General features: G+C 32.3%; 3 protein-coding genes across 8 annotated transcripts; 1 reads left to right on the forward strand and 2 right to left on the reverse strand.

The window, feature by feature from the left end:
* Positions 1–24575: 24575 nt before the first annotated feature.
* Positions 24576–34287, reverse strand: LOC127705811 (uncharacterized). Its single transcript, XM_052210163.1, has 7 exons — positions 34225–34287; positions 32833–33189; positions 32076–32345; positions 30257–30547; positions 28290–28595; positions 26238–26309; positions 24576–25611 (listed from the first exon to the last, which is right to left on the reverse strand). Exons 1-7 carry the CDS (start codon positions 34265–34267, stop codon positions 24779–24781), a joined length of 2172 nt encoding a protein of 723 aa, XP_052066123.1. The 5' UTR covers positions 34268–34287; the 3' UTR covers positions 24576–24778.
* A 3915-nt stretch (positions 34288–38202) lies between these two features.
* On the reverse strand, positions 38203–91933 carry LOC127705817 (uncharacterized). Of its 4 annotated transcripts, XR_007984036.1 has the most exons (12): positions 91847–91933; positions 90803–90867; positions 83695–84024; positions 76599–76673; positions 69185–69301; positions 57372–57410; positions 56409–56498; positions 55614–55685; positions 53080–53121; positions 51485–51586; positions 41450–42736; positions 38203–38341 (listed from the first exon to the last, which is right to left on the reverse strand). XR_007984036.1 is itself a non-coding variant. In XM_052210170.1 (11 exons), exons 2-10 carry the CDS (start codon positions 90858–90860, stop codon positions 51522–51524), a joined length of 888 nt encoding a protein of 295 aa, XP_052066130.1. In that variant the 5' UTR covers positions 90861–90867; positions 91847–91933; the 3' UTR covers positions 41321–42736; positions 51485–51521. The 4 variants fall into 4 exon arrangements, 3 of the variants coding, with proteins under 3 accessions (XP_052066130.1, XP_052066132.1, XP_052066131.1); XM_052210170.1 differs by lacking the exon at positions 38203–38341 and having other exon boundaries at positions 41321–42736; XM_052210172.1 differs by lacking the exons at positions 38203–38341; positions 69185–69301 and having other exon boundaries at positions 41321–42736.
* A 204-nt stretch (positions 91934–92137) lies between these two features.
* LOC127705810 (uncharacterized) lies at positions 92138–121358 on the forward strand. 3 transcript variants are annotated; one of them, XM_052210160.1, is made up of 13 exons: positions 92138–92276; positions 94777–94877; positions 96054–96368; positions 99562–99927; positions 103612–103698; positions 106918–106962; positions 108246–108380; positions 108894–108962; positions 110264–110997; positions 113393–113465; positions 113873–113953; positions 116727–117032; positions 120421–121358. In XM_052210160.1, the coding sequence occupies exons 2-13, from the start codon at positions 94835–94837 to the stop codon at positions 121236–121238; spliced, it is 3072 nt and encodes a 1023-aa protein (XP_052066120.1). In that variant the 5' UTR covers positions 92138–92276; positions 94777–94834; the 3' UTR covers positions 121239–121358. The 3 variants fall into 3 exon arrangements, with proteins under 3 accessions (XP_052066120.1, XP_052066122.1, XP_052066121.1); XM_052210161.1 differs by having other exon boundaries at positions 92176–92276; positions 108276–108380; XM_052210162.1 differs by lacking the exon at positions 120421–121358 and having other exon boundaries at positions 92168–92276; positions 115894–116861.
* The last annotated feature ends 538 nt before the right edge of the window (positions 121359–121896 follow it).

The following is a 121896-nucleotide window of genomic DNA, read 5'->3' on the forward strand; positions in this document are numbered from 1 at the left end:
AATTCGTAGACAGGACCTTACAAGATTCACACCTCAATCTGACAAGTTTGGTATATTCTGGTCAGTGGTTCAAAAGAAGATCAAAATGGTAAAAAGCAAATGAAAAGATTATGATCAACGGACGTCAAGTGATTGCATAAGCTTACAAAATTTAATGTGATACCACTTCCAGTCTAGAAAATAAAACCCAGTCTTTGAACGATGAATAAATGACACAGAGAGCATTGCAGATGTGATGTACAGAAATATTTCCTGGTAAAAAGAGTATATATTGAAACAAGAAGTGTTGAATCCTGTTATCATTTCCCCTACATAATTATTTGTAGTCAATTTTTCAATTGCGTATAAAAATGAAATATTGTTTATACTAAACTGTTTCCTTTCTCTATGTGTCCTAAACAATTACAGATTTTTCATGTTTACAATTTTTCTGCCTACAAATGAATGGAACTATTCTAAAAGGCCTATTTCTTTATCGTATTGTCTCAATCAATATAGAAATTGTAGAACTTTAACATACATGTATATAACATTGTTAGGTTGATTTTCTATGCACTTTAAATATATATGAAACGACTAGATAATTGTAAACGATCTTTCTTACGAGGTCTCGGATCGTTATGAAAATCAAACCTAGCTGCTTTGATTTCTTTTTCTAACGCTTTCGATAAGGTTTGGCATCAAGGATTGCTACATAAAATTAAGTCATACAGTGTTGACGGGAATTTATTGAATTGGTTTAAAAGTTAGTTTAACAACAGAAAATTAGACAACCTTCGTCAGAGCTTTACAGTATTTTAGCTTGTGTCCACACGGATCTGTTTTAATGATATTTCTGAAAAAAAATGGATAATATGGGTGTGGGTTATTGTAATAATTAAAAGCAACTGTAGCTTGAGGCAGTCAGAATTGTAACAGGTCTTTATATTTTAACTAGAAGAAGAACTATTCACGATGAAATTGGTTGTGAATTTCTATCTAACTGAACGAAGAGAACAGAAAGAAATTACAATTCCTTTCTCTCAGTCTGGTCTAGGAAGGAGAGAATCACTCTGGAAAAATTTTGGATATCTACGCAGTTTGTGTTGTAAATACTTAACCTGTGTCAACTTTGAAATTTTAGAATAGTACAAGTTCAAATCGCACGGTACTATTTTTAGATGCATAAGTACACAGTCTCTGTCGTAAATACTTAACCTGAACTTTGAAATTTTAAAATTGTACAAGTTCGAAGCTCACAGTGCTATTCATTTTGGATGCATATCTACGCAGTCTCAGTTAAAACTTTGAAATTTAAGAATTATACAAGCGTGGTTCGGTTTTTAATTTGTATTACATTCAAGATTGTTTTAGTAACATCAGCATAATACATCACACTGATAAAGGATAATACAATCCTTAAGATTTGCGAAACGATTCTTATATACGATGATAATATACGAAAAGGATGTAATAGAATCGTATTGACAAATATTTTGGCGGAACAAATAGGGTTAGTCAGTGTCAAATGTCTTTATCAAATGAGGGAACTATAGCATGCACTTTGTGCGATAAAATAAAGTCATATCACATCTTCTTATTTTTACAATGATATATAAAAATAAGAAGTAGTGGTATGATTAATTTACCATCAGAGAGCAAATAACAAAGACGTTAACAACTATAGGTCACCGTACGGCCTTCAACGATGAGCAAAACCCATACCGCATAGTAAGTTTTAAAAGGCCTGAAATGATATTCAAAAGAGAAAACTAACGGCCTGATGTATGTAGAAAACAATAAACGAGAAACAAATATGATATACAGTAACCAACAACAACCACTGAATTACAGGATCCGGTGTTGGAACATGCCCATACAAAATGTGACCGGGTTAAACATATTTGATGGCACCAAACCCTCCCCTAACCTGGGCAGTGGTGTAACAGTACAATATAAGAATAAACTATAAAAATCAGTTGAAAAAGGGCTTAACTCATCAGATCGATACAAAGCACACAAAAAACCTAACAAAAATACAAAAGACACAAAGTACAGATCTGAGAGTACTCGCAGTTACTGAAAGCTAGTTTAAAACCGATAACAACTTACAACTTATAACAAAATCATGTATCTATGACTAAAATAACAATCAGTACTCATCCAACGTCCAATGGATTTAGCATAAAGACGTCATCAACAGTAAAAGACATTGTGCAATGCCAAAACATTGGTATCGACAGATTGTAGGACCGTAAATGTGCATTGGTTTATAACAATAATATTTAATTTAATTTATTGATAACAAAATCAATATATATATATATACTGATAAAAACAATATTCAAAGATCTAATTAAAGTGTTGAATTGGTAACCTTTTAGAATAAGTTTATTTAAAAATCCAAAAATAATTATTTTCACTATTTTCATGTTTTATTGAACTTTGTATAACCTCTCTGTCGTGGTATGTGCCAAAACGATTTTTTTTTACCCTAGACGGATAATCTTCAGCATTTGTGCGTTTTATTAAATCCAACTTTAGTTATAAGATATATCATGTTAAGGAGGGGTGTTTTCGAAAAATACTAGTTTCCTTCACCAAGCGGGTCAGGAAATTAAACCTTCTATCTATTTGTAATTTTCGCAAATACGCCTCCTGGAAATGATATATCTGTTCAAGGTTAAACCAACTACTACTTCATGCATATCTTAACAACGTTGACTGCATTGTAATCCTTCATTGTACTTCCATTTGATGATACCATTTCAAGATTGTGATATATCATGGCATACACTGTCAAACTTTTCATTTTAAATTGAAATCCTGTATCACAAAATGTATCAATGTCATTGATTAATTAGATGTGTTGTATGCTAGTTTAGTTGTATTGATAATGATGTTTCCATACTTACAGTACAGATTATATAAATCCTGTGCCATTCTTACATCATCAAAATGAAGTTTTGTAATTAATTTCGATAATTATTGTTTTGTTGTTGTGTTCTCAATCATATTCCATCATCAATAACATTAGCGGAAATGCCTGATTCTGGAGGTTTGTTTCCGTGATACGATACAATATTGATATATTTATATTTATTTTTCAATAGTTTTCAATTTTTAAAATCATAAATTAAAACTTCCTTTTAAATTGAACCACCAATTAGATCCTTGATACATCAAAAGAACTTCGTCATCTTGTAACTTGGTATCCTCTCCACTGCACCAATTATATCTGATGGTGGTCTAATAATCTCTGATGCTTTTGGAAATAATGTATTTGTCATAGCAACAATCCCGTCTTCCTCCTTTTCTCATTTATGGCATCACATAATGCGACTCTTTGCCTGTCAAGGGCACAACGGGTGTAACAATTGAGCAGGAACCGCTTACCCATCGGGAGAACTTTAGTTTACTTCGATAGGTTTCCACTGACAAGTGTTTGTCTTCTCGTCTGATTTTGCTTTGGCATGAATTTAGTTGCCTTTTTCAGTTATTGTTAGCCAGTATTTCTGTTTCGCCATGATATCACTTAAATATTGAGTAATTTTAATTTAGCAAAAGTGACATAACATTTGAAAATAATGTACAAAAACTATCATTTTGAAAATGTAATCTCCCGATCTAAAGTGTTTAGCTATACATCCAATGCATTATCAAGATACTTATAAAATTAAATGGTACTCTTCATCAAAACTATATGTTATCGCACACAGTGCATGATACATTTTCCTAATCTAGATTGTAACTCCACCCCCAATGCAACTTAAAACTTAAAACACAGATACCGATGTGAAGATATCATGAAGTTGCCTTTGATACAAATAGCCATTTCCTTAACTAAATAAACTTTGAAATAATAAATTCAAATAAACCTTGATCTGAAATCAACACAATTTCACACGGATAAACGTATTCTCATAAAAGTAACGACATCACGTGAAAAAAATGATATGGCTGCTGTTAACATGCACACTAGACAACGCGTTGAAAACGTACGCCGAAACAGGGTCTTCTGAGACAGAAATAACCCAGTAGATTATATTGATGGTGTGAGGAAATATAGACTTTCACGCCCACTAACAAAAGAATTATTTAGAATGTTTAAAAATGACTCAGCAGGTCTAACAGCAAGATCTCGTGCTTTTCAAGTATTATTTCAAACCATGGTAGCACTCAGGTTTTAAGACACTGGAAGCTTTCATGTTGGTAATGCCGATTTTCATAAGATATCCAGGACAAGTGTATCCAAAATAACACGTGATGTTACTTCATGTTTAAAGAGGGTTTGCAATAACTATATAAAGATGTCAATTGACAAGCTTTAAGGTTTTTATGAAAAGACAAACTTTCCAATTGTAGTCGTTGCCATTGACGGTACACACATTTGCTTAACAGCTCCAATAGAAGATGGACACCTATTTTAAATAGAAAAACTACCATTCTATTATTGTTTTTAAAAGTAGTTTGTGATTCAAATATGAACATCATTAACAACATCATCATCATCATCTGACGAAGTACGAGGAAGGGCTGAAACAAAAGAGACAGTTATTAGTATTTCAAATAAGCAGATACGAAATTCTTTCAGTAAAAAATGTACTTTCTATTCCGTTGATCGATTAAATGTTAAGTCTAAAAATGCTAAAGAATTGTATTTTCTGACTGAATAACCCACCTGTTATGGGTATATAATCTTTTAAATATCTACCATTGACCTTTTTACGATAATTATAATTTCTGATGGATCACAAGAGTACCTATATAGAACGAGAAGAATGGTTTGATTGCCGATGCAACAACTACCCAACACATATTAAATGACATAGATGTAAGTAAATATATGTCAACATAAGGTCTTCGAAAATGTGCAAAACACATATCGTATTTTCAGCCTAAATGATAAACAGTTCAATCGAGAAAACCAAAAGTTTGATTTATGAACAAAACATAGATATGCCTGAAATATTTGGCGCTTGATGTTACAAAATCAACAAGCAATCGATTTGTCAAAGAAATTTCGGTGTAAAAATTGATTTTACATACCTTGCCCAATGCTTGAACTTAAAGATGACAACTTTCTTAAGTTTTCCGACGAGAGAAGGGTTAGTACAAGAGTCTTGTTCCTCAAATGTAGTAAATTTGCAAGTATCGATACCACCTTCAATTCCAGTAATTGAAGTTTTCTCGATTACCCAGCTACTTTCTCTTCTACTGGTGAGACTGCATTTGGATGATGATGATAATGATGATGAATGGCTGCTTAACGTCCAGAGGCAAATTAATATGCATATTCAGGACGAGAACATGTTAATGTAATATGAATATTAACCCTGCTTTGTACTAGACCGACACGCTGAGCCGGATTTTTAACGTGCTAGTTCACAAGGTAACAGTCCGCAGGAAGACATGTCATCTTATCCGGACACATTATTCTGACTCCGAGCCGACCAGTCTTTGCTCTTACTCCTTAATGCTGCGTGCTTAGCGGAGAAGCAGCAAATGCCAATTTTAAAGTCTTTGGTTTGACCCGGCCGGGGTTCGAACCCACGACCTCCCGCACTCGATGCGAACACGCTACCACGAGACCACCGAGGGTGGTAACTGCATTTGGAGGAGGCCCACCACCAGTCCGGCGTGATTCTCTTTTATTTTCTGTTAGCTTCTTCTTAGTACTGCAGGTCCACTTTTTTCGAATCTCTTCCACTGTTCTTAAGTGATCAGTGTCATTTACTGCATTTATCTTTGCACATGCAGCCTCCCATGCCCTCTTTTTGGCACTGTTTGTTGTTGTGTTGCTCAGTCTGCTTAATAGTAAAGATTTATACTTCTCCATTTCGTCAATTAAAATTCGTTTGTAACATGAATGGTTATTTTTCCTTCGATCTACTAGTGAGTTGCACTCTCCAATCCCGCCGTTGATGGCTTCTCGTTTGAATAGCAAATAATGGGAGGAGCTTAAACCAGTGCTTTAACTTCCATCTCAAAAGTTGTTAATGCTCAGTCTGGCTCCTCCTCCTTGGGATAGTAATTAATGAAAGATTAAAACAAAATGAAAAAGAAATGACTATACATTTTCCTACAGTTAATTTGCTTGCGTGTCGAAATTAATAATAGTCTAAACAATATATGGCACTTGATGTTTAGTAATTTTCTTTATTTTATAAAGGTCTATTTCCGTGTATTGATCATGCTTCAAACATTTGTCCCTGGACCTTACACGCATTCAACACGCAATCATTGCAATCAATCAACCGATTTTTTCCCAGTTTTTGGGAATGAAAGAAGATTATTAATTACCTTCATAATTGGTATTAGGAAATGTTTCCTTTTTATCACAACGTGCTTTGAAACTACACGTCTTTTTTTCGGATTTGAGGGCAAATAAACATCGAATAAAATTTTGCATTACCCACAACCACCACACACACCCCTCCCCTCTCCTTTTCCTCTCCTAACCACACACCCTTTTTCAAGAATTTTCAGGAAGAAAAAATATTCAATAACACATAAATGACTATCCAGTATGAATCCCACGGCAACAATTATTTTAATTTTAAATGTACCTGTATCTGACATACAAATCCAACTGACATCTACTGCATGTGTTAATTTTCTGGAAATCAGATATAGTATCACGCCACTATTTGATTGACATATCGAGAAGTGCATTAACGTTTTATTGGTCAGGATTTAACCTTTGACATGTGTGATAGCCCGTTAATGTTACAAATCATATATAGCCACGCCTTACTCATTAACATATTTAATCCACTCAAAGCTACGCTTTTCGTGAATTAAAAAAGTTAATTCGTAAAAGGCGTGCTATGTACTTATAAAATGTATATAACTTAGCGGGTATTCGATGTACCAAATCTTAAAAGTATAACACTTCATGTAGAATACTAAATGAACGCGAAGTTCTAGAATTTTATGATATGTACAAACTAAATACAAACAAATTATCAACTCGGATTTCAATTGTATATAATGTCATGTTTATTTTAAGGAAAAAAATAAAACATTCGTAAATAAAAAGAATGGTAATAATTATTATTCTCATACTTTTTATTTTTATAGTTATTTTTCATCATTTTGTAATCCTTATTTATAATTAAAGAACACATGTTCATTTATGACAGTTATAAGATCATCATGGATATGACAATCTTTGATTTACATTCTATGACATGTCATATGATAGTCATAAGATGGTCATAAAATTTGTCCTAAGAAATATATTATGACATATCTAAGGATACTTTGGAAAACCAGGCCCCTGAATAACAACTTACATTTAGAACAACCACTGTTTTTTGTTATAAATGTATTTGCAGCCGGTTAAAATTGGCGTTTGTCAAATAAATTATGTGCGACACCACCTTTTTTAGATAACCAAAACAATCTCCTTATTTAAGTGTACGATACGTATTCTTACAAAAACAAAAGCTGTCAGATTCCATTATAGTACACAAAACTTCAAATATGGTACATCTATATATGTTTACTTATTTACCTTGTATAGATAATAAAATTGAGAATGGAAATGAGGAATGTGTCAAAGAGACAACAACCCGACCAAACAGCAGAAAACAGGCGACGGCCACCAATGGGTCTTCAACACAGCGAGAAAATTGAGTGGGGTTAAACATGTGTAGTGAGATCTCAACCCTCCCCCTATACCTCTAGCCAATGTAGAACAAACAAACACACAGTAATACGCACAGAAAAAACTCAGTTTAGAAGAAGTCCGAGTCCGATGTCAGAAAAGGTAACTTAAGAAACTAAGCAAAATGACAATGATACATAAATTAACAAGGGACTACTAGCAGTTACTGACATGCCAGCTCCAGACCTCGATTAAACTAATTGAAAGATTATGTCTTCATCATATGAAAATCAAGCATAATTCCTCCCGTTAGGGGTTTAGAATCATACCATCATAAAATATATCAGAAGAACATATCCCGTATCATGCCAACAACTGGTTTAAGAATAAATGTGTTTATTTCTGATGCAAAGACCCTATGAGTGAATCAATATTAATACCAAAATATGCCATCTTTAATGAACTGACAACAGTAGCATAACAATATCCCTTCTGAATAAGTCTGTTTAGAGGTTTGGTTAGCTTTTGAGGTGAATGTCGACATTTTTGTGCTTTGTATAGTATATTACCATAAAAATGGGATGTGAAATACCTGAACGTATAAGGTGTCTGAATGTTGAATCATATTTACGAATGATGTCCTTGTACATGTACCGATGATAAAATTTAGTAAATGTTTTGACTAGTTTGTGATATCGAAAACCCTGGTGTAATAATTTTTCAGTAATACAGAGATTTCTTTCGTTAAAATCAAATACGGTGTTGCATACACGAGCGAATCGAACAAGTTGAGATATATAAACACCATAAGATGATGACAAGGGCACATTACCATCTAGAAATGGATAATTAACAATAGGAAATGAAAAATCATCTCTTTTATCATAAATTTTGGTATTAAGCTTCCCGTTAAAGATATAGATATCAAGATCCAGGAAAGGACAGTGTTCATTGTTAGTATTAGCTTTATTTAAAGTAAATTCAGCGCAGGATATATCTCTTTAGTGTACATACTGAAGTCGTCATTATTGAAAGCCAATATATCATCCAAATATCTAAAAGTGTTATTAAATTTTTGTATCAGATGTTGTTTCGATGGTTCTTTGCTAATTTTAGTCATAAATGGTAACTCATAACAATACAGAAACAAGTCCGCAACAAGTGGTGCACAGTTAGTCCCCATTGGAATTCCTATAACTTGACGATATACAGAATCTCCATAGCGAACAAAAATATCTAGTAAAAATTCAAGGGCAGTTATGGTATCAAAGCAGGTCCAATTGACATAGTTCTTTTGTTTGTTGTTACTTAAAAATGACCTAAAAGAGTTTGAACATTTATATTCGCATTCTGACCTTTTAAATGCCCATTTAATTAGGTGTGTGAATTTTTTCTTAATAAGATTATGAGGCAAAGTGGTGTATAGAGTAGAAAAATCAAAACTTTGAACAGATTCGAAATCACCAATATAAGTGTGCAATTTATCAAGTACTTCCAACGAATTTTTGACACTCCAAAAGTAATTAATTCCACTATTTTCAAAGGCCTTATTTGAACAATTTATTATCAGGTTTTTGATTGTACCAAGTGTACTTGTAAGTAGAATAGATAATTTAGTAGTGGAACAATAGCTTGAAGACGAAATGAATCTATATTTGTAAGGTGTTTTGTGCAGCAACGGAAGTCAGTACATAGTTGGAACTTTCATTGTATTTGGTTCTGCTTGTAAAGAGGTAGCTAAAAGTTTATGTTTGTTACAGATGTCATTTTCCGAAAATGGAGTCAGTTGGAATGTTGGTGAATTAGTGATTTCCTTTTGCAGAACCTCAATGTAAAATTTACGTCAAACAATAATGATATTATTAGAAGCCTTATCAGCCGGGACAAAAACAATTTCTTTGGCGAGTTCTTTTAGCTTATTTTTGATACGAGAGTTAGGGCTACTATGGTTGTTGTTGGGAATGAAATGTTCTTTAAAATGTTGATTACGAATAGCAACTATGTTCATTACTGAGTTAAAAAAAGTTTAAAAAAGAATCTAAAGATTTTTTGTCAGCTTTTTCTCGTTTTATTTATTTTGAGCAGTAAGTACGAAGTGAGTCGTGGATGATGTAACGACACTCATTCCAATTAATAATTGACGGGGGACGATATTTACTGAGGAATGATTTCAACTCTCGGTCATGAACCATATTAAGGTCTCCTGTTATAACATGGAAACTGGGGTCATAAATGTATTGGGAATTACTGCAATTTCATGACGTAGGTGTATTGTCACTGATATTAATATCTTTACATGCACACTTCGCTATAATTAAACACATATTTCCGGGTAGATTGTTTGTAAACATAACAAATAATAGGGAGTTCAGTATTATCAAAATAGCCAGGAATTTGTTCTTTAACAGAATGATCATTAAAAATGCCGGCAATATTTACAAAATCAAAACCTTTATTGACATATTTGATTTTTAATAAAATGTTTTTTTATGATCTTCAGGGCGATCAATTTTGGGAAACAGTTTAGAATAACAATATGCAAATATAATTGGACGATTTCATACTAAGGACTGCAATATGGAATTATGTTTCAATCCTCTAAAATTCGATGTAACTTGTTAACAGGTAAAGAACAGAGCTTGGTTAACAGATAATGTCTGCCGTTGTTTTTTGAAATGATATTTAGGTCCGAAATATTTGTATTGTTGGTATGAAATTTTCTCTGATTGCGATTTATTCTACGCCCATGAGAACGGTTTTTACGAACAGTTTTAGAAACTATATCCAAAATGTTAACAGAATCGGTTCTAGATATATTACCAATTCCCATGATAGTATCATTAAGACCGAGAGGATAGACTGTCTGTAATTTAATTCAATTGTTTTCCGTGATCGTACAAACTTTGCATGAGATTCCCCAGGCTGCTTATTGACTACTTCTAAAGGTTGAACTGTTAAATATTCAATAGAATGATTGTGTTTCTTAAGGTGTTGATAAATGATACTTTTGAATTTATTGGGTCTTTTAAAACGATAAAGGTGTTCTTGCGTGCGTTTAGATAGATAGCGCCCAATTTCACCTACAATGTACGTACTGAATACCGCATCCCGGTTTGTTTCATGTGAGTAAATAGAAAATACTGTTAGTTTTTCAATTTATATCAGTTTCAAAATTTAAGGAAAATGTGCGACCATTAAACGTGGACCTTAACGTATTGTTGGTGGAAAGACGGAGACATGTAAGTCATTTTTTGGCATGACACTTATCAATAGAAGGGTAACCACGATTTTTATTATTAAACATGTTAGCAATTGTATTTTTAGATAAGCGATTTTGAAGGTTGAGACGTGTAGACACCATTTGAACGAGTTTGCTATTTAGTGTTTTTCCATTTCTTAATTTCATTATTTGCTATTTGTTATCCGTATTTAAATTGAAAGGAGCAAAGACTGGCGTCCAGAGTATAAACCAGCACGCAGGAATTTTTTTTAAATTTTTTATTGATCTTTTTGGTGTTTAAACTACAGTGCATACATACATTTTTACAAGACATAAGTGAATGACATGACATTTATGGCATTGTTATACTATTGATATTATGCGAATAAGACATAGTAAAATTTACAAGTTAATGATGTGAATACTCAGTATATGCTACATCTTAAAAATACTTTGGAATACATTAAATATGTAATCAGATTAAAAATAAATTTAATTCAATAACTTCCATAACCCCCCCCCATCTGTCGACAAATGACTCGTGTTTGTCTTTAGAAAGATATAAATATTCTAATATCTCCAGACGTCTTTTCAAAAATTTAAGAAAAGCTTGCACAGATATTAACAGTCTGTCTAATTGTGTGTTCTTTACATAATTAATGTAATACTTTGCCTGTAGAATACAATAATTTAAAACTAAGTTATCAGAATTCAATACACCAAAAATGACACTATTTTTATTCAAAAATATTTTTACTCCAAAAACTAAATACCACCAATTAGAAAATTCTCTCCAAAACTGTTTTATTTCTATACATTCAAAAAAATTATGCTCTATAGTTTCTATTTCTTTACAACTGGCACATTCATTAGTTAAGGAAAGTTTATATTTTTCAAGAAGATAATTATGTGAGACTATTCTGTGTAACATTTTATATTGGAAAGCTTGTAGTTTGCTTTCTATAGTACATTTAAAAGCTAGTGAATAAATATTTTTCCATTTTTCGTCACTAATTTCTATATTAAAACTTTCTTCCCACCTTTGTTGTGAAATAAGAGAAATACTTCCCCGATCGATAAAAAGTGAATATACATCTTTAGCAAATAATTTACTGATAGACTTTTTTTTATTCTCATGCTCAAAAACGAATTCCAAATGAGTTGCTGTTAGGTGACATGTGCACACAGGATTTGAATAAAGTAAAAAGATAAAACTGTACGGCTAAAGACGCCAAAAGCTATCCGTCATCAAGTACCCGACAAAATACGTAAACTACAGAGGACAAAAAAACAAAAGACAGGGTATATCAGGGTAGCGTTTGACGTCTGACTAAATAGTATAGAATGGGGCTGAATAGTGAAATATGAGTTTTAGATAAATATTCCAAAAGTAATGAATCTAGAAAAGTTCTCGCTCGGACACACACTCCATTATCTAGTATATTATAAGAGCATAAACCTTAAGCACGGGGAGGCACTCTACTGTCTCCACACGGCACTAAAGACGAACTCTTTAAAAAATAAAATTGAGAATGGAAATGGGAATGTGTCAAAGAGACAACAACCCGACCAAACAGCAGAAAACAGCCGACGGCCACCAATAGGTCTTCAACACAGCGAGAAAATCCCGCACCCGGAGGAGGGCTTCAGCTGGCCCCTGAAGTATTTGTTTGAAAAAACGAGCAGCAATTACTGAAAAGTCTAGCAATAAAGACTGACTGTTGTGAATACTTTTTGGTTATATTCTTTATTCTTATCGTTGGACACATTTGATTTCCTATTTTCATTTAGATATTTGGTGTTTGACTAGCTGAATACGTCTTTATAACCTTCCTGGTTACAAAAAATACATAATATAAAATAAGGATGTGATATGATTGCCAATGAGACAACTATCAACAAGAGACCAAATGACGTACATGTTAGCAACTATAGGTAACCGTACGGCCTTCGACAATGAACAAAATCCATACCGCATAGAAAGCTTCAAAAGACTCCCAACATTGCATGCAAAATGTAAAACAATTAAAACGAGAAAACCAACGGCCATAAATATGAACGCTCTATTATTCTTTTTATAATTAAAACTATTAAACTGTTCTTTTTCTATTGAATATCATCACCTGCATATCGATTAAATAAGTACATATAATAAAAAATGAAATTATAATAGATATTAGAATAAGCATTTTTATATTTGTTTGTGTAGTTCTAACCTTTGCTTAATTTCTTCTTTCCTTTTTTTTTAACATACAACGAATTTTCTAGACTTTGTGTGTATTTTTAAAGTTATAAGTTACTTAATTCTTCTCGTATGCATATAAAAAGATTATATATATGAAAGCATTTTGCTTACTAAGGAAAAGAATGTCAAAAATATAATTATTGTTTAAGTTGTCACAAACAGGCTTAACATAAACTTAAAGTAAGTTTTAATTCTGAATTAAATGTATATCATTAAAACAACATGTTTTGGCAATGATAGATATTGGTCTGTCGTGTTGCAGTGAAAGGCTAACACTCTATAGCGAGGTCAAAACGCACTCAATGTCGAGTTTTAAAAGCGGTAGTTGAGATATAAATAAAAGGAGAATATGGGTATTTCTGTCAATAAGACAGCCAGCCAACGACAAAAAAACATCTTTAAGGCAACACATGGTCATAGTAATGGAGTTTAAAAAAAGAAAGCCAGTAGACTTTAACTCACATACCGTCGCTGGGCTTTCAAAATATATTACTAATTTTTCGGCAACAAAAAAAAATCTCACAAACAAGCTTTGAAAATTTGGTTGAAATGTCGCATGCGAACATAAATGTTTTTGTAAATGGCTGTGAAATAAAAACTTGGACAGTTCTGTATAACACAAAAACTAACCTTACTCAGAAATAATGAAATGGCCAGGTTTTTGATTCCCAAAGCCATTATACAACAATTTTCAAGTTTACATGCAACATTTTGGAAGCAAAGTTTACAAACAATTGAGATGATTAATTTGTAACATGTCTTATTTCAATTGTTTTGATTGGTCTAAATGTAAGATATTTTGGAATATCAGAGATTTCCTCCCGCCAAGCCGGTTTGTGTGAAAAAGTACCAAACAAAAGTCATAAACGACATTTTGGATATGCGGTACATAATGCCTCGTTCACACGTACATTTAATTCGAATTGAATTCGAATCGAATGCGAATCGAAATCGCTAATCGCGTTCACACACTCTTCTTTTTTTTAATTCGAATCGAATTCGAATTGGCTAATTCGCATTATCCAATTCGCATTAGACATGCGTTTTCCTTAATACGAATTAGTTACTTCGCTTTAATTCGAATTACACGGTGGTGTGGACACTGTCTAAATTGTAATTCGGATTAAATTATAATTATTTAATTGATAATGCGAATTAAAAGTTAACGTCGTTCGGACAGTAAAGCGAATTTGGCGCGCATTGCAATTCGTATTAATGCCTCGTTCACACGTACATTAAATTTGAATTGAATTCAAATCGAATGCGACTCGAATTCGCTAATCGCGTTCACACACTCTTCTTTTTTTAATTCGAATCGATTTCGAATTGGCTAATTCGCATTATCCAAATCGCATTAGAAATGCGTTTTCGTTAATGCGAATTAGTTACTTCGCTTTAATTCGAATTAAACGGTAGTGTGGACACTTTCTAAATTGTAATTCGAATTAAATTATAATTATTAAATTGATAATGCGAATTAAAAGTTAACGTCGTTCGGACAGTAAAGCGAATTTGACGCGCATTGCAATTCGTATTAAAATTTACGTTCGGACGTAAAACGTTTCGAATGCGAATTAAACTGATTCGAATTAGTTAATGCAAATCGAGTTCGAACTACGTACATATATGAACGCAGTATAAAATTTACGTTCGGACGTGAACCGTTTCGAATGCGAATTAAACTAATTCGAAATAGTTAATGCGAATCGAATTCGAATTACGTGTGAACGCAGCATTAGTTTAAAGTGCTTATTTTCATACAGACGTCGCGCACGGTGTTTTTACCAATGAGCGTTACACGATGTTCCCAATAAAAAGAAGATTTGACGTTGTTACAAAGAAAGATCCATAAGTTCAAGTTGATATTTGATAAGTTTAATTAATATTAATAATTTCCTTATCTAATTTTGTGTTTCGGAAATACATGTGAGTTTTTTACGAATGTGAAATATGCGACTTAAAAATGAACGTCGCATTAATATTCTTTGATCAATTATTCATTTATAGATTTTTTTTCCGTTTTTGCTTTGATCATCTGTATTCGTTAGTAACAGCCTATTACTTTTTTTTTTATTTGAAATAAATTTCATTTCGACCATGGCCACTTTATGAATTCTCTTTTTCTTGCATTTCTTTTCAATCTTCTATTTCCTATCTCCTTTTTTATTTTTTTGTCATTTTACGATATTTTCTTTATCAGTGTCATTTTTTAAAGTTCTGTTTTATAGGGCAGTATTGCCCTCTTTGTAATTTTTTTTCAAGTCAGCAATGGTTCCATCCTCACTCTTTTCAGGATCCTGATATCTTTTTAGAATCTCGTGTGACAAACGCTTTATTTGGTGTTTCTTGTCTAAGAATTATTCATTTGGTCAGACTGTATCACATTTTTAATGCAGTTTAACTAGAACAAATAATCATTATACTAGTAATATAAATGATAGATCTTGAGCATGTCTGACATCAATTACGTTTTACGGACATTGTGACAAACTAGCTACAAGTACACTATTTGAAATAATAGAAAAGTCCTGTTTTTCAGGAAAACTTATTATTTATATTCAGTTTGAAATACCAAAAACGTTTTAATATTAGGGATGTCAACAGATCTGAAATTTGATATTCCAGTACTCGGTCATGATACTCGCGAGTACTCGGATAAATCTTTTTTCGTCAATTGAACAATAAATAACTGACCACCGTTTCTAAAAATAACCTATCTTAATAGCAATTATTGTTTGTGTGTTCATGTACCAAATCAGAAATGCCAATAAAACCATCAATATTTTTAATAAAATCTGACTTGATAGACAATCTGTATCATCTGTTCCCGTGGAGTTAGTAATTTTGATATTACGACTTGTCCAAAAATTTGTAAACAAAATATTGGACTTCAAATTACGGAAGGCCGAGTACTCGAGTATAATTTTAGTACTCTGATACTCGTTTGCCTTTTAAAAATCTTGAGACATTTCCCTTCACTTAAGTTCCCTTTGAAATATCCCCTTCGTAATACTAATTGATATCTATTAACAACGGCTAATTGATGAAATGCCTCTGAAACGGTTGACAGAGACAAGCGGCTCCGATACTCCTCCATCAAAGAGACAACCACGACCAAGAGGAGTTGAATTTCTGCTTGGTAAATCCCCCAACAAACCCGAATCACGAAACGAGTTGGAGTTATTTGCTCGATAAATATGACTTCAACTTCAATAAATCTCCACTTGAGTGGCAAATATCAAATATTTATATTTTCTACAAACTTACAATGCTTAAACAGTTGGTCGAAATTTGCGATTAATAAAAAAAAAAAGCAACTTTTATTTCGTTTTGAGATTTAAAGTCGTTGCTGTAGTAGATATATCTAAGTCATCTTAAGCTTGAAAGAGAATGTCATTTACCAGGAATACAATAAAAATTAATGTATTTTTCATACTATAATAAAGAGATATTATTAGTTACATAGTGTGCTAGTGACCTAATACGATATATATGGGGTCAGTAAATTCCATGCATATGGGATGAGAGCGAAGAAGCTCTCATCCCATATGGAATTTACTGACCCCATATATATCGTATTAGGTCACTAGCACACTGTGTAACGAATTTATCTTACCGACTATCTTAACATGTGGTATTTAGACTAGTGGCCTATTAAAGTGATCAAGTCTTCAATACCGTTAGTATTAAGAATCTACTTCCATTGGTTTATACAAAAACAAATGCCAACAATAATAACTTGTTAGGTTTAAATGTGTTTTATGAATTTATTTTAATCGTTCATCATCAATTTCTTCGTCTGTTGAAATCTTTAAGATTTTTCCTCAACACCGTGTTGTTTTTATAAAGGGACGAAACACCACTACTAACCGTGAATTGAAATAAGCCCCGCCTACTTACCCAGTATGGAACCCTACTAACCCAATATGGAATATACACGGTCTCCACGCCGTTGCTTTTAACCAATCATATTCCTAGAAATGTATAGGAGGTAAGATAAAATATGTTATTCGGAATCTTCGCAGGGGTATGGGCTGATATTACCTGTCAGTAGTTTATGTCCCCTGGGCCGGTATATAGGGCTTTGACAGGGAATATGAGCCCATGTATACATTGTAAAGCCAGAATGACATGTTATATTGTACTAGATAACCCTAATTGCAACATCAATTAGCATCCTGATTTTCATTTTTTAGTTCATAGGGCTCGTATATTTTCACTCCAATATAAAATATATTTATATTCCTTTTGATGCTTTTTTCCAATTTCAAGATATAAAAAAGTATTAAAAAAATACCAAACTCCAAGGTAAATTCAAAATGGGGAAGTTCGGAGTTGCGAGAATCGAATACTTGCATAGCTTGCATTTTCTTGGACATTTTCACACCTTCTATGAACATGCTATTTTCCGGTTTTCAGTTTCATTGACGTTGAATTTGCTTTAACCTCACAATAATTAAAACAAAAGCAATAGTTTTGTCATGTTTTGCGACTTTCTGAGAAGAAATTCGACATAAGGACACAAGTTTCGTATCTTTAATGCTCAGAAACGAAACGTTGAACGTGACGTTTCTGCGTGAACATGTCGTGAACGAGTGCTATAATTTTTGGTATTTTAATGTTTAATTTTCAAATTTCACACAATGACCGTTCCTTTATGGCGCTGACCAGTAAACGTATTGCTTCTTATAAATATACATATCTAAATGGATATTGTAACCAACACCGTGCGACTTGATACAGAACTGATTGGGCGGAAACTTATGAAGGGTTTGTTCTAACGTATTAAAACGTGGACAATAACCTAATTTAAACTTGGGAAAACATGATTTATTGGGCTTTGAATTATATTTTGGTAACTGTGAGCACTATTAGATCATAGTGTCTTTTGATAAGTAGGGTTGTTTATGTAATTCATTCCGATCTGATGAGTCAAGCCCTTTCCCACTGAATTTTACTGTTTGTTCTGATATACCAGTGTCCCAGGTTAAGTTGAGGTTTGAGCGCCCACAAACATTATAATTGTACGGCTAAACCCCCTCACATTCTGTATTAGCCTGTCCCAAGAGATCGTCGTTGATTTCTGTCTGTCCCGAAATTTTTGTGTTTCGATATTTGTTGATACGCGACTATTTAATAGCACCAGCGTAAAAATTATCACAGACATAATGTGCACTAAATTGAACGGTTAGTATGATACTGACTTTATCACGGTCAACATCAGGTGAGCATCTCTCATAGAATGGCAGTACCTTTACGGCTACTATTTATGTGTTACGTCTTAATATGAATTGTATTATTCTATAGTGACTGAACAGGTTAAACAAATCCTTCTCAAGAAATAGAAAAAGAAAAGGCAACTACTAATTTGGCGTTCCAGTTGATAAATGAAAACTTAGTAAGGTGAACAAATACATAATGCTGCGAATATCGCTATTCAAGTTTTGACATTTACTGTATTTATTTTTACTTTAACAGTTTATGGCTGTACTCCTTTTGGAGTGACATGATGTTTGAATTCGATAAAAGAAACAATCGTTTTGAATGAAATTTTCCTAGTTTACCTGGTTTTCCTAACATGTTCTGTCGTAATTTTCACACCATAAAAAATCACAACATTTATACGAGGAAGTTACAGAAATTTTACTGAAACAAAAATAAATATTTCATTCACAAAAACACTCGTGCATATCTATGAAAAAAAAATTCACATTCAATTTTTGTGAATGAAATTAAAAGTAGATCCTTGTGCGATGCACTCACCAATACAAGATAGTAAGCTTTCCCGGATTTAGTGTTTTATCAAGACCAGTCCAGTAATACTGACAATATCAACCAATTCAGATCAAAGGGAAATTGTACCAACTAATTCAAAAAAAAATTGCATATATCTCGTACAATATACATATCCTGCATACATGTATATTGAATATGGAATATATTTTCAAAACCCAAATTTATTATTTTTTATGGTCGGACAGAGGTTTGGATGAGTGAAACCATTAATACACAACGAAGCGCCATCATTGCGACGATAAATCATCTATAAAAAAGAAGATGTGGTATGATTGCTAATGAGACAACTCTTCACAAGAGACCAAATGACACAGAAAATAACAACTATAGGTCACCGTACGGCCTTCAACAATGAGCAAAGCCCATACCGCATAGTCAGCTATAAAATGCCCCGAATCGACAAATGTAAAACAATTCAAACGAGAAAACTAACGGCCTAATTTATGTACAAAATAATGAATGAAGAACAAATATGTAACATAGCAACAAACGACAACAACTGAATTACAGGCTCCTGACTTGGGACAGGCACATACATACAGAATGTGTCGGGGTTAAACATGTATTGCGGGCACAACCTTCGACAGTTGTGCAACACAACAAAACAATAACAAACTATACAAAACAAATAAACGAATAACAAATATGATATACAGAAACAAAAAACAACCACTGAATTACAGGCTCCTGATTTGGGACAGGCACATATAGAATGTTGCGGGGTTAAACATGTTAGCGGGCGCTCAACCCTCCCCTAACCTGGGACAGTGGTGTAAAAGTACAACATAAGAACAAACTATAAAAATCAGTTGGAAAAGGCTTAACTCATCAGATGGATACAAATAGAATATATAGTTTATTTTTACAAGACCGCCTCCCGTAAAATGGTGTCCTGTTAGACTGCTCTTATAATTGAATTCATCCGTGGTTCTAATGAGTTAAAACCTTCACCCAAAAGTATTCAAAATTTTCGCCAAAAAATTAAGACGCTAGCATGGTGATGATAGACAGACTGACCACCAAGACTCGAAAAGTGGTTACGCTTCCATATCTTTTTTTTTACCCGCAACGACATTTCTTTTTTAAAGTTGTTATTTAATCATACAAAGACTATATCATATATTATTATACCTTACATATATTATAAACAATTCTATTGGGTAACACGTTATCACGTGACATGGAATAATTCAGTTAATTTTCATTTAATTGCAAGGAGGGACGAATAACCGTAAAAACTTACACCAGCGGTGAATAACCCTATTATTCCCCGATGAATAACCTTTTGAGTTTCTTGATCAATCTCCGGCGCAGAGATCATATCCGTTCCATTCAATACTTCGTAACACTACACTCAACATATTAAGTGCAGTATTGTGGAGCATGTATGGAACGGATATGAACTCTGCGCCGAAGATTGTTTCTTGATTTGTACACGAGTTATCTTCCACGAAAATGACGTCACAGGCGTAAGTAAACAAAATGGCAACGTTCAACTTCAAGTTACTGGAAACCCATCAAGTGACGAGGAAACAAGGCTTTGGAAATGCATCTAGTGCCGAGGATATCTCTTATAAACGGTCCTTTTCAGGGCCATCAATATTTCACAAAAAGATTCTACCTTTGTTGTACATATGAGAAATTCAAAGACACAAATTTATTTTCGAACGTTTACTTGTGTTTGTTACGATACAGTAGGTTACGTGTTTTTTTCAGTGTTTCAAAAGGCCCTTCCACTGTTAGTTCGGTATAATAAAACAATTGTGGCCCCTTAGAAGCGATGAATATCCAAAATTGTCAACCCTGAAAAATTATTCGCCCTCAGTGAAATAACTTTTTCGTGTTGACAATTTTGAATATTCACCTGCTCTACGGGCCATAATTGTATATTGACACCCATGAACATTTAAAACATTCCAAATTGATAGAGCTTTTTTCTATATGACTTTTCTTTAATAGGCAGCATAAACGTAAAATAATTGTAATAAATGTCTCTTGATAAATAATAATAATTAGACGATTTGCTTTGAAACGTTCATTTCAAATATAATTGTTGTTTAAAAACTGTTTAATTTTAGTTTCTAAAAAAAATCAATCATTGTGCAGTTCTTATCAAATAAGTGTACCAAATAAACAGATTTGTACAGAATACAAAGCTGTTTAGTTAATGAACAGAATGCGGAATCATGCGAAAGAAAAGGAACTTCAGAAAGCAATAAACGAAGACTAATCATTTAAACTTATTACCAATGCAGCTAACAACAGGATGACAGTAATGAAAAGGTTTTGTAGAATACAAATGTTAGACAATTGCTTATAAAACTTATATCCTTTAAAGTTATTATTAGATAATAAATTATCACTTGAATGTTTTATTGGTGTCTTCTGGCTATTCCTACATTTTGTATTTTACTATTCTGGCTATTCCTACATGGGAGATTATGAGAAGAAAACAATAGATGTTGTTATTGCAAAATATGTTGTTTACGTCATTAGTGTCTAATTAGGTCACAGGTGGAAATTAAATAAAAATAATTATTTATATGAAATTTATGTAAAAATATGGGATTTGTTTGGTTTGAAAACATGTATCCTACAAGTTCCAGATAAAGTCAAGACGTGGAAACAGATGTTATTTGAAATGCTCTACCCGTAACTGCCCTGCCACTATCAACACACACAACAACATACCAACCAAAGTGGATGACAATCACCACTCAGACAGAATGCAACTCAGAGTAGACGATGTACTAGAACGTATGAAATCCCGTTTCAAAGATGAACTCACTGCAATTCCAACTATCATTGAAGAAGAATTGGTAAAACTCCGTGACCGAGAATGGAATTATGATACACACCAACTAATTGAACACATACCAACCTTCTATTCATGCAAGTACCAGCTTTACAACGAGAGACACAAGACATTACCTGCACTACCAACATCAGTAGCAGATATTACAGTAGATGGTGAATGGGCTGAAACTACTACTGGACAACCTTTCCTACTTGCAGATGATACCACCAATGATCGAATGCTTGTATTCAGTACCAAAGAGAACCTCATACATCTAGCAGCAGCAGACACCATCTACTGTGATGGAACATTCTGTTTGTCCAACACTGTTCTACCAGCTATACACTTTCCATGCTAAAGTTGATGGTACCATGTTTCCACTGGTTTACAGTCTCCTACCCGGTAAAGGTCAGCAGATATACACAAGACTACTCACTTTTCTTCAAGATCTTTTTAACCACTTCAACATACTAATACAACCAGCCACAATGTTCCTCGACTACAAAATAGCCATCAGAAACGCAGCGACTTCAATCTTCCCAGGAATCAACATTAAAGGGTGCTTTAATCACTACACTCAGTGTATCCTGAGAAATGCACAGAAGCATGGTTTGCAGACTGCATACAGTGAAAAAGGCGACATTCACCAACTTGTTCGGAGAGCTGCAGTTCTGCCACTTTTAACACCCGATACAGTCGAAGATGTTTGGTTTAACGCACTGGAAGACATCGATGCTGCAAATATTGATACACCAACTCTTAAATTCACAGACTATGTAACAAGTTACTGGGTAGAAAACAACCAAAGCCTATGGAATCACTACGCAACAGAAGGTCCTAGAACAACAAATCATTTAGAAGGTTGGCATAATAGAATGAAGAAGTTAGTCAAGGCACCTAACCCAAACATCTTCAGCATGATCAAGTTGTTGAGACAAGAATAAGCCTTCCATGCTCTCACACTTATCCAATACAGAGCCGGTGGGAAACGTGTTCAAAGAAAGAGAAATACAGGGAAATAGATGACAGACTTCAAACACTGAAAACAAGGTTACAGAATGATGAACTTACGCCAGTCCAGTATGGAGATGTTGCTTCTTATCTCCTGCACGTTGATTAAGACTTTGTATTCTCTTGTGTGTTCAATTTAGTGCAGTGTATTACTGTGTTAGTGCTCTGTTTTAATGTCAATTTAGTGTACTTTTCGGTGCTTTGTTTCAATGAATATGTAGTGTAACTAAAAATTTAGTGCTTTGTTTCAATGAATATGTAGTGTAACTCAAAATTTAGTGCTTTGTTTCAAAGAATAATTACTACAATTTCAATATATTTATATTTCAATTGATATTATTTACTTGTATGTATTAATGTTTTCACCTAAATAATTTCAATTGCTTTTGAATAACATTGTGTACTTTGACCTATAATTGTTAACTTTTTATACATTGTGACTTGGATGGAGAGATGTCTCATTGGCACTCATTCCACATTTTCTTATTTATATTTTGATTATTATTTACACAAAATGTGCTAAGAAATTATTAAATAAAATATTTTAATAAAAACTATTCTTTTTCTTTATTTTCCGAAAGATTTACCTGGATTTACCTTGGTTCATTAGTTTAGTGTTGTTACAACATAATCCTACATAATCCCATTGTTTACATAAAAATTCTGGGAACTCCAACATAAATTTTACTATTTTACCTATAAAATTCAAAATGTAGGAATAGCCAGAATAAACCGTTTGTTTAGTTATAACCCCGAAACTTTGACAATTAATTTTGTGTGGGGCATTGTTTAAATGAATTCTTTAATTCTAAATTTAGTGATAGTTTGTTTTTAATTATAGTTCAGAAACTTGTTTTCCCTAAGAAAAAATATATGCCTCACAAAAGATAATTGGTCGGTGCCATTCGATTCTCCTTGATCTTAATATTATGATGATAAAACTTTCAAGTTCAAAATATAGTTTTTATTTTATTTAAAACTCCGACTCAGGAGTTTCGAAACTCAAATTACGTTTTTTATATCATTATTTCCTTTAGATTTACAATTTTTCCACATATTCAACATGAAAATTAGTTACACAATATTCCTTAAAGCAGAATAGGGGAATTCATCGATGGCAGTTTGGGATTTATTTTCCTATTTATATATCTTACCGACTAAACAACCAATCAAATACAGTTATTTCTAAACGTCCTTTATCAAATCGGTCGACTATAATATTTCTATTTATTAACAATATACCTAACCCGAATATTTCTGTTTTTGTTGGATAAAATGAATCATACTGCTGACTGTGATATGCAAACTGAAGATAAGTTTGCGTCTCTGCAACCTACTGAGTTAATTTCACAGGATAAACTGATTTTTTATGATCAGCTGGAGAACAGTACTGCAGGATTTGTGTACCAAAAAACTGACTTAAAAAGAGTTCTACGATTTCTGTATTTGAGTAGAAAAAGAGAATCGTATAACGCGAAAGAAAAGTAATTTCAGAGAGAAAACATACATTGTTTTGACCGGTAAACTTTTGGTTGTACATATACGTTTGCGTGAATTTTGCGTTCCCAAAAAAAGATTTTAAAATATGTCTAAAATATTGGAAATCATATAATACTGAATGGAAATTTGTTAACGGTCTTAAAAGCTTAAAACAATTTTTTTATTTTATTTATTTATCAAAACAGATAAAAAAAAATCATAGAAAATGCTAATTAGCGAAAACATCTTTTTGAAGTAATTAAAAAAAAATGATAATGACATGAAAAGGCTGTGCATTTTGTGTAATTTTGATATTTATCTGCTTCAGGTGCAATGAATATTTGTACCGTTTTTGTTTTTATCCCCTTTGGTATGTCTTAAAATGTTCTATATATTTGGTTCAAATGATAGTTTGAAACTTTCGACAAATGCCTTTATTAGGGTTAGGGCTTTTAAAAAGTCCAGCTATGATGCTTTAAGCAATATAAAAGTCCATTATATATAGTGTATTGAATGATTGTAAAATGTACATGGAATTTAATAATGTTACGCTCATGAGATATCATAATGACTTTTAACCAAAAGTTCAATCATCAGCAGTAAACCAGATGAGACGTCGGAAATTGTGCATTCTTTCTATTACAGAAATGTACTCATCGCATTTACTGGATTGGAGCTGCTGTCAATCTCAATAGATGGGTCAGAATTAGCGTCAGACATGTACTGGTAATCTGATATCGACTTCGACAAACTGTGAGACACTGCACGATTAGTTTCCGCTTTGTTTGATATATTCCAGCAGTCCATTTCAGTCATAATCGCCGGTGTTTTTGTAGCCCCACATTCCTTTATGACTGAAATGAGATTGTCATCGTTGGCAGTATATTCGTTCGAAATTGTTGGTAGAAATGAAAGACTTGATTGTTCAGGAGAAATGGTTACGGACTCTTGTTTCAATTCAGAACTAAAATTACGCTGAGGACACGTTGATGATTCAGTGCTCGACGAATCTAATTTATATTCAAATTGATCTACAGTTGTACTATATAAATGTACAAAATCGGAATCTGTGTTACATTGTAATATTTCATACGGCTTTAAATAAAAACTATAATCTACAACTTCCAAGTATGATCGATTTGAAGCCGATGATGATTTACTTGTACTGGAACAGCTGCTTACACTGGCTGCTTCGGTTTTATTTAGCATATCCAAGCCAACCGGAACCTGCATCATCTCGTTTTCGTTTATCGTCTCATATACTGACAAATTGTGTTCAATTTGAGGAGGTTGTGTGTCGGTATTTGCAATGGAGTTACTGTTTGGAATGTTTGGTCCCGTAAATTCCTCACCGTTTTCAAAATTCACAGTTCGACATTTCCGATTTATCCCGATATTAACGCCAACGAATAAAGATACAAATAATACCAGTCCACCTGCCAATGGTCCATATGTTATACTAAGGCTATTTTCTGTAAACGTAAATTACATCGAATTTTTGAAACAAGATTATGAAACTTAATTCCTATGTTTTACCTTCTTTCGTCGTATTTACTAAAACACGTCTCAAAAGCTCTGTTTTGTTCGTGTGTGTGTGTGTGTGTGTGTGTTTTGTTTTAGTTACCTGATGACATGGACCTCATATTTTCGAATACTGATATGACAAGTGTTCGATCGAAGTTCGGGCCCTTTTATAGGTTGCTTTTCAGCATGGGTTTTGCTCATTGTAAGCAGGTCGTACGGTAATCTACAGTTGCTTTTATGGTGTATAGCGTCTGCGTTATTTGTGTTTGGTGGAAATCTTCTAATTGACAATCATACAACATCTAATTATTTTTGATAATAGCTTATATTGGAAACTTAATGTGTTTTACAGATTATTGATAGTCTCATTTTTAGATTCATCAGCCATTTTTTTAAAGATTATTAATAAGACACCACCGAAGTGGTTCTTGCTTTCGATTATTTTAGTGTCAATAGATGCAGAAAGTATAGGTAGTACAAAATAAGCCATGTTTTATATTTCAATGTGCAGAAAAAGAATTTATCATTTAAAAACATGTCCCCGTTATCAATTGGACTACAAACTAATTTGCACCTGTGTGACTTTCTGTTGTCATGTCAACATTGTGTTGTGTACTCCTCTGCTCGTACTTCTCACTAGCATTCTCTACAATCATAAAACTAGTTTGTATTGCCCTTAGACATTATATTATATTGAAACCATCTTATTATTCAAATATGAAAATGGAGAAATTTATCAGCTGATAGAGAGGCATTGCACATGGTCAAATTGGAATGTTGATGAAACCTAATTGGATTGAAGCCTGAATACAGTGGTTATATTTTTCAACAGTTTAACACATTTACCCATGAAATCATATGTTTTTCCAACACTACCTGTTGCTGTTTTTTCAGCACCAACCATTTGTTGTTAAAGGATACTTAAATGTCAATCAAAATCCATAAGCCGGAGAGAAAGAGACAACACCATGGCAAAATAACCTCGAAAAACGACAAAAAAAAACAAACCACAGTCTAGAAAACACTACAAATAAAACTTAAGACTGAACAACATCTCATATGCCCCGGAAGTGTAAGCAGATCCTGTCCCACATATGGAACCTGTCGTGTTGTGCTGTTACACACTGTCCCAGGTTAGGGGGAGGGTTTGGCGCCAACAAACTAGTTTAACCCCGCCACATTCTGTATGTGTCTGTCCCAAGTCAGGAGCCTGTAATTCAGTGGTTGTTGTTTGTTGCTGTGTAACATATTTGTATTTTGTTCCTTATTTTGTACATAAATTAGGCCGTTATTTTTCTCGTTTGAATTGTTTTACATTTGTCATCTCAGGGCCTTTTATAGCTGACTATGCGGTATGGGCTTTGTTCATTGTTGAAGGCCGTATAGATGTTAATTTCTGTGTCATTTGGTCTCTTGTGGAGAGTTGTCTCATTGGCAATCATACCACATCTCCTTATTTTTAAATAATGACGATTTTCCTAGTTCTCTTTGATTTCATGTCATAAAAACATAAATGTAAATCTTTCCTCTACCTGTATAAGTATGATTTTGTTTTTAGGGGAAACAAAATCGGTGCTGGCTTCGTAAGTTTCATTCCCCTCCCCTCTGATTTTTGTAATAATTGAACACTCTGACAATGCCTGAGAGCAACCAATCCCAAACTGAAGTCACATCATAGGTCGCATGCAATCGGATCCAAATTAGGACGAATTAATATCTTGCAAGACAATAATGTATTAGCGAAGTTTTTGACAAGACTGATCCACGGCGACGGCTAATAGCGAATTATTATTTAATATTCCGTTCATGTAAATATTTGGACTATTTTTCAAATTAGCATTCAATATTTATATAATCTACATGTATATTTGACAATGTTGATACTTTCAAATAGATTTGTAGTTCTTATTGTGCAAGTTTTTTGTCAAGTGAAAGAAGGGTATGCAATTAACCCATCATTTGTATGTCGATTTAACTGGATATTAGAAGTACATCCAACAGTCTAATTAGTCTAATGTATAGGATTTTAATGGTAGAAAAAAGCATCATTTCTTATAAATTTGTTTTCTAAGACGATCAGTACTGACAGTACTGATATATATAGATATCCGGATATGGTGTACAAAAAATCTTTGCACCTTTGTTTGCGGTATACCATCTTCGCCGCAAGTTTATTGTTTTCTGTTTGGTATTAAATTTATAGTTAAGATCCATTTATTACACCTTGTGGTCCGTTTATTTGGCAATCGCCAATGGCAGTCAGCAGGATTTAAGAACATTTGTTGTTCGACCTGTTAGTCAAATGCGTTTTGTTAAAATATACTTTTTCACTGTTTTGGTCTTTTGGAAAATGTTGTTTGTGCTGTATTTAGACCCCTCTAACAAGAAATTGTTTGCATGCACACGTATAAAAATTGCGGTTTTTATCCAACGCAATCATAGGTTTGAACGTTGTTTTCAATTTAGACTTGTTTATATATATATATATATATATCAGTGTATAATACAATATTGTTAAGTCCAATTTTTGCAAATATTTCAAGAGTGAGTGGTTACCGAAGCTTAAACAACGTGTATTTATTATAAAACGATAACATCTAAGATCTCTTTCTAAACTAGCTTTTACCTTCTATCTGTTCGAAACTATGTTGAGTTTCTCCAAACTCATTCGTCAGAATCAGAGTATAATCCCCTAGTGTGTCACGTGGTATGCCAAGTTTAGCACTATATCCAGGTAGTACTACCATTTTACCATACATTTCTAACGACACATTTTGTGCAGCTAAAGTCATTGAATATAGCATTGAATTTGTTAATAACTCGGTATTCTTAAACCACATTGTTGAAAAAGTTGGAGAATTGCTATAGTACTGCACAACATATGTCACATTAGGTTCGGTGTACCGGTTTGTCTCAGTTATTATTGGAGCATCTGTAATAAACATAAAAATGTAAATAGACTTAACACGGGTGAGTGTGAAATTCTTAAGCTTAAGTTAAAAACACAACATAAAGAATGAAGTAAACCAACCTGAACTTATTAAATGTATGATTGGTCAATATATCCAAGACAGATCACCATCATTTACTCACTATAAATAAGAAGATTTGGTATGAGTGCCATTGAGACAACTCTCCATTCAAGTAACAATGTGTGAAAAGTAAACAATTATAGGTCAATGTACGGCCTTCAACACGGAGCCTAGTATTACTAGTATGGGATGCTTTGAATTTGATACATGCAACGTTTATTATTATCATGGCAGTAAGTAGGGTGGTACATTTATACGATAAAAGTCAATATGTAAAAAGATTTGTTTTTGTAATGTTTGTTTATTGTTTTTTAATGTTTTAATTTTTTTAATATTTCTGTTTTTTTGGTTGGTTTTTTTTTATTTGTTTTTGGTTTATTCTCCTTTTTTCTTCTTATTGGGGGTGATGGTCAATTAAATTTTATCAGAAAACACAGTAAACAGAGTGAAATAAATAATTGCTATGTTAACATACAATACCATAAAATACCAATAACGGTGCTTGCAATACATTTTTATGAAAATATCTTCATTTAGATATGCTCGATGCCAACAGTTTTGGAAGCAGTTTGCTTAAATACGTAAAAGACTTAAATCTGAAAGAGCTTTTACCGAAAACCCAATATTGTCTTCAGTTAACTTTACCTGGGATACTTGCAACTTTAATATTATTAAAGTTTAATTTGTAAATGAAACAATAGGAATGTATCACTTAAAGGAGGCTAGAAAGGTAGCACCAGATACGTGTTCTCTTCTTGATGACCTCATTGATTTAAGGATGTATTCTTCTGACGTTTCAGTCTCGTTGAAATCTCGTTCTGGAATTATTTCCAAAACATGTGATACAAGTGGAAAATATCAATGAATTTAAAAAATATTATAATCAAACTTAACTCTGTAAAAAAATTGTGTATTTACAATAAGTAGTTTTTGAGTAATAAAATGTTCATATTTTATAACCAATCAAGTTAGCCAAAATGCTGAGGAAATGGGTGAGGGGTACAAGAAATGATTTTACCAGAAACATGTACATCCCATTTCATTTTTTTCTTTTCAAATTTCATAGATATGTATTTTTTCAATCATTTATAACAAAGAAGTTGAAATAATATGCTTTTTGTTCTAAAAAAAGAGAAAAATCCAAAATTGACAAAATTGACAACATGGTAAATTTGACATAATAAAAGCAACAACATTTTATAAAACTTTCTTATATTAACACCTACCTATAGTTTTGTTAAGTTAAATTTATTCAGATTGGTCCACTTCATCTTTAGTGAAAGTATGAAAAAAAGTTTAATTGTGTAACTGTGATTTTTTTTCATGATAATAGCCCAGAAATGGGTAAAAATTTATGAAAAATGGAAAAATCATCAAAATTGGGTACTTTTAAATGGCTGTAGCTACAAAAGAAGAGCACAACCATATGATTTTTTCTTCACCAATTATTTTTTTACAGTCATATAAACCCAAAAATCAGGTTAAGAAAAAAGGTTTAATTCTAGAAATGTTTGGCTCCTCAGAGGTGTACATCCTTAAAGGAGGGTAAAAAAATATTTACGATTGACTGTAATTGTTGTTGTCTTGTTCGATACATATTTCTCTTTTCCGATTTGATTCCAGGCTCGACAGATATATTCACCGGAATCTTCAAATGAGCATGAAGAGATTAGAAGAGTTAATGTGGCTTTGTTGACATTTCCTTCAATATATCTGATGAATTGTTCATTAATTTTATGGGTCCATAAGTTAAAGCCATACGTTTGTAGTTCACCGGATAAAACACAAAACAGCATAATATTCGAAGTAAGATTACACTCTGTTGGATTGCTAACTGTCACAAGTGGCGGACCTAAAATGAAATTGGAAAACTTATTGGTTTACCGTAACAGCGTCCGTATGGTGATGGCAATACCTTTTATACTAAAACATAAATCAGCATTGATGAGTTGTTTAATAAGTTAAAGGGTTGGTTTGTATAATTACGTAAAACGTTGGTTTGACTATTTCTTAGGAGCAAATTTTCCTTAAACCTAATATACCTATATTTCATAAATGTGATATCTTACATATCTGCTGCTGTGTTTTTCTAGATCTGGACAGAGTAAAACACATTAATTAGTGTCATTCTCCGAATAAATTACTACCATTACAGATGAAATTGAAAGTTGTGATCACGTGACTTTCTATAACTCACATAGTCCCTAAAATATAAATGAAGACAAAAAAGGAGATTTGGTCAAAGTGATCGTTTTCTCTTGGAAAATGTGTAAACAACTGACAGGATATGGACTTTTATATTTGTGTCAGTGTTTATAGCCCAGGAAGAAGATTTGATAAAATGCTTTTGATGATAAGATTGACATACAAATCAATGTACAGCAACCAGAAACGAAAAGCACGTAAAGCTTTTGATTGTTGGAAGGTGCATCAATTCTAGATGCCATGTAGGTAATAATGAAATAGTAAATGATGCTTAAACAAATAAATAGTCTTTATGTATATATAGCACTTGCAGTTATAAAGTATACAGTCAGACAGTGTTATAAATTACATTCACCGACTTTGACAAGGCAAGCTTAAGGAAGAACATACAATAATGAATTAACATATTTCCTGTTTTTCCCAAAGCAAACTATTTTTAATTCTTTAAAAGGATGCATGAGTCAATCATATAATCGAAATATATGATACATGTGTGAGATAGTACCCTTTTATTGACAATGTTAGTCTTTTTCTTATTTATAATTATGCCAAAACAAAGTCTCGTTATATGACGGCTCTAGAGCAAGTATTTATTATTGGCGCTAACTTAAGATGTTCACCAGAATCCTGATGTTTAGTTGAAAACTATTGAAATATTTTTATTTTTATTTTCAGTAAGTTAATAGGACATGTGCCAAATAAAAGTCGGGTAACCCAGGGTTGGAGGTTAAATGGGTGCCCTAAAAGGGGTTTTCTGTATAAAAAAGACCAAGAAAAGTGTTTTTAACAATATTGGTTTCTAGATTATGAAGTCTTTTTTCAGCAATATTATCGTGTTTGTTGGGGACCATCTATCAATGTGTAGCAAGGGCAGCCATGCCAAATAACTATACTTGTACTTGTTTTTTTACTTCAATCGCAAAAACATTGATCAATGCCGTTCTGGCAAGGGTTCTTTAACATGTAAAAAGCGCGACACTCACCCTACACGAGGAATTGGATTTAACATCCCAATTCCGGCCAGACATAGCTTCGAATTTATACGCCAGAATGTGTGAGTGATGACAATATTTCTATACCCCCTGATAACCCTTGGATTTATCAAATATTGATCATTAAAAGTTAATTCCATAACTAAGGTCTGTTTTATTGTTCTTTTTCAGGACAAATCTTACTTGAAATATTCAAAGTTATAGTTGCTGATGAAGTGATTTGCTTGAATCGGGCAATACAAGTGCATATCCTTCCATTGTAACTTGATCTGAGATGTAGGAATAATATTGCAGTAAATGTAGAATTGATCTGCTCTACCTGAACAGATGTAAAATTCAGACAATTCCAATGCATTTGAATTTCAAGAGAAGTAATAATACTGCAACTTAGGTTAATGTTTGTTCCAGATACCAAAGGTGAACCAACTGGGGATATCTTTGGGCTGGTTATATCTGCAAATCAAAAAGAAGACTTTAAGTTTTATTTAAACCATTGTTGTATAAGCACATGTTTAAAGCATTGCATGCAATTCTTTTTTTTGAAAAATTGATGTATTGAAATATCCGTGTGGTATTTTTTTTTTTATTTCATGATTGCTCAGATATTATTCAATAAATTAAAATCACCGAATTGAACTTGGTGTGCCAAAATTGTTGACCTAAATTGTGAAATGTCCTGTAAATTCATGGTAACCCACATAAAAATATGATGAAATGCAAAATATATCTTTTAATTTATTGTTGCTGATACGAGGGTTTCGTGCAAATGACACGTGTTTCTGGAGTTATCTTTATCGGGTATGCTCTAAATCAACGTTGATAGAAAAAATCTATAACATATCTGCTGAAACCTTAAAATCACAAAAAAAGCCGAAACAGAACAGACGATACTGTGAGGGTCTATTTTTGCCGAGAGGAGCTCAAACCTTAAATACATTACCTAAAACCTGAACGGATATGCTGTCATTTATAAAAAATGTCCGACCAATTTTAAATTTCATGGAACATACAATCTCTACATCTACATCTGTCCTTTGTTGATTTATATTTATTCGTATTCCATATGTCTTTCCATTGTTGGAACACTGGCAAATATCCCGTATGCACTTTTTCCTTGTAGTTGCTGAGTAACAATCATTGTTGTGTCGTCTTAAGCTGTTTATTGTGTCCCCGTTTACAAGGAATTCTGCTGTTTCCCCTGCTGGCACAGTATTTGATGAGCAGTTAACCCATATTTTATCACCACTCTTGGCATACAATGGCCCTTGAAGATCAACATTAACTTGTGTGGTAATATCTGTGGTTGATATAATCATTTAAGATATAACAACATGTAGATAGATTATTCAAAAAGATGCCTCCTTCCTCAAATTGTTTATGTAATTAATTCTGTTTTAATTTCTTTTGTTTGATTTCAAATCTTTCAAAATTAGTATTAGATTGTGTACTTTTGTATCGCTTTTCTTCTATGATCTTTGTAAGATCATAGTAGAAATCAGTTATGAGTTATGTTCCTTTTTTTATATATAAATGTATTATGTATTCCTTTTAAATTCGATGACAGGTATTAACAATATATATCTTTTAGAATATCAATATGAATTTTTGTTACTTTGCAATCCTATAACTTACCTGTCATTCATGCTGATGCATATAAATTTTGGTAAATTTTCGCTATTTGAGTGTTGACACGTACAGGATAATATCAGATATACTGACGTAAATTGTCGATGTTTCTTATCATCAAAGCTATCATGGCCCTTATTAATCGTTCAATGCAGTGTGGTTGACTCTTATTTGTTCTATAAACGAATGATTTTGAGTGGCTTTTAAACATTTCTGTCACATTTTATGTATTGTAGCGAATGAGTTAAAGAACATAACATCGAAACTTCCCTAGGTCTTTAATTGGAATTTCTAGATTTCCCAATACAAATCTATCTCTAGCTAGTTTCCAGCTTTTTTATAGCTCCAAATTTCAGGATTCAAATGGAAAAGCATCGAAGATTATGTTCAATCACGCAAATACGCACATACAATCGTACAAATAAAGTCATGTACGTAAAACGATTCAAACGTCATATTTTCCAGTTGATAATTAAGAACAGCTTGACCATAAATGTCTATTATAGACCTCTTTTGACGTACGAAAGAAATATAGTCAGAAAGACAAACATCTTTAAAGAATTGTAGTATTTCCTGCATCGTTCATGCATTGATATGGCATGAAAGATGTTTTCCAAATGCTTAAGAATAAATAAGTATTGGTAAATTGATATTTTCTTAGTGTTACCAGTACTTCATTAAAATTGGCAATCAAAATTCAGCTTACCTTGAGTCAGAGCAATTATAAATGAAAACAAACTGACACTCATTGTTAAATGAAATAGGCACATTCACGAATATCAATATTTCCGTGTTGCATCGTTTGTCCTTGTGATTTTTATATTTCCTTTTTTTTCATATATTGATCATTCAAGTGCATCCACTTTTGAATCAATAATTCCTAAATGCATTTTGTTAAATTGAAATAAAAAAACTGATTTGATTTCCTTCCGTATGTATTTTTTGCAACAATTAACCTGAAAATGTTTTTGATTTTCAAACTAACAACTGTAAAGGTGGTGTATGACTCTCTTGAATTATCTGAATTTTAGTCGTCTTATTCGTCTTCACCTTCTTTGCAGATCCTTCCAATTAGGAACACCAAGCAAAAAGTAACCTTTTCACTTTTACTATTTAATAATTGGTTAATATATACAGCAACAATTAAAATCTAAAGTAGTTGACGTTCCAAACTGTATATGCAAAAGAGACAATATCTGCAACAGTATCGTGAAAAGCAGGTGCAAGTAGAAACGTCAATACGATATCGCCAGTTTTTGAGCTAATTTGAAAAATTTAAGAGAGGGAAATTAACCCTTATAATGATTTTTTTACATTTCCAGTTTTAATTTGATAATGCTGACTCATCAAATTTTATTGTAGAGAGCGATTAAGAAAATCATAATCGGTCAATAAAAATCGTAAAGTTGAAGATAGAAAAACATTTTTGTCCAAAGAAAGAAAAAAGACGAAAAGACAAGCTAGATTTTAATGCTCTGCACAGAAAACAAATTTAAGGTAGCGAGACATGCACACGAGCAAATAATAGGGAATTACCTCAGATGCGCAGAAGGGTTAGTGCTTTGCATTCCATTAATGACATTTATTTAGTAACCTTTGATTTCAATATTTTGTTTTCATAAGTAATATGAAATTTATATTTTAGCAACATTTTAGTGCGCACAAAACATGTTTTCTGAAAAGTCTGAATATACTTGAGACCAAATTTTGATAGAGCTATATATTAAGTAAACACGTTTAAAAGTATCCTTAAACATCAACACTGGCGCAGGAAGTTTTGAACTACGTGTTGGCATGACTAAAGTGAATTTTTTTTAGCTATGTTTTTTAAGTCGTTTCTCATGTTCAAAGATACATAGGAGGTATTACTGTTATAACTGTATTGAAAATCAGTTGTGCGTTTTAAAATTGCAAGATTACAAACTGAAATAGGTAGGCAGTTATCCTACATACATGAAAAGTTTCACAAAGAATGTGATGAAGAGTTTGGGAAATAACTTTTTATTTCTTTTAAATCAAATTTTGGAAGTTAATGAAAAAATAGCATTGAAAAAGTGGATACAATAATGAAGGTATAAGGTTATGGGGAAGCTCTACTAAACGGTATGTCTTAAATCTTCAAAAGCATATGGCAATATTCTAGAAGATTTGATATGAATAACCAACCAATTACAAGCTGATGTTAACAGTTAACAGATAATCTACATAAAGACAAAGATAGTACGGAGGGGACATACATGAAGACAAAATGAAGAGATAGCGAAAAATAAAATTTGTCTGTGCGTTATGTGTGTAATCTTTTAATTACGTGTAATCTTTTGTTAAGCTAAACACTTTTGATATCAATATTTCATTAAGAATTGGTTATAATGCCAATATATAACTTTTATTTATCATGGTTTGCATGGGCAGCAGCCTATTTTGTCCAGTATGCAAACAGTTTACAATTTAAAAATGGAAACAACCTGTTTTAAAAGTGTGTAATAACAGAATCAAATCGGTAATAGGCAAAAAGACTTTTCTTCCTCAAAGTAGTCGTCAATTTAGGAATTAATCTGATCTTGACTACAATTAGTATTTAAACAATACAATTTTCACTTCTTCACATGCAAAAATACTGCAAAAAGAGACAAGTTAAACCTGTTTAGAGAATCAATTGGGTTTTTTTTTTTCATAAAGGTTTGTAATTTTAAAGGTATATGATTAACAATTGCTTCAGCCATTTGTTTTTGACTTGAGCGTTAAAAAACATTTCTGGCTATGTTTGAAAAGTTAAATGTGTTATCTAAGATTGACCGAATTGTCGAAATATTCACAGGCTGTAAATATAACCATGACTTCTCAATTTTTTTTAAATATGTTTTTACTACGCACCTAAACTAGCTTGGTTATTCCTATTGAGAACATTTGCTAACACACACACACCAATGTACCAAACAAGTGTTTCAGACTGGTTTTTCGGGTACCCTAAATCTGGTCGTTTTCGATATACCCTAATTATAAAATGCTATGGTGAAATTCAACAAGACTGTTTCAAATCATTTACGGATTCCAAAACATTCTATGGTGTAAATATCAGAATAGATTGAATAAGAGAAAAATGAAAGTGTGACCTAAGCCTAACCCCTTTCATATATCACACGATGCACGGTAAATTTTAACCTATACGCATTTTTTTGAGCCACTGCTTTGATACTGCTTTTCACTTAAATCGTTAATTAAGATGGTTTTCCTCCTTTCATTTCCATATAAGGAGGACGGGTCAGGAAGTACGAGTGGAATGGTTGTAATGTACTCAATTAACGGTAACCTTAACTTAGTACGTAAACAATCAAAACTAAAGGTAGATCATTGTGGTCTTCGACCTTTTTTAAAATTATGTACCAGACCATGTAAATGCAATTGGAATTTCAACATAAAATTATGTTAATAAACTTAGGATCACTTAAAATCGTAACAATGTCCTGTGTTCGCCGTCGTTTTCTCTGATCTCGTTGTCGGGGCAGATTTGATAGTTTTTTTTTCATGTTTTTATAGTGCAAAAAATACAAATCGGATCAGAATTGGCCTTTTTCCATGCAAAAGATACAAATAGTATCAGAATCCGGATAATCAGGACGCTTCCTTGACACTAGCTGAATAAATAAATGTTTGTGTTTTTTTTTAAATATCCAGCCACGAATCAAAGGTTTTTGATCCGACAGTTGACAAATTTTAATCGGGAATGGTCCAATTAAGGGCGGCAGTAAAAATCTTTATCTGTGAGTGTTTATGTACTTATATTAAAGAACTTTTTTATCTCAAATGACAGAAAATGCGTTAAGATTGACAATCATTTAATACAGCAACCCCGTGTTATGTAATCTCATTATATCTTCTAATTACTTTGATAAGGCGATATACGTGATTGTCTTGTATTTCGAACTTTGTTACAGAAATATTGAATTGATTTAAAACTCGTTAATCAGCAACCAGAACATACATTTCTACATTTTGAGCCGTATGCGGAACAGGATTGGCTAATCCTTCCGGAGCAACCGAGTTCATCCCCGGATTTTGATGGGATTCGTGTTTCTCAGTCTTTAGTTTTCTTTGTTGTGTTTTGTGTACTGTTTGTCTTTTCGTCGTTTTCGTTTTTTGCCATGGTATTGTCAGTCTGTTTTCGACTTATAAGTTTTAATATCCCTTTGGTATCTTTCGTCACTCTTTCTTTTTCCAAAACAAAGTCTAACAATGTTGCGCATACATATGTTCTGAATTGGAGTGGATGAATCGGTGGTCTGACACATAAAGCGCAATTACACACTTCGAACAGTCAACACATTATCTAAGGACAAACGCACATAAAGACAAAGATAAGAATTAATTAGTAAAAATATAGGGATCATAAAATAAAACCAACTGCAAAAACAATCCCAAGTCAACCTCGATGTTTACTTCATGACTGGATAACATTGGAAAATATTTTTATTTTCAATCTTGAGTGCCACTACCACCAATCAACATTTATGTTGTCTCATTAAATTGATTAAGATTGTGCTCAAATCATTTTGTTATTAACATCCCTCCCTCCCTCCCTCCATCTCTCCATTCTTCCATCCATTCATCCCTCCCTCCCTCCCCCCTTTCATCCCATCAATCCCTCCCTCCCTCCATCCCTCCCATCCATCCCTCCATCCATCCATCCATCCCAATCATCCCTCATTCCATCCATCCATCCATACATACATACACACATCTATCCTTACATACATACATAAATATAACACAATTTAGCACAAGTGAAATGTTCGATAAATATTGAAACTTCTAAAGGATATCAACTTTTTATATTTAGCCATTTGAGATGGCTTACAATTGGTTGTATAAGACTGTAATTTAGTTTAAGTTGACATCCCTACTTTATGTAGTCGAAATATAGAGTTAAGTTTGTTTGACAGTCTTTCATCATCTTGGATTGTAAAATAGAAGCCTTTATCTTTAATCAAGTCACCACATTTTGATGTAGGAATGCAATTTATCAAACAAATTTTCATTTGAAGGAACAAAATTAAGCATTTTTTACAATTACTAATATTGTTACAAAGGTAGAATATTTTTGATTGATTTCGTTTTTTTTTTCTCACTTAGTGTATTGCGAGGAAGTAATTTAGAACTTGTAATATTTATACAGGAATTTACGGGACATTTTTCAATTTAATGTTATAGCAGGAAAAAACGTATGGTGACCCCATTTTCAATTTTGATATTCTGAAAGCATCTTATATGAGCTCCCTTCTCATACTTTATTACAAAATTCTATCATTTAGTTTACCTTCTATTCCAAGAATGATGCATTTTTTCACTATATAATCCATACACGATGTTTCATTATTTTACAACATGTGGCTTCAAAACAAGCTCGGTGGCCTATCATTTTTATTTTATTTTTTAAAATATCATAATATATACTATGTTTTGGCAAAATATGAAAAGATTACTGAAAATAATTTTCCATTGATACGCTGATACTACCATAAGAATCATATTGATGGGATGCAGAAAAAATAAGCTGATGTCAAAATATGAAAATATATATATAACTATTCCCAAAAGGTTTATTGGGATATTTACAGTATGTATATGATAAAAACCATGGAAGTATACCTATATGCATTAGAATATTGACAACAATTTCATGTTACTCGAATGTCTGCCAATGGTTTACTGATGACAGTATGAAGCTAGCCCATTAAACACACGTAGTAATGCTAGTACATTGACTCGAAGTTTATATGGTTAATGGAACCATATTTCAAATACTCTTTTGACACTCACGTCCGTCCAAAATGCAAAAATACTCATATCTAAATCTCGATAACTCCACGCAACATTTTTCCTGTACTTGATATCTGTAAATATAACCATGACTTCTCAAATTTTTTTTAAATATGTTTTTACTACGCACCTAAACTAGCTTGGTTATTCCTATTGAGAACATTTGCTAACACACACACCAATGTACCAAACAAGTGTTTCAGACTGGTTTTTTCGGTACCCTAAATCTGGTCGTTTTCGATATACCCTAATTATAAAATGCTATGGTGAAATTCAACAAGTCTGTTTCAAATCATTTACGGATTCCAAAACATTCTATGGTGTAAATATCAGAATAGATTGAATAAGAGAAAAATGAAAGTGTGACCTAAGCCTAATCATTTTCATATATCACACGATGCACGGTAAATTTTAACCTATACGCATTTGATTGAGCCACTGCTTTGATACTGCTTTTCACTTAAATCGTTAATTAAGATGGTTTTCCTCCTTTCATTTCCATATAAGGAGGAAGGGTCAGGAAGTACGAGTGGAATGGTTGTAATGTACTCAATTAACGGTAACCTTAACTTAGTACGTAAACAATCAAAACTAAAGGTAGATCATTGTGGTCTTCGACCTTTTTTAAAATTATGTACCAGGCCATGTAAATGTAATTGGAATTTCAACATAAAATTATGTTAATAAACTTAGGATCACTTAAAATCGTAACAATGCCCTGTGTCGGTTCGCCGTCGTTTTCTATGATCTCGTTGTCGGGGCAGATTTGATAGTTTTTTTTCATGTTTTTATAGTGCAAAAAATACAAATCGGATCAGAATTGGCCTTTTTCCATGCAAAAGATACAAATTGTATCAGAATCCGGATAATCAGGACGCTTCCTTGACACTAGCTGAATAAATAAATGTTTGTTTTTTTTATAAATATCCAGCCACGAATCAAAGGTTTTTGATCCGACAGTTGACAAATTTTAATCGGGAATGGTCCAATTAAGGGTGGCAGTAAAAATCTTTATCTGTGAGTGTAAATGTACTTATATTGAAGAATCTTTTATCCAAAATGACAAAAAATGCGTTTAGATTGACAATCATTTAATGCAGCAACCCCGTGTAATGTAATCTCATTATATCTTCTAATTACTTTGATAAGGCGATATACGTGATTGTCTTGTATTTCGAACTTTGTTACAGAAATATTGAATTGATTTAAAACTCGTTAATCAGCAACCAGAACATACATTTCTACATTTTGAGCCGTATGCGGAACAGGATCGGCTAACCCTTCCGGAGCAACCGAGTTCATCCCCGGATTTTGATGGGATTCGTGTTTCTCAGTCTTTAGTTTTCTTTGTTGTGTTTTGTGTACTGTTTGTCTTTTCGTCGTTTTCGTTTTTTGCCATGGTATTGTCAGTCTGTTTTCGACTTATAAGTTTTAATATCCTTTTGGTATCTTTCGTCTCTCTTTCTTTTTCCAAAACAAAGTCTAACAATGTTGCGCATACATATGTTCTGAATTGGAGTGGATGAATCGGTGGTCTGACACATAAAGCGCAATTACACACCTCGAACAGTCAACACATTATATAAGGACAAACGCACATAAAGACAAAGATGAGAATTAATTAGTACAAATATAGGGATCATAAAATAAAACCAACTGCAAAAACAATCCCAAGTCAACCTCGATGTTTACTTCATCACTGGATAACATTGGAAAATATTTTTATTTTCAATCTTGAGTGCCACTACCACCAATCAACATTTATGTTGTCTCATTAAATTGATTAAGATTGTGCTCAAATCATTTTGATATTAACATCCATCCATCCATCTATTCATCATCCCTCCCTCCCTCCCTCCCTCAATCCATTCATCCATCCATCCATCCATTCATCCATCCCTCCCTCCCTCCCTCCTTTCATCCCATCCATCCCTCCCTCCCTCTATCCCTCCCATCCATCCCTCCATCCATCCATCCATCCCATTCATCCCTCCATCCATCCATCCATCCATACATACATACACACATCCATCCTTACATACATACATAAATATAACACAATTTAGCACAAGTGAAATGTTCGATAAATATTGAAACTTCTAAAGGATATCAACTTTTTATATTTAGCCATTTGAGATGGCTTACAATTGGTTCTATAAGACTGTTATTTAGTTTAAGTTGACATCCCTACTTTATGTAATCGAAATATAGAGTTAAGTTTGTTTGACAGTCTTTCATCATCTTGGATTGTAAAATAGAAGCCTTTATCTTAAATCAAGTCACCACATTTTGATGTAGGAATGCAATTTATCAAACAAATTTTCATTTGAAGGAACAAAATTAAGCATTTTTTACAATTACTAATATTGTTACAAAGGTAGAATATTTTTGATTGATTTCATTTTTTTTCTCACTTAGTGTATTGCGAGGAAGTAATTTAGAACTTGTAATATTTATACAGGAATTTACGGGACATTTTTCAATTTAATGTTATAGCAGGAAAAACCGTACATTGACCCCATTTTCACTTTTGATATTCTGAAAGCATCTTATATGAGCTCTCTTCTCATACTTTATTACAAAATTCTATCATTTAGTTTACCTTCTATTCCAAGAATGATGCATTTTTTCTTCTATATAATCCATACACGATGTTTCATTATTTTACAACATGTGGCTTCAAAACAAGCTCGGTGGCCTATCATCTTTATTTAATTTTGAAAATATCATAATATATACTATGTTTTGGCAAAATATGAAAAGATTACTGAAAATAATTTTCCGTTGATACGCTCATACTACCATAAGAACCATATCGATGGGATGCAGAAAAAATTAGCTGATGTCAAAATATGAAAATATATATATAACTATTCCCAAAAGGTTTATTGGGATATTTACAGTATGTATATGATAAAAACCATGGAAGTATACCTACTGTGGATTCATTATTATTCGTTGGATACCAATTTTCGTGGATTTCGTGGTTATAGGTTAACCACGAAATTATATGTTCAACGAATGGCAAATTTACTATAGGCTTGTATGCAGACATTGTCAAAAACCACGAAATTAGATATCCACGAACATGTAAGTTTTCCTTAATCCACGAAAATTGGTACCCACGAAAATAAATGAATCCACAGTATATGCATTAGAATATTGACAACAATTTCATGTTACTCGAATGCCTGCCAATTGTTTACTGATGACAGTATGTAGCTAGCCCATTAAACACACGTAGTAATGCTAGTACATTGACTCGAAGTTTATATGGTTAATGGAACCATATTTCAAATACTCTTTTGACACTCACTTCCGTCCAAAATGCAAAAATACTCATATCTAAATCTTGATAACTCCACGCAACATTTTTCCTGTACTTGATATCTTGATAATTCCTGAATAGAAAACAAATAAGAGTGATTGGTTGAAAAAACTTTTACAAATGATATATTCAAAGATATATATAGACATTTAGGCTTGATATATTGTTAACAACGACATTAGAAGGGTAATGTCAAAGATGACTTGACATTTAAAAGTACATGTTTTGTAGATAAATATTAGCATGTGCTGAAATGGCTGGTAATTCAGTGGTTGTCGTTTGTTGATGTACATCATATTTGATTTTCGTTTGTTGTGTGTATATAAATCAGGCCGTTTGTTTCCTCATTTGAATAGTTTTATACTTGTCATTTCGGGGCCGTTTGGACAGTTGAAGCTAGCTAACACATAGCCAACATTATTTGCCAAGCTCGATATTTTTCTCTATTGTGTATATACAGATAAACTTTGCAGATGGAAACGTTGTTTTCTATAATAAACAGATCTTGAAGTATTTTGTCTTAAAAATTACCAAAATTAGCAATTTTGGACATTTAGCCTAATCAAACGAATTGGAACAGTTTGATGATGCATACGCTATATAGACAGACTAGGTAATTATAAGCATTCTTACACCAACTATTAATATTTCATTAGCATTGCTATATTTTTTTTAAAATACCAGCGAAATATGCCCTAAAAAAGGCTTATTTGTTGCTCTTTTCGAGCGAATTCATCTGTGAAAAGATGGTGCCTAATAAACTCAAAACCTTTCAATATTTTCAAAAACTTTTTGTGTTGTTACTTATTTTACTAAGGTGCATCAATTGCCAAATATGAACTCATTTGGTAAAAGTGACATTCGTATGGTTTCTGGCAGATTGGCTTTAAAAGCTTACAGGTGGTAGTGTACATTTAGAATCAGCTTTAACCTTTCATCAGAACGGTCAGAATAATTTATGATATAATTCTTGTTAACTGTTCTAGAACGGTCAGAATGTGTTCGAGGGTAGAACTCTTTATACCTGTTTTAGGGCAGAACTATTAAAATAAGTTCGTGTAGAATAGTTCTAAGATACTTAGATAAGAGCAGCTCTCTGATCATGGTTAAGAACAGTACAGTTTTTTAGACTCTGTAGGAGTTAATAACAGGAAAAGGATTAAATAGTAAAAATAAAAATTCACTCTTGGATGTATGTTGGTTTCGTTATTTCACAATGTTTAACTCATTTAAATTAAAACATCATTTCGTATATTTACTTGTAAAAACTATTGTTTAAACAGTATGAAAAAATGTTTTCAATGTTACATTAATCATTGTCAATAATAATAATATGAATGTCTTTGGAAAGACAATGCTACAGTTTGAGGAGCACTTTAGAGTGTTTATGACAGGTAAATGTTTTTGATTTCACAGTGAATAATTTTCTCGAAAAGTGTTTAAATATGCTTGAATTGACATCAATTAACAGCATGACATTACACAATCTTAATATGTAATGATTCGTATTTGGTTTGGTGTTATTGTGTTAACAACAATTCATCAAGCTAATATGTACTATTATTTGTCTGTTTGTCTTTTTATTTTTGGCCATGGCGTTGTCAGTTTGTTTTCGATCTATGAGTTTGACTGTCCCTCTGGTATCTTTCGTCCCTCTTCTTTAATAAACAAACAAAACATGTATTTAAAACGAATAATAATTTAAGAAAAATTAAAAATTCTAAAACTCTCAGATCTGTACTTAGTGTCTTTTTGTTGTTGGGATTTTTTTTTACTATTTTAATGTTTCTTTGCATAGACTCCACAACGGCTGCTTTCAGGGCCTGGGTGATCAGCTGGGCAGCCCGCTAACCACGACGATGTGTTGTTGGTAGATGAATCATTGACTCCGTAATAGATGACTGCAAATTGCACTAATACTACGATACAGCTAGCCCTCGGATGTCTGGGCAGCATATGACACTCACCCATCCACAATGGGTTTCAGAGTGTCGCTGACGCGGGTTTACTGTACGGGAGCCTCATACACTAGTTTGTCGTTGAGCAGCGTAACATGTTGTAGCTAACGGATAATCAAGAACTGATCCAGCACGTCCTTTCAGCTGTAAGGACTGAGACGTGACAGGATTGATTACGGAATCCTTGACTATTATAATGATCATTTGTTGAAAAATATTTAACGACCACAAGATGACTTTGAATTGGTGTCATGTGATTGCTGACAAATTGACATATACCTTTCATGGTCACTATTCATATTATCGCAATTCTGAGAAATATTTATCAATCAAATGGATCGTTCAATCATACTAGTCAATATCCACTAGGTGGATTGCATAATTAAGGAATAGTAGCGAGACCGTTTGAGGGAAGACTATTTGAATACTAAATTCTTATGGACCTAAACAGAACAGCTAAAGTCTTCTATGGTCAATTTTGTCTGAGGAATTGTAACCTAAATACAACAACATAACATGTATACTAAAGTAATACTAGAGATTTCTTACATTTTGACGAAAGGTACAAACGAACATAAAGGGAGCATGTATTACATTCCCACAATAACACTGAGGGTCTATGTTTTATCCGGTAAAACAACATTCTTTTTTTTTATGAAATGCATCTTTAAAAATTTAACATATCGCAAATAAATCATGAAAATAAAGAAAATTGTCTAAAACACACTAACGTCCGAAACGTTGCTTATGTTAGCCACGATTACACAATTTTGCGCGGGAAATATTCAAGCATGCTTTTTTTTAAATGTTTAAAGCATTAACATTTTAATGACATTATTGCAGTATGGTACTCTAAATTCAACGACAAAATTGTATTTATTAATGAGAATGCTGTTAACAAATTGTCAACGTGCATCATCAAGATTTGCAAGACAAAGAAACTATAATGAAGGGAAAAAATTATGACAAAAAATATGGGAGAAGAAGAAAAAAAACACCTTTTTTCATTTAATAAAAGGTTAAAGGTTAAACAGAAAATATTGCGACACTTGCGATCGCATGAAATAAGTGTAAAACGGAATAAAAACTATAGCCCCCCCCCCCCCCCCGAAAGTTAAAATTATTTTTTTAAGTCTGTTGTCAACTAGTTATATCTTCAGTTAATATGGATAAACCATCTCTGGCTTAATTGTGCATATAATAGACCAATGCAAGAAAAGGAGGCTAGGAAAATGTCTGCCGAGTAAAGACACATCAGGTGCACCACACTCCCAAATCCGCCCTTGAGTTCTGATTATAGATCAACTAATTATGGATCTGGTTTTGTTCATTTACATGTATTACACATTTGAACATCTATATGATTAAGCTAGGCCCGTAATATATATAAGGGTGTCATTTTTTTTCAATTTTTCTATTTTTGGAGGGTTAAGCACAAATTTTTCAGGGATATTTTTCACCCGACCAAAGAGCAAAACACAACACAGGGCCACCAATGGGTCTTCAACACAGCAAGAAAATCCCGGAGGCGGGCTTCAGCTGGCCCCTAAACAAATGTGTGTACTAGTTCAGTGATAATGAACGTCACACTATACTCCAAAACATATAACTGAACTTAAATTTAAAAAAACATACAAGACTAACAAAGGCCAGAGGCTCCTGACTTGGGACAGGCACAAAAATGCGGCGGGATTAAAAATGTTTTGTGAGACCTCAACCCTCCCCCATAATTCTAGCCAATGTAGAATAAACAAACAAACACCAATACGCACAGTAAAACTCAGTTTAGAATAAGTCCGAGTCCGATGTCAGAATAGGTAACAGAAAAAACTAAGTAAAATGACAACGATACATAAATTAACAAAGGCCTATTAGCAGTTACTGACATGCCAGCTCCAGACCTCAATTAAACTGATTGAAAGATTATGTCTTCATCATGTGAAAATCAAGCACAATCCCTCCCGTTAGGGGTTTAGTATCATACCATCATAAAATATATGTGAAGAACATAACCCGTATCATACCAACAACTGGTTTTAAAATAAATGTGTTTATTTCCAATGCAAAGACCCTATGAGTGAATCAATATTAATTCCAAAATATGCCATCTTCAATGACCTGACAACAGAATCGTAGCTATATCCCTTCTGAATAAGTCTGTTTAAAGGTTTGGTTAGCTTTTGAGGTGAATGACGAAATTTTGTGCCTTGTATAGAATATTACCATAAAAGATTGGATGTGAAATACCTGCACGTATAAGATGTCTGCATGTTGATTTATATTTACGAATGATGTCCTTGTACCGATGATCAATTTAGCAAATCTTTTGACTAGTTTGTGATATCGAAAACCCTGGTGTAATAATTTTTCAGTAATACAGAGCTTTCTTTCGTTAAAATCAAATACGTTGTTACATACACGATTGAGATATATAATCACCATAATATGGTGACACGGGAATGTCACTATCTAAAAATGGATAATTAACAATAGGAAATGAAAATTCATCTCTTTTATCGTAAATTTTGGTATTTAGCTTCCCGTTAATGATATATATATCAAGATCCAGGAAATGGCAGTGTTCATTGTTAGTATTAGCTTTATTTAAAGTCAGTTCAACAGGATAAATCTCTTTAGTGTACATACTGAAGTTGTCATTATTGAGAGCCAATATATCATGCAAATATCTAAAAGTGTTATTAAATTTTTGTATCAGATGTTGTTTCGATGGGTCTTTGCTGATTTTTATAATAAATTGTAACTCATAACAATACAGAAACAGGTCCGCAATAAGTAGTGCACAGTTAGTCTCCATTGAAATTCCGATAACTTGACGATATACGGGAACTCCATAGCGAACAAAAATGTTATCTAGTAAACATTCAAGTGCAGTTATCGTATCAAAGCAGGTCCAATTGACATAGTTCTTTTGTTTGTTGTTACTAAAAAATGACCTAAAAGAGTTTGAACATATATATTCGCATTCTGACTTTTTAAATGCCCATTTAATTGGGTGTGTGAATTTTTTCTTAATGAGATTATGAGTCAAAGTGGTATATTGGGTAGAAAAATCAAAACTTTGAACAGATTCGAAATCACCAATTTAAGCATGCAATTTATCAAGTACTTCCAACGAATTTTTGAAAATGGAGTCAGTTGGAATGTTGGTGACTTCGTGATTTCCTTTTGCAGAACCTCAATGTAAAATTTACGTCAAACAATAATGATATTATTGGCAGCCTTATCAGCCGTGACAAAAACAAATTCATTGGCGAGTTCTTTTAGCTTATGTTTGATATGAGAAATAGGGTTATTACGGTTCTGTTTAGGAGTACACTGTTCTTTAACATGTTTAATACGAATATCAACTATGTTCATTACTGAATTAAAAAAAGAATCTAAGGATTTTTTGTCAGCTTTTTCTCGTTTTATCCTTTTCGTGCAGTAAGTACGGAGTGAGTCGTGGATGATGTTACGACACTCATTCCAATAAATAATTGACGGGGGACGATATTTAGGTCCTTTACTGAGGAATAATTTCAACTCTCGGTCATGGACGATGTTAAGGTCTCCTGTTATAATATGGGAACTGGGGCCATAAATGTATTCGGAATTACTACAATTTCATGACGTAGGAGTATTGTCACTGATATTAACATTTTTACACACTTCGCTATAATTAAACACATATTCCCGGGTAGATTTTTTGTAAACTTAACAAATAAGAGGGAGCTCAGTATTATCAAAATAGCCAGGAATTTGTTCTTTAACGGAATGATCATTAAAAATACCGGCAATATTTACAAAATCAAAACCTTTATTGACATATTTAATTTTAATAAAACTGTTTTTATGATCTTCAGGGCGATCAATTTTGGGAAACAGTTTAGAATAACAATATGCAATTATAATTTGGACGATTTCATACTTTGGACTGCAATATGGAATTGTGTTGCAATCCTCTAAATTTTATGTAATTTATTAACAGGTAAAGAACAGAGCTTGGTTAACAGATAATGTCTGTCGTTGTTTTTTGAAATAGTAATTAGGTTCGAAATATTTGTATTGTTAGTACGAAATTTTCTCTGATTGCGATTTATTTTATGCCCCTGAGAACGGTTTTTACGAACAGTTTTAGAAACTATATCCAAAATGTTAACAGAATCGGTTCTTGATATATTACCAATTCCCATGATATAATCATTAAGATCGACAGGATAGACTGTCTGTAATTTTTTAGTCCAATTTAATTCAATTATTTTCCGTGATCGTACAAACTTTTAATGAGATTCCACAGGCTGCTTATTTACTACTTCTAAAGATTGAACTGTTAAATATTTAATGGAATGATTGTGCTTCTTAAAGTGTTGGTAAATGATATTTTTAAATTTATGGGGTATTCTAAAACGATAGAGGTGTTCGTGCGTGCGTTTAGATAAATAGCGTCCGGTTTCACCTACGTACTGAATACCGCATCCCGGTTTGTTTCATGTGAGTAAATAGATCATACTGTTAGTTTTTCAATTTATATCAGTTTCAAAATTGAAGGAAAATGTGCTACCTTTAAACATGGACCTTATCGTATTGTTGGTGGAAAGATAAGCGATTTTTAAGTTTAAGACATGTAGATAATCTTTGAACGATTTTGGTATTTAGTATTTTTCCATTTCTGAGTTTCATTTTTGACATATGTTGTTTCATGCAGTGTTATGGGTGCTATAAACAGTTTCGTATACAAAAAACTAGGGGTTATTCCACGACTAAAATAGCCATGGAGGGAAAATAATTAAAATAATTTTAAAAATTAGATTAAATGTACATGTTTTAAGGGGAGACAACACTGTAAACTTCCTGTTTTTTTGGTAGTGAAAATTGAAAACTTATTTGTAGTTACTGTAGCTCTTTCCGAAGCAGGAGAACGTACCCTGAAGCGAGAATTTTGAAAAGACCAGGTGAAAACCTATGAAATTCATACAGTTCTGATTATCTGAAATGTGCCTGTATCATGTCTACATGGGTATACACATGACATGATTTCAGGTTTTTCATGATGAGTGGTTGGGCATTTTTTTTTTTTTTTTTTTTCATTTTCTCTGGATAGAACTTTTTTATTATGTTAAAATTACACTTTATTTTTATTGCACTATAAACTACAGAAAATTCTGATTCCAGTCATATCTAGTTTTAAACAATTATCTTTATTAACAATACCACCACTAAGAGTCACTTATGCATGGTCCCTCAAAATATGACGTCATAGAAAAAAACTAACTGTTGATTGCACCCAATGGTCCTTGATGTGCAGACATAGAGGCGAAACGCCATCTAAGTCCCAGGACAGCCTTGATTATTATTACATAACAAGAATTCAAAAGTCAAAATAAAGGACCCATCAGACGGGTCTTTCGTATGATTCGTCAATCGTACGTATCTTTCGTCAAACTTGTAAGAAAGCGCTATTACAATACTGGAGCACGTGGCATTATAATATACCCGTTTGGTCTTTCAGCAGCGGAATTGACAAAGTGGCACTAATATGCACCTATTGACTGGTTATGAGGGTAATAGCAAGTTTGTTGTCCCTGAGATACCAACTATTGCTCCAGGCAAAGCCGAGGACAATAGTTAGTATCAAAGGGACAACAAACTTGCTATTACACTCATAACCAGTCATTAAGTGTTTTATTATACCGAACAAAACAACTTTCTAAATAGTCTACATACACCACCTGAAAACAAATAGTCACATAAACATGCACAAGACGAACTATCAGGGTTTTTTTTTTTTTTTGCCCGTATGTTATTTGTAAATGTTTTATTTACTGTAACCAAGGCCATGAATCCTTCTGTAAAAACTCCTGAGCATATTTTAAAAGCTAGCTAAAATATATTATCGTATACCAAAGCAATGATCATGAAGACGACGATAGACCCATACCATACATATGTTATGTTTTAATTCTTAGAATGTGTCGCGTAGATTTTCTTTTTCATTTTTAATTGCTTTTAGTTAGTAATATATTAATTCGAAATTACGACGACAGACACCATCATACCGTTTACGATATTTCAGAGTCTAACATTGCCAAGAGCACAAATCAAAGCAGAATAGTCAATGACGTTATTGTTGTCCAATGACAAATAAGTATAAAAACGTACGGGAAGTATGTTGATAAAACTATTCATCAGGGTAATAGTCTTTGAAACTATTGACTGCACAATATTCTGTGGAATGAAATAGCACAAATATTTCATTCTTTTTTATATAGAAAAAACATACTAAGGTATAATAACAATACCTATTTTACTTTGCAAAACACTTTTCCGAAATATCATTTAAAAAATCATAAGCTACTTAATTTAACTGCTAGGCCTTTTCCTCCTAAACAATGGGGGAAAAGGCTTAAAATAAGATGTGCAGGTAAAATTCGTGATTTAACAATATCTAAGAGAGAGTTGTACATCAGCTTTGAAAAGTATTATACTAGTAGTATGAAATGATAATAAGTTAAATTGTCTTTTTGATAATCATATAGTTTGCGGCCCTTGGATGTTCTTTATGTAACAGAATTAAAAAAATCATTCATAAGTATTTTTAGAATTTGACTTTTAACATTGCAAATCAAAGGCAAACTATCACTGTCGCCTATTTTACACCTTGCGAGTCCCGAACAACAAATGTATTTGCAAGCGGAATCATTGATTTGTTCCAACAGCAAAGATTAAAATAGCATTTCGGTTTCATGAATGAATCTTGTAAAGTGAACTGTACTTATGTTGAAAAGTAGAAAGATCCAACGGGGGCAAGTATATATGATAGAATTATCATGAAATCATTTGAACTGATGAAATTTTGGATTTACCTCACTTAGTTGATCCTTTTCACGTGTATTTACCATTTCAAATGTCAATTGGATCGATCATTGGATCTAAAGCATGGTCATCATGGCCATTTGCTTGTTGGCCTAAGAACGAAAATGAATACAGTTTTACCCAAATCAATCAAGATGTTATTGTATAACGGTATTACCATGGTAGCTTCTTATAACTACAACTGAGACATTGATTTTGGTACATGCATGTTCAGTGAAAGAAGTTTGCTCTACTTGAATGTTGTCTTTAATACTTAACCATTCAAATCCAATGCCAATACCAAATGCAGTAGATAACATGACTAAAAACTTTGAAAACGATGTAATTGAAAATCTTAAGTTAAAGCATAATGACATATTTGGTTTTTGGTCTTGTCATATTTTGTTTTTACTCTGATAAGAATGCAAGATACTAACATGTTTTACACTAAATCATTGATACATTCTCTCTATTAATAAATGATCCTACATCCCCGTCATTTTGTCTCCGGTACTTAGTTGTCTCCTTGGCAATCAGATAGTGTACCACATATCATTATTCTTATTCAAATTAATGTAAATATATATGTACTGATACTAGAATATTTGAATTTCTATATACCGCATCGGTGGTCTCGTGGTATTGCGCTCTACACAAACAAATTAAGTTCTGGCAGAGACCGTAATGAGGCTATTTATTTAAATGGACAATTGTTCAAGATCTGCAAAATTTCATCTAGGTGAAAGGAGGGTGTGGAAAGTAGGAATGACTTGAGAGGAGAAAATGTTTCAGTTAATAATGCATAGCAGTAGACAAGGTTGCAATAATGAAATCACACGCATTACAAAAGGAGTGAGACCGGATGAGTCGACAGGATGACCTGTTCCTGGTATGCATGCATCACAAAGCCATGCTAATATACACTCAGCTAAAATGTCACAACATGGAATACGACACAATCGGTACATTACAGATAAGATGACTATACTGGAATCTACAGATTAATGACAGGGAAACCTGTCGTTAGTGAACTGAGACACAGACAAATTGTATCGGTCGATCAATTCGTGGTCTGTTAATCTTATGTGCACGTATCGATTTAAGTAGTTTTTTTCTTATAACACTGTTTTTGGCATTTTTCTATCAGGAGCACACTACTGTTAATGCAGTCCGCATGATGTGATCAAGAACGAGCGTAAAGTATCAATTCAGATATTTAAATGCAAAACAATGGGCAGAGGGTATGTTATAACGAAACGTGAATATAAACGTTAATACTAGCTTCTGATCGACCTTCGATAGAAGAACATGCATGAAATCTGCCTCATGAGAATAAAGAACATGTCAGCAAGAAGAGAAACACAATTGTTGCAAACTAGTCCTCCAAACGGACAAATTTGTCATCAATAACAAATAATCATGAAGCTTGATCATTTCAATTTCAGAGAACAAGTTGTTTGAAGCATATCAATTTTTGGATAAAGTATGATTTACCCAAGATATTTTTACCTGCGATGGGCATATTTTTGTTAAAAAATAATGTTGTCTCGTTCCCTATTAGTTTGTATAAGTATCAAGTGCATCCACCAAAGAATATTTTAATTACCTGGGGCGTTTTCTGAGTTCACTGTCACTATTCTTTGTTCAACTGAAATAAAACAATATTTATACATAATTGTAAGTAAGATTGTATTGAATCCCCTGCAAATGTATGACTTATAAACATTATTTTTAAATCTAGAAGTGTATATACGTTTAGTAAAAAAGTACGATTCACATAAACATGTTCGATTTCTCAGAAAAACGTTCAATAACAAATGGCAAACTACGTATTAATTGTTTACTATAAAGTTTACAATGCAAGATCTATTAATCAAGTTTAATTTTATGGACCACATGCTTATTTCGATAAAAGGTTAAAGCAAAATGCATGTTCCTTTTCAGAATTGATCCAATCTAAGTTGAAACTCACAGTTGTGTTCCATCTTGTGTGTACGTTGAGTTCCTAACACAACATGATGTTGTTTTCCTACATGTAAACATAGTATTGAAATATAAACGCCTAAGGATGACTCAAAACTACAGTTTTTGAATGGCCATATCTCACTCTAGAAAGTACGGTTCATTAAGTTTTGAGCATTTACGCCGTATCAGGGCAGACAATTATACTCTAAAGTCAACATATTTTATCAGTTATTCCTTGTTGTATTAAAGTAAAATGAAAAAACAAGTGAAAAAGGAAAACATTCTTTAATCTAACGTTTAATTTATATAAATTACTGTTTTTTATTTCATATTCCAAGATTTTGTTTGATGACAACTATACGTCTGAAGCAATTGTACGAATTGAACGTGAAGTTTTGCGCCACGAATATCTATTCCGTCAGGCAAATAATCTTTTTCATTCAAAACCCAATGCATATAGAAACATTTACTAAGATTATACTAATGTGAAATTATACATAGTTTCTTTATTTTAATATTTTCTGCTTTTTCATTGAAGCATCAGTATTTATTTTGCATTTTGATAATATTGTTATCTGTTTAACATGTATGAGGCAAAATTGCATTCAAAATATATCATATCATTATCTCTTACTTAGATAGTATATTACTTTTCTTGTGATAATCTACCATAACTTACTTAATTCAAGACATATGTTTGCACCTGTCCTATGTCAGGTACCTGATGTTCAGTGGTTGTCGTTTGTTGATGTGGTTCATAAGTGTTTCTCTTTTCTCGTTTTTTTATACAGATTAGACCGTTGGTTTTTCCGTTTGAATGGTTTTACACTAGTCATTTTTGGGGCCCTTTATATCTTGCTGTTCGATGTGAGCCAAGGCTCCGTGTTGAAGACCGTACTTTGACCTATAATGGTTTACTTTTACAAATTGTGACTTGGATGGAGAGTTGTCTCATTGGCACTCATACTACATCTTCTTAAAACTATATATGAATTGAAGCAAATGTTGTGTATACGTCAATGAGACAGTAACACAACGACAAAAAATACCAAAATATATCTAGAATATATTTATAGTATCAACAGGTTTATGTATGGCTGTACGTTAAATTTGCTTAAAATATATCTGTGTTTAGGTTAATACCGAATATTTTCCTGTAATTGATATCATCAGAGATTCATAGTTTTTATTGGATATTATTTATCAAGAAAATATGTTTGAAATGTTCTTCTTTTATATATCTTTGAACTGTTAACAAAAGTTACGTTTATCACTATTAATTTAAACGTTATATCCTCCTAGTAGCAATGAAAAGCAAGTTACAATTTTTCCTTGATATTTTGTGGATAAAATGATACCAGCAACCGTCACTTATGAATCTATCCACGCAATGATTGGAACATTTACTTAATTTTAACATTTGTGCCCCAATGTTCTATTCTGTAGAACGAAGAGCATGTGTCTAATGATAAAATATATCGTCATGCTCTATGTTAATTCGAACAATGTTCTTTTACAATGTATCTCTAAATCTGAACTTATAAAATATGAACGTCCATTGAAATCAACATATACTATATTGAATAGTAAGTATTGAGTCTGTTTTCAAAAATTCATAAGCCCGTTATATCTGTGTTTAAAAAAAAATTGAACTCTTAATTAACCTTGGATATTGAAATATTTTTTCACCAGAAGTCGTCAAGTTTATCCATATTTATGACACTTTAAATCAATGAAGTAATGTCCCTGCACGCGTTACTCCCATGACGCTTCAAAAACAGTATATCCCTGTCTAAATTGGATCAAACAGAAAGGAGCTCTTACAAATAAATTCATCAGCGATTCCAGACCCTCGAATCAAAAAAAGTAAAAAAAGGAAAAATAAAGTAAGAAGTTGAAGAGCATACAGCTTAGGTAATCTATTCATATAGTGGAAATTCCTTAGTTTTCGACAAATTCAAAGTTTTGAAACAAGTGAAATAAAATATTCATCTAAAGAAGGCAGCTGTATGCCATATTTACGTTATTCGTCCGTATTTTTTCTTACATTATCGAAAGAATTGTCCATTGATCTCGGTATTGTTGCCATTTATTCAACATTTAAATCCCTCTTATGTACTAATTTAATGGTAATCTTAGGAAATTTATTCAAATTATATCATATTATGCATTTACCTGCAAGATTAAGAAACAAAGGTGTACTAAGGCTTGCAAACACTATTCCAATTATTGGTAACACTATCCGGACTATAAAATTACAATAAACAAAACAAAAGCATTATAGTAAACAGATATTTTTATATACAATATGCACTAATTATAATGCTACTCTTATCTCTTGAAAGTCAAGTTGTGCTGTATGAATAGTATATGCATAATGTGTATATGTGTAAACGAACCATTATTTGTCATAGAAGGTCAACGTATCCTAATATCTCTATAAACAAAGTGTACTCATACCCTCAGCGGGTCTTTGACATCAATGAGAATTCAATTTGTCCGCTATCCAACAGTATTTATACTGGTAACATTCCCACGTTGTGTCGCTATGATATGAAACATGGAGATTACATATCTGGGAACCGGAAGTTAAACAAAACATAATATCTATGAATATAAAAATATCTCCCCAAAAGAGGCGTGGTTTGTGAATAAGCTGTATTTACCAAGTGTAACCTTAAGATATGATTGCATACTTCAACTATATACAGTGACGACAGGAAACCACATGCATATGATGGACGCTAACTTCTTGAGTCTTTAGAAAAAGTCATTCGATTTCAGAAATTGTTTTTTGAAAGAAATTAAATGTTATTGATTAAGCATATAGTTCAACTATTTCGTCGACCTTTAAACAGGAAAAAATTGATTAATTGTACATTTTAATGTTTGTACTGACCAAATAGACAATTGACATATTTTAATCATCCAGCTTCGAAAATCATATACTTTAATTCCTATTATACGTACATATACACGTAGCATCATCGAAATACCCACATAATGTGCATATTCCGAGAAATAGACAGGAACATGTTATAAAACTCACAGTCTTCAAACCTGAAACGAGAATTGTTTTGAATGTTTAAAAACGCACGACTGAGCTGACGGATATAAAAATATTTTGAGATAATTCCACCAATAGTGGCATAAAGGGAAATACCTCAGATTGATAGCAAGACGGGCTTATTCTGTCGACTCATCTTTATCCAACTGCGATTGGAAATCATATCATTTTTATTGTCGTTATTACTTATTCCTCGATAACATTTTAACGGACGTCGATATGTCATCTCTTACAACTTCGGCAATCTTTTTCTTCTTTTCACCTTTAATCAATAAAAATGCAAGACATGATAATTTACATTATAACAATCAAATCGTGTAAGTCAGCCATTGAAACAATCATTTTGCATTTGGAATTCAGGTCACCCTAAGGTGAAGTCTCTGCAGCTGGGCATTTGACCTAATCATTATTGAATTGACTTATCTAGAAAAAGTTTGAACAGATGTTGAAAGAAATTGTAATTAAAGTCGTCGGTCGCGCTTAAATTGTTAACAAATGTTTGTTTAAAGGGCTGCTGCTTGCTCAATTTTCTGATTAGTGGAGGTATATGCTTTCATTGTTGGGTTTATAATGCCATTTTAACTTTTACTCTATAAACTATTCGGAAATGGAGTCGGTTTTCCAGCGTAAAATCTATACATTATACTTACCAAATACAGACAGAAAGCAATGTTCTTTATATGATAATTATCTCTTCAGTCCTCTTTTCTAGAAACTTTATAACAATATACAAAAAGTTTGAGTAATTGATTTCTTAATATGAAGTAAATTATATACGGTGCATTATAAGATATTTACTCTAAATTTATCGGAACATTATGAATTATCATTACATAATAAAATTAGTTACTGCGCTGTCAACATACCTGGAATAGAGTTGATGCACATGCAATTTTGCCAGATATCTGCAAAAGGAACAGAGAGTATTTATTGTTTCAACATATGTGTTTTTAGTTTAAGGCATGTCACTTAGATTTTCAAAGGATTTTTTTTAACTTACTTTTACATTAATATGGTACCAGCATATATATATGTACATCGTCGCAAGCTTATAAACATGGTTTAATTTAATACAGCATTGAGGACCCAAAATTCCGAAAGGTTTCCCAAATACAGCCACGGTAATCTATTCCTGGTGTAGAAAATCCTTAGTATCTCGAACAATTCAAAGTTAAGTACAGTTAATTTATTTATCTTTCAATTTGCAAACTCCTTTCTACGTTCTTAAAACATTTTGTATGCTATTTAGTCTTTGACTTTTTGGATACTCTGTTGAAATGTTATGTGATTAAATAGAGATGTGAATGATACGCTAATGAAACATCAACCTAACGACACAATTACCCAAAGATATCCAGGGGGCAACATACAGTCTTAAAAAAAGACAGGTGTCTATACAATATGTCAAGCTCTAAATACTCTTTACTCTAAATTTTACATTTGAATAAAACTTGAAACAGATTATTGTGTACTTAAAGGACATAACGTACATGTAGGTGTCAATTGATTTGAAATGTCCATCACCCCTGCACTCATAACAGAAACTTTCATACAGCAATGTTATCAACAAAATAGGAAGACAATAACATATATCCGACGTGATAGTTACAATATTTCTAAGCTTCTTCTTTCTCTGTTTTCAATACATCTAAAAATGATTATTTATTTATTTAATTGGGACGTTACCCTGATTACCTTGAGTTTTTGGAAACTATCTTTTACGAAATATTCAGCCGAAATATTTGTTGTTAACACCTATTGACTATAATATGAGGTACATGTAGTGCGTGATCGGTTAAATATAACTTTACGTTTTCAACATTAAACATGCAGATGCTAAAAGTAATGATCAATTATAAATTTTGAACTCATAGTTTTAACATTGTTTTTACTTAAAATATGTTTTTATTGTGCCATATTTTTTTAACGCTCAAAATACAAACATCAAATAAAAAAGAAGTGGTATGATGCCAATGAGACAAATCTTCACAAGAGACAAAATGACTCAGAAATTAACAACTATAGGTCACCATACGGCCTTCAACAATGAGCAAACCCCATACTGCATAGTCAGCTATAAAAGGCCCCGAAATGACAATGTAAAACAATTCAAACGAGAAACTTAACGGCCTAATTTATGTACAAAAAAGAACGAAAAACAAATATGTAACACATCAACAAACGACAACCACTGAATTATAGGCTCCTGACTTGGGACAGGCCCATACATACAGAATGTGGCGGCGTTAAACATATTAGCGTGATCCCAATCCCCCCCCCCCTCCCCCTAACCGGGGACAGTGGTGTAACAGTACAATATAAGAACGAACTATAAAAATCAGTTGAAAAAGGCTTAACTCATCAGATGGATACAAATAGAAAAAATCTAAAAAAAAACACATAGAGTGGACGTGGCCAGGTACTTGTACATCCCAACAATAAAAAGACACTAAGTACAGATCTGACAGTACTCGCAGTTACTGACAGCTAGTTAAAAGCCACTAACAACTATTAAAAACAAATCATGCATCTAAGACTAAATTATCAATCAGTACACCTCCAACATCCAATGGATTGAGTGTAAAGACATCATAAACAGTCAGAGATAAACATGACCCTGTGCAATGCCAAGATACAGGTGTCGACAGGTTGTAGATCCATGAATGTGTATATGTATATAACAATAATATTTAGTTTGCTTTTAATTTACTGATAACAAAATCAATATTAATACCAATAAAAACAATATTCAAAGATCTAATTACAGTGTTGAATTGGTACCCTTTTAGAATAAGTTAATTTAAAGGATCGATAAGTTTACCAGGATCGTTTCTAAATTTCCGGGCACGGTAAACAACATCTCTGTAAAAAAGAGGATGTGCTATCCCGTTTGAAATAAGTTTTCTATAGGTACAACCAAACTTCAAAACCAAATCTTTATTTCTATGGAAGAATTTAGTAAATGTTTTAAGTAATTTGTGGTAACGAAATCCCTGGCTTAATAATTTACCAGTAATACATAGACTACGTTCGTTAAAATCAAAAACGTCACAACAGAGACGGGCATAGCGAACGAGTTGTGAAATATCAACACCTTAAGATGGTGTCAAAGGAACATTGTAGTAAATTTTAGTATTGAGTTTTAGGTGTTAAACCGAAATATCTAAATCTAGGAAAGGACAGTTATTACCGTTTACATTTGATTTTAAAGTAAGTTCCTTTGGGTAAATTTCGGCAATATATTTAGAAAATTCTTGATTATTTAACGAACAAATATCATCAAGATAACGGTAAGTGTTGTTGAATTTATCAATCAAATGCAATTTAGACGGGTCTTTACTAAGTTTGGTAATAAACCTTGATTCATAACAGTACAAAAACAAGTCTGCTAATAAAGGGGCGCAATTAGTGCCCATAGGAATACCTACAACCTGTTGATAAACTTTGTTGCCGAAACGTTCATAAATATTATCAAGCTGAAAATTAACAGCTTCAATCATCTCATCACACCTCCAGTAAGTATATCTAGCATATTTACCTTTCTCATTAGAGAAGAAGGCTTTAAATGAGTTGCAGCAAATATATTTGCATTCAGATTTACCAAACTACCATTTAATTAAATAGGAAAACGTTTCTTTGATAAGATTGTGTGGAAGTGTAGTGTAAAGAGCTGAAAAGACAAAACAGAATCAAAAGGACCATCAAAAGCACGTAATTTATCTAAAACATCCAAAGAATTTTTTACACTCCGAAAAAAGTTAATTTCACTATTTTCATAGATTTTATTACAAAAGTGATAAGTTCTTTGATAGAAGTTAAGGAAATAGTTAAAAGCACTGAAAGATTAGATGTAGAACACTTACTAGAGGCCGAGATGAAACGATATTTTACTGGTTTTTTGTGTACCTGAGGTAACCAATACATAGTAGGGACCTTCAAATGTTCAGAAGATGCCTTAAGCTGTGATGTGGTTATAATATGTTTGTTTACTATATGACTCTCTGTGGAGCGTACAGACTTGAATGTAAATGAATTTAAAATTTCATTCTTAAGAAGGTCCGTGTAGATTTTACGGCATACCACCACCACAGTACAAACACAAACCGCTTTGAAAGTTCTTGAAGTTTATTTCTTATTCTAGAAATAGGCGTATCATGTACTACGTGTGAAATTCGAATATCCACAACATTCATACATTTATTTAAATAAGAATCGAGAGATTTTTTATCAGATTTTTCCCGTTTACACCAATTCTTACAATACGAGGAAAGAGCGTCTTTTTTGACCTGACGACACTGTTTCCAATCTATTTTAGATGGAGGACGATATTTTGGTCCTTTTTTCAAAAAGTTTTTAACCTCTCTGTCTTGGACGATATTGAGGTCCCCCGCACAGTTACAAGATAGAGGAGTATTATTTTGTACATTACATTAATAATAATAATCTTTTAATATCAATTTAATCATTTATGAATATAAGCTTTTTTTTGTTTTTTTTTTGTTTAGTTTTTTTTTTGTGTATGGGGAGGGGGATGTTAATAGAAGCGCTGACACTGACAGGTCAAAATGAATAAACATATATTGTTTTCTTCTTTGATAGAAAAAATGAATATAATTATTGTATGAGATGAAGAAATACAAAATAAAGAATAATAATAAAAAAATTATATTTTCTACATTGACGTCTGATGTTATTGACGTATAATTAAAAATTAAACTTCTGCTGGATTTTTTTGTATGTTGTATGAAATAATGTGTGGTTCTGTGTTATCAAAATAGGAAGGTATAAAGTTTTGAACGGTAGAGTCATTAAATATACTCGATAAGTTGACCTCTGTTAATATATTTAATTTTCAGAAAGTGCCGTTTATGATCTTCAGGTTTATCGATACGCGGGAACAGCCTATGGTTGCAAAAAGCTGTAATTATACGCGAATATTCATAGAGTGGACTGAAGAAAGAGATTGTGTCACACTCCTGGAAAATATCATGTACTTTACTAATTGGTATTTGACCAGTTTACATAATAATTGATGCCTACCATTGTTTTTAAATAAAGATAGATTATCAAATGCATAATTTATACGATGTTAAATTCGTTGATTTCGATTGATACGTTTGCCATGAGACCTATTATTACGTTTTCTTTTATCGACAATATTCATAATATCTATAGAAGAAGTTGTAGATATGTTCCCTTGTCCAAGTAAATTATCATTAAGACCCAGGGGATAAGCTGTCTGTCGTTTAATTCATGACAGTTCAATAATTTTACGGGAATCTTCAAATTGTTTATGCGATTGCCCTTGTTGGAATCTTACAAATTTAATATTGTGATTGTGTTTACCTAAATGTTGGTAAATTATACTTTTGAATTTCTTTGGTTTTCGGAAGCGGTATAGTTGTTCCTGTGTTTATTTAAAGCATTCCTGTCCTGTTTGTACTACATATTGTATACCACATTTTGGCTTTGTTCAAGTAACCAGATAAATGAGGCTTTGAGTTTTTCATGTAATGTCACAGGAAAAGGAAAGCGAAAAAGCTCTCCCGTTCACTGTTGACCTAACAGTATTATTAGAAGATAATCTAGATCAGGTTAGTCATTTTCTGGCATTGCACGGGAATATTTGTGGATATCCACGTGCATTTTTATTTAATAATCTGGCTGCAGCAGCATTGCCACCTTTGACACAGTTGTAAAAAGTGCTAAATTTAGAAGGGGAATTTCGATTGACGGCGTTTGAATTTTTATTTGGAATGAGGTTTTTTGAGCACGTGAATATCCTTGAAGGATTGGTGTATAATGTTTCTTGCCATTTCGTAAAATCATGATTAATCAAGGGTAATGAGAAAATTAAATGAGGCCGATAGTCATAACATTGAATAAGAATTACAATAACGGAACATATAAACAATTTATAAAACAGTCGAAGAATTTTTATAAAATCTATATTGAACAGCCCTACAGAATGACGTTAGTAAAACATTGTAAAACAAGACAGATATATTACAAACATTGATCCGAGAAAACAGTTATATCGTAGTGAATTTATCTAAGACAGAAAACAACAAAAACAATTTAACAAAAATTAAATTTATTGATTTAGGGACACATTTTATCAAAATTATAGAAAGTATATTAACTGTCACTCAAATATATCAGTATCAGTATATTTAGGGATTTTATCAATTTGCTATTTAAAATTATTAACTAGAGTTTTTTTGCTCCGTGTTGAAGGCCTCAGTGTGACTTTGAGATGAAGAACAGCAATAAAAGCGCTGTTCCTTTGGTTTTTTGGGGGTTTTTTTTTATTTGCTGTGCATGTACTTATTTTGTGTCATGGATAGATACCCCATATCCTTTGTTTTTCTATTCTACACGCTTATCTAATTTATCGCTTCATGCTGAAGGTCATCAACATAACCAATATTTTCTATGGTCTCTACTGTTTTGTGCACATTTTATAACCAGAAACAAGAGGCCACCCATCACACGCAACATTTGTCTCTTAAAACCCCCAATGTTAATAATAGCAGGCAAATAAGTAAAAAAAAGTTCTAAAAACTTGTCAGACCCAAATGCATATTTTCGTTGCAGTAAATAAGTAAACTATATAAATGTCTCATTGTATAGGAATGTTCAGCACGAGTTCTCCGTTTACTTCTTTTTTTTTCTGAATCAAAAAGATCTTTATGATAAGTTTCCTCTTCTTTTTCGAAGACAAAATTACATTTCACTAATGGATACATTTGAGGACTGTGCAAGAACATTGTTTAAGTTCTAATAATGTGACCTATGGTTACACATTTTATCTGAATGTATCAAAATTATTCGGTCATTCATAAACAATAATATCTCTCTTCGTGACAAAGCCTCAATCGATATTGTTTTCTTCAGCACAAATCATTAATTTGAATAGATATAGGAAGATGTGGTATGAGTGCCAATGAGACAACTCTACATCCAAGTTACAATTTATAAAAGTAAATCATTATAGGTCAAGGTACGGCCTTCAACACGGAGCATTGGCTCACACCGAACAACAAGATATAAAGGGCCCCAAAAAATTACTTGTGTAAAACCATTCAAACGGAAAAACCAACGGTCTAATCTATATAAAAACGAGAAACGAGAAACACGTATGAACTACATAAACAGACGACAACTACTGTAATCAGATTCCTGACTTAGGACAGGTGCAAACATTTGCAGCGGGATTAAACGTTTTTATGGTACCAAACTTTCTCCCTTTTCTGAAACAATAGTATAACATCACAACATAGAAAAACACTCTATAAAATATCAATTGGAAGGCTTATCTCAATCAAAAAACGTAAATTAACACACAATGAACGAATTAATTTGACCTGTGACACCTGAATGCAAATACACAGTTAAAAAAAAAATGCAAGGGATAAATAATGTCTACCTAAAGAACTTGCCATTCCCGGCAAAACTTGGACTCCCATATATACGACTACACCATTCATGAAAGAGAAGAGTTTAGAAAATCACAAATCCATCTCCTTCTCTCTTTTTGGTGTTAACATAACAAATGACGATGAAAATCACCCGTCGTTATAATATTGGATACTTAAGCTTTATAAAAATCGTTTTAAAGAACGATATGAAGCCGGGTCGTCAAAAGTTAGACTAAACATCGTTCTATAGTTCTTTTAAAATACCCATCTTTATGCTGTCAAAGATGGCCTTAAAAATATTGTTAACAGGTATATTCAACAAGCGATGTTTATCAGATGTGTATTCTTAAAAAGTCTAGAGATCGACTCAAAATACAACAATCACAATCTTTGCAATTGTGTAGCAATATTTAAACTTTTGATTTAAAATTGATACCGTTACTGTTCTTACTATAGTATTCCCCATTCTCAATTGACAGATCGACTACTTCGTATCATTACAATTGTAATTTACAGATTATCATCTGCGAAAATGGGAATCGCTTATACAAATTCTCTGTTTGAGTTCATAACAAATCTTACTTTGCATGATAATGTGGGATGAACATACACATTTCGCTACTTTTTATTGTTTTTCTACAACCATTATTGATTAATGTGAAAATAAGTAAAAGTGCACAGCAAAATGATCAAGAAAGTTACCTTTACATTTAATTTTGCTGAATTTCTTTTGAGCGACCCTTTTAAAGTGCACATATTGTACGGAAAGAAAGGTATAAACATTGGGACTGTAAGATACGTCACTTTCTGCTGCTCAATATTTGTGTTCCGATGCATGTAATGAAAGTAACGATTCATATCTAAATAGAAGGACCCTGTTATAAAAATGTGTACTAGACGTTTTCAAAATTTTACAAAGCTTGACCCGGTTTCGTTATAGAAAATACTACATACTACGTTTACTTATTATAATTGAAATCTGAAATATAAATATCCTATCAATCATGATATGTGAGATATTCATGTGACATACATAAGTATACAATATAGGCCATCACTGAATTTCTTAGGTAGCTTTCGTGTAGAAATGAGAAGATGTGGTATGAATGCCAATGAGACAACTCCCCACCGGAGACTAAATGGCATAAGTTAACTTCTATTGGTCATCGTACGGTCTACAACAATGAGCAAATCCCATATCGCATTGTCAGCCATAAAAGGTCCCGAAATGACAAATGTAAAACAATTCAAACTAGAAAAGAAACTGCCTGATATCTGTACAAAACAATGAACGTAAACAAATATGATATACAGCAACATACGACAACTACTGAATTACAGACTCCTGATCTGGGACAGGTACATACAGAATGAGGCAGGGTTAAACAAGTTTGGGCGGGGGGGGGGGGGGGGGGCGACCAATCCTCCCCTAACCTGAGACATTGGTGTTACAGCACAACATATGAACAAACTATAAAAATCAGTTGAAAAGGGCTAAACTCATCAGATCGATACGAAGCAGAAATATAAGTAACAAAAAAACAGACCGGACTTGGCAATGTATTTATACATCCCCAAAACAAACAAAAAACATCTGAGAGTTACTCGCAGTTACTGACAGCTATTTCAAAGCAAATTTATAACAGCTAATTAAAAAATTATGTATCTAAGATTAAAGTATTAATCAGTACACATGTAATTGATTTAGTGTAAAGACGTCATTAACATTCAGAGAAAAACATGACCTTGTGCAATGCCAAATTACAGGTATCGACAGATTGTAGAACCGTGATTATGTATATGTATATGTATCTAACAATAATACTAGTTTTATTTTAATTTACTGATAGCAAAATCAATATCTTATTTATTAAGACAATATTTAAAGATCGCATTACAGTGTTGAATTAGTAACTTTTAGAATAGGTTTAATTAAAGGATCGATAAGTTTAACTGGGTCCTATCTTATTTTCAGGGCTAGCTATAGATAAACAACATCTCCGTAAAAATATGCTATCCACGTTAGAAATAAGTCTTCTACAGGTACAGTCAAACCTCCAAACCAAATCTTTGTATCTATGGAAGAATTATGTAAAGGTTTTAAGTTATTTGTGGTATCGAAATCCCTGCCTAAATATTTTATCAGTAATACATAGATTATATTCACTGAAGTCCAAAACGCCCATACATACACAGGAATAGCGAACGAGTTGTGATACATTATAACCGTATGATGGTGCCAAAGCATTATCAGCATCCAAAAAAGAAAAATTAACAAGAAAGAATGAAAAGTCGTCCCTCTTGTCGTAAATCTTTGTGTAGAGTTTCCAGTGTAAAACTGAATTTAGGAAAGAACAGTCATTACCGTTTATATTTATTTATTTTAAGTTCTTTTGGGTAAATTTTGGCAGCATATTGAGAAAATTCTTTATCGAAAAATTATCATCTAGATGACGTTAAGTGTTGTTGAATTTTTCAATTGAAAGCAATTTAAATGGGCCTTTACTAAGTTTGATCATAAACTGTGATTCATAATAGTACAAAAACAAGTCTGCTATTAAAAAGGCGCAATGGGTGTCCATAGGAATTTTTTAACTTGGAGTCATTGGGAATCAAAACGTATGACAATATCATTAATAACCAAGAGCATAAAGATTGCATTAAAAGAATTGCTAAAAAGGAATTTAAGGGAAAAATAATACATTACATACCGCACCACCAAATTAGAAAAAAAGAAGATACATATGAACAAGGTGCCATACAAGGCATTCACCCAACACATTCAGCAAGTTTGAAAGCTGCTGACAAAATTCGTAATTGTCTGAATTAGTCATCACATCGAAATGATAAAGGATAATTGTGAACTGTTTATATGCCCCCTTTGATATGAACTATACATTTTAATGTTTAAGTATCAAATTTTATTACCCGACATTTATTATTTTCTATACAGAGAGATAAATTTCCAGACTTCAAGATGTTTTTGATTTGATATTTCTTTTTCACATTTGAGATTCTACTGTATATTGAGTTTTATTTTTTTGCAGCTCCCTGAATGTTGTAAAAACGGCTTGAACGCAACGCGGAAACGTAATGCATTTCATTTATTGTAAGAATTTTGGCGTTGGGTATGTGCCCTTGATAATCTTCGAAATACATATGTTTTGTTTTTAAATAAAATTGTACTTTCAGAGTGCAGAAAATGACGAAGACGATGCAATCTTTGCGTGTGGTGTTTGTGCAACTCGAGTCCAATCAACAGATGAACAGAATTGAATGTTATGGGTGGATGTGACAGGGACGACTGTCATCTAAGAAGGTACTACTATGACTGTCTTTCACGAGATGATCGGCTGACAATAGATTTTTTCTGAAGTCAAGTGGATGCGTTCTGTTTGTGTTTAAGAAGAATGGCTTTTCTTTGATTTATAATTCGGTTATATACTCTTCACATATATATTCCAAACCAATTGTAGACTATGAACAGTTCTTTGATTTTTACTATCGTAGAAAATGTGTAACTAAATGATATATTCATCCACCTTTTTTTTCATGTGCATTAATTTTTTAAAATGATTCCATACATTGGTAAATTTACACCGGCCCCTGAATGCCTACTGGTCGTCTGTTAGATTATTTATTCATCATGTATAAAGAAGGAAATGTTTTATACATAGCTAGTTTTTGATACAACAAGGTAATAAGATTTATCGTTGGCTATTATTCAGACATTTAATATGTATATATATATATATATATATATATATATAACATCACTGAATTGAACGTTGTTTTTAATTTAGACTTGTTTATATATATATGGATGGAAATGAATCTAAATTAATAATTTAATACCAAACAAAAAACTATAAACTTGCGGAAAAAAATGGTATACCGCAAACATGAGGTGCAAAATTTGGTACACCATATTCGGATTTTGACAATTAATATCTCTTCAGTGATGTTAGGAATCGAAAGGGTATTTGGAAAGCCTTATAATTTACCTCAATTTAGGATTGACTCTTGAATTTTGAAGAGTCGAAATAGGATGAACGGATCATATAAACCCGAAGGATAATATAATACAAGCCCAAATGAAAAATATAAACAAGTCTAAATTGAAAACAACGTTCAAACCTATGATTGCGTTGGATAAAACCGCAATTTTTATACGTGTGCCTGCAAAACAATTTTCTTGATAGAGGGGTCTAAATACAGCACAAACACATTTTCCAAAAGACCAAAAAAGTGAAAAAGTATATTTTAACAAAACGCATTTGACTATATATATATATATATATATATATATATATATATATAAACGCCTAAAAAGTGTACACAACAACACCAATAACAAAAAAAGGAACTATAAATGTAATTATTTATAAATATTTCGGATAACAGATATCCTTCATCAGTAAATATGATTGTGATGTTGAATGAATCATATATCAGTCTACTTAGATTAAACTATACAAATCTTGAAATTTATACAATAAAAATGTCAAACCGAACATCAGGTAAGACGCTTGCACAATTCTAAATATGTGTTAAACACGACATAGGTTATATGACTAATTACAACAGAGAGTTCAAATATATGCTTTAAATAAAAATAATAATGTGCGATATGAACTAGCACAATTCTAAAGCTTTAACGGTGACGACAGTTATGATGTTACAAGAACGATTGCGTCAATAAGAATTCCAAATAAACAGCACTGAACGATCTAAATTTGTAAATATTTCAAATTTGACAACGGTAGAGTAGTTGCAACAGAGTCTGCGTATTTAAACATCGCAAACAAACGGCCGTTAAAATATAACAATAAATTTTGACTAAGGTTAATATATATGATTCGTCTAAATCACAGCCCAACAATGTTAGATCTGTAAATTTGCGGAAGAGCGGGATTCGAACTCATGCCACTGATATATCGTGGCACCAAATCGCCTTGCACTATGCCCGACGCGCTAGACCACTCGACCACCTAGGCTCGATAAAAATCAAGCTTTCGGTGGCCGGGTGTTACCTTTCCTCGTCAGTTTTTATCCAGCGTCGTAACACAGTACATGATATATAAGGCATGAAGATGGAATATCACTGATCAGCTAAATTATCTATCATATATATATATAGGTACGTTACATGTAAGTAAAGTACATGTATAACTTAAATAACTCGCTCAAACGCTCCTCATTTGGTAAAACTCCGCTTTATTTCACTTACAACACACTAGAAGTATATAATGTCTTACCATCAACCAAAGGCTTTATATACTCCCCTGTTTTACACCACAAGATTACCCAAACCAACATAGTTCCAAAATAGGCAATCATTGAAAATAACAGTACTTTATACACGCATTGGTTATCTGAAATATCAATATCAAATATAAGAATCATGGATATGTTAGTCTTAGAAAGTTATCATATATTTATTAACAGAGCGTTGTGCCAAAAATATCAACGATATTTGTTCTTTTCTATACATGTTTTCCCAAAAGAAAAATATTATATCAAAAGATTTTAAAAATAAATATTAAGATATATCCGTGTTTAAACTTTTCTGAAATATCGTGTCGAAAAAGGGTTTTGTAAAGTTTCCGTTAAGTAAGAAAAAATATATGCCTTTGAAATTATTTCTTGGAAAAAAAAATATTTTCGTTGCTAGTAGTACATGCTTACATGTATGTGATACAATTGCATATGTAGAAAAGGAGATGACATATAAATCTGACAAAAACTAAAACCAAAATTCGTGTCATGTACAAATAAATTTCAAGAAATGTCGATACAATAAGACAAAATCTTAATCTCTATCATGAATGAAATCAGAATATGTATAGATAACAAATAGAGATTGACAAACTGACGCCTAGTCGTATTTCATCTGTTTACAACCATTCCACGAAACCCAGATACCTTGAAGGCAACATACAATTGAAGGGAAACAAGTATGTATACAGTATTTAAACCGACAAAGTTTCTGAAATTATAATGTATTTGAAAACAAAAAGGTCTAGGTATATTTATACATTAAAGAGTCCTCCTCAGCTGAACGAAATTGTGTAGTTCAGTATTTAGTTTTATCTGTTGTGTTTGGGGATCTTATTTCTACTTCGACATGGATGTTGAAAATGTGTCTTCCTATTGAAATCAAACAACCACCGCTTAACATTCTTGCTCGTTTCAGGGAAAGAAAACTACAATTTAATCGCTCAGTTAATTAATCAAGTGAAAAATGTTCCCCGGCTGCAGATTAAAAACAAGTTGCACGAACACGGTAAAGCAAAAGTACTAGTACATTACTTTTTAAGAATGTTATGTTTGATAGCGTTATCTATCTTGATAGATTTCAAGTACAAACACTTTATAATATACGTTTAGAACATAAATCAATAGGATTAGTTTTTAAGAGGAATATTATTTGTAGTTATTTTATTCCTGAGCGTTCGGTGGTGATTGATCTATACGGTTTACGTCGATATTTAGTCACCTGATAACTTAATGAAAATTCACTATGTACTTGAAACTTTCTATTCGTTGAGAGAATATCTATATTTAAATTTGTTGGACATAATTTGAAACTAAGAATAAACTCTTATTAGCTATAATAAAACTATTTCTTTTGTAACAAAGAAAACATATAATCTTGTTTTAGCTGTTGTAGGTATATATAGTTTCATGCTTGATTACTTGATTATCAACATATTTGTTACGTTTGGAAGACGTATTTTTCAGCAAACTGTTGGTATTCCCATCGGAACCAACTGTGCTCCTCTTCTTGCCGACTCATTTTGTTATTCATATGCGGCTGAATATATACAGGAGCTTCTTATAAAGAATTGAAAAAAGCTAGCATTTTCCTTTAATTTCACTATCGCTTTATAGATGATGTCCTCTCACTAAATAATGTTTAAACTATGTTTAACGCTAATATCCCAATTGATCTTGAAATAAAGGATACATCAGATACAGCTAAGTCCGCCTCATATCTTGACGTACATCTTGACATTGACACTGAGGATCGGTTGAGAACAAAACTGTACTACAAAAGAGATGATTTCACCTTCCCAATTTCCATTTTTTTTCATTTTTATGTAACAACATTCCAGCAGCGACTGCATATGTAGTAGACATCTCCCATTTGATACGATATTTCAGGGCTTAAAACGTTCCCTATCATGATATCCTTGATATAGGGTAGCTGCTCACAAGGAAGTTTTTAAACCAAGAGTTTAAGTGGAGAAGTTGAAATCACCCCTTCGAAGATTTTACGGACGCCATCACTAGTTGGTTCACCATTATGGAATATCTGTTTCACAGACGACGACGGGTATGTTCTAATTGTTGTAACTACAACCCCGCCCTCTTTTTTCCCGAATGTGACTTACCGAATAAGACTTATCATAGGATTTGTACCTACATAAACAAAACCCGACGGGTGGCACATCTGTAGCAGGATCTACTGACCCTTCCGGAGCACCTGATCACTTGTTTCTCTGTGTAGCATGTTTTACCTTTTTGTTTCCTATTAACAAAATATGCCGCATGGTATCCAAAATTAATAAATTCATAGCGTATGCTACCATTTTTATATTGAAAAGTATTGTGGATTATTTCGTTTAGACGATTTTATAATTTCACATGGGGAATGATGGTACACAGGGTTGAAAAATCAAACGTTTGATGGAATCAATTTCAGAGAAAGATCTAGATTTAAAATTATTCAGAAGTACTTTAGAGTTTTTTAGAATCCACATATGGTTAATACCACAACGCAAGTAAAGTTTCACTGTATTTCTTAAGACACTCTTTCACTGCGCAAAGAATAATTGTCAATCTAATGGACAATTCCTTTGTAGAAAACGCAGATGAGCTAGCAATGTACAGTTGTTTGTACGGAATTTTGTGACGCTCAGGTATCCAATACAAACAAGGCTGTTCAATGTGTATATCATTGAAGCCTTGATAGACTTATGGTTCGCCAAAAAATGAAATATCCAAAATCAGATTTTTTAATTAAATTGCTTATTTTGCAGTGTATATTTATCAATGTTGAATACGAACTCTGACAATGAAAGATTTTGTAATTTAATAGAATGTGTATTTTAAGTTACAGTTAAAAAGAGGGAGCATTTTTATGCTTAACACACCCAATTTTGTTTTGTTCACTGATGGTATTTCATATATTTATATATTTCGTTCTTCTGAGAGTCAAAACTAAATTGTATCACTTAAATATAAAATGAACAGATCATGATATATATATTCAAATCCGATATCTAATTTGAATTATTGCCGGCAATTTTTGTATTTTATATTTCTGTATTTATATAATATATGTGTAATGAACTTGTACACAATTCTTCGCTAAATAATTTTTTTTTTATAATTTATCTTTTAATCTGTCTAAAACAATCGTATCTTTTGTCTCCACCAAGAAAACGGTAGACCATGTAGTAAGAGATGGTGCGTTTTCGTTAATTTTATTCACATTGCATCGTTACTATCCGTACGTGAAAGTTGTATTCGGAAAGACAAATGTTTCTTCATTTAATATATGTGCATGTCTTTATAAAAAATGTGTTGTCTAATTGTTTGTCAGTAAGATTTTTAAAAGTTTAATAAACACGACTATTCTTACAAATTATATGAAAATATTTCGTGAAAGGTAGGACAAGAACAATTCAAAATTTGAAGGCAAATAGTTACTGAAACATTTATGAGAAAGTGATTTTCTTAACTTGTGCATTTCAAAGATCCAAAAGTAAAGTCTCGTCAATTATTTCGGCATAAAAAGGGAAGACGATGAACGTCCGACTTACATTTTAAATATACATTTTCATGAATAAAATACTTAGTATGCCTTAATTTTATTTTAACAATTGGTCAAATGAATTTAAATGCATTTACCAGTGAGACGTGTAACAAATTAGCACAAGGTTGTTTTTTTTATATTCAAACACACCTGCCCTGTTATGATGCCTCATTACAAAGATATTTCACTTGACCCATATATTTTGTTTTCTAATACTATGAAATTTAAATGTTAATATATAAACATTTCGCTTTACAATATAAAAATAATGGAATTGGAAGCGAGATGATACAATCTTTGTTTCTGTATTATACATTTATAGGAGTAAACAGGTGACCCAAACACGCTTGAATATAAAAGGTGTACCTGACTCTAAACATGATAAGATTTAACAAACGTTAAGGATTTGTTTTAAAATACTGTTGCCGGGGCAGAGATGCAAGTAAATGCGTTTAACAGAACAATCTTTTACTTTTATGTGGAAACCTCAATGTAATTTTATTTATGCAGCTTCAAGATCCAAAATTATATTACCTACCAAAATCAATTATTTTGATACAATTTGTATTTAAGGTTCATCATAACCTTTTCGCATATATGGCCGTATTTATACCACAAATTTCACTCCGAGTACAGACAAACCTGTGTACCTGGAAAAGTTTTAGAGCATAGCATGACCTAGATAAATAAAATTTAAATGCATTTTAAGTTTCAGAATATTAAAAACTTTACAAGATTTTGCTATTCATTTTTTGTTTCGTTCCTGCAGAAGGTGCCAAAATAAACTAAGTTAAGAAAGAGGTTTGAGAAGCTCCCCTCATATTATACATGTTGTGAGTTGTATTGATTTAAAAGGACAATTGAAGGACAATGGACATCTCCAAACAATACAAGATTTAAGCCGTGTAACAGAGTGGACCATATCAAATGAAACTCAGATGTAAGTTTATTTTGCTATCTTCTGCAGACTGAAAATAAATGCACATCAAAATCCAGGTATGATTTTGATTTTCTGAAACATAAACTACATATACCTTTTATATGTCTAGGTCCAGTCAGTCCTTAAAACTTTCCTAGATACATCTGTTTTTCTGTACTGAGTAGATTTCGTGGTGTAAACACGGCTACATTTTTTAATTCCTTTAAATGAACCGTAGTTAAAACGATTTTTATTTCAAATTCTGTCAAAGTACAGAAACTATTTATGAATAAGTAAGCACATTTCATACTTACACATAGTTTAACGAACAAACTCATGTACAGTAGCGCATTGCACGATGTGAAATGCTCCAAGCTTGCACGCCTGCATGCATCACAAACAGACAAATAGGATAATTACCATTTCGCCAAGATTTTTCTTGTGAAAATGCCTAACTGACCTTGTTCACCACAATCTACATAAATTATCAATACATAAGGATAACGGCAGATATATTTAACTACAAAAGTTTAGTATTATTCTGTGGTAGTTTACATGCACTCGAAAGTTGTAAGGTACACACGAATCTCGAAGTTGCATTTTGTTCTGATTTATATCTTCAAATATCATTATTCAGTGTTTCAATGTTTTGTATATAAGTTAAGCATACAGTAGAAACCTGTATCAATGTTTAGTATATAAGTTAAGCATACAGTAGAAACCTAATACACATGACATAACACCACTTTTTGATTTAATCAATACGTTGATTGCTTCATCGAGTCAGAAAAAAAAATATACTCATTTTAATTTATCGAACGTATATTGATAACTCGATACGTATACGTATCTAAATACTTCAGTTCTGCAACATTTCTAACAGACATAGCATATTCGATCAAAGGACTTTTCTCCTACATACCTTAATGCAAACGATAAACCAAATGACGCCCTTGATTATCTTGGTGTCATTATTAATATATCGTGGGAATTTTCTTTTTGATGTCAGAACTTTTACTGTTCGTTTAAACCCACTTCATTCTTGTATACACATGTAGTGATGTTAACCAGCTGTCATATGGTATAGACCCTTAATGACATTATGTTTTACTAATGACATTGTATAATCATTAAATTTTAAAATACAACAAACAAATATTTTTATATTGCACAATATTTTAAAAACAAATATCCGACTTATTAGTTTAACTCGCTTTTTACGCGCAATAATGTTCAATTAGCAAGAACATTTGCATGTACCCAATACGTCTGAATGTATTGTTTTGTTCTAGGAAACACTCTCATTGAGAAGTAATGTAGTTAATGGCTTGACATAAAATAGACGTAAAAATGACTTGCATTTATGAGATCAAACACGAAAGTAAATTACCGATGTTTCGATCTTGGTTGAATATTTTTGTCGATATAATTTATCCATATCATTTACAAAAATCAAAATCAACTAATCTCATATTTGTACATGACCTTTAATCGTTTCTCTGAATAATTAACGAAAGGTATTTTACGGTGTATTTTATCTTAATCAATCGTCAACATATTACGCATTTCTTTCTATTCGTGTATCAACCTTTAAATGATTTCAAAGTCACGTCCAGAAGAAAGTGTCAAAGCATGACATTTGCAAAAGTCGGTACTTATGTCCGATTGTAATTAATACAGTTGACATATATTACGTTTTCGAAATCGTTATGTCTAGTTAGGTTAGGTTTTAACTTGACCCTACAGAGAAGCTATATCTCTCACCTTATAGTTCTACATAACATGCATTCAAACTATATTTTGTATAGTTAAGGGACATACTTGTTTAAAATTTTCCAAACTAGGCACACTTGCAGTAATTCAATCTCAGTAAAGATGGTTAAATCTAATCATTCAACGGTGAACTTAAATTTTTGTTATGTCGCCCGATCGACAATGTCGGGTAACATATTGCTTTTCCTCTGTTTCTTTTTCCCTATTATTATTATTTTTCTTCCACCTAATTTTGTCCGGCAGTTTTCTCGGAGGTAATTGAACCAATCTTCATGATTGTTGAGCATAATGAGGACCACCATCAGTGGAGTTGCAGTGAAACTTTGGAACTTTAAAATGGCCGCCGTTTCCATGGAAACAGCAAAAATGTGAAAAATATTTATTTTTGTTTTTGATGACTTATTTGAGAATGCCTGAACTAAATATCATCAAATTTTTATACAACATAGGTATCCACTATATACAGGTTTTGGATGATTTTGAGAATCATCGGAACTACTGTATTGGCATGGAAACTGGGGAAATGTTTCCAATTATAACCCTATGAAAAAAACCTTAAAGTAGGTCAAATCCATTGAAACTTTGATGGTATGTTCCCTCCCATGTACCAATGTGGCATCTGTCATTACAATTTTGGGAATGGTCTTTGTTACCATGGAAACCAGCAAAAATGTAAAAAATTTTAAAATGCACCAAACTTAATATAACTTTATATTAATGCTAACTGGCATGTATAGATAAGACTTTTGACTTTGGAACTTCCAAAATGGTCGCCGTTGCCATGAAAACAGCAAAAATGTGAAAATTTCAAAATGCTCCAAATGTTCTGAAAATTTACGGAAAGATGTATTGCCATGCATTTATGTGCATTCACTGTTTAAAATTTTTGAAATGGCTACCACTTAGTGGTAATGGGGGGATGGGTGACATCCACTATTGCTTGCAATGGCAAATCTAGTTATTTTTATCGTCCTTCTATGGATGTAAATGAGGAGGCGTTTAAAAAAAAAATATTTGTCATAAATGAACCAAGCTAGTACAAATAAATATATCTTTTGTTTGTATTCAAACGTCGATACATATTTATTATAGACGTCGTAATTGGTATATGATAAGTAGAAGATTTTTCTATATGTATTCAATCCATATTACTTACCAGTCGAGTCTTTCAAGGAAACTGTATTGTTATCATATCGTATGTTTTCCTTGTTTAATCCACTTCCAATTCCACCTGTAATATAATTTACAAGTAGAAAATATAAATGATGTTTTGATAAAAAAAAAATCACTTGAAGACAATCAGCGGCTCTTTTCACAAAAAATCTTAAGAGTAAAAATACTCGTAAGTCATACACATTTCAGTATAACTTACGATCAATTTCAATCGTAAGATTTTTTGTGAAAAGAGTTGCAGAGTTTTATTTGGTCAGTCAGGTAAAAATATTAAAAACATTAGTATTCAGAAGTCACACAAAACTATAAATGAAACAGAAGAAAAGACAAATACTTAATGGAAAACAAAGGACTAACAAACTCAAATCAAACCAAAAACCATGCATGAAACTCAGTTGTTCCTGACGGGTCAACTTTCTTGCTTCTCAGGTTGCAACAATTGTGTAAGGCAATAAGTATTGAAACGACAGTACTTTCTGATCTTCAAATCTCCTGAATCGATTATCAAGAAAACATCCAAGGTAACCACAAACACGAAGAGAAACATATGAACTCCAAACAAAGCAACATGCTGCATCAATAAGGCAAGCGTCTCCGACTATGCATGCATCATCCGCGCTGTAAATGTCACAATTTACAAAATTACAGATCAAACAACTTTGCTGTTATATAAAGATCTAAGACCGCGAAAACATGTCACTAGTGAGTTGAGACACCGACCCGTCGTTTTGTCAACAACTCATGAGAACGACCATAAAGTTAACATACTGTTGATTTCAGTCGTTCTTCCTCATAACACTATTGGAGAATTGTTTGTTTAAGTAGCACAAACCTGTTAACGACGTCTGTTTTGTGTGAAAAAGCACAAATGCTCTTCAACGTCATACTTTATTTGTTTATTTCTTAACTTTTTTGATCGACAGTCACTGCTGAATCTTTTGTAGACGAAACGCGCCTGGCGTATACAATTTTAATACTGGTATTTATGATTAGATTATTTACTGATGGGAAATCCGAAATTGACAATTGGGAGGCTGAAATCGTCACGAATGTTATAGATTCGTTTCATGTTTTGGTTTTTTTTTTTTGGGGGGGGGGGGGGAATACTGTATCAATATCTGTTTAGATTATGATAATTAGTCCATAAAAACCTATGAAAAGGAAAACCTAGAACATATCTTTATTCCATTCCTTATTCCATAAGTTTTCATTTGACAAAGTTATAGTAAGTCTGGAAAAGGACGATCTTTAATTATTCTTTTAGTATGTACCAAAGGTTCCATGAGGAGGAGTATGCTTCCTTGCAATGTTTTTTTTTTTATCAAATATGATTTATTTTCGATTAAAAATGTTCCTCAAAATGATTTTTAATGCTACAATATAAGCTTGCCCACTTTACATGTTAACACTATTATGATGTTTCTTATGTAGTTTTTGTTTTTTCTGTTATTTGTAAGATTCCAAATAAATTTTTTTTCAGTTAAGTCGTAGTGCAATTTGCACTGTTGTATATATCAATCCAATTACTTTTTCCCATACTTCAACTTCTTTTGGGCAGAATGTTCTATGGTTTCTATTGAGTCAATACAGAAGGCAGATGTTTTGTTTGTTCAACTTTAATTTTGTACAGTCCTTGGATGGTGTAAACTGCCCACTAACACCATACACCATTACACCATTCACCATACAACATTACACCATACACCCTGTGCCATTACACCATACACGTTACACCTTTGCACTATACACCTTACATATTACACCATAATGCAATTTAATTTCAAAGAAAGCGTGCGACTACAAAATTATTTATTTATTTTAAAAAACGAATTTTGATCACAATATTGTAAATTAATGTATAAAATTAAAAATCAGTTCTATATCAATATTTTGCATAGTTTTTAATGTCGTACACCATTCATTCACACCATTCCCGATTGCACGTTACACCATTCCCCTTACACCATACACAATAGCACCATATACCTTCTACCATTGCACCATATGCCATACACCATTACACCATACACGTTTTTGGGAAGTTTACACCATCCAAGGGCTGTATAGAACTTCTTTCATTTTTTTAGGGATCTTGTATTCGAGGAACTGTTATTTGGAATTTTTAGTCAAAGATACTAGTTAGAAGTCGTTCCTCTAGGTCAGTATCAGGAAAAAGATCAAGATATGAAGCAAACCTTCTACTTTTGGTAGTTTTCCAAATATCAAGTACACTCGTATACGTTGAATATGAGATGTAAGCACTCATTGTGTCTGAATTTCTGCTGAAATATCGATCCAACAATCTAAACAAATATGTGGTCGATCAAAAAGTGCAGCGTTTTAAAGAGATCATATTTGTTGTAATTTGTTATGTTTTTAGATTGGAAGTTTTTTTCATGAACTAAGACAAAGTATTTGTATCTACGTTTCTCAATTGAGTAGAAAAAAGATCTGTTAAATGAGACGATGTAGTCGGTCTCTCAATTGAACATTGGAAAAAGTAGTGTAAAGCGCAGACAAATTGTATGTTTTGATATTACTGCAAAATGGTAAAGCTTGTGATTTAGGATTTTGAAGTTGATTTGAAAAGTTTCAAGAATCCACATCTGGTTGATACCGCTGGTTCAGTTATATAGATACAATGGATAAGCGTGGATTCTTGAAAAAGAAACCATGAGCCCGGAGGGCGAATGGTTTGTTTTTCATGAATCTACGCTTATCCATTGTATCTATAACTTAAACTATTGTGTTAATTTCTTTTCAAAATTAAAGCCTTTTCTTAATTAGAAGGTATTGTAAGTGAGTTTAGATAACCATGTTATCGTGTCCAACGATGCATTGATAAATCTCAGATCACAATTAATTGGTTAACAAAATACAAATATAACACTTTTACCTTTAAAGATCTTTATATTACCAGGCATATGAATATTATCTGTTTACACAAAATAAGGCATATTCGAAATTATTTCTAATAAAATTGAAAATGGAAATGGGGAACGTGTCAAAGAGACAACAACCCGACCAAAAAGCATATATATAGTATATATAATAAGTATGTTATCGAAATTTTTCTAGCACTCTAGGCACATCACGATTTTCTTGCATAGGAACTTGCGAACAAACCTTTGTAAAATTATGTAGTAAAACAGATGAAATCATACTATATTTATAAAACAAAAACTGACAAATATAATGTAATCATTTTTGTTTCAAACATGTGAAATAGCCAATAATAATTAAAAAAAAAACGGTAAAACACGCTATTATTACAAAAATATCCACAATAACATGCAAAATTAGAAAGAAACCAGGATAACTTAAGAATTGGATCAACAGAGAGAATACAGGGATTCGAACCTAAACCGACAAATCCCTATCTTTAACTCATTGATTTAACCATGCTAACCTCGCGGCTACCAACTCATACTATACCACTGCCTATTGTGTCTATATAAAGGTACAAGCCCTGTGTGTCCGATGAACCGATGTATATCAGATGTTCATTTGAATATATAAAATAGACATCTATAGTGTAACCCATTGGTAGCCGAGAGGTTTCGTCGATGTGTTGATGTCAGTCACACATAACAGATTTCAGATTTCAAAGAAGGGTTCGATTCCCAGTGAAGGCATATAAAAATTACAAAAATTAAAGGTTAGTTTTTAAATTAATTCCATTAGTGAACAGAAATCAGTAAAGTAGCCAATTCAAACTTAATGAAATTAGGCACACAAAGGAAATAGTTGAATATAATTTGGTGAGTCAATTTCAGCGGAAGATTAAGAAGCTTTGATTCTAGAAAAAGAATCCACGGTAAATGAATAGGCTGACGTCACCACAATGGTTTAAATATATACCTCATCCTAATATTTCCAAAGTCAATCTTTTACTGTAGAAAAAATGGTGATCACTTTAGAAACAAAATTTTGTAAGTGTACATCTTGACGAGTCGGCAATATATCGTTCTTTATATAAGATTTTTTGTGACGTTTAGGAACATGTATCCAGTATAAAGATGGGATATTGTCATCGTCCGTTGTATGTTAATACTGAAGGAGAGAAGGACTGATTTTTTATTTTCTAAAATCTCCTATTCCTTGAATGAATTCTGGGTATATGTGGGATTTTTCAGTTTTGCTGTTAGTTCTTAAGGTAGACATTATTCCACATACAAATTGCACATACAAATAATGTTCAAGGGTTTGTTTGCAGGAACAACAACGTATCGGAAGTCTTATGGTAGCGCGTATGCTTCAAGTGTAATTTCTGTAACATTGATCTCTTGCTGGGTAGAACATACGTCTTTACAATTGCCACTTATTTAATTTCACAACCTCCGGTGGTCTCGTTTCGTGTTTGTGGGACAAATCTTTTAGTATTAAAGGCCTGAAACATTATTAACTTATCACACTCAGTCTGTACATTTTTTGTACGTATAATAAACTGCTAGGGTTCATTCTGATTAATTGATACTTTGCATCAGACTGTATAACAGTTTGCATTGGCACATAACCTTTTCTGTACCGAAGTTATCATAAAAGGAACGAAAGTCAACGTATTTTGTTATAAGTATGTGGTAATGCAGTAAGAGGTTGCATAATCGTTAAAAATTATAGTTTCTATCTGACAAATTAGCAATTGTATCCAGAGATTCTAAAATAAATTGACTGTAAGAAATTTGTTAGAATCAATATACTTTAAGGGTCAATCAAATTTGAATATTGAAATTTTAAAGACATAAATAAAATTGAGAATGGAAATGGGGAATATGTCAAAGAGACAACAATCCGACCAAAGAGCAGACAACAGCCGAAAGCCACCAATGGGTCTTCAACGTAGCGAGAAAATCCCGCACCCGGAGGTGGTCCTCAGTTGGCCCCTAAATAAAATTGTGTGCTAGTTCAGTGAAAATGGACGTCACACTAAACTCCAAAACATATAAAAGAACTAAAATTAAAAAAACATACAAGACAAACAATGGCCAGAGGCTCCTGACTTGGGACAGTCGCAAAAATGCAGCGGAGTTAAACATGTTTTGTGAGATCTCAACCCTCTCCCTATACCTCTAGTCAATGTAGAATAAAGAAACACATAGCAATACGCACAGTAAAACTCAGTTCAAAAGAAATCCGAGTCCGATGTCAGAATAGGTAGCAAAAGAAACCAAGCAAAATGACAATGATACATAAATGAACAAAGGACTACTAGCAGTTACTGACATGCCAGCTCCAGACCTCAATTAAACTGATTGAAAGATTATGTCTTCATTATATGAAAATCAAATACAATCCCTCCCGTAAGGGGTTTTGTATCATACCATCATAAAATATATGAGAAGAACATAGCCCGTATCATGCCAATAACTGGTTTTAGAATAAATATGTTTATTTCCGATGCAAAGAACCTATGAGTGAATCAATATTTATATCAAAATATGCAATCCTTAATGACTTGACAACAGTATCGTAACTATATCCTTTCCGAATAAGTCTGTTTAAAGGTTTGGTTAGTTTTTGAAGTGAATGCCGACATTTTTGTGCTTTGTAAAGAATATTACCATAAAATATTGGATGTGAAATACCCGAACGTATAAGATGTCTGCATGTTGCTTTATATTTACGAATGATATCCTTGTACCGAAGATAAAATTTAGTAAATGTTAGTGTACATACTGAAGTCGTCATTATTGAGATCCAATATATCATCTAAATATCTAAAAGTGTTATTAAATTTTTGAATCAGGTGTTGTTTCGATGGGTCTTTGCTGATTTTAGTCATAAACTGTAACTCATAAAATAAAGTATATTTCTATGACTAAATATGTATATTACATAATATGAATACATTTAGATTCGTGATATTTAATAATAGATAAGAGGCAAAAGTAGTTTTATGATGTTCCAAACTCGTAATCTATTTGACAATATACCAGGATATTTTATTACGAAAAATCAACAAAACTTGTTTGACGGAATGCATACCTTTGTATTCCTCTACATTTTAAATATGAACACAAATCAATGGTAAGGGGGGGGGGTCATAAACTTGCAGTGAGGTGAGAGTTTTTTTTTTTTTTTTTTTTGCTCCATGAATAAAGCCTCATTGTCACTTTGAGACGAAGAACAGTAACTATAGCGATGTTCCTTTTTTTTGTGTGTGTTTTTGCTGTGCATGTACCGATTGTGTCATGAATGGATACCTAAATCCTTTATTTTTCTATTACATCTTAAGATGCAAGAACATAGTTGTATCTTTTTACCAAGTTGAATGAGGTGAAAATTAGGCTAATATAGTATCATAAATGAATGTAGTAAAAAATCTTTTCTCATAGTACCATCGAAATATACGGGAAAAAACGTAAATTTGGGTACCTGTTTTGGTACTCAACTCGTATGATCTTAAACTTTTCTTGATTTTTGTTATTTTATACACATTACTAATTCTTAGTTCACTTAAAATATAAGTATTGAGGAAATTTACAATTTTCATGAGGCAATAATTTAAGCTTTATTCTTGATAGAGGTAATCAATTTTGTGGAGATAACGCCTGTTATATTTGAGGAGGCATAGAGAACAGAATGTGTATTTTGACATAGAAAAAGTGAACATGACTACATGTATGTGTAATTTTTCTGTGATTTTTTCGTATTTCTTTTATATTCAACCTCTTCACCATTCTAAATGGAGGATTAATTTTTGTTTTAGATTCTACCAACAATTTCCATGCCGGAGGCTTCTAACTTTCTAAAATATTTGTATATGCTTTGACACAACTTTATGCACAATTTCGAAGAGAAAACATACAGAGTGATCAAATGGTAAAACTTTGTTAGTTTTTTAACGTTGCAGCATTGCAATATAGGGTTCCTATTATTGCGAATTGTATCTGTCGTAGCTTATTTCTATTTGGTAGTTTTCCGTGGTTGTTATTAACTTTAAGCAATCATTATATATCAATATTTTTTTACAATTGAAATAAGTGTTCCATTGCACCTATGAAAGCTAGCGTAATTACCATGTTAATGCCAGTATATCAACCTGGCAAGGTGTGTCTTTTATCTATTTGTATATTTACCTAATGTATTCAATACTGTTACTTCAACTTTGGCAATGTCTCTGTGTGTGCCATGACGACAGGTCCAATTTCCATTGATTGATTTGTCGATTTTACCTTGCACGGTAAATATAGTTTCTTTTGTTGTACTGTTCTGTGTTATACTTCCATTTTTGTAATAGGGTTCACATTTAACGAACGGGTGAGGTTGTACACAGTCAGCTTGTACTTTTCCAAATGGATCATCAATAAAAACGGATAGGTGTAGATCATCTACCTTGCAGGTTAAAGTCAATCTGTTTTTCGATATTTTCCATGTGAAACATGTTTGAATGTTGCAAAGACAAATTTCTACAAATAAAATTATTCTAACATTATACAATTATTGACCTTTAATAAGGTTGAAACTGAAATAAAAAATCAGTAATTGTTTTATTATATGACTGAAATCAAAAGTCAGCAATTGTTTTATTATATGACTGAAATTAAAAGTCAGCAATTGTTTTATTATATGACTGAAATCAAAAGTCAACGATTGTTTTATTATACGACTTTTTATCCTTCTCAAATTTTGTAGTATTTGCACAAAATACTTAAAAAACTGCTCCCTGTTTGTACACTAAATATATCATCTGGTTTTGTCGTTGCTAGTTTTCATCAGTTGAAATATTTATTAAAGATTTCTAAAAAAAATACACCAAAAACAAAAAGAAAAGAAAAACACGGGAATTTACATGACGTCATAAACCTTCGTCATTGGCGTTGCCATGGAATATCTATATTTAGGTACACTGACGCTGTAGATTTTCAATGCTTTTAGCCAATGAAAAAACAGAAAATTTATAGTCATATTAAAACAGTAGATATTGACCATTTACATTAACTAAAAAAACTGATTTCGTGAATGCTTCATGTAATATGTCACCATGACCATACATGAATTTATTATCACTAAACGTTTTTCAAGCAGAAATCAATGAATTAGATAAAGTATCTCTATAATAGTATCAAATCACTTCTTATCAAATACAAATATAAGTCAAATAATGTATCATAAAATTATTTGTTATGTCTCCTTGAAAACGTTGAATAAACTTATAAATGATATACTTAACGATCTCCTATATATATCTAAAAACAATGGTAGGCATCAATTATAATGGCGACTTGGTCATATACCGATTAGTAAATCTATACTATTAAATTTGTAGACCAACATTTTTTAGCTGGTTTGTCTCCGAGCCGACGATCGTCTGAAGTATTATATAATAATAAATGGTTAGTGTATGTAATGTACTTTATAACTTCATATAGTAATTGCTTTATTAATTAAACCCCAAATAATGTTCCGTAGCTGGTTCCTTACTGTCTACGTTTTGTAAGCAGGCGGAAATGGTTTTGTATCTGTTTGAAGCATGCGCAAAAGGTACCACAAAATACAAAAATATTTATTCGAAAAAGGTATAATCTAGAATTGAAAAATTGATCTGAAATCAAACTTACAGACTTGCTATATGCAAACATTTATTAGAAGAAAGGAGCAGTCGTTTGGAAATGTACCCTCAGAGCTATGCATTGTGTAATTCCTTTTGAATTCTGAGTCCGGAGCTATTTTTTGACTAAGCGGCCAATTCAGAAAATAGCTCCGAACTCGGAATTCAAAACAGATTATGCATTGTGCAGGTTGGACCCTTCCCCCCCCCCCCCTCTTCCCCCACCACACACACACACACACACACACACACACACTTTTCCTTAGTTGTGAAGATCAACATTATGCATCAGTGCATAAAAATAGTTTGAGAAACACGAACCCAAGCTGTGTATCACCATAAACATTTTAAGTAGTCTTCAAGAGGCGCTCGCGCGGGTTTTTTCTAGTTACCTGATATTTTCACGGAGTGCGACACAATATCGTTTTTCAGCTCACTCTACGAATGTACGCGTATATTTACAGTGTTTGTCACCAAAGGCTGTTCTCGCGTATCGATAAACCTGAGGATCACAAAAGGCATTTCTGAAAAGTAAATATATTAAGAGGGGCATTGATTTTATCAATTTATCTGGTATATTTAATGAATCTACTATTCTAAACTTTATACCTCCCTATTTTGATAGCACAGAACCATCTATTATTTCGTAAACATATGGAAACCAACACCAGATCAATGTTTATTTATACGTCAGTAACACCAGAAGTCAGTAAAAAAATAATACAACGCTAACTTGAGACAGTGAATCGTCGCAATTTAAATGATCCCTATGGCCACAATATTACAGGGAGACCTCGATCTTATACTTAAGGACCGAGAGGTTAAAAACATTTTGAAAAAAGAACCAAATATCATCATCCATCTTAAATAGATTAGAAACAGTGTCGTCAGGTCATAGAATAAGCTTTTTTTTTTATCCTAGTGTATTATTTGATGTTAACGTGAAAAATCTGATATATAAAACTCTTGATCTAAACAAATGTATAAATTTTGTGGATATTAGAATATCACATTTTGAAAATGATTTAGAAATAAATAAAAGGGTATATAATACGCCGATTTCTACAGTACGAAACAAACTTCAAGCCCTTTATAGCTTGCTGTTCGGTGTGAGCCAAGTCTCCGTGTTTAAGGCCGTACTTTGACCTGTAATTGTTTACTTTTTACACATTATGACTTGGATGAAGAGTTGTCTCAGTGGCACTCATACCACATCTTTTTATTGCTATTCAAGTTCTTGCAAAGCAGTTTGTGTTTGATCGGGCTGCAAAAGCAAGCAGCAATGTGTAGGTGGTATGACAAAAATACTACACGGAGGTTCGTAGGAATGAAATTATAAATTCTTCTACATTCAGGTACATGCGGTCCGCAGATTGTCATATCATAACCACACCAAAGTTTATGGCCTGTTCTGAACATTCGAAGTTCCCTACTATGTATTAGTTACCTGAACTACTAACAAAACGTAAAGTATCGTTTCATCTCTACTTCTAGAAAGTGTTCTACAAATGGTCATTAGGGCTTTTTCCTAGTACCTTAACTACTATCAAAGAACTTATCATTAACATTTGTAATAAAACATAAAAAAATAGCGGAATCAACCGTTTGTGTAAAACAATCTTTTGATGTTATTGATTAATTACGTGCTTTTGATGGTCCGTTTGATTCTGTTGACAGTTTTGGCTTTTCAACTCTTTATACTACACTTTCACATAACTTATCAAACAAAGGTTTTCCTATTTAATTTAATGGTCCTTTGGTAAATGTATTTGCTGGAATTCATTAAAAGCCTTCTGTTCTAATGCGAAAGGTTAATATGCTAGATAGACTCATATCTGGTCTGTGTTTTTGTTACGTGTGTTCCTGCTTTGTATTTATCTCATTGGTTACACCCCTTTCAATTAATTTTTTATTGTTTTTTCATATGTTCAACGGTTACACCACTGTCTCAGGTTAGGGGAGGGTTGGGCATCCCGAAACATGTTTAAGCCTACTACATTCTGTATGTGCCTGTCCCAAGTCAGGAAAGCTTGTAATTCAGTGGTTGTCATTTGATGCTGTATATCAAATTTGTTTTCGTTCTTTTTTTTACATCAATCAGGACGTTATTTTCTCGTTTGAATTGTTTTACATTTGTCATTTCTGGGCCTTTAATATCTGACTATGTCGTATTGGTTTTGCTCATTGTTGAAAGCCGTACGGGAACCTATAGTTGTTAACTTTTATATATTTGATCTCTGTTGGAGTGTTGCATCATTGGGAATTATAATACATCTTTTAATTTTCATATTTATGATTAATAATGCTATAACGAAGAAGAAAGTGTTAAACTTCTGTATTTATCTTCGATATCCTTTTTAGAAACCTACAACAATTTATGCTGTCGTAAAGGAATGCCATTGAACAATATTTTACAGAGATGTATCGTAAAAAAAATCAAATTTATTTAAATATTTTAACTTTAATTGTGTTGTTGTCGTTTTTTGTTTTTTTTTTTTCTTTTTGTTCCTTCTTAGTTATCGTAAGCCTTTTAAATTAGAATTCCAGATGTCTTTGTCAGTATTTTTAAATTTAAGGGCATGGTATAAAAAGATAATGCTATGTCAGAAAAAAATATCAATATTTCGCATAACAATGTCAAGACAATATTTATGATAAATTATTCAAATTTTATGTGAGAACCGTCCGTAAATAAATTTCGATACAAATATTCGTCACTTTATGCATCTTCAACTTATTGACCGGGCATATAGTATTATCCATTTCCGCACACTTGTACTTAAAATATAAGCTGGATTTACTTTTATTTTTTGTTATTATAACCGAGACATCTAATTTGTTTTTGTTTATTAATATAGAATGATGATTCATATAGATCACGCTTGCATTTCACCTAATATCCCGACCTTTTGAAGGATGTATTGCCCTCAGACTTCATGAAAACTGTTCCAATCCCCGGGCAGGAGACACACCTTTTGTCGTCATATTTTCATTAATTTGTGAAAAATGCGCATTGAGACCTCGAAAAGGCGTTTAAGGTCACTAAAAAGTAATAGCTTCAAATATACTAATCTATGAAAATATTTAACGAAGAAAACAAATGAATTGTTTATTTGTGTTGCAAAGACGTATCTACTGTACACTGCAATTATACTACCTTTATGCCCAATATTATTTAAACAGACAATGATTGTTTTTTTTTATTATTTTGTGAAAGATATTTTTCTCTCGTTTTCATTCGGGTTCGAATGTTTAGAAAAACAAACAATTATAGACAAAAGGAGCAGAACACGTTCAAACATATTAGGTGATGTTATTTCTTACAATAATTATAATGACTATCATATTTAGCTCTCATTTAGTATCATATATCCTACATTTTTGAATACGCGACATCGTTGATGCCATTTTCAAAAGCCTATCGCTTGTACGTATAAACGTTTTCACGGTCATGTGTTGTATCAGACCATTTCCATTTTGAATATACATTCCTGAATTTAAAACAGCTTATAATAACTAAATGTACTATGGATAATGATGATAATCACTAAAAATCAATATAGGCCAATACTTTGTCGATTTCGGTCCCTTATAACATTTAATAACATAAATGGTACCAATTTTTCTGCACCAGATGCGCATTTCGACAATAAATGTCTCTTCAGTGATGCTCGAGGCCAAAATATTTGAAAATCCAAAGCTTATTAAAAAGATGAAGAGCTATAAACCAAAAGGGGCAAAAATGTAAAGCCAAAGCTGGGCAAGGAATCAGAGCTTTGCATGAGGGAGATACATTCCTTAATTTTAAATAATTTTCAAAATTTTGTAACAGCAAATTCTAATAACACAAAATCCGTGTTTTCAGGCCAGTACCGAAGTACTGGCTACTGGGCTAGTGATACCCTCGGGGACTATCAGTCCACCAGCAGAGGCATCGACCCAGTGGTAGCAATAACATAAACGGTACCAATTTTTCTGCACCAGATGCGCATTTCGACAATAAATGTCTCTTCAGTGATGCTCGAGGCCAAAATATTTGAAAACCCAAAGCTTATTAAAAAGATGAAGAGCTATAAACCAAAAGGGACAAAAAAGTAAAGCGAAAGCCGGGCAAAGAATCAGAGCTTTGCATGACGGAGATACATTCCTTAATTTTAAATAATTTTCAAAATTTTGTAACAGCAAATTTCAATAACACAAAATCCGTGTTTTCAGGCCAGTACCGAAGTACTAGCTACTGGGCTAGTTATACCCTCGGGGACTATCAGTCAACCAGCAGAGGCATCGACCCAGTGGTAGCAATAACATAAACGGTACCAATTGTTCTGCACCAGATGCGCATTTCGACAATAAATGTCTCTTCGGTGATGCTCGAGGCCAAAATATTTGAAAATCCAATGCTTATTAAAAGGGAGAAGAGCTATAAACCAAAAGGGACAGTAAAGTAAAGCCAAAGCCGGGCAAGGAATCAGAGCTTTGCATGAGGGAGATACATTCCTCGATTTTAAATAATTTTCAAAATTTTGTAACAGCAAATTTTAATAACACAAAATCCGTGTTTTCATGCCAGTACCGAAGTACTGGCTACTGGGCTAGTGATACCGCCAGGGACTATCAGTCTACCAGCAGAGGCATCGACCCAGTGGTAGCAATAACATAAACGGTACCAATTGTTCATGCGATATGTGGTGTCTGCATGTATAATCATATTTAATAGTGGATCCCCAGAGAATAGTCATCTTAAAACTTTATCGTCAAATCTTTCAGTTAAATAGTTACATCCAATTTCCCTGACATACATATTTGAATAATTTATCATTAATATTGTCTTGATATTGTTCAGCGAAATATTGTACTCTTTTTATCTGACATAGCATTATTACTTCGAACCATGTCCTTTCATATGAAAAAAGTATAATTACAAAAATACCGAACTCCGAGGAAAATTCAAACGGAAAGTCCGTAGTCAAATGGCAAAATAAAAAGTTCAAACACAATAAACACATCAAACGAATGGATAACAGGATAACAACTGTCATATTCCTGACTTGGTACAGGCATTTTCGTATGTAAAAAATGGTGGATTAAACTTGGTATTATAGCTAGCTAAACCTCTCACTTGTATAACAGTCGCATAACATTCCATTATATTGACAACGATGTGTGAACAAAACAAAGATAATAAAAGGTAAATATGTCAAAAATAGGGATACAGTAGTTAACGTTGAGTAATCTTAATCACTATAAAAACAATCAAATTTGTAACAAAGAAACACAAAAAGGCATATAGACAAAGCACATTAGCAAAAATGAAAGACAAGAATACAAAAAACCCACCACAGCACAACACAAATGAGATTAGGAAGAAATATCAATTAGGGTTAACATATTAAATTTAACTATTGTATTTAACAATGAGTTTCTTTTGATTTTGTGGAATACTGGTTGTCGTTATTAAATCGGTCACGATAAATTATCAAAAGATTTTGTCAAAGAGAGGCGAAATATACCAAAGGGATATTCAAACTAATAAGTTGAAAATTACCTGATGATCAAAATCAATAACTGTTCTGTTAAATTTGATGTTGATACCGATAACATAAAATTAATTCATGAAAGTAAGATGTTGCATTTACCTTTAGTTGCAAGCATAAGGACGAAGGTTACAGTTCCAAGATATGCGTGTAACATCATTGTATATCTGCAAAATCAAATAATCAGTGTTCAAAACTGCTAAAAGAAAATTATAAAAAATACAATAGCTTCAATGTTTTACATATCAATATGTATGTTTTATTTGTTTACGTTTTGTAATAGTCAGGCCGCACAAGCACTTCAAATACATACGGATGTACTTGATTCTTTTGAGATATTGCGTTCTAAAAGTTGACAGATATAATAAGTAGACAACTGTAAAACTAGTATGTTTCAAGCCACACAATACCTCATCAACTAAAAGATAGATATTAATATTGGTGGCAAGGAAAGTCCGTCTTTAGTTTTTATATAAGTGCATCAACCACAATTCAATTTCAAGCTCTGGTGCAGTCGAATGAAATAACAAACACGGTAGCGATCAACGTAACATAGATTTTGTTTATAGCCTTACAATTAGCGGTTTATTGATCAATCATGAAGAACAATAAATCCGTCGGAGAGATATTATCCAATCATATAATTATATGCATGTATATGATAATCAAATTAGCAGAGAAAACAATCAAGATCACAGCAAAAGAAAAACAACTGAGACAATATTTTCATAAGCTGGATGCATCTTTTAGGTAGATCCTGTTCATAAGGTTTACCCTTCCGGAGCACCTGAGATCACCCCCAGTTTTTGGTGGGGTTCGTGTTGCTTAGTCTTTATTTTTCTATGTTGTGTCTTGTATACTATTATTTGTCTGTTTGTCTTTTTATTTTTTAAGCCATGGCGTTGTCAGTTTATTTTCGATCTATGAGTTTGACTGTTCCTCTGGTATCTTTCGCCCCTCTTTTTCATATATTTGATGAACCAGACTTGTAATTAGTACTAGATTGCGATATTTAGATCGATCAAACATTCTACAACTATTCTGGTTATGTTCAAAATTCGTTTCGTACAATGATACAATTAACCCGATTAACCCATATATAGATCTATTACATAAACATGAACATAATAAAATAATGATTATTACCTGAACCATTAGAATGAAATGAATTTTAAGATTTGAAAACAAATACCCTGTTATTTACTTCCTCGTAATAAACATTTATAGCATGTTCAGTCAGGATGATACTACCCATTGGTTATATTTTAAAATTATTTAAATGACATGTGATATCTAAATGTTTATCAGCTACACAGTTCAAGGTGCTTACTAAATTTACTAAAGAAATATGTTAATACTGATAAGACTGTACAATTAGGTTTATTTTTAATTTTAATTCGCTTAGTCATGCGAAATCGACGTCCTTTTATTACACTGTTTGATATGATTTAAAACATTGAAAAGATTTACCTGCGGATATAGGTGGAAAAGAGTCTACTGCGCATTCGTTTTGTTAACACTTTGGTTTCATAACTGAATGCCGTTATCATGGCGGAAAAGACGTAGAATAAAGAAGGTTTGTATTAGATCGGTGTAGAGACAAAATTGATTCATCTTTGAGATTATATATTCTTGCCTTTCATTGTCGTCATAAAAACGGATATTAGTTATAATTATTCAACTTTCCGCTTTCAAGTCTGGGTTAAAGGTTTAAGGACTGCATACCAAAAATTGTAGTGCTGAATGATTAATTGATAGATTTTTTTCTTCTTAACATCACTCAGAATGTAAATAAAGGAAGAAGACATCAAAATAGCAATCAATAACATAACTTAAACATAGATAGACACCATATGGTCAAATAAAAAAAGACGACAAGACAAACAACAGTCTAAAACACACAGAGTACTAATATTAAAGTACGAACTAAACAACTATCGGTTGTCAACCTTACAGTTTACATCGTAAGCAGTTCTTACTCCACTACTACCACATTGTTTGCATTCAATTTAAAACCAAGCGGTAAGTCGCATTTGATTACAGTCCTGAAATAGGATAAAACAACAAATTGACAAAAGAATTCAAAGACGGTCACCCAAAATCAAGATTGGTATATATAAACCTTTAGAGCATCTACCTTATGATTAAGAACATTTTGATCAATAGCTTCCTTGTCGATAGCAAATATATATCTAGGAAACAATCGCCCTCTAATATATTGTCACTTAAAAGATTAAAACTCCACATGCTACTTTTATGTTGCCACATACAACGAAATACTTGTATTCACAATGTGAAAATAATAGTCGACTCTTCTGTTGTAAAATTCTGGTCTTAACCGACAGTTGTTGACTTTCTATGTGGATTAATGTGTAGTAGACCTAACTGTTTCTATATAATTCTTTTCAAATCTCTGGTAAAGATGCATTCGACGGTAAAGTAATCACACAACTTTAATGTATGCAGTGAAGGGACAACATTTACTCCAAGTCAGTTTAAAAATTTGTTAATCGAATGACATACATTTTTTTAATCCAAGAAAAGGTTGAAGGTGTACATCAAATGCAACAACAGGTAATTTTGAAATCCAAACATAAAATTTCCCTTATGTGGTGACATTTATAACTCTCAGATACCACTGAAAAGGCAACAAAAGATAGTATCGCACTCACCTGTTGCTTTGCAAAAAGTCAGCAAACTTCGTCTTTTGTTTGATCATTGTTGAAAGCCGTGTGATGAAAAGTTCACATTCTTGTACCTTGGTTTTCTTTGGAAAGTTTTCTTATCTTCAATTATCCAACACCTCTTTTTTTCATACATGTTACATTTTAAGGGCCATTTTAAAACACGGATTGTTAACCATAAAAAAGATCCAAAATGCTGCTGTTCATTGTTGTCCTAAAAAAATTGTGCCCATCTTACAATCGTATTTTTAAATGTATCAATAAAGATTTGCTTATTCATCAATGAATTACCATACACTTTTGATAACATATTACAAAATGTCTCCCATCAGTCAATGATCAACCAAGCATAGTTTTATTCTGGCTTTCTGTTGAACAAACACCTCAGTTTGTTTAACCAATTGACGCTAGTAGACAAAAGCTTTGTTAAATTGATAAGCTTTTTTATCTGTGCTGTGTCATTTGTCGATAATTTAATTATTAATAGCTTTATCAAATATAATTCGAATTTCAAATCAATTCTATAAATATAAAAATAAGAAGATGTGGTATGATTGCCTATGAGACAACTCTCCACAAATGACCAAAATAACTAACAACTATAGGTCACCGTACGACCTTCAACAATGAGTAAAACCCATACTGCATAGTCAGCTTTAAAAGGCCACGCAATGAGTATATCAGAGCATACATCTTCAAATAGAACAGTCAGCAAAAACGATAATATCAAAAATCGTACTTGTTCATAGCAAAGGATAGTCTTTATTTTTTAACTCTAGAAAGTTCTTGCGTGATCCTTTTGATTATCGGTCCATTTGAGTTGTTGCATTTAATTTGTGTTCATTATTCAGGTGTCCTCTCGAATTAACTTCCTTTCATTGAGGGGTTTAATTGAATTGCTGTTTTATCTGTTATGTCGAAAGTTTTACGGAAGTCATTGGCATTTGATTGACCATTCTTGAATATCTGTATCAAAAATTATCTAGAACTTGTTCCGTTTGTCATATCCCCTTTCGCTCTTATCTTCTCTCGATTGAATTTTAACGATTGAGGCTCATAATCGATTTTAAAAAGCAAAGATACTGTTGGTGACTCTAGTAGATCAGAAACTGATTACATTTCAGTTTCTCTCTGATTTTATGGAGTTATTTGTGTTGCTTATTCTGTAGTTTTCAATGTATCATTTTGTTAACTGGTGTTTACGCTTTCAACCTTTTTTCTTTTTAACCTTTGTTGTCTTTTTGTTTTTCAATTAATGGTTTTTGATTGACCCTTTTTATCTTCTCCCTTATTTCAGATATATAATACTGAAAATATGGCGAAATGAAACAATACATATCGGATGGAATTTTCCTTTTCAGAACAACTTAATCGCTATCATTTTCTTTCTAGAAAGAAGATCCAGATGCACTTATGATAGTGAAATAATACCTAAAAGGAAGTACTCGTCATGAATAGAATATTGCAGATACTTACATTTTATCTCTTAGCAGGTAACATAATCAAACACATGAAACAATAATTAATCATTTTTTCTTTGTCTCCTTCATTAACATTTGGGGGACCTATCATATACCTATTTTGAAATTGAACAATGTTTAATTGAAGTCACTTCATGTCAACTTTACTGGTAATCATTGATTTTTGTAAATAATTTTGTAGACAGGTAAATGTTTTATATTTATATAATTTGAAACTCGAAAGATATTTGATTTAAACCAAAATAATAAAGAATAATAAAGAATATAGTTTACGAAAGAATCTAAATAATCATGTACAACGCATGACGTAATGTAGTAAGAGATTCGTCGAATATCTATCCCGATACAGTATCCAGTTCTTCGATACATGAATAATATGGTGTTACAATTTTTTCTGTAAACTAGTTGATAATTTATGCAATTCCCTGAAGAAAAGTTGTTGCATGTAAGAATAAAGATTCAAATGACATGGAGTATACGTTGATGAGACAATAAGCACGTCTAAAATGATTAGCTGTATTAAAGAGGGAACGTAAAGAAATATTTAGCAAGCAGTGTCTACCTTTTCAGTGCGCCTGAGTTCACTTTTTCCATGATTTCGTGTTGTTCACTCTTTAGATTTATTTGTGTCGTTATGGTTTTCCCAGACTGTTGCTCTTGCAATCGTCTTGTTTTTTTAACATTAAAAGAGCAAAATATTATGACAACAATCTGTGGAAAAAATAGGGTGAAATCGTGAAATTCAAATGATTTCTACAATGTCGGTTTTTCAAATTAATGGAACAGAAGTTTAAATATGTTCTAATCTCTCAAATCGATTGAGAAGACAAATCAACATTAACAGTACCAATTTTACTGCACCAAACGATGGTTTTGAACATTATTTATTGTGATCACTGACACATATTCTCATTTTCCAAAGTATAGGAATGTGCTAATAAACCTTTCAACATTATCCATTTAAGTACCCCAAACATCCTCTTGTTTAACAAAAATTGTAGTTAATAAAATTTTCAACCTTTTTATTTTATTTATACCTGTAGTGTTTTTTTATTAACATGGCCTACTTTATGTACGTTTGGTGCCATTCCTATTATTATATGTTATAATATATTGGTTTGTGAGAAAAATCAGGGTGCTATACTTTTTTCTAGGTGTTTATATCAAGTATTTATTATTCTGTTGCAGATGCTGTCTTTTCTGCGATTCCTTGTTTAACATGGGAAATGACTCTTGGTAAACTGGATATCATATGCCGACTTGACAATGTCGTTTTACCCGTTTCAATTTATGATACGTTTGAGCAAGAACAAGGAAAATGCGCATTCAAAGATTTTTCCGCAATATGTTCATCTGTAAATAATCTTACAAATATAACCGCCAGCTATTCAAAACGAGAATTCAAGTTATCAATTACAAACGTGACTAGAAGCCTTGCCAAAGGAGAATGGAGTTGTATCCAGGGAACACACACCTTCAAAACTCTGATTTCTCCATTAGCAGGTTACATTCTCATTATATATTGTATACGCTACATGAATCATTATTTTAGTGATCACGTGTACAAGAAACATAGGTCTTTTGCTAATCATCAATCCTTTTAACGCTATAAGCGGATGTGCCTTTTTCATTAAAATAGAAAGGATATATCAAAGGGGGCAATCAAAATCATAAGTCGAATAAAAACAGACCAAACCATGTCCAAAAATAAAAACGGTGAAAGGACAAACATCAATAAAAAAAAGACATTACACAAACAACTAAAGACATCATGAACCCCAAAATAAACCAGGGATGATCTCAAGTGCTCCAGAAGGGTAGATGGTTCATGTTTTACTAATGCCATCCATCGAGGATGATCTTGTGCTCATTCAAAGTAAAAGAACCTTTGAAATTATTGATTATTTAATCTTTACATAAATAGAAAGAACTTTAGAAATTATCCTCATTATTTGTGTCCAACCGTCACGTATATTTCCAGCGTAGTATTTTGGTTTCGCAAGATGAGCATTATTTGGTATATGATATTAAACAGTTACTGCACTTTTTAAACTCACCCTGTTTTCGCTTTTCTTTGTAAGAGGTGTCCTCCTACCCGAATCTTGCTTTATCTTGTTATAACTAATCTTTTCTTGCCGTAAAATATATTGACAAAATTACTTTTCCAAATTGTTCGTGACATCTTCAGTATGAAGGAAATAAATTTGACCGAGGCAATCCGGAGATCCTATAATGGAGTCTTTCCTTTCTGTTTTGACATAAAAGATTTTTAATTGGTAGTCATAAACAGCAAATTATAGACACCTAGGGTATTCTGATTTGAGTCATTTGTTTCCCGAAAGGAACTAAAGGTCATGTTCTAACTTTAGACGTATTGCTTGATATTGCCACTTCTTAGAAACCGTAACTGATTTGTACCAAAATATAAGTTGTGATAAGTCGTAACTTAAACATTTTGCTCGAAATGGTAAGGTGAAATTGTTTTCCTCGAATGTTTAAAATACGTTTTGTGGGGATATCACTCATAAAAAAATAATGTCTTTTCTATGTATGATCTTTGAAATTGACGCTCTAGATTTGTATCCTATAACTTTATACCAGTACACAAAAACGCCATAAGTTCTTTTGTGTTAGAAGTCATATGACATTGAAAAAGATCAACAAGAACTGACCTTCAGTAAACTGAAAGTAGCAATGTCTGCCTTTAATTCATACAAAGTACTATATATCAAGTATTTTAGAAAAAGCATGAAATTACCTATATTATACGAATTCGGGACAGACACCTTGAATCCGGATGTAGCATATTATCTGGCTTATTTTAACCAAAAATATATAGATATATGGCATTCCAAATACCGTTTCGATTCCTAACATCACTAAAGAGACATTAATTGTCGAAATCCGGATATGGTGTACTAATTTTGGCACCTTTTGTTTGCGGTATACCATCTTTCCGCTAGTTTATTGTTTTCTGTTTGGTATTAAATTAATAATTTTAAAAGATCCATTTTGTAACATCTTGTGATCCGTTTATTTAGCAATCGCCAATGGCAGTCAGCAGGGTTTAAGAACATCTGTTGTTCGACTTGTTAGTCAAATGCGTTTTGTTAAAATATACTTTTTCACTTTTTAGGTCTTTTGGAAAATGTTGTTTGTGCTGTATTAAGACCCCTCTATCAAGGAATTTGTTTTGCATGCACGCGTATAAAAATTACGGGTTTTATCTAACACAATCATAGGTTTGAACGTTGTTTTCAATTTAGACTTGTAGATATCATATATATAAATATATATATATCTCATTAAATTAAGCTACTATTTGACATTTCGATTACGAATCAAGCTTCTACCATTTCCGCTTAAATCTAGCCTTTGAAAAAAAACTGAAACCCCCTATTCAAATAGGTTTGACTGTAAGTATGAGCATGTTTATATTTATTATCGTCATTATTTTTTTATATTTCCCCCATAGTTATCTGTATTATAAGTGGTCGTATTTTTATTCGGATTTGGAGTCCGACAGTTTTTATATGTATCTATAGATAAAGGCGTAAGCTAATGTACTTACTTAAACACCAACATAGGAAGTATAGTAGAGACGGTCGACTCTGAAAAAAATTGTTTCGATATTTTGGCTGTGTTCTAACAAGATTTCCTCTTAAAATTTTCCAAATCATTGGTCAGCTCCGTACTTATAAATACGACTAAATACCTGTAAATTTAACAATCAATAAATACACCGTTCCTGATAGATCACAATACGCTTATCAAAGAGCAGTTTAAAGCTGTAATACCAGGACATTGGTTATTGGTATTGCGTGTAGTTGGTATTACTATGACTGAATGCAAACGCTCTTATATATAGAAGATATCATGGAAAACCATCAGCCCTTGATAAACAAAATGAAAGAAGGAACAAATGAAACAAGATCTAATTATAAAAGACAAACAGAGAACTTGTTGGGATGGACTTGGTTTTTTATTAGTTGAAATTGGGCTTTTAAATAGCTTTCTAAATTGCGAGTTCTCTTAGAATGAGACTTAAAGTCTTCTGATTGTTCGTCATTTTTTATTGTGCTAATTGAGGTAAAGCATCATTCCTTTTGATGTTTACAGTTTCTTCTCAAGTTGTACTATTTACCACTGTCCATTGCACAAACATTTTAAACCCGCCACATGTTTTATGTGTCTTTGCGAAGCCAGAAATCTGTTATCCAGTGGTTGTTGTTTGTTGCTGTTTAAAAATATTTGTTTTATTGTTCAGACCGTTGGTTTACTCTGTGGAATTATTTCACATTTTGTCATAACGAGGTTTTCTGTTAATTGTGATATAAACTGGTTATTTTCATAATCTTTTAAAATTGAAGTAATATATACATCCAATGGAATAACAAATTTACTATTCCTTGACCTCGATGTTATAGAAGATATATAACCTTGTCTTGTTGCTGATATAAACTCCATCTGTTAGTGCTGTTTTGTGTAATACAATTAAAATGAAATTAGAATCACACTTAACAGAATTGTTCAGTTCCGTCTCCTTTATATAAGAAAGTCATGCTGAAATTAAGGTCTGATAGCGTAAATTACTATAACATGTGGATTTCAAATATGCTAAAGTTTTCAATACGGAAATAGTGAAAACATTCTGTTAGTAACCAATAGATGTTCTAAATTTATTTATTATGAATAGGAATTATTTCGTCAACGGAAGTTGTCTTGACTGGGAACATAAGCCGGCATCAAAGCAGTATGAAAACAGTTAATTTGTCGTGTTTTTCCTGTCGAGAACCTCATGGAAATCATGTAGAATTTCTTATCAACCATCATTCTGTAGACAACGTAAGATATGACCATGTCACTAAAAGATGTTTACACAAAGATGGTGAATGCAGACCTGATCATTGTTCATGTTCAAACAGTGGAAACCTGTTTTATTATACATTCGAATTTACTGATAAAACTACGGAAATCAGTTTCACATGTGGCATGAGATTTGTAGATAAATTATTAACAACAAGATTTTCAAAGTTTTCAAGTGTGATTTACAATGGGAAAGGTAAGATACCTATAAAACATTACCAAGTTGAAAGTACTGTAGGGAATAATGTAACTTTAAACTGCATGATCTTATTTATGTGTTATTATTTACAATTGTAATCAATGTTCATTACATAGTTTAATGGAAATCAAACAAAAATAAATAGATATAGAATATATGACATGCAGCCAATAACACAAATTTCGCATTAATTTAATTCATCTTGAGACGCAAAATTGCCAAATTATTATATGCATACTAGTCCAAAATGAAACGTACCATAAACATTTTATGAAATTATCATTGCTTCATAAACTACAAATTGAAAAGATGGCGACCAAATCATTGTATGTCACCTAATAGGTGGATCAGAAAAAGCTGGAACATACATACCGCTATAACATATCAGTATTGTGCTCCGATGAACATTTGATCATTGTTGCATTCTTTGAGAGCCTCCAGACTCAAGAAGTCAAACTGCGAGTCTACTTTAGACATAGAGATATGTCATCTGGATGTTGCCAACTGAATGCATTTGATTAGTTGCATAACTAACTTTTAATACTTTTGATATGGTATCTTTTTAGAGTCATTATTTTTGTCTCTCTTAATTTCAGTGTAATGAATTTACCGATAATTTGTTACAGGCACTTTCTTAATTTAGGCATTTTCTAAAATGATTGTAAGATTAAGGCATTATATAACACCGTGTAGAACGCCACATGCGAGGTGTTGGCTATTTGTGACACGGGATGGTGTTTTTGAAGCGGAGGAGGTAAGTAAATGTATCAAAAGTTCATTTTTGAGAATTATTAGCACCAAATAATGTATTGCACGGACGAAACCGAACCATAATCTATTTCCATCAAGCAGAAACAGACTTTTGGCATTTTTTCCCGTATGACTTATATTGAAATGATTGCCATCATAGAATTTAACCAAATGCCAGCTTCTTAGTCAAAACTATATTGGTTGAAAAGTTACTTTTTCCAACAAGTAAAAGAAGAAAGGAAATATTGTATAATGGAAATTTGTTTTCTTTTATAATTAATTTGGACACATGAAAGAAAATCAGTCGTCAGATTATGTTCTTCTTATAGCGTTATAAATATAAATGTAAATATAGATGCCGGTAAGTATTTCTGTGAGTGAATACGCGACTTCGTTTAGGAGTTAGTCCATTTTACGGAGTGCACGTGTGCTTTTCATATAAAACTGGTGAAGAAATTTGATGAAGTTTATGTGTTGGTGCTTCGGCTTCGATCAAATCTTGTACGGATCGGAGGTCTGCTCATCATTTGAGTTTGTTCCATGTTTTGGTGCATTAAGCAATAGCCGTGACTTCTTCCTGGCCATTATAGTAACTGAAAAGCAAACAAATCATGTTAAGTTTATAAAACAAAACACTTCGAGGGTTTTTCTCTGTTTCTAACATTAAAAGAACATCACTCAAAAAAAGTAAAAGCAAAATAAAATAATTCAAGCTTGTGATGACTCATCTTGACAGAGTAGGTGTGTTTATAGTACAAACTATCAGATAAAGACTGAATTATAGGCAAATCTATCCTAATCAATGCCTCAACCCCGTGAGCTGCAAAATATAATACCCTGCACGACTCATTTCGATGCAAAATAAATTTTAAACCAACACATTTTGACTACGAAGCTGGCATTTGGTTAAATTCTATGATAGGAAGTCATTTTTATATAAATCTAGGGTGAGGTGTTTTAGAAAAAGGAGCACTGGAAACGTCTGCTTCTGCTTGAAATAGATTATGATTCCGTTCTTTCTGTGCAATACATTATTTGGTGCTAACAATTCTCAAAAAAGAAATTTTTATACATTTATTTACGTTGATCGCATTTTCTCCACTTCAAAAACGCCACCGCGTGTTTAACATAGCCAACACCCCACATGTGGCGTTCTACACGGTGCATATAATGACTAACTTTTTCATGCATTTTGTAAAATGCCTAAAAGAATTGAAAGACATTTTACAAAAGGCCAGAATTTATTTCATAAAATAACATGTTCACATAAACTGAGCCATTGAAGGTATTGAACATCAATCATTAATAACCGGGTTTTAAACAGTTAAAAAATTAGATTTACTGAATTTAAAAAATTTCCACGAGCACTGAACTCAACAATCATTTGTTATTTAATATATATTGATGGCAGGTTTGCTTCACATTTGTTCTGGTTTTATTTTGCGAATATATCGCTTTGCGTTAAATTTGTCTTAGCACTTCAACCACATTGGGTGGGACCCAAACCATGACACATACTGCACTTTACTGAAAATTGCACTGTCTAAACTTTTTTTCTGATAAACACTAAGCGTTCGAAAATAAAATTAATATATTATTGTTCATGTTTTCCCGAAAGATTCCAAATAACATTAGCATGATAAGGTTGTTCTAGATCTTTCGGCTTATTAGAGCATTCGGGCTAAAGAAGATCTTCGCATGGCAAATGATACATGCATAGCAAAAAACATCTACCCTTTCAACTTGTCGGGTCTTGCTCGTGTGGAGTTCATTAGATTTTCTCAGTTCTTGTTTCACTGTTACCTTGATTTGTCTCCTCTTGGTCGATTTTCGAGATTTTAACATTAAAAACTTATTGTTCCTTTAATTCATCAGATTGCAAAGATCCAATAATTCTATCGAGGCAGTGAATATGAAAGAAACGCATATCTTTACATCACAACCAAAGACAGCCTTGAATAGTGAAACCCATATTATTAAGTAAATCTGTTTAAATGTGCAGTATGTACAAATTTGCATTCTTTCCGAAAGGGGATATTGAATCTGTTGGCTGGTGTAAAAAAAGTTCAATGCTCTCCATTTCTGTCCTTATCCAACATACATTCAAGCAGCTATTGACATTCCTGTCTTTAATCCAGTTCAATTCATTGTACAATTTGTCTTTTTGACTGATTATCAATTTGTTCTCGTCCTAAATATTCATGAAATATTTGCTTCTGAACACTAAAAACAACAATCAGTTAATTAAAATATATAATTCTTTTTCTCAGCTTCATATAACACACTTCTGTTATGATTCTAGATTTTCTAAAAAGTAATCGTTTGTAAGTTTTACTATTTAGTTATATGAAAAAATATTTATGATGTGATAAGAACAAAAACGCAATATTTCGGTCAACAAAATTCCTCATTGGGCTTGCATCTACCCAGGTAAAATTGGATGCAGATAAGAAACTTTTGCATCTTGCCGTACATTTTGGTCAATAAGATATTTTGTGCTGCGTTAAACATTTGATTTCAAACGATTGTGTGCTTGATTAAAGACATGTGTTGTTGAAGTAGGGTAAGTTTGCAACGTCCATTGGTAACTATTACAGACATATAAAGGACGATGCCACGTAATGTCACCTAAAAGACAAAAAGGCCAGAAATATGAACGTGTATTTTGACAACTGCTTTTTAATGTACAGGTTTATTTATATTCAAAATAAAATAAATTCCTTACATATTACATATTTATGAAATATAAGCACTTTACAGTTTGCCTACAATTTCATGCATTTTGGCAATTCTCATGCGAATGTTCATGGCTACGTCGTCATTTACAACGTGTTATTACATTATAATATTTCTCTCTCTCTCTCTCTCTCTCTCTCTCTCTCTCTCTCTCTCTCTCTCTCTCATCAATAATCAGTGCATTTTTATCCACAGAATTTAAAAGTAATGGATCTGAAACTGAAATAACTAAAGATCCCGTGAACAATGGTTTTAACCATAGTGGATCCGACAATAAGACAGGTAAGCCGTAAAATTATTATTTTTTGACAATTATTTATGGCTCAAACATAGGATAACCTTTTACTTAACTTTGCTTGTGTGGGTGTTTTAAGGTAAATAGTTAGTCAATTAAATTGATACTTAATGTAGTCTACACGTAGTTTTATGAAATTGTCTTAAAACTAGACACGCTGTTACACAAATTCTGGATTAATTCTGATAACATCCAACGCAATTTTGGAGGATTAAGATTTCCAAAAAGCAGATTAAAATGTCAAGTAATAAGACTATATGTAAATTTGTAAGTGATTAAACTAATCATATTATTTGCTGAAAAACAAAACAACAAACGTACTGCAAAATGAAACACAATACAAAATATGCTCCAACATTATATGACTATAACATTCTTTATTTCTTTATTGATTTTTCTTTAAATTGTCAAAGGTTCTTCAGACATGACATAAATATTCACTCTGCTAGAGTATTCAAAATCTTTAAGGATCCTCTAATACCAGACCATTGTATACATTCAGCAGGATATCGGACTTCCAATAATTATCGTTTACCATTCAAACATATTAGTTAAGAAAAATTATAGACTTTACTTCAGAGCGTTATGGGTAGAAAAAAAACTCAATATAAACGAAACTGTATAAATACATCTAGTCAGATTTGAATTGATTTCTTGAAACTGGTGTCTACACAATCCTGTCCTGGCTCTTTCGTGCAGACATTACGTCTGCAACCAAAATATAGTACTGACATATGTGAAAATTCAGGAACTGCTCTTGCGAACGTATTACATAACTCTTTTAAAGTTATAATAGTGTACCTACGTATTGATACACATGATCTTCACAAAAGACCAGCTCATCATATCAAACAAAAAATTCGTGCAACCACCGATAAAGTTTCAGCTGCAATCTAACTTCAATTATAAAAGTAAGGAAATTAGGTATGATTGCCAATGAGACAATTATCAACCTGAGTTCAAATGAAGTGGGTTCAGCAACTTTTAGTTATCGTACGGCTTTCGAAAATGGCCAAAACCAAAACTGTATACTGTAAACCAACTTATCAAATGATATGAGAAAATCAGACTTAATACGGATAAATCAGCATGTGCAATACTTATGACGTTGCCCTGTCGAAATATAAATCAAGAGTTAATATTGCTTTTCGGACCGGGATAATTCGGAAAAAGCCGTATTGGTCCATGGGCTAATACGGGACGTTCATTTCCGGTTTCAATTTTCACTTAAGTCTAAGCTTACTTAACTTTGGACGTATCGTTATGCATAAAATACATATGTATCATATTTTTTAACTTAATATCATAAAAAAAGTTACAATGATGTTCAGTGTTTTGTAACGTCTTGAAACGGAAATATTTCACAGCCTTTTCGAGTACGACTTTCTCTTATTATCATTGTTTCATTTCCTTTGGTCAATCATCAGAACGCAGACGATTCAAGATTAAGAATAGTTAACCTGTCTGATTTATTCTTCCCAGCTACTTTATATTTGCTAGAAAAAATTGAATTGCAATAGCTTACTATTAAGTATTTGGACGAGAAATAACAGACCGGACATCTGTTATTTCATCTGACAATGTTGACAAAAAATGCATCGTGAATGCGAAAAGACAAGTTCCGATATTAATTTCTGTATCTTCTTCACGGTAAGTTTCTTTGTTTAATCGAATTAAAATAATTTGATAAAAGTGTTATGAACTGGCTGTTTCTGTATTCGAGTCTCGGATCAAATACAGCTAACCTAGAATCTATAACAGGTTCAATACAGGAACAGCCAGTTAATAACACTATAGTATTATCGCGGATACATTAATTAGCTTTTAGACCTTTCTAAAAGATAAGATAATGAACGGCCTGTTTAAAGATAACCCAATAAACGAAAAGCGAACATGACAGACAGCAACTAATGACAACCAATTAATTACAGGCTCCTGACTTTTGAAAAGCACATAAATATCTATTTAGGTTTTAACATGTTTCAGAATGCTCAACTTTCCTCCAGGTCTGAGATAGTTTTGTAACAGTACAATATAAAATCAAAGTATAAAACATAGTTGACGTTTTGGATTTCAATGAGCAAAATATATGTATTACTGGTAAATTATTGAGTCAGAGATTTCATTACTACAAATTACGTACAACATTTACTAAATTCTTCCATAGATACAAAGATTTGGTTTGTAAGTTCGGCTGTTTCCAACGGGGCAGTGCATCCTAATCTTTACGGAATTGTTGTTTACCGAGCCCGGGAATTTCGATACGATCCGGGTAAACTTATCAATCCTTTAAATAAACTTATTCTAAAAAAGGTTACCAATTCAACACTGTAATTAGATCTTCAAATGTTGTTTTTATAGTATAAATATTGATTTTGTTATCAGTAAATTAACAAAAAACTAATATTATTGGTATATACACATACACATGCACATTTACGGTTCCACAATCTGTCGATACCTGTATTTTGGCATTGCACAAAGTCATGTTTTTCTCTGACTGTTAATGACGTCTTTACACTAAATCCATTGGATGTTGGATGTGTACTGATTGATATTTTAGTCTTAGATACATGATTTATTATTATTAGTTGCTATTGTATTTGAACTAGCTGTCAATAATTGCGAATACTCTCAGATCTGTACTTAGTGTCTTTTTGGTGTAGGGATGTATAAATCCCCTGTAAAGGGTTGAATATAGGGCTTAATGTAAAAATGAAACATAAAAGGTAGTGTTCATTGGAAAATTCGGTGTAGAAATAAGATCTTTCATTGTTTCTGTTTAATAAATTTCCAATTTGTTTTGAATTGAGAAGATTTAGAATTTGGCTTATCTGATTATTAACTGTAGGCTGTCCTCTTTATGTTTTGTTATTTTTGTGTCGTATGATTGTCTTCTGACATATACCCTAAATGTTCTGTCACTCAGGTGCAAACTGGCAATATGCATTTCTTGATTTAGCAGGTGAGTTAAATATGATCTTCAAGAATCCATTGAAATTGAATACTTGATGAAGTATTAGCTATCAGTAGATCCTATCAAAAAGTTATGAAGGCATGCATTTTTAAATTAATTTCCCTAGTTTGAAAATCATAAAAAGATTAATGTTGATATAAAAATAACGAAGAAAAAGTGGGAGGTATATTGTGTGCAAACAAATATCACCATATTGTGAATTTTTTTATCATACTGCTTTATTTTTTAGATAACAGACCTAATTCACCAGTTAAAGAGGATGCCGATTTCATCAGTATGTAAACCACTCCTTAACTTAATGACAGTATATTTTTGTAATTTTTTTGCTGTTAATTTTTCAGTCTAAACAGCTAGTATAAGTATTCTAAGCAATAAATGTAGATTGACCTGGGTTTAATTTGCATTAGTTTTTATCCGTTACATAATTTTATTATTTTCTTCTGTTAGTAGAAGAGAGGCGAAAGATACCAAAGGGACATTCAAACCGATGAGTTGAAAACAAACTTACGATGCTATGTCAAAAAAGAAAAACGACGAAAAGACAAACAACAGTACACAAAACCCAACACAGAAAACTAAAGACTGAGCAACCCGAAACCGACCAAAAACTGCGGGTGATTTTATTGCTCCGAACGGGTAGGTTTACCATGCGCCAAAAGTGGCACCCGTTGTGTTGCTCATGTAAGTTAAAACCGGGTAATAAGTCTTATTCGGTGGATCACATTCGAGGAAAAGAGGACGAGATTGTGATTACAACTGGAACATATCCATCGTAATCTGTGAAACAGATTTTTCATAACGGTCAACCAAATCGTGATGGCATACGCAAAGTTTTCGAAGGGATAATTTTTACTTTCCCACTTGGAACCTTTGGTTCAATAGCTTCCTTGTAAGTAGCAACCCTCTATCAATGAAATCATAATATTGTTTGTTATCACATAGTTCACAAATACGAAGCTTATAGTTTACTAAATAGTACGTTATACGTCTACCTAAGATTAGTAACTGACGGTTGAATCAAAACAGTTAAAATTTCAAATCAAATACGATGTTGAAGAGCATTAAAAATGAAAGGTTTTGCCAAATCCAACTGAGGTCATCTAAGATTTCGGGTAAGATTTACAATATATGACCGCATCAACGATATATCATGTCAGCTAATGAGTGTTGAAACAAGGCTGGTTATACCATCTGGAAAGAATAGACTACGCGCAGTGACAGTGGCATTGTCGACGTCCCAGTTGTTATAAAATCATATACAAAATACCAGGTTCATATGATTAAGTATGCCATAGGTTTTGTTTAGTAGACATAATATCATTGATTTTTGATATCAATTAATTTTTGATTTACAGATAAAGTGATTAGTGCTTATCTAAACTTGAGATTTATCATCCTCAATTGTTATTTATGGGACTAAATCATCTAAAAACCTTAATTAGTGGGGTGCCAATTTACAATTCAAAATTTATATAACCTGACGAATACCCCCATATGTTGCCAACCACAAATTATTGTACATTGAAAGGCTTGTAGTCGATTTGAATGCTATTTCAGAATTTTCAACATTTGCCATTTATTTTCAAGAAACAGGACTGAAATGGGCTTTTGTAGGTGTGGCGGTGGTCTTACCCGTCCTTCTAACTGTGGTAATTGTCTGCTGCAGATTACATATTACGAGAAAGCGAAAAGGTATTATTGATATTTAAATAAGTAACTTTTCCAAAATTTGCAATTTATACTGCAAACTCATATAAGTTATATAACAAAACAATGACACAGTGATATTAGAATTGAGTCATTATCCAAGTGATTATCTAAACGAAATTGAAGGAGCAATATGTCAATATATGATGCAAAATATACATGCAGACAATTGAACCTAATTACAGCTTTCAGCGGAAATAATGATCAAGTCGTCTTAAAATGGTTTAGACATGGGTGTATTGAAGAGTTGTTGAGCCCTTTAACAATACTGTTAAAATTAAATATATTTGTCGATGAAACATTAAAGTCGATATTACATCTGATGTATTGCCAGGTGCTAAGCTGTAAGAATTAGGAATCATAGTAATGCATATTAAACAAATCTAAACAACTTGGATATTGCGAGAGGGATGTGCAAAATAAAGATAACTTTTGTTCTTGATTGTCAAACTAATAATTGACAACTGTAATTGTAAATTTACAAATGGTGTATTGTAGAATTGTTGTTACGAAAACGCAGTGGTGAAACAGCGGAACTAAATCCTCTTACTCAACCATTGTTAACAGGTATAAGGCAGTATATGTATTTATTGTTTATTTTCATCAAATGTTGAACCTTTTTATGGCATGCATATAACTTGGATGGAGAGTTGTCTCATTGGCACTCATACCACATCTTCTTATATCTATATATGTTTCATTCAAATGTTGGTATTTGTTCAAGATATATAAATCATAGATATATTCGAATTACGAATTCTGATTTTCCTGTCAGAGGTATAAATGGTCTTTACATCTTGCTATATTATAGCGTACCATGTATATGTTAAGTTTCAAAAATCCTTTATTTATTTTTATAATTATGCATGTTTTTCTGTCCAATACGTTTTATTTTAGACTTTTCATTTTCATCTGGGAACCCATTTCACAAACGGCATAAGTATTGGAATATCAGAAAAAACTTTAAATGTTTCCTGTTGCGCATAAAACCTTTTACCCTCTGTATGACCAATTCAACAAAAACTACACATAAAGATATATGTATTACTGTTATAAAGTGCTTTTCCTGTACTGATTTTATCGATGTTCTGTTTTTCATGTAAATTATTTTGTTCCACCGTTCGATATTCTAAAAGAGTAAATAGATTACATTTCTAGCAAATAAGTTAACACCTTCTAATGTGCATGTGCCTGTCCTGAGTCAAAAACCTCAACAAGTCTTTTTGGTAAAAGAAACCAAAAGTCCATATGTTTACAGCATCTGATTTCATTTTCACCTTTTTATCTAGGGTTTGCATTTCATATTTCCGTTGACAAGTTGAAAGATTGTAGTATGATTGATGTTTATATATCATCGGGGATAATACTTTTCTGTCTGAAATGGGTGTCCTAAATCAGACAAATGACTGCTTCTGTTCGGTTGTTTAAGAGTTCAATGAAATGTATTAATGTTTAAAAAATTTAAGCGGGGTAAACAGTGTTTTGATAAAAATCGATAGTACTAATCGTTTTCTTCAGCAAATTGCGTCGTTGACTGCATATGGTTTGCTTATGTTGTCTGTACTAGGTCAGTGCCAATTGTAATGCGTAACGTTTTTCGCAGATAATTTATTACACAATCTTGCAATGTATATCATTGTGATGGGATCAAGGTGGACGAATTCAATTGCTTTTGGTTTTGTTTTTTTTTTACATTTAAAAGACACGTTTACTGTTTTTTCTTGTTTTTAAATATCTGGTATATTCTTTTCTGTTGTACATGTACATGACTTAAAACTTTGAGAGGTTCATTCCGACAAAAAAGGCCAATAAACCAGTCAGCGTTCTTTTAATATATAATTTATTCAAACATCTTGATCAACTTTCAGGTAATAAAGATACAGAGCCTAAAGAACACAAAGACAATGTTGGTAAACTGGTGTTACTAATTGCAAATATTGCAAAGAAAGTTATAAAAAAAATAATTACTTGCACATTACTAACTAATGATCAAACATTGACGTCGTATCTGAAAAATGTGAATAATAAACATGCATTATTTCATGCATGGCATAACAATAAAAGATGTTGTCAATGCAAAACAGATGATAATGTTCAGAAGGAAAGTATGTTAACAAAACAACAATTTCATATCATGTTTAATAACAGCGGGTCAGTTCCACAAAGCCATCAACACATTAAATACAGCAAGATATATTGCTTTTACAATATTGAAGTCAATGAAAACGTGTCTCTAGATGTGTTAGATGTAAGTGTGGCCACTTGTTTACTAGTTTGCGGTTGCACTCCCGAAATAGTGCCGGAGTTGACCGACAGACAATCAATTTTAGACTCGATGAAGAATATCAAAGATAAACGAAATGAAATTTTTCATATGACAGCTTTAAAACACCTATCAGATGATGAATTCACGGATAAATGGCAGAAGATTCGGATACCTGTAGTTAAACTGGCTTCTGTGATAAATTCTCACTTCCATAATGAAATAAAGGGAGAAATAAATGTTTTGAAAAATGAAAATTTAGAAGATACTACAGCATATTCAGAGAAGTTGACTGGATTGTTGATGCAGTCTAAACAAGATATGGATCTGAAGATTAATGTAAGTTAAAACGGTTTTGTAAATAACTTAGTTTACTTATTTAGAGAATAATTTTGGTGAAGAGTAGGAAAAAAAACTATCATGAGTCAAAAAATACAAGAAAGAGTTTGTTTAAATTTAAAAACAAAACCCAATATCGGTATTTATTAGAGATCATTCAAATAAAAAAATTCTAAAAACCCTGTCACCTGCATCCATAACCTTGTGACATTTCCAACAATATACAGCAGTACTGTTAGTAACGTTTAGTTTATTCTTACATCCATTTCCATTTTGTCAATGATATTTTTTAAATTATTGTGTCACTCATTATAAATACTATATTAGTTTTATAGTTACTAATGAAACCCAGTCACAATTATAAACACTTCCTATATATAAAGGTCTACCTACTATAATGCCACCATCTTCATCATGATCCATTTGAATAGTGAAATATTCATTTTATAGATGTCCACGTGTTCCATTTGTAACAGAATTAAAGTCGCTTTCTTTTTTTCCTTTATGACATCACCGAATTATTACTAAATGTTCTGTTCTTGTTATGAGAACACCACGTTAGCCGTTATTGAAGCAGGAATTGAAATCCTTCTGGCTTATCTTAAAAGTATAAGAAGATGTTGTATGATTGCCAATGAGAAAACTCTCCACCAACTGACATAGAAGTTAACAGCTATAGGTCACCATACGGCCTTCAACAATGAGCTAAACCCATTCTGCATAGTAAGCTATACAAGACCCCGAAATGACAAATGTAAAACAATTCATACTTGAAAGCTAACGGCCTGATCTCGGTACAAAACAATAAAGGAAAAAAAACAGTTTGATATACAGCAACAACCGATTACCACTGAATTACAGGCTCCTGACTTGGGACAGGCACATATAAAATTTAGCGGGGTTAAACTTGTTTTCTGGCGCCAAACCCATCCCCTTTACCTGGGACAGTGCTGTAGCAGAGCTATATAAGAACCAAAAGGCTTAACTCACCAGATCGATACAAATCACATAAAAACCCTAACAAAAACACTTTAGACAAAAAGTACAGATCTGATAATACTCACAGTTATTGAAAGCTAGTTCAAAGCCAATAAAAACTAATAAAAAATCATTTGTCTAAGACTAAAATGTTATTAATTCTTTCGGGTTTTAAACGCAGAAAGGGTATACTAATGTATGGGTTACTTTTCGAAACCCGGCAATAAGAATCAATTGTTTCCTTATGTATGATAATATACTCGAACCTAGTTATGGCGATCCATTGGCTGGGTATCATCAGGCGAATGTTCGTCCGTTACGCCTACTTTTTACGTTGTGTTTGCAATTGACATTTCAAACCATAGGGTCACCAAAGGATATAAAACGCTTAAAACAAATATTTCCAAGAAATTCTACAAGAGCAAACCTTGCATTTTTATAAGCATTGCATATTTAAAATTCTTTACTAGCATGTTAGTTAAGTTTTGAACTACAAATTCTTTGTGATATGCACGTTCTTGTGAAATAGAAAAGAAAATTATCTAGTTTTTAAGTAGTTATGCATGTGTTCATACTTTCAGTTTTCGGACTTCAAAGCGATTTTACAATTCTCGTTTCCTAAAATTTCAACTGCTCTTTCAAAGTATATCTAGTCTGAAAATTTGTTTTAGAACGCTTACATATCATGTATCCAAGTGAACTTGAGATTATGGATACTACCAAAATTAGAAGGTCTGTTTCATATCTTGATCTTTTCCTAGATATTGACAAATGACCTACTTCAAACTAGAATTTCTAACAAACGTGATGATTTCAACTTTCAAATTGTCAACTTTTCATTACTCAGCATAACCTCCGCTCATCTTACAGGGTTTACATATTTCAATTAATACATTTCACCTGAGCATGTTCACGCTACACGGATTTCATAAACAAGGTTGCGATCTATACAAAAAAGAAACTGCTTCAACAGAGTTGTGAAGAAGAACGACTGAAATTGATACTACATATATATGTTTTATGGTCACAATCACAAAATAGTTGACCGATACGACGTGTCGATGTCTCAACTGACTGGCGACATGTTTTCACGGTCTTAGATCTCTAGATACCAGTAAAGTTGTCTGTAATTTTACCGAGATTGTTCTATACCTTATTGTGACATTTTGGATGACTGTGTATTCGCAAGGAGAATGGTGCATTGGGGTTAATTCGGTTTCCTCAATTTTTCTTTGTTACCTTAATTTGTCCCTTTGTAATCGATTGATAAGATCTGAACATCGGTATACTTCTGTCGCCTTAATGTATACGGGTAATATCTAAAATACTTAACTTATTACAATGTATTAGACATAAATCTTCTCTCTTTTTACTTTTACTTTTGTTATAATAAATTGTTATTTTTCTTATTTAACAGCAACTATGTGAAGAAAGGTTTATGGCTAAGTTAGGGGAAGCTAACAAGGGCATCGAACGTATTCGAAAAAGAGGTAATATTTTATTGATAAATACAATATTTAACTTCACACAATCGAGATGGTAGACGTGTCTTTCAGTTAAGAAGAACGCATGTTACATTGTGATGTGAAATTAAAATGTGATTTATAAAAAATTAGATTAGATAAAAGATAATTGTTGTGTTTCCCCTTCCTCCCCCAATATTTCATTTATGGTGTATTTGATATCAATTTAAAGCCAATTGTTTCAATCTAAATCTTTTTGTTTCTTGAGCGTTCAAGGTCTATAATAAATCGTTCTTTGCCGTGCATCCTTTCAAAATTTTTGTCTGGATTGTTGTCTTCTGTTTATAAAGTCTTGTTATCATCATTTAAACATCGTATCCTCTATTTATTTTTCTTTGGCAGTAGAAATTTTAATATAGTTTATTTTTTTTCAGAAAGGACTGTTTTTACAAAGTTTGGCGACATTTCTATAAATATTGTGCAATATCCAGATGTAAAGGTGGAAGATTATCCAGGTTAGAAAGACTTGAATGTGTTGTTTTATTATTAATATAGGAGTTTCAATTGAATATGTACGATACATTAATATATTTTTAAAGAGACACACTGTGTACAAAAATAATCGTCGTTACAAAGCAATAGTGTTTTAAAAAATCAAATTTTTAAATCGGTATTTCTAAAAAAAAACACTTAACCACGATAACGTCATTAAACTGTGATCATTGCTTCTCATGTCTACCTTTGTCGGAAAAAAGACAACTGATTTGTTTACAAGTGAAAATTTGCCTTGTCTAAAAAAACGGTGTCCTTTTGGGGACCCACTGCTGAGTAAAATTGAAATACTGTATAACATATGACTGAATTTCAATCAATGAAGAATCTATTTTCATCGTGTTCTATATATTTAGAGATAATAATTTTGTTATTCTTCATACCTGTTTAAATTCTTGTTCTACTGACTTTTGGTTAAATAAATGTGCTTATATTATATTATACAAATAGTATTTAATGACGCGCTGAAGTTATCTATTTGCTTACCTTTATCGCGATTGACATTAGATATAGACAGCAATAGTCTTACGCTTGCACCGATAAATTTGATGTGGGTAGAAAAGAAGACTTAATTAAACTAGGAACGCAGAAATAAATTTCGCCTGATCGTATGCAAATTCTATGAAGCAATATCATACACTGATACATTACTGCAAATGTGTATCAATTGTAACTTTTAAACTCTTTAGAGTTTTACTGAAATGTGGAAACAATATCGGGTTGTTGTCCGTAGCGGCTTTTGCTAATAACTTAAAATATTCTCAAGCTAGATAAAAATTAGCTTGCGAACAATAAAAACGCGGGATTCGTATCATTAACCCGACAATTTGAAAACTGATTAAATGTCAATATCCAAGAACTTATACACTCTGAGTTTTCGCTTGTTTTGATTTGAGCAATGAAGGTAAAAACGCTTAATACGCACAAATTTATATATCATAATTTGCATTTCAATTAAAAAAAAGAATATCAGCGGTATTAAATTTTTAAACACACACACACACATTTAAAAAAAATATCTAATTATTGATTCCAACATTAGCATTTTTACAGCCCTACTTACTTGTTCATTACTCGATTCGGGAGTTACTATGTAATGAGAGGTAGGGATGGGTCGCAGGAATATGTCACTTCATGTTTACGTTTCTCGTTTTTTATATAGATTCGACCGTTGGTTTTCCTGTTTGAATGGTTTTACACTCGTCGTTTTTGGAGCCCTTTATAGCTTGCTGTTCTGTGTGAGCCAAGGCTCCGTGTTGAAGGCCGTACTTTGACCTATAATGCTTTACTTTTACAAATTGTGACATGGATAGAGAGTTGTCTCATTGGCACTCATACCACATTTTCTTATATCTAGACAGGATTAAAATCTAATGTTGAATTCCCTTTCAATGTTTTTTTTTATAAATTGGACAAAAATAATAACCAAAACTATCTCTGATGTAAAATATTCATAATTTAAAATAAAAGGAAATTAGTTTCCAAGCTGTGTGTATGTTAATTAATTAAACTAAATATCTATACATTTTGGTAAAAGAAAACTTTTCAAATTACCGCTAATTTATTTTTTCAACGAAAGTAACGCAGCTTCAGAATGGCGGGCTTTTATATCAGTCCCATTGTTGTCTTTAGAAAAGTAGCAACAACGGTCGTTTCTAATGACTTCCTTTTCGACTGTAAAAGAATTAGAGAAAATTGTTGTTGCACCTTGAACAATATTACACGTGTTCACCTTGTATACATATACGGTTTTGATGTTTTATGCTTATGAATTTTTTCTGGTAATCATGTATTCCAACTTCATGATATATGATTAGGTTGAGAAATTTAGGTTAAATATATGATAAGGTTGCTTGTTATGTCATTAGTATCTGAAATGCTCAGTATTTTTTTTTTATTACAGAGCCAATTAAAACCAGACATAAATGCACCAGATAAGTGTATCCCAATATTATTAGGTTTTCTTTATTCCAGTCATATTACTTTCGATTTTGTTCTGATCTTCTGTTTTTTTTTCCATTTTTCCAAAGTTTGAATAATCTTAAGTAAAAAGGTGTCACTTTTGTATGATCAATATCTCGTGTATCATTAAAAGTAAAATAACAAAAATTCCAAGGACAATTCAAAACGGAAAGTCCCTTATCAAATTGCAAAATCAAAAGCGCAAACACATCAAACGAATGGAAAACAACTGTCATATTCCTGACTTGGTACAGGCATTTCCTTATGTAGAAAATGGTGAGTCTTTTGTAGACGAAACGCGCGTCTAGCGTACAAATCTTTAATCCTGGTATCTATATGAGGAATTTATTTAAACCTGGTTTTATAGATAACTAAACCACTCACTTGTTTGACAGTCGCATAGAATTCCATTATATTGACAACAATGTGTGAGCAAAACAAACAGACATAATTTTAAAAATGTCAAAAATTGGGGTACCCAGTCAACATTGTGTTATATTCATATAAAAGAAAATGAAATTGTGTTTGCCCATCATATGAAAGTTAAACCGATCAGTAACTTAATTTCCATTGCGGTATTTACATATTTGCGCTATAATCATAAGATAATTTAATGTATTTATATGAATTAAATGCAATATTTAAGTACTTCCTGTTGTAACCGAAGTCTAAAAATTTAAAACTAACTACTTTGAAATAAGCAGAAAATAAAGACAACGGTACTCTTTTTTATCTCTTTGTTTATTTTGAATCAATACTTCATTCTTTTGACAGATCGAAACACATTGGATGTTCTTTTGCGAGTTCAGGCACCTAATGAATGGAACGATGATGAAATAATGGAAATGATACGACAAATGGTAGATCAAATAAACAGTAGAGGAAATATAAAAATCAAAGAAACAACACTTGAAAACTTTATGTTAATAGTTGAAATGAAGATTGAAATATTAATCGAAGAGGAACCATTGAAAAGTGAAATAGAATATTTCTTCCGAATTATATGTCAGCTGTGTAATATTGATATTACTCAGCCAAACACTATAGAGGTCTCAATTGAAAACCTCTCACATACAAATAGTAAGTATCACTGACCTTTTGGATCTTTTATATGTTTCACCTTATTGAATTCGATACATATAGATTCTTTCATGGGTACAAGTGAAATATCGGATTTATCCAATTGAGATAGTTAAATTATCAAATTCTAAAGTCGGAGCCACGACGAGGACTTTAACATTCTATAATTTAACTATCGAGATTGGATAAATCCGATAATCCACGAGTAACTATGTATCAATCTGTTTCTCCATTGATTATCAAATAAATTTTCATATTTGTTAAACCAAAAGTCCGTTCGAGTGCCTCGTGACGTGAAATTCGTGATTTCTACGTCATACACTTACGAAATTAATGCGTAAACACTTCATTTATGCATCTCGGAATCAAATGGATTAATGAAATACCACTTCTAATCAAGGACATTGTATTTCGTGAACTATATATTCATATGTAATCGTAAACAATTTGAACAACAATTTTAAAGGTGGAACTATTTTCGCGTAGTAAAAGATAAAGGTAATGACCCTTTAACTTACCCAAATATCGAATGAGATCATCGTTGATCAAATCTTTTTAAACAATGGATTCAGAAAGCGTTAGAGTTGGAAAGCTAACCCCGGTTTGTCAAAATTTCTGAAGAAGCGGTTCCGATAGTAGATCACGAGATACGTGTGAACATAATAAAAATAATTAATTACCTTTTTACTAAATATAATTGATTATTTCTTGAAGATATATGTTAAACATTTAGGTAAACATATTTTATCCTTTTAAAACAGTTCCAGGAAATAGGGCTATATAATATATGCAGTTACCCTGGGACATAATATATTATTCTATGAGTTACGTTAATATTTTTAGTATATATTTTTACTGCCTAATGTAACAAAATAATACTAACACAGAAATAAATCTCTACTGCATAATGGTCAGAGGTAGCCAAAATATGCATAAATACTGGATCTAAACTAGATTTGTTTGCACCTCTCCTAAGTCAGGAACCTGATGTTCAGTGGTTGTCGTTTGTTGATGTGGTTCATAAGTGTTTCTCGTTTTTTATATAGATAAGAGCGTTGGTTTTCCTGTTTAAATTGTTTTACACTAGTCATTTTGAGGCCCTTTATAGCTTGCTGTTCGGTGTGAGCCAAGGCTCCGTGTTGAAGGCCGTACTTTGACCTATAATGCTTTACTTTTACAAATTGTGAAATGGGTAGAGAGTTGTCTCATTGGCACTCATACCACATCTTCTTATATCTAGACAGGATCAAAATCTCATATCTAATGTTGAATTCCCTTTCAATGTTTTTTTTTAATTGGACAAAAATAGTAACCAAAACTATCTCTGATGTAAAATATTCATAATTTAAAATAAAAGGAAATTAGTTTCCAAGCTGCGTGTATGTTAATTAATTAAACTAAATATCTATACATTTTGGTAAAAGAAAACTTTCCAAATTACCGCCAATTTATTTTTTCAACGAAAGTAACTCAGCTTCAGAATGGCGGGCTTTTATATCAGTCCCATTGTTGTATTTAGAAAAGTAGCAACAATGGTCGTTTCTAAGGACTTCTTTTTCGACTATAAAAGAATAAGAGAAAATCTTTTATGCACCTTGAACAATATTACACGTGTTCACCTTGTATACATATACGGTTTTGATGTTTTATGCTGATGAATTTTTTCTGGTATCTTGATTTGCTTTTTATTATATGCATTGCCGGGAAGAGAAGATGTACGTCGTTCACAGTGAGATCGTCATAACGTATTTCTATCATTACCAGTGATCAGTACCGTTGATGATTGAGTGTCTGTTTCCGAGAGTATCGTTTAAATAGTACATTTTGAAAATTAATATTCATCGAATAAACTATGTTTTTAAACTGTGAGAAAATAGCTATTTCTTCCGGTTATGATATCATAGAGGTTTTCGCTGAACCAGATAGATCTAATGCTCTTTGAGGGTTAAGGTAGTTTGCTTCCTAAAAGTTTTGTGTCAAGTGTACCTAATGAAGGTTATTCTAGAAACAAATGAATGTTTTCAATTATATGTTACCCACTAATAAACATACGTATTGACGTTGTTACTACACCTCCTTGTAGAGATTGTATGTATTATATTTATTGTTTTATACTGATTTAGAATGAAAAACATTCATATTGATTGATTTGCCTCGACATTATTGAGATAGGTATGCTCCCTTCATGTCGTACTGAAGAAACTCGTTTAAAATCTCTACCTTTACATAAGTTGTACGCATTCAAGGACAAGCTGAAAACAATATAGTTCAACTTTTGTCATAAAAATGGCCATTGCAGATACAGATATGTAATTTATAATGAGTTTTTTTTCTTTTTCAGAAAATCTTTCTAGCAATTTTCTGTATGGGTTTTTTTTTAAAAAACAAAGTTGCGATATTTCTGTTGAAGACGGTATTGTCTCACAAGAAAAATAAAAAAGCTAATACCATCATTTTAATAATGTTTAGCTTTGCGAAACATTTTTATCTTAACATGGGTTTTTATTTTGAAAGCATCTCTCTTATAAATCCTAAAATTAATAATACAAAGTAGAGATATGGCCACCCCCTTTTATACATTCATCTACGCCTTAAAATCGTTGAGAACTGCACTAAAAGTGGTACAATGCACTATATTCTAATTTGTTGTATTTTGCATATTTTTCACTGAATATAATCTTCGGACCCTAAAATTTTCCATGATTTAGTTTAGGTGGTCAACTTCCTTCCCTTTGAATGTGGGTTTAACGCTTTTTCCTTTTATATGACATACAACAATGTTAGTTCTGCAGTTATATCATGCGGGGATTGTTAGTCTGAATACAAGAAAGGCCTCACTGGGATCTCTACATTTATCTAATGTGTCATATTCCCTATCATGACATTTGACTAAGCTTCTTATGGCGCATTATGCATGTATAGCAAGAGACGCTTACTTTGACTAACTCGACACACCCGATCTCGCTCCATTTGGAGTTCCTGTGATTCTCTCAGTCATTTCCAATATGTTTGTATATTTAGAATGAATTAACGTGATTTGAACATTGATAAAATGCCACTGGCTCTTATTTTCATATTACATGATTATGCCCTTTGAGGAATACAGCTCAGACCCATTTAAATGTTCACTTGCATGGTCCCTCTAGCATTGTTAGCCAGTTCATGTATATGTGTTGACATCAAAAGTAAAATACCAATGCTTATGAATTACGATTATTTGTACGATTTTGTACACAAATTATTAGCAGTAATGCTGATTGAAAGACGTTTGCAAATGACTCACCCATATTGGCCATTATCCATATTAAAAGATGTTTTTTTTTTCGGAAATTTAACATTCTTACAAATGATTCAACATTTTGATAGCATATTTGAGCTTTAATTTCAGGTTACTCATTAGACGAAAGACCATCTGAAGTTGAACTTGTTTTTATAAGGAGTTTTGTTGTTCAAAAAGGAAAAGATGCTTTCTTTACCAGTTGTGCAGTATGGTCGGACAATCATTATATTCTCATTGATCGGAACAATGCGCTTCTTTTGATGTACAATCACAACACTGGTGATATTCAATCGGAGGATCTGAGGAACGAACCATTTAGTATGGCGATTATTGAAAACAACAACGTAGCCATTTCATTCCCAGAAAGACAGGAGATTGCTATTTATTCGTTAAGCACCAGCAACAAATTTAAATTTAAAGAGGTTATAAAAGTCGACGGTAAATGTTTTACACTTACGAAGAAAGACGACGAAACATTGCTTGTTTATATAGATGGCAAAGGAATACATTCTTTTAACATGTCAAAAAAAGAATTTAAATCCCTCGACATACAAATTCCATCTTTTGTCCCGCATTCTGACGAAATTTGTGCTCGAAACAACCGTCTTTATCATACTAGCCGCTCCAGTAGCTCTGTATTCTGTTATGATATGAACGGTAGTAAGTTGTGGAATTTTAAAGGAGTTTTAAAAAGACCTACGGCATTGACATGCGATAAATTTGGAAATGTTTATGTTACTGATTATACGTCTCACCATCTGTATTTCATTTCTGCTGATGGTCAGTCATGCAAAACATTGTTAGGTAGAAAAGACCAGCTGTGGTATCCAACCTTTGTTTATTATTGTATGAAAAGAAATTGTTTGTTAATAGTTAATAGGGACAACGGGGACGCTGCAAGTTACAGTATTAAGTATAAATATTAGTATAGATAATGTGAAAATGGTCAAGTATCTCCCTCAAACTCTTGTACCCAAATTAAAATATTTGTTTATACTTGCTATTGTTTCCTTTTGTTGTTTTTATAATTATACATTTACATTGATTATATTTGTTATTTTCAAATGGATAATCAAGACCCAACCAATTTTGATGCACTAGATTACAATTTAAGAGATGGTATAACAACACCTGCTTAGAAAACTGTACACCAGTCAATGGATGAAAAGTAAAACATCTGCATGTCACCGTACGGTTGGTAACAATTAGTAAATGTGCAATATCATAATGAATGGTGCTACCACCTTTTGCACCACGAAAACAAAATAGTGCACATTTAGAAAAAAGACAATTAACGGCTTAAATTTGGTGTCTCAATTTCATTATCTGAAGAAACAAAAAACAAAAGGTAATTGACAATTGAAATAATAATGTGACTTGCTTAATATATAATTCTTACCTTCTTTCCTTGATGATGACTTACTCCATATTTTACTGACTCTTATTGTAATAACGGATATGATTTCAAGAAATTCATCTCCCTCAGGCATTTTCCCATTTCAGATTTGACAATACTTTTGATCTTTTTCGATTATATCAATTCTTTCTCCTTTGTATGTCCTAGAAATTTGCCTTCCAATATTT

The sequence above is a fragment of the Mytilus californianus genome, unplaced genomic scaffold (genome assembly GCF_021869535.1).
Source record: "Mytilus californianus isolate M0D057914Y unplaced genomic scaffold, xbMytCali1.0.p SCAF_6, whole genome shotgun sequence".
Taxonomy (NCBI): Eukaryota; Metazoa; Mollusca; class Bivalvia; order Mytilida; family Mytilidae; genus Mytilus; species Mytilus californianus.

Excerpts from the sequence above, each read along its gene's own strand:
- LOC127705810 (XM_052210160.1), top strand. The coding sequence starts at position 94,835 with ATGAATAGAATATTGCAGATACTTACATTTTATCTCTTAGCAG. Across the intron at positions 108,381-108,893 it reads TATTACGAGAAAGCGAAAAG|AATTGTTGTTACGAAAACGC; the intron begins GTATTATTGATA and ends GGTGTATTGTAG. Across the intron at positions 113,954-116,726 it reads AAAGGTGGAAGATTATCCAG|ATCGAAACACATTGGATGTT; the intron begins GTTAGAAAGACT and ends TTCTTTTGACAG.
- LOC127705811 (XM_052210163.1), bottom strand. The coding sequence starts at position 34,267 with ATGAGTGTCAGTTTGTTTTCATTTATAATTGCTCTGACTCAAG. Across the intron at positions 26,310-28,289 it reads TAGTTTCGAACAGATAGAAG|AGAATGCTAGTGAGAAGTAC; the intron begins GTAAAAGCTAGT and ends TTATGATTGTAG. Across the intron at positions 25,612-26,237 it reads GACAACAGAAAGTCACACAG|AAAATAGCCTTAGTATAACA; the intron begins GTGCAAATTAGT and ends TTACGTTTACAG.
- LOC127705817 (XM_052210170.1), bottom strand. The coding sequence starts at position 90,860 with ATGATGTTACACGCATATCTTGGAACTGTAACCTTCGTCCTTATGCTT. Across the intron at positions 84,025-90,802 it reads CCTTATGCTTGCAACTAAAG|AAATTTGTCTTTGCAACATT; the intron begins GTAAATGCAACA and ends TTTTATTTGTAG. Across the intron at positions 55,686-56,408 it reads CGATGATGCTACGTGTATAT|TCCGGATAGTGTTACCAATA; the intron begins GTACGTATAATA and ends GTAATTTTATAG.